At 41.3% G+C, this 127,208-nt stretch overlaps 3 protein-coding genes across 3 annotated transcripts; all 3 read right to left on the reverse strand.

The window, feature by feature from the left end:
- Positions 1–28,996: 28,996 nt before the first annotated feature.
- Positions 28,997–61,558, reverse strand: LOC133125836 (polyunsaturated fatty acid 5-lipoxygenase-like). The gene is made up of 17 exons (XM_061237512.1): positions 61,307–61,558; positions 60,719–60,902; positions 55,930–55,998; positions 55,729–55,752; positions 47,266–47,368; positions 46,372–46,404; positions 45,682–45,801; positions 44,593–44,693; positions 44,018–44,175; positions 43,384–43,521; positions 36,643–36,840; positions 34,055–34,141; positions 32,663–32,829; positions 32,431–32,546; positions 31,241–31,341; positions 30,087–30,254; positions 28,997–29,651 (listed from the first exon to the last, which is right to left on the reverse strand). Exons 1-17 carry the CDS (start codon positions 61,406–61,408, stop codon positions 29,472–29,474), a joined length of 2,049 nt encoding a protein of 682 aa, XP_061093496.1. The 5' UTR covers positions 61,409–61,558; the 3' UTR covers positions 28,997–29,471.
- Positions 61,559–70,706: 9,148 nt separating this feature from the next.
- On the reverse strand, positions 70,707–75,349 carry LOC133125840 (hydroperoxide isomerase ALOXE3-like). Its single transcript, XM_061237517.1, has 4 exons — positions 75,233–75,349; positions 74,053–74,153; positions 72,961–73,128; positions 70,707–72,497 (listed from the first exon to the last, which is right to left on the reverse strand). Exons 1-4 carry the CDS (start codon positions 75,273–75,275, stop codon positions 72,318–72,320), a joined length of 492 nt encoding a protein of 163 aa, XP_061093501.1. The 5' UTR covers positions 75,276–75,349; the 3' UTR covers positions 70,707–72,317.
- Positions 75,350–75,460: 111 nt separating this feature from the next.
- LOC133126641 (polyunsaturated fatty acid 5-lipoxygenase-like) lies at positions 75,461–98,298 on the reverse strand. The gene is made up of 13 exons (XM_061238982.1): positions 98,082–98,298; positions 97,480–97,663; positions 96,450–96,518; positions 96,263–96,286; positions 88,241–88,343; positions 87,385–87,417; positions 86,671–86,790; positions 85,575–85,675; positions 85,031–85,188; positions 84,421–84,561; positions 79,462–79,659; positions 76,861–76,947; positions 75,461–75,631 (listed from the first exon to the last, which is right to left on the reverse strand). The coding sequence occupies exons 1-13, from the start codon at positions 98,184–98,186 to the stop codon at positions 75,461–75,463; spliced, it is 1,494 nt and encodes a 497-aa protein (XP_061094966.1). The 5' UTR covers positions 98,187–98,298.
- Positions 98,299–127,208: the final 28,910 nt, after the last annotated feature.

Here is a 127,208-nt window from a genome sequence, read left to right on the forward strand (position 1 = left end):
ACATTTCACAGGAGAGCATCGTCAGATGAAACAGATCCCAGTAAAAACAACGATAGCTATACTTGAGTTTAACTTTCGTATTTATTTGCAAAGAAATGACAGAATGTGAGAAAGCTTACTGGCTTGCTGATTTGAATCAGACAAAGTAAGACTCTTATACAAACTTTTCCAGAAGGGGGGGCTTTACCAAAACAAAAAGACATGAAGCTGGCCACGAACCTTGACCAGTATTTTGTCTTCTGAATACCCCTTGTTGACCTTGCTGTAAGACCAGAATGTGCTAGCTGAGAAGCAGAGACATTAAGGTCAAAGGCTGTCTGTCTGCTGGGAGAGAGACAGAGAAAGACTCCTAGTAAGCACTTAATTCGGAATTGGTCTAATAGTAATAAGGATTATCACTAAAAGGTTATTTGTAATCATGTGATTGTCTTTATGTTAACACATATTGTCAATTAAGAATCAATTAAGAAAATTACCCTTACACCATTTTGGAGGAATTTGCAATCCCATAATTCCAAATTCTAACAGCAAAAATTCACATTGGCATGTACACCTTGGCTAATGGTCTTCAAGAATCATATACTTTTTGAGTTTGATTGAAATTTTTAAATAGTGCCATGCATTGAATTGAATGCCGATTATGGCCAATATCCCATAATTCCAAATACCAACAGTAAATGCGCACAGAATCAATGGCATGATTACCTGTGAAGGTGGCCTTCATGAATAGAGTGGAATATTGTCCTGTGGCGGGGCTCCATCATGAAACTGAGCAGGAATTGAAGTTCAATGGTTTTATTGCTCAGGAAACACAGTACAACGTTTAAATGGCAGCTGAGCCGATCACCTGCAAACCCCACACAGATTAAAATGTACTTTTAACATACATGCACACGTTTTATTAAACACTGACATCGTTCGCAAGTCAACTAACACATTTTCATTGACAATTTTAGGCAGCAGCGCTTGAGTAATTAAAAAGTCATGTTGCCAACACGGAAGTGGCTGATTTAGCAAACCTCCAAACACCACATTGCCCCCTCCTGAGTCTTCACAAAAGTATTTTAGTCGCTACGGCAACCAGGCAACTAGGGCTATACTCACCGGGTGAGCTGCAGATTGTATGTCGAGGGGTGTCCCCGGGCCCTCGGGTAGGGAGGGGGATGCCTCAACGTCCTGAGCCGCGGTCTCCACTAGCGGTCATAAGGTGGTAGTCGGTAGTCGGTCATGGTGGAAGAACAGCACTCGTCTCCAGGTCTTGGTGCACGCCCGGTAGACCACGTCGGAGACGGCCAGGATGGGGCACGGCCCCTCTCAATGACACGTCAATTTTGGGGACACCCCCTTCTTGCAGTGGGGTGTGTATACCTACATCCGGTCACCAGTCCCGCACCAGCCAATGGTTGTCGTACACCCTCTTCTGGTGCATCGCTGAGTTGGTTTGCGAGTCCACCGGGGTCCACCGCAGTCCCAGCCAAACAGCAGGAGGGCGGGCATGCACTGAGTGGACTCTTGCATTGCTGTTCTGTAACCCCACAGCACCAGGAGCATAGTGGATTGCTCCACTATGTGTTAGCCGTGGTCGCTGCACTTTGGTCGGGGACTGCATATGCCTCTGGCCACTTGGTAAAATAGTCCATGGTCACAAGGACATACTGGTTCCCCGAGTCAGTGGTGGGGAAGGGGTCCAGCACGTCGACCCCCACATGCTCCATGAAAGCCCCCACTAAGTGCTGTTGCAGGGGGGCTTGTGAGCATTGTGTGGGCCCTTTCTGGGCAGTGCAGGCATCGCAACAGTGCACAAACAGTTCCAAGTCTCGGTTGCACCAGTCGATGGAGCGTCTTGGCAATCCCAAAGTGCTCTTGAACAAGCCGCAGGGCTAAAGGCCGGAGCCCCCATGGCACCAGCAGCTGTGGTACATCAGTCCCTTGCTGTACACGGTACCAGCAATCATCACATGCCCCAGGAAAGTATTTTCTCGCCTCAGTAGATTGCACTTTTTAGGGCTCAGGCGTAGCCGAGTTTGGCAGATGGCAGTGAAGACCTCACGGAGGAGGGTCAGGGTGTGGCTGATGTCTATTGTGTGCTCCAGCTGTCATGGTTCTGGTAGGGATTCAGCTAGGTTTTCCAGACATTACCTAGATGGCGTCATGGTCACATTTTGTCCTATTTTAGTAATTAATTTAACTTTGGCAATGAATGGCAATTAGGTAATCAATGCCCTCGTGCTGATGAATGATTATAATTGCCTGCCGTGTGGGATCTGATTACTGTTATGCCGGGGGGAACAGAGGAAACAGACTGGGAAATGGCGGATTTAATAGCAACAGCTGGGGCAGACAGAGCAGAGTAAAAAAAAACAAGCCAAGGTCAAAATCCAGGGGGTCAGTCCAAAAAAGCAGAGGTACAAATATCCAAAAAGCAAAGAAGAGTCCAGGGAAGCAGGCAGGGGTCAAAACCAGAAACCCAGATAAACAAGGACTCAGGAACAAGGGCAAGGGCAAGGGCAAGGAAACAAGGAGGCGAGAACTGGGGGAAGGAATCAAGGGCTCAGGACAAGACGAACTAGCAGCGTGCAACTGAAAAGGACAGGTATGAATACACAGGGGAATGAGACAAACTAGGGAGTGACTGGACTAGTAAACATTCAGACTCAGACATCACAGGGGAAGACGAGTGCAAAGACTAATGAATGTAAACAGAACTCCAGACATAAAATATGAAAAATAATAAATTACAAGAATAATGAAAATAAACAATGAACTAACACAGGACAGAACACAGGAACATAACAATTACTGATCAAGGCTAGCTATGGTGGCCTGTAGTGTAGTGATTAAGGTACAGGACTGGGACCCGCAAGGTTGGTGGTTTGATCCCCGGTGTAGCCACAATAACATCCGCACAGCCGTTGGGCCATTGAGCAAGGCCCTTAACTGTGCATTGCTCCAGGGGAGGATTGTCTCCTGATTGTTGCTCTGGATAAGAGCATTTGCCAAAATGCCATTAATGTAATGTAATGTAAGCTATGTGCCTGTCTATTTAAACCCAGTTTCTCTTTGAATCGGGGCTTGTTTGTTACATTCCCCATAGCACGTTATTTTAGTTCCATTTGTGCATTGTGTGAAGGGTGACTGACGATTCTTACTTACCTTTTGTGACGGGAGCTAAACACGTAGCAATTCTCCGTCAACTTAGGGTAGGACAGTCTACCACATCTTCACTTTCACATTTTATTTTGGTGCACAAATGTTAGACACAGGACCGGTGGAAGACAGGATTCCTCAGGGAGTTTGAGACCCCGTTTGCTGATTCCTATGGTCTACGCCAACAGTTAGGTTATTGCACCCTTGTTCCGCACACTTTCTCTCATTTGCTGTTTGTCCAAATAGTTTGATTCCGCCTTGTTTAAAAGGGAACTAAGGAGCTTTAGGCTAAGTTGGACCCAGGAGTACTGAGACCCGCTGGTAATTTAGATTGGTTCAGACTCCCAACAGTTTTGATCAAGCCTAAGGGGAGGTTAATACTTCCTTTGTCCGTAGGTGGATATTGGTCTTGGTGCCATTATGTGTCTTTCCAGTAGAGTGCGGCTTCCCAGTTTGGCAGCCGTCTGACGTTTACTTTAGTATAGCGAGGTATTTTGTTTTGTCACTTTTTAAATGCATTGTTTTTGTGGTTGTTGTCGTCTTTGTTGGTCATTGGATATACAGCACTAAGCCGCTATTCGCAACTGGTGGCGGATGGTGTAGTTAGGTTACGTTCGCATGATCCTCATACCCGGGGGGCTTATGCTTTTCGTTTCCTTCTTAGTGCCGATCTGTTATGTGTTACACTAAGGTTAATGACACGTGTTTTGGAGAGTTCACCCCTCTCGGCGGAGAGCGGGAGACCCTCGGTGCTGCTCGTGTTTTTATCTTGCTTTCTCGTAAGTCTCCTGCACGGTCTGTTCAGCCTAGTCGACCGTCTGGTGAATATCTGTGGTTGCATGTGGTGTACATGGTCGTTGGAGTATCGCCCCTCTCAGATGAGAGCTTTGCAAACTCACCGATAAGCTGGGGGTTCCATGACTGAGATCCCTGTCGCTGTTTTGTGTACACTTCTTACCTCTGTGTTAGTATTCCTGCATCGTCAGTTGAATTAGAGGGTTAATGTAAATGGTAAATGTTTGGAATTTATATAGCGCCTTTATCCAAAGCGCTGTACAGTTGATGCTTCTCATTCACCCATTCATTGATTCATGATTGGCTGACATGCAAGACCAGCTCTGTTGGGTTGTAGAACCCAGCTCGGTTGCGTTTGGACCTCCGATCCTGCTCCGTTACACCAGCATGTTGTCAAGGTATACAACACAGTGGTTTCAGGGCACGTCAGTTAGCACTCTCTCCATGAGATTCTCAAAGGTTACTGGCACGTTGCAGAGCTGAATTGTATGACTGTGAAATGCCACAGGCCCTGGCCAATAGTGAACGTCGTCTTGGGTCTTGCTTCCGGCCTTGGAATAAATTACACATTACATTAACTATCTATATCACACAATTTTGCCAATATAGCCAGCTTCTCTGTTTTGTGCTGGTGATCGCTAGCCACTATAAGAAACATTTTGAGATAGCTACAAACAATCATTTCAGAATGTCACATAGCTTGTAACGTTAGCTAGCAAACTAGCAGAACATTTGAGTGCTTACAGCTATTAATATCTTGATGTAATGTTATTACTTCACAAAACCATTCCACAATTTTTAAATGTAAGTGACTTTATTGGCCTGACAAAGTCATGGTCAATAAAAAAATCCCTAACTCGTATCACACTGATAAGTTTGGGTCTCTCCTTAAGTTGCAAAAAATTGCAGGCAGCATATAAAATTAGAACGGTGATTAGGCTTGATGCCAAACGCTGAAGGATTATACGATTTGAATCAACACCTAGCATCCAATCAGAATTAAGTATTCACCAAGACCGTGGTATAATTGAATAATAATGTGTTCCAAGTGGAATTGCTTTCATCTTCACCAACTCAGCTCAGACTGACAAGCTAAACCAATATACATTTTCATCTGAAAGGCTTCAGAACTAATGTCTGCGGATGGCTATAAAATTATTTTAATTGTTTCTAGGGAGGGGTGTGGGGGGTTATTTGCATTTGAATGGTTCAAGGACCAACTGGGAGGGCTACATGGAGAAAAGGGGGAGGGATTTAGCACACCTAATTGTAATACATTAGAATACATTTACCACGTCTAATTAAATTATAATCGTACAAAGTCACTAATCTAATCACTAGTGTTTTCGATTGTAAAGTAATCGAATTACAAGTACTACATTTTTGTGCTAGATTTTTATAATCCACATCGTCTACATAGTCTACCCAGCACTGCACAAAAGTTACGCTATCATTACAGTTACATTACATTACATGGCATTTAGCAGACGCTCTTATCCAGAGCGACGTACAACGAAGTGCAGATCAAACACAAGTACAAGTGCGAAAAGGAAGCTGAACTTTTTTTTAGATACGGAAAAAATAAATACATAAAAATATATTTTTAAAGATGAAATGAGCTATTTCATAAGCTCAAATGCCGGATTCCCATCTTTGATGGGAAAATGAAAATCCTTTCTATGTTTAGACCCAGTCCCAGACCCACTTCCTGTGATGGCTAGTTTTTTACTGTAAGTACAAGTATTCCTCAATGTTTGTGAGAAATGAAATGTAGTATCAATGGAGTATCAATATTATTTAATTGCCATTGTAATAATATATATATAGTGGGCCTGTGTCCACTATGCTTGTTTTCTGGCAGAAAAAGCGTTGGCATAGCGCTGGGAAATGCTGGGAAGATGCGCTGAAAGAAACAGATTGGTATGCTGAGAAAAAAAGCAGTGCGCGTGGGTTATGTATCTATGACAACATCTCGCCTCAACATTCTAACGTATACTGTCCGTGCATTGCGGAAGATATCGCTTGTTTTTGTTTGTTTGTTTGTTTGTTATTACTAATTATTTATTTAGTGTTTTTGACATGAGTTCAAGAATGAGTTCATGCTTGCCATAGTACGGATAAATGCTTAAAGTCATGAGGGTGCTTTTAAGTTCCACCCCATCTAAGCTGTGATTGGTCGGATCATTACAATTGACGACCGCCACGCCTTTCTGAAAAGTTTAACTATTTTGAACAATTTTCACATGTGCTCTCTCCCTATGGAAAATTATTGAAAAAAGGCGCTGGTGCTCGTCAAAAGAAGCATAGTGGACAAAGGCCCTCTTTCCCCAGAGGCAGATGCGCTACATTGTTTGTCTTTCAATCAAGTCATTCTTATATAATTTCAGAAACAAAATATATAATTTGCTTTGTAGGGTCATCGTCAGCATTTTCTCCAAGCAGTCGCAGTAAGTATTTAAAGATTCATAATCTGCATTTCTCAGATGCACTGTATATACTATGTCTATATTAGGTCTATGCAGATCAGATTTTCTCTGAAGAATGATGAACATAATATAATTAGGTTCAAAGACAGAATTTTCTCACCATTGACAATTTTAAGTCTAAATGATGGTTTAAGCAGAATTGTAGATCTCATCATCATCATCATCATCATCATCATCATTATCATCATCACCACGGATGTTGTTCTTTACTGCCCTACAGCAGTAAAATCACCTACTATAAATGCCACACGATCAGTGGTTCAGTCTAACTTGTATTGTATTTACCATTAGATATAGAGTTTGCTTTTCCTATAACTTCAACTTTGCAAAACATGCTTAAGCAAGTACATAATTCTGAATAGGGCCCTTGCAGTATGGAGACCCCTACATTGTACAGTAGCAATTCAGTGTTGATGGCATGTATGACTGGGATGGCATTCTCAAAGAATTTTTGAACAGTGCCACCTATTGAATACAATTACCATTTTGGAGGAATTTTCAATCCCAGTATTGACAATTCATACAGTAAAAATGCACATAATCAATGGCATGTTCATGTGGGTTCATGATCTTCAAGAATATCATGTGATATTCCAGAAAACATGTTTTCAGAAAACATGTTTATTAAAATGTTTTATGGATTTTTTAATTGTGCCATTGAATTGAATAGTGACTATGTTGGAGTTTGCCATCCAATAATTCCAGATTTGTGCAGTAAACATTTACAGTATCCATGGCAGCAGAAGATTTAATAAGCCAAAAGATTAAGTCTAATAAATACCTAATAAAGTGCTCACTGAGTGTAGATGCGCACCTAAATTTTAAGTGTACTTTTGGTGCTCTGGAAAGTATGTATGAAAATTACTGTCATTTCTAGTGGTTGCACATGATGTAAACACCCTCAAAGCAAAGTTGACAGTCTGCTCTTTAACCACATATTTATGGTTTCATTCAAGTCCAATGTGCTGGAGTATCGAGCCAAAACCACAAAAATCTTAGTCACCGTCCAAATATTTACAGACTGCACTGTAAATGCAACTTTGCAAAACATATGCTGTTTCATAAAATCACAATTTCTATTATATTACTGTGGCTGTATTGTAAACTGCAAAGAATATTAACTTGGTATAAAATATAACATTTTAGCTATGTTGTCATACAGTAGCAGACCATTTGGGGGAATACATAGACAGAAAAAAAAGTGCAAAGGGGAAATTTGTTCATGGGGTTATATACAATAACCTTATACATGGTTAACATTAAATATTAGTGTGACTTACCTTTTTCATGCTGATGAATTGTTTCTGTGGAGGAAAACATTTTTTTTGTTAATCTAAAAGCTATAGATAATTGTTGTTATGAATTAATGACATCATTGACACAGCATCGACATTTCTGGTCATGTTCCTCACCTGTTGTGTATTTGCTAAACCCTCCTCACTCTTTTGCCATGCCTAGTATGTCGCTTCCCGTATTTAAACCCCAGTCTCTGTTATACCCACTGTCAGAACGTTGATCATTTTTCAGTTGCCGATTCTTTGTAAGCCTGATTCATTGAGATTCCTGAAGACACTGGTTTTGATATTCTTTTTCTGCCTTCGTCAACTTTGTTTTTGTCGAGCCCTTTCGTACCTCAGCCCTTTGATTTCCTGGATTTTTGACCCCTGCTTTTGTTTACTACTATTCTTTTGCAACTCGATTTGACACTGTATCTTCTGATTACCGGGCTTTTGACATTGGACTGAATTAAAGACAACTTTTCTGCATATTCCCTGGTCTGCGCTTGGGCCTTCTGACCAGGATGGACCCAGCAGACCACTCCCAGCTGCAGTTTGTGCTGGGAAACCATGGAGCTGCATTGGGCCATCAGCAGAAGCAATTGGATGCAGTCTCCCAACATCTGCAGACCATCACCAGCTGCCTGGCCAACCTGACAACCACGCTTCACCCGGCTTCACCCAATCCCAATTCCTGGCTACCTACTGCTCCACCAGCTCCGAGTACTCCACCTGCACCAGTGCGAGAACCCCGCCTACCCCCTCCTGAGAAATATGCCGGGGAGCCTGGAGGATGTCATCCCTTCCTTCCTCAGTGTCAACTCATCTTTCAGCTTCAGCCTACCACCTTCCCCACCGAACAGGCCTGGGTAGCGTACATCATTACGCAACGAGGGAGCGAGGCGGGACTCCCCTGCTTGCAGACTTCCAAGATGTTCGCTGCGGAAATGAAGCGGGTGTTCGATCGCTCTAAACCCGGCCACAAAGCAGCCCGAGAGCTCCTGCGCATGCGCCAGGAGGGACACAGTGTGTCCGACTTTGCTATCGATTTCCAGACACTAGCGACATCTTGTGGATGGGAAAGCAAGGCACTGTACGCATCAAGGATGAGCTGTTGATCTGGGAGCTGCCCGAAGATTTGGAGGAACTCATCGCACTGGCCATCTGGGTGGATACATGCCTCCGGGACTGCTAGCGTTTCGGAGGTCTGGGTCACTCCAGGCGGTTCAACAACTCCAGAGCCGACGGGTCTCCTCCTTCTCAAAGAACACCTCCTAATCAAGCATCTGAGACTGAACTGATGCAAGTGGACCGTACCGCATCATGAGTAACCAAATGTGCCTCTACTGTGGGAAACCAGGGTACTTGGTCTGTATGTGCCTGTTAAAAGCCAACGCCCACTAGTGAGTAGAGGAGCACATTCCCCCATCATCCTGGGTCAGCCCTGGTTGGTCAAACACAACCCCGAGATGGACTGGAAAAGAGACAAGATTTTGGGTTGGAGCCCATTCTGTGCCGCTCAGTGTTTTCACCAGGCCCCACTCATCTATCCTGAATATTACTCCCAAGAAAATACAGGTTTTGAAGGAGATCCCTTCCAAGTACGTGGTCTTCTGCAAGTCCCAAGCCATCGTCCCCATCGTCCCTACAACTGTGCTATCGAGCTCCGGCCTGGGACCACCCCCCCCACAAGGGGGGGTCTGTTCTCCCTGTCCAGTCCGAGACTGAAGCCAGAAGTATCTCGGTGAGTCCCTCGCTGTGGGAATCATTCGTCCCTCATCGTCCCCTGCGGGTGCAGGCTTCTTCTTCGTGGGTAAGAAGGATGGATCCTTACGCCCATGCATCGATTACCAAGCCATGAACGACATTACTATTAAGAATTGTTACCCTCTCCCCCTCATGGCCTCAGTGTTTGAACAGTTGCAGGAGGCCTACCACCTGGTGCGCATTTGTGAGGGGGATGAGTGGAAGATGGCATTTAACACCTCCACTGCCCCACTACTTCTTTGTTGGGTTATATCATTTCTGCAGGCAGTATCAGAATGGACCCCAAAAAGGTCACAGCAGTGGTCGAGTAGCCTCCATCAAGTAACCATAAGGAGCTGCAGAGTTTCCTGGGTTTCGCCAACTTCTACCGCAGGTTCATCCGCAATTACAGTACCATCGCCATTGCCCTCACATCCATCAAGAAGACCTTTCCAGTGGGATGGGCATTCCTTAAACTTAAGGAGCATTTCACAACAGCCCCTATTCTTATCCATCAAGACCCATTTGTAGTGGCGGTGGATGCCTCAAACATCGGGTGGGGGATCTTCTGTCACAGCGCTATAACAAGTACAATAAAGTACATTGCTGTGCCTTCTTCCCTTGCCGCCTTTCTCCCACTGAAGATAATCATGACATCAGCAATTGGGAGCTGCTGGCAGTTAAACTAGCCCTGGAGGAGTGGAGACATTGGTTGGAGGGAGCCCAAATCCCTTTCCTGGTGTGGACTGACCACAAAAACTTGGAGTACTAAGAAACGGCTAAGCGACTCAACTCCCGGCAGGCCAGATGGGCTCTATTTTTTGCAAGATTTTATTTCACGCTTGCTTATGACCCCGGTCCGAAGAATGTCAAACCCGATGCCCTGTCTAGAAGATACAAGTTTTCCAGCAGGGACAGCATTCTAGCCGCCAGTTATTTAATCAGTGCCATTCGACTCAAGATCGAGGACATCATACACAATGCCCAGAATGGTGAAGCTGGTCCGAGTAACTGTCCTGAAACTGATTATACATTCCTCCTTTGGGCAGATCTCAAGTGCTACAATGGGGACATTCTTCCCTTCTGTCCTGCCATCCCAGGATTGCATGCACAACCACCTTCATACAAATAATTCTTTATAAGCCTGATTAATTGAGATTCCTTATTTTCGAGTTTGCCTTGCCCCTTTGGTTTTGTTTGCACATTGGATTATTTGGTTTTGATATTCGTTTTCTGCTTTCATTGCCTAGCCCATTTGTACCTCAGCCCTTTGATTTCCTGGATTTTTGACCCCTGCTTTTGTTTACTACTATTCTTTTACAACTCGATTTGGCACTGCATATTCTGATTACCTGGCTTTTGACATTGGACTGAATTAAAGACAACATTTTTGCATATTCACTGGTCTGCGCTTGGGTCCTCTGAATGGTACATCACAGATATTAGGACATTCTGCAGACCTTCACTAGCATTTAAGTATGCATCTAGACCATTAAAGGACTACTTTTCAATAATAAAATAGACTGAATAACTTTTTTTCCATTTGACCTGGACCCAGTTTTTCAAGGCTTTTCTGAGAAGATAACAGTAATCAGTTTGGAATAAATCTTAATATTTCGTGTATCAACATGGATACATGTAACACTGATATTATTTGGTGATCCGACCCTACCTTCAATCATCTTAAATGTTGCTTTCACATTTTTCAAAGCTTCAAAGGCAAAAAAAGGATGGATTTGATGCCAAATATTGGGATAACCTTGATTCCTCTGGAAGGGTGGATACAGGCCTGCTTCGTTGAGATAAATTATGTTGATTTTGGGGAAACAAACATTTTACACCCTGAATATTGTATACTATGCAAATAAATGTATGATAAAAGTAAGAACAATTTTTATGTGGCTTTAATTTTCTGTTAATAAGCATGTTCTTATTATTTGACCCAAAAATGGCAACATAGTGGTTAATCAAATGACTGGAAAGCTATGGCTATGCAGTGTACTAAATGCAGATTTCATTTTCTGCATTTAGTTTTTTGCTCCAGATTCAGTTTTGAAAAATGAGGCCCAGGTGATTATTGAAATTGAATGTGAAATGCTGGTTCAAATTCAATATATATTCAAACTCTTCTGTTTAAAATACAATCATTATTTTAATTCTTATAAAGGGAAGACTTTATGAGACTTCACCACCTTCATATTATTAGAACTGAAGGTAATTTTGATCTAATATTCCAGCAAGGACATGCAGGTTAGAATAAGCAGCACAAACAGAATTCTTGAAAAGGAAAACACAGAAGGTTAACTTCACAGAAAGAAAGTCTTTATTTTAGTATCAGTCAGATTACAGCGTAGCAAATAGCCAGTGAGCAAACTGCCACCCTGTCCACTCCCAGGAGAGGATGTACAGAACCTCCATTGACCCTTTTGGCTACAAATCATGTCCCCACCTTTCTTTCACCTGGTACAACACAACCATGACACAGCCCAATCGCATTGCTATACAAGGTTTGAATCTCAATTATTTTGCTGAACTCAGGGATTGATCATTCTTACCTGAATTTTCCTTGATGGTCAACCCAGCTGAGTCAATCCCTCTGAAGACAGGGAAGTAGAGTTCCTTCTCTGAGTCCAAGGAGGTAATGGTCACATACATGCAGCGCCATGATCTGAAAATACGACACCAAGTTCTCTCCTGTCGTATGGTGATTTCCTTTGGTGCTTCGCTTAACTCAATTGTCTTGGGGGACAAGAATGATTAGTTACACAACAGCAGTGTATGGTGGATGAAAGCAGTGAGATTGAAAATAAACAACTTTTTGTAAGCTGTTTTCAGGCTATTTTAAAATGTAACAATATGCATAGGGTTACGTATGTTTTTCATAAAATTATTTTATCCACTCTCAAAACAACACATACATTAACTTCAAATTTTTTTTATGCACCCCCATATCTAACAGGAGAACACATTTTGTGCTACTTTCAACATAGTCTCTTAAAAAGTTACCTGTGCAACACATAAATTATATATTTATAAATTATATATTTGTAACACAAAAGTAGTAACTTTGACACAACATTGTTGTAAGTAACACAAACGTAGTATCACAAACAGGCTGTACATGTAATGTTTCTGTATTTGTTCTGTATGTTTTCAGGTTTAGTCTTGTTTATTATTCATTTTTCTTGGTTACCTGGTATATGTTTCCCATTACAGTTCTCCATTGTCCTCCCCTGTTATGTCTGCGTCTGAATGTTTACCAGTCTAGTCACTCCCCTGTCTGCGTTTCCCACTATTCGGGTGGTTACGGTAGTTTTCGGTTTTTCAACATTTTTTCTAGGACTTGCAATTTTTACTTCCTGCTTTTTCTTGGTAGTTAAACGTTGTAAAGCACGATTCTTACTAACTACTACTAATCTAGGTTTTGTACAGTACTAATCCGATTAATACACTTACTGTCTGTCTAACTAACTAACTAACAATCACTTTTATTGGGTAGTTTAGAAATATTCACGTAACTAACTCACTAACGCTATCTCTTAGTATTTCTGCACTGTTCTGTAACTCTGCATCCCTGTGCTATCCCTGATTACTCGTTTAGTTTCAGCGAAGTGTTCGCACCTGTCTCTAACTGTCACTACATCTTCAAACTATGCAAATGTCTACTCCCTAATCCGGAGCCGTATGTTTTACATGTTTTGTTTCGTGCATCCAGTCCGCGTTTTCGTCTCCCTCCCGTTATTATGTTATTACCCTATTATGTTTCCCCACCTGTTGTCTATTTATTTAGCCCACCTTTTCCTCTGCCCCGCCTAGATTGTCACCTTCCCTCTTGTATTTAAACCTCAGTCTCAGTATGCTTCTTTGTCAGAACGTTGATCTTAGTAAGTGCCGATTGTGTGTAAGCCTTATTATAGAGATTCTTGATAGACACCCCTTTGCCTTGACTTCCATTATTGGCATTTGGCAGACGCTCTTATCCAGAGCGACGTATAACAAAGTGCATACCCATAACCAGGGATAAGTTCGCTGAAAGACCCTAGAAGGAAGTACAATTTCAACTGCTACCTGTACAACAAAGATAAGGACGAGGGCCTTCTTTTTTTTTTTTTTGAGAACAAATAAACAAACAAACAGAGCAAAAGTGACCAAAGTGAACTATCCAAACACTGCTTACCTAGCCAACTAAAAATACCGATACACAAAGCACATCACAGAGACAACAATTAAGGTTCACAGGGAGGTAGGGAGGGACAGGGAGAGGTGCTGCTTGAAGAGGTGTGTCTTCAGCTTGCGCTTGAAGGTGGGGAGAGATTCTACAGTTCTGACCTCAACGGGGAGTTCGTTCCACCACCGTGGAGCCAGAACAGACAGTAGTCGTGAGCGTGAGGTGGAGGTTTGTTGAGGGGGAGGTGCCAAGCGGCCTGTGGAGGCTGAACGAAGAGGTCTGGCAGGGGTGTAGGGTCTGATGATTTTTTGTAGATAAGCTGGGGAAGACCCTTTAACTGCTTGGAAGGCTAGCACCAATGTTTTGAATTTGATGCGAGCCATGACAGGCAGCCAGTGAAGGGAAGTAAGCAGGGGGGTGACGTGTGAGTATTTGGGAAGGTTGAAGACCAGACGAGCTGCTGCATTCTGGATGAGTTGGAGGGGTCTGATGGCGGACACTGGGAGGCCAGCCAAGAGGGAATTGCAGTAGTCCAGTCGGGACAGAACCATCGCTTGGACCAGGAGCTGGGTCGAGTAGGGGGTGAGAAAGGGGCGGATTCTCCGTATGTTGTATAGGAAGAACCTGCAAGACCGGGTCACCGCTGCAATGTTCTCGGAAAGGGACAGTCTGCTATCCATCACCACGCCGAGGTTCCTTGCACTGGGTGACGGCGTGAGTGTGGTATCCCCGAGGGAAATGGAGAGATCCAGATGGGGAGAGGTTTTAGGAGGGATGAATATCATTTCAGTCTTGCCTGGGTTGAGCTTTAGATGGTGGTTATCCATCCAGCTCTGGATGTCCCTCAGGTAAGCAGAGATACGGGCTGAAACCTGCGTATCAGACGGCGGGAATGAAACGAAGAGTTGGGTTTCGTCCACGTAGCAGTGGTAGGATACTAAGGATAGCCCATGTGCAGTGATCACAGGGCCAAGGGAGCGAGTGTAAAGAGAAAAAAGAAGCAGGCCTAGGACTGAGCCCTGGGAAACTCCTGTGGCGAGGGGCCGAGGTGTCGATACCGAACCAGCCCAGGCAACCTGGAAGGAGCGACCAGAGAGGTAGGACTCAATCCAGTTCAGGGCTGTGCCACAGATGCCCGTTGCTGACAGGGCAGACAGGAGGGTGGAGTGATCCACAGTGTCGAAGGCAGCAGAGAGATCTAGGAGAATGAGGACAGAGGAGAGGGAGGCTGCTCATGCGGCATGGAGTGACTCACTGACGGAGAGGAGCGCAGTCTCTGTCGAGTGGCCCGATCTGAAGCCAGACTGATGGGGGTCTAGCAGGTTGTTGTTAGAAAAAAAAGAAGAAAGTTGAGTAGAAGCGGCTCATTCTATAGTTTTAGAAAGGAAAGGAAGAAGAGATACCGGGCGGTAGTTCTGGATGATGGAGGGATCCAGAGTAGGCTTTTTTAGCAGCGGAGTGATGTGGGCCCTCTTGAAGGATGCAGGAAAACAGCCGGAAGACAGGGAGGAGTTGACAAGGGAGGTGACAAATGGGAGAATGTCAGGTGTGATAGTTTGGAGAAGAGGGGATAGGGTCAAGGTGTCAAGGACCCGGCCCTAGGCCCTCCTGATGAGAGATTGACAGAAGATGGGTTAGGCAGGAATGCATTGTTAACCCCTCGCACACGCCAATGGGGTAGGAGTAAAAGCTCCCGTAAGAGGAGAAGTATATGGTACAAGATAAATGTACAACCGTATATGGATACTGAGGAGTCTGAAGTCAGAGGACTTAGATTCAGGGTTTTAGAGAGCAAGGCTAAAGGCCTGACTGAGGCCATGCGTAGAATGTGTTCTAGCATGACCATGGAAGATGCTGAACACGCAGAATGGAAAATTGGAGACCCAGGGAGTTTTGTATTCAAGGAGACGATAGATGTGATAACATACTTGGTTGACACGTGTGGGCTGGCTCCTACAGGGGAGGAGCACGAGGCCTGGTTAAAGAAACAGGATGAGAAAGACAATGAAGATAATTGGGAAATCAAAGAGCAGGAGGAGATTGAAAAATGTAAAAGAGATAAGGAAAATGGCAAGGACGTCAATACCGAAAGAAAATTAAGAGGCTTCAAGGGCCTTCCTGATGATAACACAAATAATTTATCGAATAGATTCAAAGGACTGACTATAGAGGAGTTAAATGATGAATTACACTCAGCTATTAGCTGGATGTCCTTTGTAGATCCCTTAAGGCGCCACAAAAAGGGGCACCTGAAGAGGGTGTTGAGATGGTGGCGGGCTTTAACGTCTGGCTTGCATGAGATCAAAGTTTGGAGGAAGTCAAGGAGAGATTATGAAATTGAAACAGACACCAGTGATGAATAGGTTCATTAAAAATTACATAAGGGCTAGTGTTTTTCCACTCGTATATTAAGATGGTGGAAATTCCCAAACCAGAGGGGCCCATGAAATAAAATATTGGGGACATTTCTTTTTGAGGTATGAGAAAATGACAAATTGGAAAAACAGAAATAATTAATATGATCATTAAAAAACAGGTTACATAAGAGATAAATGTCTTTCCGCTTGACATATTGGGGACATTTCTTATCAAAAAAAGTACACTTTTGTATGCAAAAAAGATATATAAGGAATAAGCTTTTAGACCTTAGGGCAGGATCCCAGAATTTGGCTTCAGAAGATATCTACGAGCTGGTGAAGAAAGAGCCACGCAGAACAACTATAACCAAGCTGGAGTGGTAATTATAATCTATATTACTTGTAGAAGTAGGAAAAGTAACACATTATAAGTTTACTTTTCTATATCTTTTATTTCTCATTAAGGTACTATATAAGGTAGAAAAATGTAGAGAAGTTATCATAGTTAGATAAATATAATATTCTAGAAATAGTTTCTTTTTAAAACGTCCAGAAGGGGGAGCTATAGGATAAGGCTAAGGCCAAAGAGGATGGATATTGGAGGGGTGTACCTTGATTTTTAAACATCGTGGTGGAAAGGTAATTTAGAAAGAGCTAGAGGGGTATATGTAACTTGCATGTGATTAGCAAACTGCAAAAGATGATATGTACACTGTAATCTGTATAACTCTATTCTTTTGATTGATTACAATAAAGTATATCTTACTATAATCATATGTGATAAAGAGTCTTTAGAGGAATACATTGAATACAGGACATCGATTACCAGATTTGCATCACACCCTTCACTTCGAGACTGGGCTGGAAGTTCAGTAGAACTTACCAGGGCTCCAGGACGTTCAGAGTACTTGAGTTCGTCCCCGAGACACCTCAGGGTGAGGTACTGCTCGTGGGAACGTGAGGTCTGAGCTCGGCAAGGGGTCCGTGGCTCACGACAAAGGGCACAGGTTGTAGGGCGGTGGCAGAGCAGGAGTTGAGAAACATCAGAGTCTGTAAGGGGGGAGAAAGTGGAAAAGGAAGGGATGGGCCTAGAGGGGGGGAAGGGCACAGTGAGGGGGGCGGTGGTTGTAAAGGATCTGCGGATGACTGTGACCTTCTCATCGAAGAAATCAGCAAAGTCATCAGCAGCGAAGGAGGACTGAGGAGGAGGAGGTGGTGCGTTGAGGAGAGAGGAGAAAATAGAGAAAAGTTTCCGGGGGTTAGAACTGGAGTTCTGAATTTGTGTTTGATAGTATTTCGCTTTGGCGGCAGTGACAGCAGAAGAGAATGCCGCCAGGAGAGACTGGTAAGTTGTGAGGTCTGAAGCGTCTCTGGATTTCCCCCACTTCCTATCCGCTGCGCGGAGGCTGGCCCTGGAGGTACGGAAGGTGTCAGATATCCAAGGACTGGGAGGGGATGTGCGAGGTGGCTTTGAGACAGGCGGACAGAGAGAGTCAAAGGCGGAGGAGAGAGATGAAAGGAGGGTGGCAGATGCAGAGTTAGTGGGGAGTTTGAAGAAGGATTCGAGAGGGGGGAGTGAGGCGGTGACGGTGCTGGCAAAGGAAGAGGGTGAGAGGGAGTGGAGGTTACGGCGGGCTGAGGAAGTGTGGGTGGGAGGAGGGGGAGGAGGATGGGGAGGAAGAGGGAGGGAGAATGAGATGAAGTGGTGATCAGATGTATGCAGAGGGGTAACCGTGAAATCGGAGCATGAGTAGTTCCTCACAATGACAAGGTCTAGGACATTGCCCGCCTTGTGGGTTGGAGGAGAGTGTTGCAGGGAGAGGCCGAAGGAGTGGATTAGCGGTAGGAAGGCAGCAGCCTGGAAGGCTTCTAGGTGGATGTTGAAGTCTCCAAGGAGAATCAGTGGGGTGCCATCCTCAGGGAAGGAGCTGAGAAGGGTGGCTAGTTCATCACGGAAGTTTCCCAGGGGCCCTGGAGGATGGTAGATAACTGCAATGAAAAGGTTAGTAGGGTAGGATACTGCAACAGAATGGAATTCAAAAGTGGATATGGACAGGTCAGAGAGGGGGAGAACAGAGAATTTCCACGAGGGGGAAATTAAAAGACCAGTACCACCACCACGGCCGGAAGGCCGGGGAGTGTGCGAGAAGGAGAAGGAGGATGAGAGGGCAGCGGGAGTGGCGGTGTTGTCAGGTGTGATCCAGGTCTCCGTGAGGGCAAGGAATTGTAGGGACTGGAGGGAGGCATACGCAGGAATGAAGTCAGCCTTCCGAGTGGCAGACTGGCAGTTCCATAGTCCCCCTGTGACAGCAAAGTCCTCACAGGGGGTCAGCGGGGGGTAGCTGAGGTTGGAGGGGTTCCGACGCCGTGGAGGCCCACGTCGCAGGGGGTGTCTTCGAGGGAGAGAGCAGACTGGGATGGGGTGAAACTTCCGTACCTGCCTTGCCCTCTTGTTTTGTTTGCTCATCTGATCTTCTGGTTTTTTTCGACGTGTTTTGAATTTTTTGACTACGAGTTTGTTTTTGCCCTTTTGTACCTTCGCCCTGTGATTTCCCAAGTGGTGCTTGATGCAGAGCTTCACCTCCAGGGGCGGTAACCTCCAGGGGCGGTGACCTCCAGGGGCGTGGAAATGTTGGCAGGTGAACTGCGCATGAACGATCGAAAGCAGAAGAAAATAGCCTGATGAAGTGTCGCAGTAAGGTCTAAGATTGCAATCCGCCATAAAACCAAAAGAAGAAGAAGAAGAAGAAGTGTCGCAGTAAGTAATGCTAACTTTCAACGGTAAACCCAACTCATGAACATTGTGAACATTAGTTCTTTAAAAAAAAAATGTTTATCTTGTCAGACTGCGGTAACTGCTTGGATTTGGATGCTAGCTAAGTGAATTTAAGAGGCTGGCCAGCGAGACCTACTTTAGTGGAAGGGGTTCCCTTATCGGCCATGTTGTCACAAATTTTTACGAATTACAAATGTAAATGTAATAAAACTAGACTAGTTTGGGAATAACAATGTAGGCTAGTTCACGAGTTCAAAAGACAACACCAACAACTGGGAACGTTAATAAGGCAGTTTACTGGGATGAACGGGATGAACCAAAGACAATAACTTTTAGTGAACAGAATGAATGCTTGACAATCATGGACACAATTGATAGTTGACAGTTACCATAATAATTAATGAATGAATGAGGTAGTGCAAGAATACGGACGAGAGAAATAACAGGTAAGTTAGACATGTGAATAATGGGCAGGAAACTACCTCGTTGGCACACAGTGGTAACAGGTGTGTGTAGTTGAGTTGATTGGCGAGGCGTTGCCGGTGCTTCTCGTTAGATTGGAACGGTTGTCACCTCCACCCCGCACTCGTGTCTGGTCAAAAACGACAGGTGGATATTGCCTAAGTTAAGCCAGTTTAAAGCTAGTACATATTGTGTATTGTTCCATATGAAGGTGTGTATGTGTTTTCCCCCTTTTGAATTAGACTGATGGGATGGAGTGTGTGCGCAAAACACAACTGTAAACAAGGCAATTGATCCAATGTATTATTTCTACATTTTAGATGTTGTCATCGTGAAATGTGGTTTTGGCTGCAGGCCATCACCACATTTCCACTGCTGCTACTGTGTGCTCACCATCGTGAGGAGGAAGGAGCTGATAAAACACCTTGATACTTGCAAGAATAAGGCATCCAGACAGCCTCCTCCCTCCCCAGCAATCGCACCTCCTCCCTCCCCAGCAACTGTACCTCCTCCCTCCCCAGCAACCGCACCTCCTCCCTCCCCAGCAACTGTATCTCCTCCCTCCCCAGCAACCGCACCTCCTCCCTCCCCAGCAACTGCACCTCCTCCCTCCCCAGCAACTGCACCTCCTCCCTCCCCAGCAACCGCACCTCCTCCCTCCCCAGCAACCGCACCTCCTCCCTCCCCAGCAACCGCACCTCCTCCCTCCCCAGCAACTGTTCCTCCTCCACTCCCAGTAGCAGCACATCCACCCCAATCAGCACCTCAGTTAGGCATCCGCCAGCAGGTCAGGGTGACCTGCAGTCACTGTGGCATTATAATCAACAAGCGCAACCTCAAGGTACATATTAAGAGAAAACATCAATGACAGCTAACCACCATTTCTGCAAAGCGGCACCTGTCTTCCCAATGTATCGATGCATCAAATGGCATCTTTGCTGTAGATAAATCTTTCTTCAAACCATGTTCTGCAATCCATGTTAAAAAAAAACCTGCGGTACAGGCCAACAAATCACATGTGAAATGGATGAATGTAACACAAATTTGGAATTTGCAGTCAGGAGTGGAATTATTCCATACGAATGCATTCATCTGCAGTCATTGTCCTTCTGCCCTCACTCCAACACCACACCGGTCATTTTGCAGGAGGAGGTGCTCTCAGAAATGGTTGATGCCAAAATATTTGGCAATGCGAGGAAACAGAGCTGCTTAATATGACTAATTCAATATATTTGTTTACCTATTCACTTTCATTATGTAGTAGTTCACTCTGAAATATCTGGTTTCTGTTAGGCCTCTACAATCAGGGGGCTGTTCCACAAAGCTGGCTAACTGAGTAAGCCTGGCTTCTGTACTGAATAAAATCCAGAACAGCTCTTTTTACTTTAGTCCATGTTCCAGATTTGAAAGAGTTCTGGGTTTTATTCAGTTGGCCAGCTTTATGAAACACACTCCAGGACTGTTTGCTTCAAGAAGGGTTCCTGCCTGCCAGTCATAGCATACTGTATGTATGGCTGATTGACTCCAAGTCAATGACAAGGACAAGAGAAGCATGGGGGGTTGTTTTAATTGATTCCAATTATATTTTATTTCTCAAAAAGGATGCACCAGTGATGAAGGCCATTCATCAGGCCTGTGAGTGGCTGGGCCACAACAGCCACCTCTTCCAGGGGCACGTCCTCCAACCCAGGATACTGGACATGGAGGAGGTGGATGCTCTGCTGGCCCTGACCACATATGACATTTTCATGAACAACTTCTTAGGAGGTCATGAGGATGAGGATGAGGACGAAGCGAGGTCCCCATTTGTCTTCATCTTCAGTCAGAAGGACGACATGGAGCTTTTTATCTGTGAAATTATGGACAAAAGGGAAATCCGGGTGTCTGCTGTCCTTCATTAGGGAAATGTTTATGTTCAGTATTTTTGTATCATTAAATCCAATCTTTCTCATTGTGTGTTGTATTATTTACTAATACAGGAGGTACCATGCAATTCCTGTTTTCTAACTTCAAAAAGATGTAAGTGGGTTGAATGTGTTTATCTGGGCCTCTATTCTCAACACATCTCAGAGCAGTCAGTATTTATTAGATTAGCTTCTCCACTCCTACAGAGAGTCGTAGTCCTAGTCGGAAGTTGGGAATACCGAGTTGCGACAGATAATCTGTCTATTAGATAGATAGATAGGTACTTTATTCATCCCCGAGGGGAAATTCTTCTGTTGCAGCAATACAATGCAGTACATGTAACAAAAAGGCACAATCAGGGCCTACTTACAGTAGGTACACATAGTACGCAAGATTAATCAACAGCGAATTCTACAATCTAAGCTGGGCAGCAAAAAAAGGCACATTCAGGTATTGCAGTTAGGTACACCAAGTCAGCAATACAAACATTCCACAAAGTCTACACTCAAGCTGTACTGTGTCAAATCAGGAGTATGCCATGTTCATGAAACTAATTACAGTAGGTACAGCGTATACAGACATGACAGATACAAAAAGATAATCCACAAAGTCTACAATCTCAAGTTGTACGTGCTGGTCAAGAACAAATCAGGAATGTGCCATGTCAATGAACAATGATAAGGTGGACTGTAAAATGTTAACTGTCCTGTTCAATAAACGTCTGGGCACCAAAACAAACTGTCTTAGCTCCCTCCAAGCTGGCTCAGGTCCATGGTGTCCAGACAGTCAGGGGATGCATTGAACAGGCTGGTGGCAGTTGGAATAAAGGACCTACAGAAGAGTTCCATCGCGTGGCATTACCCCTCACGCCATGCACACGCACATACAGAAAGACATACACAGCCCCCCATGTTAAGTGTATGATGATGATGATGGTGTCATGGCATGTGAATGTGTGCGTGCATGTGTGAGAGACAGCACACTAGTGTGTCTGCATGTAGCCTACATATGTTCACACTTGAGTGTAGGCTACTTTGAGTCTGATGTAAAGTTATTCTCCACAGAAATTGCGACTTTCGATTCAAATTGTGACTTTTGATTTTGATTAACCCCCCCTGAACTGCATCCGTGACCGTTTACTCTTGACCTACACACTTACAAAAACTTTGCACATTTACAATTGTCTGTATTATATTCATATCCGTATAGGCTTTATTTTTAGGCTTAGGTTAATCTGATGAATTCATATTTATATTTTGTTTAGTCGGGAACTTACGAACTGATAAGCCACTGTGGAGAGGAGCAAGGAACAATAATTCCAATGTACATGTACATGTTGCATATATGCACCGCAAATGCTCGTAAACAACTTCCTATTTCATCCATTTCAATGCCATTTAAATGCTCATAAACAACTTCCTTTTTCATCCATTTCAATGCCATTTAAATGCTCGTAAACAACTTCCTTCTTCGACCATTTCCACGCCCCTGGAGGTTACCGCCCCTGGAGGTTACCGCCCCTGGAGGTGAAGCTCTGCATCGAGCACCACTTGGTCTGCATCGAGCAGCTACTCTGATTTCCTGGTTTTTGACCTCTCGCTTGTTTTTTCGACTATTCTTTTGCTTTTCGTTCTTGGCTTTGTACTGGATCTCTTGGCTTTTAACCACTGAACATTAAACTAATTAGATTATTCTGTGGTCTGCGTCTGGGTTCTCTGCACAGTACAGTACAATTATGTATTCAAATTTACTTAGTGTCATCTTGAATTAGATATTCTTCTTTTTCCTGGCTATCTGAAAATTTGATGTAAACTCTGTCTGTTGGCCTTGGTTCAACTTTGACAATATATCTTGCCATTTCTTCTTGCTATAGTTTACCCAAGTGAGAAACATTTGCACCACTGACTCCTTTTATATTGTTTCCAGGATTCCACACCCAAGGAAGTGATATTTTTCAGTTCCATCAGTGATTAACTGTTCTGGATTGCCCTGCAGCTGTATTCTCAGAAAATAAAACCCCTTTTAACTTATGATATGGATGATGGTTCATCTATATCGTTCCCAGCAGTTTCACAATACTGTAAACCCTGTTGCATGTCATGTGAACATGAGATTTTTGTGTAAAAGCACATTTCAGTTCCTCCTCCAGTTCTTCCTCCTCTGCTTCTTCAGAAATTGATTTCAGTGTAGAGTACAACTAAAATAACTGAATAAATCCTTGTGAAATATGCCCTTAATTTCATTACAAACATCTTCTCTTCAATAATCCTCCCTTTCAAAGTAAAGATATGTTCAACAAATTCATCCTGGCTCTGCAGCCAGCATGATAGCTCCCCAACAGCTAGTGCCCTACATCTTCATGGAGCACATTATTATGCAAAACTGATTCTGTCTTCATGTAAAGAAAAACCCACACATCTATGCAGCATTGACATTAGACAGTCAACACATCCTGCCCAACCAGCAAAGTCCCGAAACCATCAACAAATGTTGGGTAATTCTTTTTTAAAATCCTAACATTAAAAAAATGTGCATAAATTCTATCTATCCTTAAGCCTAGGTTGTTTGTGGTGGATATTAAGATTATATGCACTAGTGGACCCTTCTCGTGGCTGTGTCTGCCTTTGAGCTTTTGGGATTTATAGTACATGAGTTTATACTGAGAAGGGGTTTTTAAGTACATTGTGGGTTTGGACATAGTTCCCTTCTTCTTTTTCAGCTGTGAAAGTTCCATGACCATTGTTTTAGTTAATTGCATAATTCCACTGAAACACCTATATATACACAGCAGAGGCAGGACAGTCTTTGGAATGTGTTTTTTCTAGTCAGATTTGTGTAACAGGTTAATTATGTTGTTTTTGCTATAAACTGAAGATGTGCATGAGATGACAGATCTGAATTTTAGCTTTTGTTTTTATCTAAATGTATTCAACAACTTAGAACATATCACCTTTTGTATCAGACCACCCAAAAGCATTGGAACATGTGACTGACAGGTGTTTCTTGTTGCCCAGATATGTCCTGTTTGATTGATTGCTTGAACGATAAATTGTTCTTAATGTCTGCTGTTGGTTTTAGCCTTGTCCTATGAAGACTCCATTTGTGTTGGAAAAGATAAACCAACATGAAGAATAGAGAGCTGTCTTTTGGAGCAAAGCAAGCCATTTTGAAGCTTAAACAGGGTAAATCCATTGCACAAGCATTGATAGCTTGTACAACAACTTGGAATGTCCTGAAAAGGAAAGAAACCGCTGGTGTACTGAGCAACAGACATTATTGTGAGAGCTGTGAAGAAAAAACCCAAAACATCTGTCAGTGACATCACAAACAATCTTCACAGGGCAGGGGTAAAGGTATCTCAATCAACCATTCAAATTAGACAGCAATATAAAGGCTATACCACAAGATGCAAACTACTCAGCAGTAAGAATGGGAAGGCAAGATTACAATTTGAATTTACAGAGATGACCCACAAAAGTTCTGGAACAAAGTTTTATGGACTGATGAAACCAAGTTTAACCTCTACCAAAGTGTGGTGAAAGAAGGGATCAGCTCATGATCTAAAACATGCAAGCTGACAACACGACTTCTGAGACCTACGTATGACATCCAAGCCAGGCATAAATATTGGAAGACTAGTGTTGCTTTTGGTAGTGGGAAAAATGCAGCCTCCAGTCCTGATGGCAGTATCTTAAACTGATAGATGATCTAGATAATTTGGGTATGAGGGTAATAATGAGGATGCGGCGTTCTTTCTGGTTTGGTCTTTGTATTTGTCATTTTATTTTTATATGTGCTTGGGTAGCGTGAGAGCATGATAGCTTGTATCTCATGACAAAAGTGTGAGAGTTGGCAACCCTGTAGGCCATTTAATTTAATAACACACCTCACTTTAGTTAGTGTCTAATTTGCCATGTTTTGTGTATCTTAAACCAGGGTATATTTTTCAGTCGCTTTCTACTTGGAAATTAGTAGGATTATTTGCACAATGGTTTAGTCTTCCCAGAACTGCCACATGGTGATGGTTTAACACCACAGCTGGAGCCATATGTGTGAGCATGTGTGAGCGTGTGTGTACATGTGTGTGTGCATGTGTACTGTACTCTGGAATGCTTGAGTCTGGAACATACATTATTGAGCCTGATGGACCTGGGCAGGAACGGAACCCATTTCCTGTCTACTGTGATATGAACTCTCAACCAGAGGCTGGTAAGTCTTTTTTCCAGAATTTATGTATTCTTTTTAATGTATTGCTATGTATATCCAATAATGGATATTTGTGTGTCATCAGCAGATATGCTGTTTATGCAAGATGTGTGGGTTTGTACTTCATTTATGTATCCATGATTATCAGCTGCTGCTACCACACTTCCTCTTTCCTGCTTTTGAACTCATGTGTGTGGTCTGTATTTTGCATTTTGCTTTCAGTTGTGAATTGATTTCCCAGTGGGGGTTAAATCATTATCCTGCAACCATGGGTCACTTTGCTTGACTGGTACAGGATATAGTAAGCTTGTCTTTGTGATTTGTGTTTGCAGTTTCTTCATTTCAGCTTGAAAAATAGTATGGTGTGAGCGCACTGCACTAATTCAGTTTTATTTGTGTTTTATGTGCTTTTCACAGAGTACTGTCCCAAAGACGCCTAACAGAGTAACAGAAGGGAAAGCCCACAAATGGGACATGCGGTGAAAAATTCCCTGCTGGTAAGAAAAACCTTGAAAAAAAGTCCCCGCTATACCAGCCCAGCTATAGGGATGTGCCCATCCTCCACCAGCCTATACTGTAGGTAGAGATGGTAACATTTGAGGTATTAAACTAGCAGCTGAACTAGAAAGTCAACATTGAGGGACGTGAAATATGCAATTCAGCCGGTTGGGTGGATGAATCTGTAGCTCCAGCATGTGTCAAAAGCCTGGGAATGAACCAGGGGAGGAGCAGGGCTGCAGCAGCCCAATAATATCTTTTTAAAAGTGCAATGTGATCAAAGAGTGTGTTTGTTGAAATGTTTCATTCCATTCATGAAATACTTCAATGTTAGTTAGAAATGATAGGGATTTACCTTTCTAGTTTATACTTGAGAGGTAGTTAGATATCTTGTGAAATTGTGTGATAGTCAAGGAAGTTAGAAGGTCCATTTTCTGTGATTGGTCATTCTTCACAATTTTGAACTTGAAATCAGTGACAGACTGGGATCAAAAAAAAACCCTGACATATGTATCTGACCAGCCCTACTTTCAAAAACAAACTCCTGACTCTAGGTAGCTTACTGTAGGTAGCTGTTTAACTAGCCAGTTACGTTCTGTGTCCCATTCTCCACTTTCCTTCAGCTGCTTTTTTGTTGCCATTAATAAATAAGCACATTGGCACAAATGTGCGGTCCTCCTTGCTTGTCTTTCGATAAAAACTTACAGTGATAAAGCATACCAATCATCATTGGACTTGTACAGCAGGGTAGGTAATTGATAAAACAGTTGTTTAAAGGCAAATATAGAAAGTATATTAGCTGTAGGCATCATATAGATGTTTCCTTTTTGTTGTATTGCAGAAGCTCACATTTATATATAAACATATCGTAATGGTACAAACAGCAGACTTGCTTTGATTATGCAGAGAAATCAGGATCAGAGGAAAAATATTCTCTGGTCTGATGAAAAAATTACGAAAATGTAACTCTTTGGGCAGAACTCCATGCACAATGTCTAGCAAACACCAGGCACTGTCACCACCTGGGTAATAGCACCACTAAAGTAAAGCATGGTGGTGTTAGCATTATGCTATGGGGGTGCTTCTCAGAGGCAGGGACAGGGAGACTGGTCAGAATTGAAGGAAGGATGAATGCAGCCAAATACAGACAGGTCCTTGAAGAAAACCTGACCTGAGTGCATGTGACCTCAGACTGGGGCAATGGTTCACCTTCCAGCATGACAATGACCCGAAGCATACAGCTAAGACAATGCTGGAGTTGCTTCAGGACCAGTCTTTGACTGTCCTTGAGTGGCCCAGCCAAAGACCAGACTTAAACCCTTACTTATACATTCGAAAGCCAATGAGCACTTTGCTCTCAAAACAGCCTCAATTCTTTGTGGCACCATGGAATGACCATGGATTCCACAAGATCACTTAGATCACATTTCTTCCCCATTCTGACATTTGGTCTGAAAAACAGCTGAACCTCTTGACCATGTCTCCATGCTCCTATGCATATAGTTGCTGCCACATGATTGACTGATTAAATATTTGCATTAACAAGCAGGTGTACAGGTCTACCTAATAAAGTACTCACACAATGTATATCACTCAGAAATAAAGGTACAGTGAAATATGTCTAGCTAACTACTTCAGTTGAACTTCAGTGTTGAAGAAGCAGTGTTGAAGAAGCCAGGTCCGTGGAGGCAATGATAGCTGCCTGATATGAATTGCAGCTTGGGACAACTTTCAGTCAAAATAAAGCTGTTGTGAGTGTCTGTCTGTTTTCATTATTTCCGTGCTGTTTAGGAGCTGTGTGCTTGGTAGGCTATGCAGTTACTCTGGCTTCAAGTAACTTTGAAATGGAGCTGGTAATGCATGTGGTAATGCTAAGTTGTTATGGTGTGTGATTTGCGGTGAAATAGAAAGATGGGCCAAGAATCCAGAAAGTTGCGGTGATGAAGAGAGCAGTACTTCGCCAGACAGCTGCGCTACTTCACTACACTGGTTAGGATTGTTATGACGTGCCAAATGTTTTCAAACTTGTTAAAAGCTTAACATAAAAAATGGATAAACTACTTAAATGTATAATATAGAGGGACTCAAGTCTTTTTACAGTCATAATGAGTTTGGTTTCAGATTCTCATTTATTATGTGCTGGAGACCTCATAAAGTCGAAGTAGTGCAAAACTAAAATGTCAGGTATCAGAATAACAGGACCCAGTTGCAAGACCACAAGATTCAAGAGTCTGTATTGTAAACTTGGCAGATTAATCAGGCGGATTTGTAACAGAAATCAATCAGTTATAAACACTGGAGAGTATGGTCGGGACAGATAACAGACTAACTAGACTAACAAAGGGGTTGTTATTCACATGTAACGAGCGGGGAATTGCAATCAGGTGTGGGGAAAGAATCAGGAAGTGGGAGAATTCCTGTGATAACAAAAAATGTTTTAGACCTGTTATGGAATTCTCTATGGAAGGCATTTCACAGCACTGTATACTCTTTACCCTTATTTCACAATGCAGCTAAACTGAGAATATAATTATCTTGCTGTGACAACTTTGTGGGTGGGAGATACCAGAGATAGTGCTGCCAATCAGATGTAGGGGATGATTAGGTGGGTATAAATGAGCTAATGTTGTCGAATTTGATGACTGATATTTCAACAAAGGGGATAACTTAAATAAGTAACAAAACATGATCAAATAATTTTGTTCCTATATTCTACTTGTCATGAATCTATTTGCCAATCCACTAAAAATTCCATGACTTTTTGAAATGCAAAAATATAATCATGAGAAGGACTAATTCAAACAAACTCATTAATGAAGTCAGTAGCCCCTCATGCCAACAGTTGTTCAAAGACACAAACACCTTGAGCTTGAATTTATCCACAAAAGATCCACTTTAAATCATAATTAGTATCAGAATGCATGACATTGGTCTTACCATCTAGGAATACAATGACAGTGAAAATAATATCACATAATGCAAATACACTTGTCAAATTCTATGAGGAATTTAACCTTTGTCAGAAAGGAGGCATATCCAGGGTAAAGAAGACACATTTAATGACAAGTTATTTTGCAAAGCAACTGAATTACATTGATACCGTTTGCAAAACCACATGCTTATAATATCAAAGAGAACATGATACTTGGTTGATAAGTATTTGCAAATGTCTTAAAAACCTTACACAATATGAAGTACCAACACCCAAGTTACTGAATTATAGAAGGTATAAGCAACCCCAGAGGTTATAAGCAACTACAGTATACATTATCCATTATGAAGATGAAAAATGGTTCCAGATGAAGATACGGTCTATGCAAAATGTGTCTTGTTGCCATACAGAAAATTCCTCCCCAGCATAATTACATATTCATTTCAGAGACTCTTATCCATAGTGACTTACACTCTTGGAGAAACATTAGCGCATTCACCTTATCAATATAAGCAATAGTGTAAGCCATGTCTAACAGCATTTCCACAGCAGAAACATCAATGAAGAACTAGTAAAAATGACCAATGCAAGTCAAGTAAAAAAGTATGGATTAGGACAAAAGGTAGTGGCATTACTGGGTAGAGATGGGAGGGGGACCAAAAGCAGTCAAGGTATGTGTTCAGTCTGTACCAAAACACAGCTCATTTAGACATACATTAGATAGTGATGCTGTTTTCCATCCCTGCAGGGTCCAAATACTCATAGGGGAACTCTTGGCAGGCAGACCTCTTCCTGATTTTCTCTCCAATTCCCTTCAGTGTGCTTTTGAACTCCATGAGGGGATCTCTCATATGGCTTTCATAAGCAACTTCCTCAGGGTACTCTCCAAGTGGCACCTGTAGGGAAAGTAACCAGGAATGAGGGCCAGAGCTTGAAGGGGAACACTTGTCTACATCCCTACAAGCCCAAATAAATGCTCTCTGAGCACGTTTTTTTTCGGTTCCATCCATTTGTTCCAGAGAATATTTGAAATCTTCAGTAACTTCAAACTAGGCCAAAATATCTTGGTGCTTCCTAGAGTTCATGCTTACCAAAAAAACTCCAAGACAAGTACAGTAGATCCAAAACAACTCCATAACATCAAAGATACCATATTTAATGTACAATAGGTACTGGTATGACATCCTTTTCAGCAGGAACATCAAACCCAGCACTGGTGTGCATGACCAAGAAGTTCACTTTTGGTCTGATATGCCTCAAAGTTCTAATGCTCAAAATAATTCAAGTAATTTTTATTATTTCTGAAGGAATGCAAATTTCCAAGTACTTACAAAGTCATTTGGAACCTGGCTGAGGAAACTAGCCACTTTCATAGCCTCAAGTGTTGTAGTAATGTCTGGAAGAGTGTCCATTATGTCTTTTTCAGTCACCTCCTTGTTCTTGGGTGGAGGCTTCCTCATTGTTGTTGGTCCATTTGGCATCCAGGCATAGATATCATACTGATAATGACAGGGAAAAGCAATAAAACTCACATGGGAATTGCACTGGCATGTCAATTGCACAGCCATTGTGTGACTGCAATTCCTGTAGCAGTATGAGGGCCGACAGCAGGGCTGCCCAACCCTGTTCCCGGGGATCTACCGTCCTGTAGGTTTTCCCTCCAGCCCGAACAAAGCACACCTCACTCAACAGCTAAACATTGAGCTGCTATTCAGTAGAATCATTCATTCATTATCCTAACCCGCTTACCCTGAACAAGGTCGCGGGGGGGCTGGAGCCTATCCCAGCATACATTTGGCGAAAAGCAGGAATACACCCTGGACAGGTTGCCAGTCCATCGCAGGGCACACACACCATTCACTCACACACTCACACCTACGGGCAATTTAGACTCTCCAATCAGCCTAACCTGCATGTCTTTGGACTGTGGGAGGAAACCGGAGTACCCGGAGGAAACCCACGCAAACAGGGGGAGAACATGCAAACTCCACACAGAGAACCCAGGACCTCCTTGCTGTGAGGCGGCAGTGCTACCCACTGCAACATCCGTGCCGCCTTAGTAGAATCAGGTGTCAAATTAGTGTTGAAATAAAAACCTACAAAACAGTAGATCTCCAGGAACAGGGTTAGACAGCCCTGGCCTACAGTATATTCATTACATTACATTACATTACAAGACATTTAGCAGGATAGTGGACTTGGATAGTGTCAACAGAACGCATGTATTAAGGACAGATATTCAGTTGCCTATCTGGACAAAATCTGTATGTATTATGAATTTGCTGTTACAAAGGAAACTAAGCTGAAATCCATCTTGTACTGTGAAACTTATATGGAATATAAGAGATTTCAACAATTTCAACAAGAGAGGTAGAGCATTTTAAAGACAAAAATAAAAACATTGCAAATGACAATGACTTATGATTTAAGCTATACAATGTTTCTCTTGAGGCAATTCATGAATGTTTCTTTGAGGATACAGTACCTGCCCATGGTTCACAGCAGCATGTTGGGCAGAGCAGGTGAACATAATCATGGTGATGTATTTAATGGCTTCTTCTCTTGTTTTCAGGCTTGAGGGGCAATCTGATGACCAACAGACAACCAACATTAAATAAATATATTGGCATTTGGTTGACTTTCAGTAGCTTCGACAAATACTAGGGCGACTGAACTATAACACCGTGAACAGGAAGAGATATGGTCTACTGGTTCTGTGAAGTAACTTAATTGGAATTCAGTGAACATAAGTCTCACTGCAAGACAAAAAGTCCAGCATCATAAGCATTTTGGGAAAGATGATATTGTACAAAATACAGAAGGCATCAGAAATGATTGACAGATCCAAAGACCCGCACTCTCTAGCAACCTCAGTCAATGCATTCCTTCAAAATGGCACTCATACCATTCATTCAGCAAGCACAATAAATAACAAGATTACCGTACAGATGTATTGTCTCTTATACCATGGTCTGGATAAATAATTGATTCTGATTGGATGCTAGGAGGTGACAAAAATATTACTGGCTGTGGTCTGGCAGTCGGAGTGTTGCCGGTTTGATTCCCGGCCTGGGGGGAGTGTCGAAGTGTCCTTAAGCAAGACACCTAACCCCTAAATGCTCCTGACGAGCTGGTCGGTGCCTTGCATGGCAGGCAATCGCCGTTGCTGTGTGAGTGTCTGAATGAAAAGCATCAATTGCACAGCACTTTGGATAAAGGCGCTATATAAATTCCAACCATTTTCCATTTACCATATTTGAGATCACCCTTATTGAACAAGGCAACTTACAAATTCATTTAAACTGTCTGTATGAATGAGATGCTCAATAATGTAGTGGGATGTCCGTTGGCTGACCATGAAAAATAATAATGTAATTATTATATAATCTGCTTGTCAAAATGTCTCTCAACCTAGATTGGCCATCATAGGGTGGATTCCCTCATGATATTGTCTTAGCAGGAAGTTTTTAATTTTTATTATCAGTTTTTATCAGAGTTTTTTTTATAAATCCCACTGGGGAGTTTTTACTTCACTTGTCTTTTGTGTGTGTGTGTTTGTGTGTGTATATATGTCGGTGGGTGGATTTAAATGGTACATTTAAGGCTGCACATTTTTTAAAAGCTTGCCATTTGGCAGTGTAGACAGGACTTTTAAGTTATTTTGAAAGAGGTTACCTGACTTCTGCAGAAATCCATAGTTGTATATGAACATCACCATTTCTTGGAGCTCTGGATCCTTCTGGATATCTTCGTCATCTTTATAACATCTATTCACCACTCCACGAACAAATCTGTATATATTAATAATAATTCAATTAAGTAAACAGGTTTGCATGAATAGTATTTGTAAATTCAGAAACATCTCTACAGAAAATACATGTATCCTCCATGCAATAAAGCAATTTACTTATATAGTGCTTCCCAGATGTCCATGCCATCATCTCTGTAGTGAAAGTTCTTCAGCTTGTCGATGCCACGCTGCTTCACATTGTCGGGCAGGCAGAGGCTCTCATAGGTGATCTTCTCTGTTGCTTTTTTTAAAACCTCCCAATGCTCATTCCCCATGGCTGTGTACTGCGTGGGCAAAATTTTAAAATATGGTATTGTTTACTGGGTACATCTTTTAACACATGAAACTCTGTAAACAGTACTCAAGGGGGAAAAAATGGTTCAACACAGTCACCATGGTGGCCGCCTATAGAGTAACTTATGGTGGCCGCATCTTAACACAGCACTCTGGCACTGCTGGATTGGCACTTGCTTTGCTCTTCTGGATTCTTAGGGTACGCACTCACTATATGTTTGGGTTAGCTGGCACTTCCATTCAAAATAGCAAGATTTGAACCTCCATATCTCACAAGTTTCAAAAGCAATCTCAATGCCATTCCGCAGGTCTACTACAATGGCAACGTCTACTGATTTTGGTATTGATATGTTGCACCATTTCTGCGTTATGGAGACCCTTAAAAAATTTGCCTAAAACATAGATTTTTAATTGTGCAGAAATAATTCTATTTAAATCCAACAGATCCCGACACAAGATCACTTATTCTGTGGGAAATTCTGAAATATGCATTCATTTCATGCATATTCAAAATTTCGCCCCGAATTGACACAAATTATGCTAATTGAACATTCTAGTAATAAACAGACATGAGAATCGTTATTGCGAGCAGGCAGTAGATGACACCCGACAGTAGGCTATTACTGTCCACTGTAGACAGTCTCACGGACTGTAGCTCTAGCGCAATGTAACCGCTTGCTCTAATGTTAGCTAGCTAACTGTTATATTTGGTGTGATCTGGAGTGACTGCAGTTATATTTTCAGCAGGACCTTGGTGGCTAATTTATGTCTTGCTAGATTAGATATCTAGCTATAGCTTCATATTGCCAGCACCAACAACAAAGCTTAACATAGTCTACATACAATTGATCCTTGTGGTATTGTGGATTCCCACAAGGATCAGTGCTGGGACCACAGCTCTTCATTTAAATAAATGACCTTAACAAGGACATTGACATATTGAGCAGATATCGCTCATAGAGTAGTCAGTGGTCTCTGTGTGGAATAGTGTGCCAGGTTATGTTGTGGAGGCAGAAACTCTGGTTTCCAGACCAGGCTTGATATAGCGCAAGATACAATCTAGCTTTTAGGTAAATTAAGCATTCGGGACACTTTAGCATTAATAAAAAGGTGACCATTGCTATGCTTAAAGGCCTGTTTTCATAATTATTTTATGTTATAATAGAAAAAGGGAAAAGATTATCTTGGATAATTAAGGTTCAAGTTCATACTGACCTCCTCGAAGAATCCACCTTTATTGATGAGGGTGTTTCTGGCAGTAATATTGATTGGTAAGGTGTACCGACCAGTTGCACGAAGAATCTGTTAACACAGAAATGCATGTTATACTGTTGCAAGAGCTAAATACTCTATAGAAAATACAAATATACTATATCAGTTGATAAATACAATATGTAACCAACCTAAAAAAGCATGTATCCATTGAACACTCAACAGACTCAGCTGACCAACACAATGTTCTCAAAGGTGTGAGAAGTTACATGTCACTGTAATTATTGCATGCCAGTATAGGCAGAATAGCATTAACCTTGAGACAAAAGCTCCCTTGGTTTTCTACTAGCTCTATAGTGCCCTGCAACGCCACTCCGAATCCTACACACACTCCAGAAAATTCACTAGTGCCTAGAAGCAGATCCAAACAACAGGTGGTAGTTGGGGTGGTGGAGGGCGAGTCTAATTTGTGCAGAAGCAAGAAAGCAAGCAGAGGCAGCAGAGGCAATTAGCTGCATAGGGAAGGTCTGACTGTTGGTTTAAGAAGGGTAAATCGCAATCGCAATCTGATTGTTAATAGCAGTGATAAAATAACAATAAAATAACAATATACCACTGTGATGATTTATAGTGATTGTTTATATTTGTATTATCACCATTTTGTGGTTTTATTATGTTACAGTTTTTATTATTATAGAAATATGAATGCAACAATAATTTGGGATGTCGACTTCGATGTTGATTACTAAAATTTTAATAATAAAATTTGGAAAATAATGTCAAGCTTTAATAAATCATATTTTATTTGTGCTCTCACCATTACATGTAGCCTTGACTTCTTCTGTCTGTGCCTCCCTGCCAACTTCACTCTCTATCCTCCCTGCCCCCCAAGTCTTTCAAATAATCCATGCTACTGTAGGAATACGCTGACCCAGTGCAAAAGTTCCCCTCCGGTTCAGGTGCAGCCCATCATGCTTGTACAGCTCCCTCATGTACCAAAAGGAGTACCAAATACCCCATGAACCTGTACCCCTCTCCCCTACAAGAGAGCCATGTGTTAAACCTCTTGATAAAGTTCTTCTTCCCTCTGCTTGCACTTGGTACAGGTACAATTTCAGGAAAGACTAGCATGGAGGTTCTGCTCCCAATGTGGACCATGACAACTGGATCCCTCCCTGCTCTGGCCAGGAGCTTGTCCATGCACCCCACAAGATCGTTTACCTGGGCAGCAGGCGGGCAACACACTGTGCAAGATTCCTTTTTGCCCCTGTTTTTCTCACCCTGCCTGGTCTGAATTCCCCCTGCAACTTTTCCCCTCAAGAAAGTGACTGCCCAGATGGAGACACCACAGCTTAAAAAAGTGAGAGGTGGCTCTGAACAGTTAGTAGCAGAAAACTGGAGAGATTCAACGCCTCTTAACTTCATGAATTTAGCTACGTTACTGCACAAAGATGCACTAAATCAATAATATAATCAGCTAATTTAGCATTGCTTCTTAACAAAGGTGAGCTAACTCACCTTTAAAATAAAAGAACCCTTTGTACTACCTAGGTAATATTTTATTTCGCAGGACCAAATGCAACCGACAATTCATCTGGAATCCTTAAAATAAATAATAATGGATTACAATCAATGTTAACACTTGACTAGGCAAACTACCAGCCAACAGTAAAGATTTCTAGGAGGGCAAACAACCCCCCAAAAAACCTTGAGTTTGGTTGGATTATCTAATCGTTTTGCAGCCGAGTGCTTAACCAACGAAGAAAATCCTTCTCTGTCCCCTAACTGCAACAAATATTTTCACCTTAAAAACAAATCCACCTTGCCTTGTTTATAATATTGGATTTTCGAAACACAAAGTAATATTAACCTCCCACTTTACTCAAACATAACCAATATGCTCTGGTCTTATTAAACCACAACACCACAAATAGGAAGCGTGTAAGCGCGTATCAGGCACGTAAACCTGTAGAAACCAGTAGAAACCAGTAGATTATAGAGCATATGATTATGGAGCAGATCACCACCCATTTTCACCATACCATTTTCAATGGTATTGTTAGCCTAAATTAACAAGCTAAACAAGCTACAGGATTGGCAGCTTGCTGCTGCCTTCATAATATGAGCTCACTTGTCAGCTTTACAATTTTTCTTCTGTTAATTGAAAACAAATTAAATGTATAATAATCATGAACAAAGTATTAGCTATCTAGCTGGTTAACTCTCATTTTTTCCACTTTTAAGAAGTAAGTAAACTGTATTTATATCACCACAAAGTGACTAAAATTACAATGAAAAACAATATCAGATACAACACAAACTGCAACTAGACAACAGTCAGTCTGATTTGATTGAGATTACTACCTTAAATCCTTTTGTTGTGCACAAATGTGTGGTTATGATGCAGGGATAAGTTGTAGTCTATCATCAAATACCATCCAATACCTGTCCCTGTCTTTATTTCACTATAAAGATGGATGCAGATCTCCCTTAATCTGGTGAAGGATCAGGACAATGATCAGATTTAGGAGATTTAGACCAGCTCTTTGGCCCCTTTAACATAAGTAGATAGAATTGCACATTGCACATACCCTTGATAGTGGATGTCGATCAGCCATATCGTAGCTAGCAATGAAGAATATTTCCGCCATCAAATGTGTTCTGAGAAGATGAGAAACCAGCTCATGGTAGTTGAAGTCTGAGTTCCGAACCCAGATCTTGGCTAAGAGCCAGGCTTTATTGTCTTGTGGGGTGAAAACTGGATTGTCCTCTCCAGGCTTCTGAATCAACTATGAGAGAAATTTGTATTTTTAATTTTTTTTTTGTCAAACATATCTAGACACTTATCTAGATTACTCAAAAAACATGAATGTAAAATGTCCTAAACATATCAACCTGTCAACAAACATCATGAACAAAGAGCTCATGGACATCAAATGAAGAGTTTCATCGCAAATATATGGGCTAATCAATTTTTTTTGTTTTGAGAAAAGCTAAATATATAGCTAAATGTAAGAAACAGAATGCAAAGAATGGTTAAAAAAAAAAATTAAAAAATCCAGCGAGCAGCAGTTCTGCAGACAGAAACGCCTTGTTAATGAGAGACAGTTAACGGGACAATGGCCAGACTGGTCAAAGCTGACAGAAAGGTGAGAGTAACGCAAATAACCGCACATTACAACAGTGGTATGCAGGAGAGCATATCTGAACACACAACGCATCATAACTCTAAGTGAATGGGCTACAGCAGTAGAAGTCTAAAAAATGTGTCTAATAAATACCTAATAAAGTGCTCACTGAGTGTATTTGCAATGGTCTTAAATGCTTGTGTGTGTGGCCTTCGCTGTACTGTTTGTTCTATTTTCCTTAAATCAATAGAGGCATTATGCATTGTTTTCCACTGAAAATGTAATAAAATAAACCTTTATTTTGAAACCTCTGCTTGTTCATTCAACTGAACACTCCTGGGAAGTTAACCTTAAAGGTACAATAGGTAAGCTTTTTGTGTTAAAACATTGTTACAAGACCATTCCAATCCCTTCCTATCATTGAAAAGGGCTCACTGACATGTTGACTCACCCTCTGCATGTGTTTATACAAATTCGGGTTTTCAAAATATGCAGTTGACGGGCCGGCACTTTGTACCCCCCCCCATTGGCGCCCAGCCCACTGATGTAGTTTGAAAATGATTTATTTTTTATTAATTCTAGTATTAGTATTATTATGGAAAAAAATAAATATACTAACTTCATATTTCTTAAAAATGAAGACATTAAAATAGAAAAACAATGGTGTGTGCAAACCGGTAATGAAAAAAAAGTTTTTTGAATGTAGCTATAGCGGTTACCGCGGGATTTCAGTTGGTATTCGAGCCGAGTGGTTTTTCTCTAGGTCTAGGCTAACTATTGCTTTTGTTTTGCTACATTCAAAATGGACTTTTGGATTATCTTCAGTGGATGACCTTGGCACGGACAAGCCTAAACAAGCGGTCTTGAACAAATATCCAGTTTGAATGTTTGGGGCCAAAAAACGCTCATTCTCTTCTCACTGGTATAGGAACAAGGACTGGCTTGAGTGCTTCAAATATGCAGATGCAACGTTCTGAGACGGGTGGGTGGGGGTTGGACCCAAAATGCACGACTCAGAAACAATAGTTAAATAAAGTCCCGTTAGGGCTTTATTCGGGACGAGTCCCAGGAGCGTAGTAAACACAAGCAAAGTCCATACACGAAGATCCAGCCAAACAAATATAAAACAAACAAAAAGCACGGTGCCGAGGGAAGAGGCAATCTCGTAGTCGGTAGACGTGCAGGGAGGTCCGGTAGCAGGAGAGCTGTCAGCGGGGCAGATGAACAGGCGGACGGCAGGCAGGGGCGTAGTCGTGGGCGAAGCGGGAGTCGAAACCATGAAACAATCAGTGGGGCAAAAGTACAAAAACGGTAGGCGAGGACGAAATCAAAAAACAAACGATGGTCACAAAACAGAAATCAATAAACTATGGTCGGTAAACAGGCTTGGATCGTAACGTGTAATCAAAGCAGTAAATGCTCAAGAGTTGCGTGGAAAACAGAGGCAGACAATTTCGCAGTGAACAGTAGCGCGACTGGGCTATAAATGCGGGTGTAGACAGGTGCAGAAAATTAGTTAGAGCGTAGCAAGGAAATGGAAAACAGGTGCGATGGATGACAAGTTTAACAAGGAGATTAGTAATCGTTCGTAATAAACCTATCCTGCCCTAGCATTAGTAAATTAGTAAATGACATGCACGAGAAACGTAAGGTAACATGAACACATCATTAGTTTGTTAGTCTCTACCCAATCCTGATCTAGCGTAGTAGTTTTAGTAAAGAGACAAATGGAAACACTTAGGGAGTGAATGACAGAAAGAGAGAGAGAGAGAGAGAAAAGGCGGAACGCAAGGTTTGCGGAAAAACATGACCGAGACGGACCTGAAACGTGACACGTTCTCCGTTAGGGGATTCAATTACTGGAAACATGCCATTGAAGCTAGCAAAGGTTTAAATAAGCATGCAGCTTCAAAGGAGAATTTAGCCTGTAAAGTAATGTGGAGGGAGTTGGTAAAATGTAGAGAGACGGGGACCGAGATTTCCGCTGTTCTGAATGCAGAACACCTGGCATTACATGTCAGCCGTAATTGATATGCTCAAGTTTTTAGTGGTGAATGAATTGCCCTTACTTGGAGATAATGCTGGTTTTGCCAGCATACTAGGAGGTCATGGCTCCATTGGACTGTTCTTGTCTCTGTTTGAGTACACCATGCGTAAAGATCCAGAACTGACAAAGATTACAAAAACAATTCCACAGAATGCACGTTACACCAGCCCAGAAATACAAAGGAGATGATCGAACTGATGAGCAATTTTGTGACAGAGGAGATAGTCAGAGAAGTGGGGGAGAGCTGGTATACACTAAAAGTGGATGGGACACTGGATCCTATCAGGCCAGAAAACATATCTGTAGGATGTAAAAAGGTATAAAGATTTGCCGGGAGTTGTGGCTGGGTATGGCTGCTGTAAGGACGTGCTTTGTCCCTGTTATACTTCTTAAAGTGTTGTATTGTTGAATCTCGCTATACGGGACTTCCTAAGTGCAACACAACATTTGGCGACGAGAGAAGTCGAAAATGATACACAACAGATACCACTGTGTAAAATAAATCGAAATATTACCTCTCACGTATCATATATGAAGAGTTAATTTGCAAAAACGGATAAAAGCCTCTCTTACAACGAATAAACGAACAGCTGTTTGATTGATGCTCCCTGGAGTGCCCAAAAAATATGATTTAGGATGATAAATATAAACGGAGATGCTGTTGTAAAATAATCCCTCAAATATGTAGATGAATTGTTAAACAATACTTCATGTTATTAAATGTATTCTCATAAGTAATATGGTGACCAGTCGGACAAATTACGCTGCACTGATACCGTTTACAATGCGTCAGTTGGGCAGATACGAGTGCATATATTGTTATCATATTCATATATTATGTTTTATAATGTGTTTATTGTCATGGATTTTTGTTCGTTTTATCTCTTCATTTTGTAACTGTGTTTTCAATGGTGCTAGACAAATAACGTATTATTATGATTATTATTATGATTATTATTATTATTATTATTATTATTATTATTATTATTATCATCGTCATCATCACATTCGTTGTGCAGAACTGTTCGTCATTTACAATCAATCAGGATAATTCCCACACCTGTAGCTTTTCAGAGGCAATCAAATGGCTGAAATCCCTTTTCTTGGCCTTCTTTTCAGCGTTTGCCATTGTCGTCTTCGTGAAATGCATATTCATTAGGGGTGTTTCACTGCCTATTTATAGGCAACTGTGGGCGGGACATGAAGCTGGCAAAGGTGCGCCACATTTAGAGTTGATTGTGATTTATAAAGGAAAACTGGCGTGGGACGTGCGTATGCACTGTTTTATAAATCAGAATATTTTTGTGCGTCCGCACGTCCTGGGTTTCATGCTTACGCAACCTTTTGACATGAATCCTAAGCACAGTTTTATAAATGAGGCCCCAGGTGCTCTAGTCTCGCTGCGGACTTTCCTCTAGATGGGGTAACGTTTGATTTTTAAATTGCTAATTTGAACAGCAAGGGTTAGGGCTTGTCTATTGCTGTTAATCACTTCTACTAGTTGCATACCTGTAAAGTGATTGAACATGTGTCTTAAATAGCTTAAATAGCTGTGGAATTTATCAGTAGATTAGCTTTGATTTGATATTGCTTGTGAGAAATTGTAGGCGATTAAAATAGGCGTGCTCAGACTCTAGCGTCGCTCCGTCCCAGTTTGTGATGTTATGTTTCACCCCATCCCAGTCTGCTCTCTCCCTCGAAGACCCCCCCGTGACGTGGGCCTCCACAGCGTCGGAACCCCTCAAACCTCAGCTACCCCCCGCTGACCCCCTGTGAGGGCTTTGCTGTCACAGGGGGACTGTGGAACTGCCAGTCTGCCACTCGGAAGGCTGACTTCATCCCTGCATATGCCTCCCTCCAGTCCCTACAATTCCTTACCCTCACGGAGACCTGGATCACACCTGACAACACCGCCACTCCCGCTGCCCTCTCATCCTCCTTCTCCTTCTCGCACACTCCCCGGTCTTCCGGCCGTGGCGGTGGTACTGGTCTTTTAATTTCCCCCTCATGGAAATTCTCTGTTCTCCCCCTCTCTGATCTGTCCATATCCACTTTTGAATTCCATTCTGTTGCAGTATCTTACCCTACTAACCTTTTCATTGCAGTTATCTACCGTCCTCCAGGGCCCCTGGGAAACTTCCTTGATGAGCTAGACACCCTTCTCAGCTCCTTCCCTGAGGATGGCACCCCACTGATTCTCCTTGGAGACTTCAACATCCACCTAGAAGCCTCCCAGGCTGCTGCCTTCCTACCGCTAATCCACTCCTTCGGACTCTGCAACACTCTCCTCCAACCCACAAGGCGGACAATGTCCTAGAGCTTGTCTTTGTGAGGAACTGCTCATGCTCCGATTTCACGGTTACCCCTCTGCATACATCTGATCACCACTTCATCTCATTCATCTCATTCTCCCTCCCTCTTCCTCCCCATCCTCCTCCCCCTCCTCCCACCCACACTTCCTCAGCCTGCCGTAACCTCCACTCCCTCTCACCCTCTTCCTTTGCCAGCACTGTAACCGCCTCACTCCCCCCTCTCGAATCCTTCTTCAAACTCCCCACTGACTCTGCATCCTTTCATCTCTCTCCTCCGCCTTTGACTCTCTCTGTCCCCCTGTCTCAAAGCCACCTCGCACATCCCCTCCCAGTCCTTGGATATCTGACACCCTCCGTACCTCCAGGACCAGCCTCCGCGCAGCGGAGAGGAAATGGGGAAAATCCAGAGACCCTTCAGACCTCACAATTTACCAGTCTCTCCTGGCGGCATTCTCTTCTGCTGTCACTGCCGCCAAAGCAAAATACTATCAGACCCAAATTCAGAACTCCGCTTCTAACCCCCGGAAACTGTTCTCCATTTTCTCCTCTCTCCTCAACGCACCGCCTCCTCCACCTCAGTCCTCCTTCGCTGCTGATGACTTTTTCGATGAGAAGGTCACAATCATCCGCAGATCCTTTACAACCACCGCCCGCCTTACTGTGCCCTTCCCCCCCTCTAGGCCCATCCCTTCCTTTTCCACTTTCTCCCCCCTTACAGACTCTGATGTTTCTCAACTCCTGCTCTCCCACCGCCCTACAACCTGTGCCCTTGACCCTATCCCCTCTTCTCTTCTCCAGACTATCATACCTGACATTCTCCCATTTGTCACCTCCCTTGTCAACTCCTCCCTGTCTTCCGGCTGTTTTCCTGCATCCTTCAAGAGGGCCCACATCACTCCATTGCTAAAAAAGCCTACCCTGGATCCCTCCATCATCCAGAACTACCGCCCGGTATCTCTTCTTCCTTTTCTTTCTAAAACCATAGAATGAGCTGCTTCTACTCAACTTTCTTCTTTCTTTTCTAACAACAACCTGCTAGACCCCCATCAGTCTGGCTTCAGTTCGGGCCACTCGACAGAGACCGTGCTCCTTTCCGTCAGTGAGTCGCTCCATGCCGCACGAGCAGCCTCCCTCTCCTCTGTCCTCATTCTTCTAGATCTCTCTGCTGCCTTTGACACTGTGGATCACTCCATCCTCCTGTCCGCCCTGTCAGCAACGGGCATCTGTGGCACAGCCCTGGACTGGATTGAGTCCTACCTCTTTGGTCGCTCCTTCCAGGTTGCCTGGGCTGGTACGGTATTGACACCTCGGCCCCTTGCCACAGGAGTTCCCCAGGGCTCAGTCCTAGGCCCGCTTCTTCTTTCTCTTTACACTCCTTCCCTTGGCCCTGTGATCACTGCACATGGGCTATCCTACCACTGCTATGCGGATGATACCCAACTCTTCGTCTTGTTCCCGCCGTCTGATACGCAGGTTTCTGCCCGTATCTCTGCTTGCCTGAGTGACATCCAGAGCTGGATGGACAACCACTATCTAAAGCTCAACCCAGGCAAGACTGAAATGATATTCATCCCTGCTAATACCTCTCCCCACCTGGATATCTCCATTTCCCTCGGGGATACCACACTCACACCATCACCCAGTGCAAGGAACCTCGGCGTGGTGATGGACCACAGACTGTCCCTTTCCGCGAACATTGTGGCGGTGACCCGGTCATGCAGGTTCTTCCTATACAACACTCACCCCCTACTCGACCCAGCTCCTGGTCCAAGTGATGGTTCTGTCCCGCCTGGACTATTGCAATTCACACAAACTTAGTTTGAAAGTCTTATGCAATGAATTTACCTGTATGGCAATAGGCTTTAGCTCCTCCTCAGTCTGTAGAAGCAGCACAATGGGTGCAGCCAAGAACTGTGGTGTCTTCTTGAGTATATCTCCCCTGTCATCCAGTATCCCATAGTCCACCACATAGATGCTTCCATTCTAGTGTAACAGAAGTGGATTCAGTAGGCATGAATCTGTTCTATGTTTTGCAGTGAGGCTGATGGAATTCAGAATCACAACATCTGGTTCTGGAACTCATTTTTTCATGTTTTGCAAAGTTCACCCATTTGACACATTATGAAATATACATAATTTTGCATTTTTACTAACTCCACCATTCAGATGAAATACTGCTTCATCCTACACAAGCACATTCTATTTGTTCCAGCAAGTCCTTTTTTCATTGAAATTGTTTTACAGGACTGAGGATATTAGTACAAGTTATTTTGAAGGCCAGGATTCTTTACAACAAAAATTACTATTATTATTGTTATTAATTATTATTATTATTATTATTATTATTATTATTATTATTATTATTGCAACAATGATTTATGTTTAATACACATTAACATTTAGAGCAAGTGGCTGTTAAAAAATCACATATTAACAATATCTGTATAAAGTTTTACCAAGCAATGCAACAGCATCTCACCTGGATATTTTCCTTAATATCAGGGTACACCTTTTCCAAAGTCTCCATTGGAATTTTCTGCTGATCTTCTGTGTACCTCTTGATCATTATTGGGTTACAACCATTCAGAAACAGGTGGCCAAAAAAACCATCATTCTTCCAGTTTTGTGAGATGTATGCTATAATACAGAAATGTGTCACTTAAAATGTTATATTACCACATGCTCCTCAGACTCAGACATTTTAAAAATGTTTTAGGGTGTACATTACTGCTTCACATTCCTTTTCTCTGAAGAGATTCACTCAGATGGTGATCATGACATATTGTAACTCTGAATATGTGTCAAGATTTAGTGAAATCCAATCCTTTACTTAAATATACAACAGCAAAATAAGACATTATTTATTTTGTTGTTGATTATTAAATATAAGTGTCAAAATGTTTGATGTATGTTATTTAAAACAAGTTCCTAATTGACTAAGAACTGAATAATATGATTTGATTAAAAGCTCTAGCATTGAAAAGAACTGCAATAACTGCTCAAGAATGACATGGTTTTTATGTTAAACTTATGTAAGAGCTGAAGTTGACTAACCTGCTTTTTTGCTCGGAAACCAAAACACATTCCTGATGTCATCAATTTTCTTCCACTTGCGGCAAAAGTTCCAAAGTCTCCGGAAAATTGTCTCTGCCTCACTTAATTATTAGACACATGTACAAAAGATGGCAATTGTGATTAAAACAGACTACATTTAGACTGCAATTGTCATTAATTGTCAGCCACATTCAAAAAGCTTAAGAAGAATATTCTGTTTCTTCTTAAATATATAGACTGAAATTTTGGTGTCTCAAAACAAATATTTTGTTTGTCAATTATCAAGGACGAATATGAACATGAATTGAATGACCTCTTATTCTTATTTAACCAGGCCAGAGTAGTATATAATATATAATGTAATTAGCTGCTAGTGAGTCTCATGGGATTTACATGCCTCTGAGCATTTCTTTGAGAACCACAATTATGCTCTCACAAGCACACCTTGCTGTAAAACCAAATTATCACTGAGGTGTGAAAGGGAAGCTTAGACTTTAACAACCTAGATCCTGACATGAGACTGACGGAAGAACAGGCTTGTTTGCTCAAGAAATGGGTTTGAAAACCACATTCACTGAATACAAAAACATATTAAACAGCTTTGCATAAAACCAACAACTATAACAAAGATAATATCTCCAGGGAAAGTAAACAATGGCCATTCTAGCAATTTAGCACATTTTTAGAATGAGAAACTATAATGCATTTGGTCCTTTGCCGGAAAGCACATTGACATTACTTTATTTTTTCGATAAGGTATCTTTTGCGAATTTCCAAAATTCAGAGAAGGTGAGGTCTGCTTGTTTTATCACCTATGTTACAGAATAAGTTGTCACGAAAGCAATGGTATCTTAAAATGGGTATACAGATAGAACCATGAGTTTTAATGCTTTCATAGTGATTGAAAATTTCACCCTGAAAAAAAAAAACCCCTCACTGGCCCAGCCCATTTTCAGAATTATTAACCATATACTCACTCAAAATGTTTGTTTGATCAGAATTTCTTTGTTGTAGATGTATAAGAGTATAACTGTTGACAGTCTGCTATTATAGTGAGCAATGAGGTGAAAAGATTGGATTTCCACTTACATCTTGACTGCATTGCGAACCAATGTAAAAATCTTGCCAAACTCAAACCACAGTTCTCTTGGCAAGTCAAAGAAGTTCCCTCCTTTCACGAAACCTGGGAGGCCAGGTTTGTGAGTGAAACTATAAAGAAAAGACATAACATAGAACATATTTTAACATGTATTTCAAAATCAAAAATATTGAATTGAATAAGGCAAAAACACTTGATAGCATTTCCCTGAATTGGGCTCCCTTCAAGTAACTTAAATATAATAACTTTATTGACAATTCTGCATGGGAAATGAAAAGAAGAAATGTTTAATTAACTGGAGTTGAAATCAACTGAAGTCTGCAAGGGCCCTATTCAGACTTATGTACTTGCTTAAGCATGTTTTGGAGTTATAGGAAAAGCAAACTCTATATCTAATGGTAAATATAATACAAGTTAGACTGAACCACTGATCTTGTGGCATTTATAGTAGGTGATTTTACTGCTGCAGTGGTGATGATGATGATGATGATGATGATGATGAGATCTACAATTCTGCTTAAACCATCATTTAGACTTAAAATTGTCAATGGTGAGAAAATTCTTTGAACCTAATTATATTATGTTCATCATTCTTCAGAGAAAATCTGATCTGCATAGACCCATATACTGTATATACAGTACATCTGAGAAATGCAGATTATGAATCTTTAAATACTTACTGCAACTGCTCGGGGAAAATGCTGATGATGCCCCTACAAAGCAAAGTATATATTTTGTTTCAGAAATTATATAAGAATGACTTGATTGAAAGAATGGTAAATGGTTGGCATTTATATAGCACCTTTATCCAAAGCGCTGTACAATTGATGCTTCTCATTCACCCATTCATACACACACTCACACACCAACAGCGATTGGCTGCCATGCAAGGCACCGACCAGCTCATCAGGAGCATTTAGGGGTTAGGTGTCTTGCTCAGGGACACTTCGACACAGCCCGGGCGGGATCGAACCAGCAACCCTCCGACTGCCAGACGACTGCTCTTACTGCCTGAGCCATGTCACCCCATAGACAAACATTGTAGTGCATCTGCCTCTGGGGAAAGATGGCCTTTGTCCATGATGCTTCTTTTTACTAGCACCAGCGCCTTTTTTCAATAATTTTCCATAGGGAGAGAGCGCATGTGAAAATAGTTCAAAATAGTTAAAATTTTCAGAAAGGTGTGGTGGTCGTCAATTGTAATGATCCGACCAATCACAGCTTAGATGGGGCGGGACTTAAAAGCACCCTAATGACTCTAAGCATTTATCCGTACTATGGCAAGCATGTATGAGTTCAACTCATTCTTGAACTCATGTCGAAAACGCTAAATATATAAATAAACAAACAAACAAACAAACAAAAAAGAGCGATATCTTCCGGGAATGCACGGACAGTATACGTTAGAATGTTGAGGCGAGATGTTGTCAGAGATGTTTCTGCCAGAAAACAAGCATAGTGGACACAGGACCTTAATGTATATTATTACAATGGTAATTAAATAATATTGACCTTCATTATAATTTGATACTACATTTCATTTCTCACAAACATTGAGGAATACTTGTACTTACAGTAAGAAACTGAGAAAGATATTGCTTGTAGAACTTTTCTGAGAAGGTTTTTCCACGACAATGTTTCTTCTAGCCATCATAGGAACTGCCTCTGGGACTGGGTCTAAACATAGAAAGGATTTTCATTTTCATTTTCCCATCCGGCATTTGAGCTTATGAAATAGCTCATATCAGCTTTAAAAATAGCTTTTATATACTTTTTTATCCGTATGTAAAAAAAGTTTTTGACAAATTTTCAAGAAGAAATGGCTTTACATTTGTTTTTAGACCAGATTGGGAGTGTTATCACAATCTTTTTGGTGTATACAGTACAAGAACGAGTGACAACTTCAAAACATACATTCTGATGGAACCAGCAATCCCACGAAAAAAGATTTTTTACAAAAAATTGAATTGCACTTATGATGACTATGATTAGAACAACACCTCGTGTATTTTACAAGTTATGGATGTGTTGCTTTAATTTGTGGAAGAACCTATGCACTTGTAAATCGCTTTGGATTAAAAGCATCTGCCAAATGACAAAAAAAGAAGAACTTTGGCTGTTTTCTATTTTACATGTAGTATTGATGAATATGCTTTAACTGTACCTCCTCTTCGCACTTTTACTTGTGTTTGATCTGCACTTCGTTGTATGTCGCTCTGCATAAGAGCGTCTGCTAAATGCCATATAATGTAATGTAATGTAACTGTAATGATAGCGTAACATTTGTGCAGTGCTGGGTAGACTATGTAGACGATGTGGATTATAAAAATCTAGCACAAAAATGTCGTACTTGTAATTAAATTACTTTACATTAGAAAACACTAGTAATTACATCAGTTACTTTGTATGAATATAATTTAATTAGACGTGGTAAATGTATTCTAATGTATTACAATTAGGTGTGCTAAATCCCTCCCCCCTTTTGTAGCCCTCCCAGTTGGTTCTTGAACCATTCAAATGCAAATAACCCCCCACACCCCTCCCTAGAAACAATTAAAATAATTTTATAGCCATCCGCAGACATTAGTTCTGAAGCCTTTCAGATGAAAATGTATACTGGTTTAGCTTGTCAGTCTGAGCTGAGTTGGTGAAGTGTGATACAAGTTAGGGTTTTTTTTATTGACCATAACTTTGTCAGGCCAATAAAGTCACTTACATTTAAAAATTGTGGAATGGTTTTGTGAAGTAATAACATTACATGAAGATATTAATAGCTGTAAGCGCTCAAATGTTCTGCTAGTTTGCTAGCTAGCGTTACTAGCTATGTGACATTCTGAAATTAATTTATTCCATGACCAGAAGGAGCTGGCCCCCGGAAGCAAGACCCAAGACGACGTTCACTATTGGCCAGGGCCTGTGGCAGTTCACAGGCATACAATTCAGCTCTGCAACGTGCCAGTAACCTTTGAGAATCTCATGGAGAGAGTGCTAACTGATGTGAATGGTAAATGGTTGGAATTTATATAGCACCTTTATCCAAAGCGCTGTACAATTGATGCTTCTCATTCACCCATTCATACACACACTCACACACCAACGGCGATTGGCTGCCATGCAAGGCGCCAACCAGCTCGTCAGGAGCATTTGGGGGTTAGGTGTCTTGCTCAGGGACACTTCGACACAGCCCGGGCGGGGGATAGAACCGGCAACCCTCCAACTGCCAGACAACTGCTCTCACTGCTTGAGCCATGTCGCCACAGTGACGTGCCCCGAAACCACTGTGTCGTATACCTTGACAATCTGCTGGTGTAAGGGAACGGGATCGGAGGTCTAAACGCGACCGAGCTGGGTTCTACAACCCAACAGAGCTGGTCTTGCATGTCATCATGAATCAATCAATGGGTGAATGAGAAGCATCAATTGTACAGCGCTTTGGATAAAGGCACTATATAAATTCCAACCATTTACCATTTACATTAACCCTGTAATTCAACTGACGATGCAGGAATACTAACACAGAGGTAAGAAGTGTACACAAAACAGCAACAGGGATCTCAGTCACGGAACCCCCAGCTCATTGGTGAGTTCGCAAAACTCTCATCTGAGAAGGGCAATACTCCAACGACCATGTACACCACTTGATTTTTAGGAAAGTCAGCAACCAGAGATATTCACCAGACGGTCGACTCGGCTGAACAGACCGTGCAGGAGACTTACGAGAAAGCAAGCTAAAAACACGAGCAGCACCGAGGGTCTCCCGCTCTCCACCGAGAGGGGTGAACTCTCCAAAACACGTGTCATTAACCTTAGTGTAACACAAAGCAGATCGGCACTAAGAAGGATCATGCGAACGTAACGTAACTACACCATCCGCCACCAGTTGCGAATAGCGACTTCGTGCTGTATATCCAATGACCAACAAAGACGACAACAACCATGAAAACAATGCATTTAAAAAGTGACAAAACCAAATACACTGGGAGCAATAATTATCTGATCCCTTGCTGATTTTGTAGGTTTGCCCAATTACAAAGAATGGAACTGTGTAGAATTTTAATCATAGGTAAAAGATGTAACGAGTTGACACAGGTGTTTTGGGTAATGAGTTGAGATTAGGAGTGCTTCTTAATGGAAAACTAACTGGTCTGTGGGAGCCAGAATTATTGCTGATTGGAAGGGGATCAAATACTTGAATGTGAAAATATGATATTAAATTTATAAAATGTATATGATGTTGTTATTGTGGATTATTTTGTGATATTCTGTCTCTCAATGTTAAAATGTACCTATGATTAAAATTCTACACAGTTCCATTCTTTGTAAGTGGGTAAACCTACAAAATCAGCAAGGGATCAAATAATTATTGCTCCCAATGTACCTCGCTATACTAAAGTAAACGTCAGAAGGCTGCCAAGCTGGGAAGCCGCACTCTACTGGAAAGACACAAAATGGCACCAAGACCAATATCCACCTACGGAAAGAGAAAGTATTGACCTCCCCTTAGGCTTGATCAAAACTGTTGGGAGTCTGAACCAATCTTAATTACCAGCGGGTCTCAGTACTCCTGGGTCCACTTTAACTTTGCCTAAAGCTCCTTACTTCCCTTTTAAACAAGGCGGAATCAAACTATGTGGACAAATAGCAAATGAGAGAAAGCTTGCGGAACAAGGGTGCAATAACCTCAAAAATCGAACTGTTGGCGTAGACCGTAGGAATCAGCAAACGGGGTCTCAAACTCCCTGAGGAATCCTGTCTTCCACCGGTCCTGTGTCTAACATTTGTGCACCAAAATAAAATGTGAAAGTGAAGATGTGGTAGACTCCTCACTACCCTAAGTTGACGGAGAATTGCTACGTGTTTAGCTTCCATAGACTCCGTCACAAAAGGTAAGTAAGAATCTTCAGTCACCCTTCACACAATGCACAAATGGAACTAAAATAACGTGCTATGGGGAATGTAACAAACAAGCCACGATTTAAAGAGAAACTGGGTTTAAATAGACAGGCACATAGCTTACATTACATTACATTAATGGTATTTTGGCAAATGCTCTTATCCAGAGCAACGTACAGTTGATTAGACTAAGCAGGAGACAATCCTTCCCTGGAGCAATGCAGGGTTAAGGGCCTTGCTCAAGGGCCCAACGGCTGTGCGGATGTTATTGTGGCTACATCGGGGATCGAACAACCAACCTTGCGGGTACCAGTCCTGTACCTTAACCACTACGCTACAGGCCACCATAGCTAGCCTTGATCAGTAATCAGATCCCACGCGGCAGGCAATTATAATCATTCATCAGCACGAGGGCATTGATTACCTAATTGCCATTCATTGCCGAAGTTAAATTAATTACCAAAATAGGACAAAATGTGACAATGACGCCATCTAGGTAATGTCTGGAAAACCTAGCTGAATCCCGACCAGAACCATGACAGCTGGTGCATGCAATAGACTTCAGCCACACCCTGACCCTCCTCCGTGAGGTCTTTACTGCCATCTGCCAAACTGGGCTACGCCTGAGCCCTAAAAAGTGCAATCTGCTGAGGCGAGAAAATACTTCCCTGGGGCATGTGATGACTGCTGGTGCCGTGTACAGCAAGGGACTGATGTACCACAGCTGCTGGTGCCATGGGGGCTCCGGCCTTTAGCCCTGCGGCTTGTTCAAGAGCACTTTGGGATTGCCAAGACGCTCCATCGACTGGTGCAACCGAGACTTGGAACTGTTTGTGCACTGCTGCGATGCCTGCACTGCCCAGAAAGGGCCCACACAATGCTCACAAGCCCCCCTGCAACAGTACTTAGTGGGGGCTCTCATGGAGCATGTGGGGGTCCATGTGCTGGACCCCTTCCCCACCACTGACTCGGGGAACCAGTATGTCCTTGTGACCATGGACTATTTTACCAAGTGGCCAGAGGCATATGCGGTCCCCGACCAAAGTGCAGCGACCACGGCTAACACATACTAACAACACTGGTGCTGTGGGGTTACAGAACAGCAATGCAAGAGTCCACTCAGTGCATGCCCGCCCTCCTGCTGTTTGGCTGGGACTACGGTGGACCCCGGTGGACTCGCAAATCAACTCAGGGATACATTGGCTGGTGTGGGACTGGTGACCGGATATGGGTATACACACCCCACTGCAAGAAGGGGGTGTCCCCAAAATTGACGTGTCATTGAGAGGGGCCGTGCCCCGTCCTGGCCAAGGTCTCCGACGTGGTCTACCGGGCGTGCACCAAGACCTGGACACGAGTGCTGTTCCTCCACCATGACCGACTACCACCTTATGACTGCTAGTGGAGACCACGGCTCAGGACGTTGAGGCATCCCCCTCCCTACCCGAGGGCCCGGGGACACCCCTCGACATACAATCCGCAGCTCACCCGGTGAGTATAGCCCTAGTTGCCTGCGGCGATTGCCGTAGCGACTAAAATACTTTTGTGAAGACTCAGGAGGGGGCAATGTGGTGTTTGGAGGTTCGCTAAGTCAGCCACTTCCGTGTTGGCAACATGACTTTTTAATTACTCAAGCGCTGCTGCCTAAAATTGTCAATGAAAATGTGTTAGTTGACTTGCGAACGATGTCAGCGTTTAATAAAATGTGTGCATGTATGTTAAAAGTACATTTTAATCTGTGTGGGGTTTGCAGGTGATCGGCTCAGCTGCCATTTAAACGTTGTACTGTGTTGAAACCTGACTGCTTGATCATGTGATTCCTGAGCAATAAAACCATTGAACTTCAATTCCTGGTCAGTTTCGTGATGGAGCCCCACCACAGTACAATATTCCACTCTATTCATGAAGACCACCTTCATAGGTAATCATGCCATTGATTCTGTGCGCATTTACTGTTGGTATTTGGAATTATGGGATATTGGCCATAATCGGCATTCAATTCAATACATGGCACTATTTAAAAATTTCAATCAAACTCAAAAAGCATATGATTCTTGAAGACCACTAGCCAAGGTGTACATGCCATTGTGAATTTTTGCTGTTGGAATTTGGAATTATGGGATTGCAAATTCCTCCAAAATGGTGTAAGGGTAATTTTCTTAATTGATTCTTAGTTAACAATATGTGTTAACAAAGACAATCACATGATTACAAATTACTTCTTAGTGATAATCCTTATTACTATTAGACCAATTCCGAATTAAGTGCTTACTAGAAGTCTTTCTCTGTCCCTCTCCCAGCAGACAGACAGCCTTTGACCTTAATGTCTCTGCTTCTCAGCTAGCACATTCTGGTCTTACAGCAAGGTCAACAAGGGGTATTCAGAAGACAAAATACTGTTAAAGGTTCGTGGCCAGCTTCATGTCTTTTTGTTTTGGTAAAGCCCCCCCTTCTGGAAAAGTTTGTATAAGAGTCTCACTATGTCTGATTCAAATCAGCAAGCCAGTAAGCTTTCTCACATTCTGTCATTCCTTTGCAAATAAATACGAATTTACTGGGATCTATTTCATCAGACGATGCTCACCTGTGAAATGTCAAAAAGGGCATTTTTCCCTAACAATGGCAATCGTATTCAATTCAAATATAATAAATCAAATTATTTTCAGAGGCGGCACGGATGGTGCAGTGGGTAGCACTGCTGCCTCACAGCAAGGAGGTCCTGGGTTCAAATCCCTGTCGGCCGGGGCCTCTCTGTGCGGAGTTTGCATGTTCTCCCCGTGTCTGCGTGGGTTTCCTCCGGGTACTCCGGTTTCCTCCCACAGTCCAAAAACATGCAGGTTAGGCTGATTGGAGAGTCTAAATTGCCCATAGGTATGAGTGTGTGTGTGAATGGTGTGTGTGCCCTGTGATGGACTGGCGACCTGTCCAGGGTATATTCCTGCCTTTCGCCCAATGTATGCTGGGATAGGCTCCAGCCCCCCTGCAACCCTGATCAGGATAAGCAGGTTAAGATAATGGATGGATGGATGGAAATTATTTTCAGTAAAACCCATGATATTCCTGAAGAAAGTCATCCTACGTATGAACTCCATTGATTATGTGCATTTTAACTGCATCAATTTGAAATTATGGGATGGCAAACTTTGCCATATTTGCCATACATGTCATTACATTTATGGAAAAATCCATAGAAATATGAACAAAATGCAGTCTTGAAGAGTGTGATGCCAGCCCTATTCATATAGGCTTAAATTTACTGTACAAACCTGAAATTATGGGATTGCAAAGTCCTCCAAAATGGTAATTGAATTCAATTCATGACATTATATAAAAATATATACATAAACTGTAATGTTCCTGTCTGTTTGTTTATTGTAATTCTGGTTATTTATGATTATTTCCTATCTGGTTTATTGTGATCCATTACAGTCCATTGCATTCGTCATCCCCTCTTATGTCTGTGTCTATATGTTCTTGACCCCTGTCTGCTTGCTGCACTATTCAGGTGGTTTCGGAGATTTCCGGGTTTCAACGATTCCTTCCCAGTCTCGTATTTTCTTTCTTCCTGCTTTTTCGCTAGTTCATGTTGTATAGCACTAATCTTACTAATAACAACTAACAGATATTGTCAGTACTAATTATATTAACACACTATTTGTCTGTCTAACTAATTAACTAACAGTCACTTATTTTGGGTAATTTAGATTTAAGCACGTAATTTACAAATTTACTCATGCTATCTCCCATTTCAATTCTGCTCTGTAACTCCACCTCTCTGTTCTATCACTGATTACTTGCTTAGTTTCAGGTGCACCTGCCTCTCGCTATCACTACGTCTCCTAACTCTATGCAAATGCCACTCCCTAATCCGGAGCCATCTGTATTACTTGTTGGTTTATGTTCACCTTTTCGTTTCTCCCTTGTTATTGTATCATTACCCTATTATGTTTTCCACCTGTTGTCTTTGTTTAGCCCAGCTCTCTCTTGAGCCCCGCCTAGTTTGTCACCTTCCCTCATGTATTTAAACCTGAGTCTCTGCATTGTTCTTTGTCAGAATGTTGATCCTATTTCAGTTGCCGATTTCTAGTAAGGCTGATTTATTGAGATTCTTGCAGACACCCCTTTGCCTGTTTTTCTGAGCTTGCCGGATCCCTTTGGTTTTGTTTGCCTATCTGATTACTTGGTTTTCATATTGATTTTCTACTTTCGTTGACATTGTTTTTGCCTAGCCCTTTTGTACCTCAGCCCTCTGATTTCCTGGATTTTTGACCATTGCTTTTATTTACTACTTTCCTTTTTGCATCTCAATTTGGCACGGTGTCTTGTAATCTCTTGGCTTGTGAGTTGGACTGTAATAAAGACAATGTTTTTGGATATCCCTTGGTCTGTGTTTGGGTCTTCGGAACCATACATAACATAAACAACTGTTTTCAGGAAATACCACTAAATTGTTGAATATTTTGCAATCCCATAATTAGAAATTCTGACAGTAAAAATGCACATAATAAATGACATGTATATCAACTTCAAGAATCGTATGGCTTTTCCAGAAAACCAACCTGAAAACAGTTTAAGAATAATAATTAATATGTCATGAATTGAATACAATTGCAATTTTGGAGGACTTTGAACCCCCGTAATTTGTACAGTAGCAATTCAGTGTTAATGGATGACTGGGTATGACTGGCATGGTATTCTCAAAGAATTTTTAAATAGCGCCACCTATTGAATACAATTACCCAGTATTGACAATTCATACTGTAAAAATGCACATAATCGGGTGTCTCGGTGGCGCAGCCTGTAGAGCACTGACCGCATGCTCATTGCGAGCCGCAACGTCGGCGGTTCGAATCTGACAGTCCGACATTTGTCACATGTCTTCCCCTCTCTCTCGCTCCCATTCTTCCTGTCTCTCTATACTTTTCACAAAATCACAATTTCTATTTTATTACTGTGGCTGCATTGTGAACTGCAAAGAATATTAACTTGGTATAAAATATAACATTTTAGCTATGTTGTCATACAGTAGCAGACCATTTGGGGGAATACATAGACAGAAAAAAAAGTGCAAAAGGGAAATGTGTTCATGGGGTTATATACAATAACCTTATACATGGTTAACATTAAATATTAGTGTGACTTACCTTTTTCATGCTGATGAATTGTTTCTGTGGAGAAAAACAATTTTTTTGTAATACTTGTTAATCTAAAAGCTATAGATCATTGTTGTTATGAAATTAATGACATCATTGACACAGCATCGACATTTCTGGTCCATCATTGTGGTTTTGTTGTTCATATATTGTAGTAAATAGTAAGAAGTGAACCATGTGTACACATTTTACCTTGAAATTTGCGATTTTTGCTCAAAGATTCCTTTCTCTCCTCAGAGGTATCATCGTGTGGTAACTTCGCTGTAATTTAAAATAAAAATTATGACAGTTAGTTTATTTGTTATTTTATGTAATTTATTATTTTTCATTATTCATATCTGGTCTTCTGTTTATTCGTCCATTACAGTTCATTGCAATCATCTTCCACTGTTATGTCTGTGTCTGTATGTTTCTGAGCCCAAGTCACTCCCCCGTCTGCGTGCTGCACTATTTGGGTGGTTTCTGAATTTTCCGGTTTCCTGTGATTCCTTCTCAATCTCGCTTGTTCCTATTTCCTTCTTTTTCTCTAGTTCATGTTGGAGATAGCACTAATATACTAATAACAACTAATACAGATTTTGTACAGTACTAATTATATTATCACACTGTCTGTCTAACTAACAAACTAACAGTCACTGGTTTTGGGTAATTATATCTAATCACATAAACTAACATACTAACTTTATCCCCAGTTTAGATTCTGCTCTTTAACTCTACCTCTCTATTCTATCATTAATTGCTTGCTTTGATTCAGCAAAGTGTTCACACCTGCTCCCTGCTCTCACTACGTCTCTTAAATCTTAACTGTGCAATTGTGTTCTCCCTAATCCTGAGCCGTTTGTATTACATGTGGGTCTGTGTGTATCCAGTCCGTTTCCCCCTTATTACTGTATTACTACCCATTCATGTTCCTCACCTCTTGTGTATTTGCGAAACCCTCCTCCCTCTTTTGCCATGCCTAGTATGTCGCTTCCCTTTGTGTATATAAACCCCAGTCTCTGTTATACCCACTGTCAGAACGTTGATCATTTTTCAGTTGCCGATTCTTTGTAAGCCTGATCATTGAGATTCCTGAAGACACTGGTTTTGATATTCTTTTTCTGCCTTCGTCAACTTTGTTTTTGTCGAGCCCTTTTGTACCTCAGCCCTTTGATTTCCTGGATTTTTGACCCCTGCTTTTGTTTACTACTATTCTTTTGCAACTCGATTTGACACTGTATCTTCTGATTACCGGGCTTTTGACATTGGACTGAATTAAAGACAACGTTTCTGCATATTCCCTGGTCTGCGCTTGGGCCTTCTGACCAGGATGGACCCAGCAGACCACTCCCAGCTGCAGTTTGTGCTGGGAAACCATGGAGCTGCATTGGGCCGTCAGCAGAAGCAATTGGATGCAGTCTCCCAACATCTGCAGTCCATCACCAGCTGCCTGGCCAACCTGACAACCACGCTTCACCCAATCCCAATTCCTGGCTACCTACTGCTCCACCAGCTCCGAGTACTCCACCTGCACCAGTGCGAGAACCCCGCCTACCCCCTCCAGAGAAATATGTCGGGGAGCCTGGAGGATGTCATCCCTTCCTTCTTCAGTGTCAACTCATCTTTCAGCTTCAGCCTACCATCTTCCCCACCAAGCAGGCCTAGGTAGCATACATCATTACGCAACTGATGGGGCAAGGCGAGACTCCTCTGCTTGCAGACTTCCAAGATGTTCGCTGCGGAAATGAAGCGGGTGTTCGATCGCTCTAAACCTGGCCACAAACCAGCCCGAGAGCTCCTGCGCATGCGCCAGGAGGGACACAGTGTGTCCGACTTCGCTATCGATTTCCAGACACTAGCGACATCTTGTGGATGGGAAAGCAAGGCACTGTACGACATGTTCCTCAATGGCCTTGCAGAGCGCATCAAGGATGAGCTGTTGATCTGGGAGCTGCCCGAAGATTTGGAGGAACTCATCGCACTGGCCATCTGGGTGGATACATGCCTCCGGGACTGCTAGCATTTCCGAGGTCTGGGTCACTCCAGGCGGTTCTACAACTCCAGAGCCAGCGGACACCTCCTACTCAAGCATCTGAGACTGAACTGATGCAAGTGGACCATACCGGTCTGTCCAAAGAGGAGAGGGATAGGACGATGAGTAACCAAGTGTGCCTCTACTGTGGGAAACCGGGGCACTTTGTCTGTATGTGCCTGTTAAAAGCCAACGCCCACTAGTGAGTAGAGGAGCACATTCCCCCATCACCCTGGGTCAGCCCTGGTTGGTCAAACACAACCCCGAGATGGACTGGAAAAGAGACAAGATTTTGGGTTGGAGCCCATTCTGTGCCGCTCAGTGTTTTCACCAGTTTTGTGTACCTGGATGACATTCTAATCCATTCCAGATCCAAGGAAGAACATGACATTCATTTCCGCAAGGTCCTTCAACGTCTTCTGGAGAATCGCCTCTTTGTAAAAGCAGAGAAGTGTGAGTTCCACTGCCCCACTACTTCTTTGTTGGGTTATATCGTTTCTGCAGGCAGTATCAGAATGGACCCCAAGAAGGTCACAGCAGTGGTCGAGTGGCCTCCATCAAGTAACCATAAGGAGCTGCAGAGTTTCCTGGGTTTCGCAAACTTCTACTGCAGGTTCATCCGCAATTACAGTACCATCGCCATTGCCCTCACATCCATCAAGAAGACCTTTCCAGTGGGATGTGAGAGCTAGGCATTCCTTAAATTTAAGGAGCATTTCACAACAGCCCCTATTCTTATCCATCCAGACCCCACCCTCCATTTGTAGTGGAGGTGGATGCCTCAAACATCGGGGTGGGGGATCTTCTGTCACAGCGCTATAACAAGTACAATAAAGTACATCGCTGTGCCTTCTTTCCTTGCCGCCTTTCTCCCACTGAAGATAATCATGACATCGGCAATTGGGAGCTGCTGGCAGTTAAACTAGCCAGCAGGAGACATTGGTTGGAGGGAGCCCAAATCCCTTTTCTGGTGTGGACTGACCACAAAAACTTGGAGAACTAAGAAACGGCTAAGCGACTCAACTCCCAGCAGGCCAGATGGGCTCTATTTTTTGCAAGATTTTATTTCACGCTTGCTTATGACCCCGGTCCGAAGAATGTCAAACCCGATGCCCTGTCTAGAAGATACAAGTTTTCCAGCAGGGACAGCATTCTAGCCGCCAGTTGTTTCATCAGTGCCATTCGACTCGAGATCGAGGACATCATACACAATGCCCAGAATGGTGAAGCTGGTCTGAGTAACTGTCCTGAAACTGATTATACATTCCTCCTGTGGGCAGATCTCAAGTGCTACAATGGGGACATTCTTCCCTTCTGTCCTGCCATCCCAGGATTGCATGCACAACCACCTTCATACAAAGAATTATTTATAAGCCTGATTAATTGAGATTCCTTATTTTCGAGGTTGCCTTGCCCCTTTGGTTTTGTTTGCACATTGGATTATTTAGTTTTGATATTCGTTTTCTGCTTTCATTGCCTAGCCCATTTGTACCTCAGCCCTTTGATTTCCTGGATTTTTGACCCCTGCTTTTGTTTACTACTATTCTTTTACAACTCGATTTGGCACTGTATATTCTGATTACCTGGCTTTTGACATTGGACTGAATTAAGTCCAATGTCAAAGCACTTGTAAATCGCTTTGGACTAAAAGTGTCTGCCAAATGACTAAAATGTAAAATGTAAATGTAAATGTAATTAAAGACAACATTTTTGCATATTCACTGGTCTGCGCTTGGGTCCTCTGAATGGTACATCACAGATATTAGGACATTCTGCAGACCTTCAATAGCATTTGAGTATGCATCTAGACCATTAAAGGACTACTTTTCAATAATAAAATGGACTGAATAACTTTTTTTCCATTTGACCTGGACCCAGTTTTTCAAGGCTTTTCTGAGAAGATAACAGTAATCGGTTTGGAATAAATCTTAATATTTGGTGTATCAACATGGATACATGTAACACTGATATTATTTGGTGATCCAACCCTACCTTCAATCATCTTAAATGTTGCTTTTACATTTTTCAAAGCTTCAAAGGCAAAAAAAGGATGGATTTGATGCCAAATATTGGGATAACCTTGATTCCTCTGGAAGGGTGGATACAGGCCTGCTTCGTTGAGATAAATTATGTTGATTTTGGGGAAATACTGCCTATCTTCCTTGAAAAAAATTAATTTCACTAAACATTTTACACCCTGAATATTGTATACTATTGTATACGTGCAAATAAATGTATGATAAAAGTAAGAACAATTTTTATGTGGCTTTAATTTTCTGTTAATAAGTATGTTCTTATTATTTGACCCAAAAATGGCAACATAGAGGTTAATCAAATGACTGAAAAGCTATGGCTATGCAGTGTACTAAATGCAGATTTCATTTTCTGCATTTAGTTTTTTGCTCCAGATTCAGTTTTGAAAAATGAGGCCCAGGTGATTATTGAAATTGAATGTGAAATGATGGTTCAAATTCAATATATATTCAAACTCTTCTGTTTAAAATACAATCATTATTTTAATTCTTATAAAGGGAAGACTTTATGAGACTTTACCACCTTCATATTATTAGAACTGAAGGTAATTTTGATCTAATATTCCAGCAAGGACATGCAGGTTAGAATAAGCAGCACAAACAGAATTCTTTAAAAGGAAAACACAACTATGGCTGAGCACCAAACAATTTAAATTCAATTAAATGTTCACATCACAGAAGGTTAACTTCACAGAAAGAAAGTCTTTATTTTAGTATCAGTCAGATTACAGCGTAGCAAATAGCCAGTGAGCAAACTGCCACCCTGTCCACTCCCAGGAGAGGATGTACAGAACCTCCATTGACCCTTTTGGCTACAAATCATGTCCCCACCTTTCTTTCACCTGGTACAACACAACCTTGACACAGCCCAATCGCATTGCTATACAAGGTTTGAATCTCAATTATTTTGCTGAACTCAGGGATTGATCATTCTTACCTGAATCTTCCTTGATGGTCAACCCAGCTGAGTCAATCCCCCTGAAGACAGGGAAGTAGAGTTCCTTCTCCGAGTCCAAGGAGGTAATGGTCACATACATGCAGCGCCATGATCTGAAAATACGACGCCAAGTTCTCTCCTGTCGTACGGTGATTTCCTTTGGTGTTTCGCTTAACTCAATTGTCTTGGGGGACAAGAATGATTAGTTACACAACAGCAGTGTATGGTGGATGAAAGTAGTGAGATTGAAAATAAAACTTTTTGTAAGCTGTTTTCAGGCTATTTTAAAATGTAATAATATATATAGGGTTACATATGTTTTTCATAAAATTATTTTATCCACTCTCAAAACAACACATACATTAACTTCAAAAAAATTTTATGCACACCCATATCTAATAGGAGAACACATTTTGTGCTACTTTCAACATAGTCTCTTAAAAAGTTACCTGTGCAACACATTAATTATATATTTATAAATTATATATTTGTAACACAAAAGTAGTAACTTTGACACAACATTGTCGTAAGTAACACAAACGTAGTATCACAAACAGGCTGTACAATTATGTATTCAAATTTACTTACAGTGTCACCTTGAATTAGATACTCTTTTTCCTGGCTATCTGAAAATTTGATGTAAACTCTGTCTGTTGGCCTTGGTTGAACTTTGACAATATATCTTGCCATTTCTTCTTGCTATAGTTTACCCAAGTGAGAAACATTTGCACCACTAACTCCTTTTATATTGTTTCCAGGATTCCACACCCAAGGAAGTGATATTTTTCAGTTCCATCACTGATTACCTGTTCTGGATTTCCCTGCAGCTGTATTCTCAGAAAATAAAACCCCTTTTAACTTATGATATGGATGATGGCTCATCTATATCGTTCCCAGCATTTTCACAATACTGTACCCTGTTGCATGTCATGTGAACATGAGATTTTTGTGGAAAAGCACATTTCAGTTCCTCCTCCAGTTCTTCCTCCTCTGCTTCTTCAGAAATTGATTTCAGTGTAGAGTACAACTAAAATAACTGAATAAATCCTTGTGAAATATGCCCTTAATTTCATTACAAACATCTTCTCTTCAAGAATCCTCCCTTTCAACGTAAAGATATGTTCAACAAATTCATCCTGGCTCCTCAGCCAACATTATAGCTCCCCAAAAGCTAGTGCCCTACATCTTTATGGAGCGCATTATTATGCAAAACTGATTCTGTCTTCATGTAAAGACAACCAGCAAAGTCCCGAAACCATCAACAAATGTTGGGTAATTCTTTTTTTAAATCCTAACATTAAAAAAATGTGCATAAATTCTATCTATCCTTAAGCCTAGGTTGTTTGTGGTGGATATTAAGATTATATGCACTAGTGGACCCTTCTCGTGGCTGTGTCTGCCTTTGAGCTTTTGGGATTTATAGTACATGAGTGTATACTGAGAAGGGGTTTTTAAGTACATTGTGGGTTTGGACATAGTTCCGTTCTTCTTTTTCAGCTGTGAAAGTTCCATGACCATTGTTTTAGTTAATTGCATAATTCCACTGAAACACCTATATATACACAGTAGAGGCAGGACAGTCTTTGGAATATGTTTTTTCTAGTCAGATTTGTGTAACAGGTTAATTATGTTGTTTTTGCTATAAACTGAAGATATGCATGAGATGACAGATCTGAATTTTAGCTTTTATTTTTATCTAAATGTATTCAACAACTTAGAACATATCACCTTTTGTATCAGACCACCCAAAAGCATTGGAACATGTGACTGACAGGTGTTTCTTGTTGCCCAGATGTGTCCTGTTTGATTGATTGCTTGAACGATAAATTGTTCTTAATGTCTGCTGTTGGTTTTAGCCTTGTCCTAGGAAGACATGAAGAATAGAGAGCTGTCTTTTGGAGCAAAGCAAGCCATTTTGAAGCTTAAACAGGGTAAATCCATTGCACAAGCATTGATAGCTTGTACAACAACTTGGAATGTCCTGAAAAGGAAAGAAACCGCTGGTGTACTGAGCAACAGACATTATTGAGAGCGGTGAAGAAAAACCCCAAAACATCTGTCAGTGACATCACAAACAATCTTCACAGGGCAGGGGCAAAGGTATCTCAATCAACCATTCAAATTAGACAGCAATATAAAGGCTATACCACAAGATGCAAACTACTCAGCAGTAAGAATGGGAAGGCAAGATTACAATTAGAATTTACAGAGATGACCCACAAAAGTTCTGGAACAAAGTTTTATGGACTGATGAAACCAAGTTTAACCTCTACCAAAGTGTGGTGAAAGAAGGGATCAGCTCATGATCTAAAACATGCAAGCTCATCTGTGATGCATGGTGTGGTGCAGGAAGTGTCATGGCTTGGGCTTGCATGGCAGCTTCTGGAGTCGGCACAATAATCTTTAATGATGATGTAACTTGTGATGGTAGCAGCAGGATTAATTCAGAAGTCTACAAAAACATTCTGTCTGCCAACTAATGAAATGTTTGCAAACTAATTGGGAGGAACTTCGTCATGCAGCAAGACAATGACCCAAATCACACTGCCATTTTTGTCTGGAATTCTCTATAATGCTAATGAACCCAAAGGGAATGACAACACGACTTCTGAGACCTACGTATGACATCCAAGCCAGGCATAAATATTGGAAGACTAGTGTTGCTTTTGGTAGTGGGAAAAATGCAGCCTCCAGTTCTGATGGCAGTATCGGGCTTTACATCTTAAACTGATAGATGATCTAGATAATTTGGGTATGAGGGTAATAATGAGGGTGCGGCGTTCTTTCTGGTTTGGTCTTTGTATTTGTAATTTTATTTTTATACGTGCTTGGGTAGCGTGAGAGCATGATAGCTTGTATCTCATGACAAAAGTGTGAGAGTTGGCAACCCTGTAGGCCATTTAATTTAATAACACACCTCACTTTAGTTAGTGTCTAATTTGCCATGTTTTGTGTATCTTAAACCAGGGTATATTTTTCAGTCGCTTTCTATTTGGAAATTAGTAGGATTATTTGCACAATGGTTTAGTCTTCCCAGAACTGCCACATGGTGATGGTTTAACACCACAGCTGGAGCCATATGTGTGAGCATGTGTGAGCGTGTGTGTACATGTGTGTGTGCATGTGTACTGTACTCTGGAATGCTTGAGTCTGGAACATACATTATTGAGCCTGATGGACCTGGGCAGGAACGGAACCCATTTCCTGTCTACTGTGATATGAACTCTCAACCAGAGGCTGGTAAGTCTTTTTTTCCAGAATTTACTCTTGCATGTATTCTTTTTAATGTATTGCTATGTATATCCAATAATGGATATTTGTGTGTCATCAGCAGATATGCTGTTTATGCAAGATGTGTGGGTTTGTACTTCATTTATGTATCCATGATTCTCAGCTGCTGCTACCACACTTCCTCTTTCCTGCTTTTGAACTCATGTGTGTGGTCTGTATTTTGCATTTTGCTTTCAGTTGTGAATTGATTTCCCAGTGGGGGTTAAATCATTATCCTGCAACCATGGGTCACTTTGCTTGACTGGTACAGGATATAGTAAGCTTGTCTTTGTGATTTGTGTTTGCAGTTTCTTCATTTCAGCTTGAAAAATAGTATGGTGTGAGCGCACTGCACTAATTCAGTTTTATTTGTGTTTTATGTGCTTTTCACAGAGTACTGTCCCAAAGACGCCTTACAGAGTAACAGAAGGGAAAGCCCACAAATGGGACATGCGGTGAAAAACTCCCTGCTGGTAAGAAAAACCTTGAAAAAATGTCCCGATGTGAAGAAATCTCAGGAGGAACCCAGCTATGGGGATGTGCCCATCCTCCACCAGCTTATACTATAGGTAGAGATGGTAACATTTGAGGTATTAAACTAGCAGCTAAACTAGAAAGTCAGCATTGAGGGACGTGAACTATGCAATTCAGCCGGTTGGGTGGATGAATCTGTAGCTCCAGCATGTGTCAAAAGCCTGGGCATGAACCAGGGGAGGAGCAGGGCTGCAGCAGCCCAATAATATTTTTTTAAAAGTGCAATGTGATCAAGGAGTGTGTTTGTTGAAATGTTTCATTCCATTCATGAAAGACTTCAACGTTAATTAGAAATGATAGGGATTTACCTTTCTAGTTTATACTTGAGAGGTAGTTAGGTATCTTGTGAAATTGTGTGATAGTCAAGGAAGTTAGAAGGTCCAATCGATTTTCTGTGATTGGTCATTCTTCACAATTTTGAACTTGAAATCAGTGACAGACAGGGATAAAAAAAAAAAAACCCTGACATTTGTGTCTGACCAGCCCTACTTTCAAAACAAACTCCTGACTCTAGGTAGCTTACTGTAGGTAGCTGTTTAACTAGCCAGTTACATTCTGTGTCCCATTCTCCACTTTCGTTCAGCTGCTTTCTTGTTGCCATTAATAAATAAGCACATTGGCTCAAACGTGCGATCCTCCTTGCTTGTCTTTCGATAAAAACTTACAGTGATAAAGCATACCAATCATCATTGGACTTGTACAGCAGGGTAGGTAATTGATAAAACAGTTGTTTAAAGGCAAATATAGAAAGTATATTAGCTGTAGGCATCGTATAGATGTTTCCTTTTTGTTGTATTGCAGAAGCTCCCATTTATATATATACATATTGTAATGGACTCCAAGCACAATGTCTAGCAAACACCAGGCACTGCCACCACCTGGGTAATAGCACCCCTAAAGTAAAGCGTGGTGGTGTTAGCATCATGCTATGGGGGTTCTTCTCAGAGGCAGGGATAGGGACACTGGTCAGAATTGAAGGAAGGATGAATGCAGCCAAATACAGACAGGTCCTTGAAAAAAACCTGACCTGAGTGCATGTGACCTCAGACTGGGGTAATGGTTCACCTTCCAGCATGACAATGACCCGAAGCATACAGCTAAGACAATGCTGGAGCCAGCCAAAGACCAGACTTAAACCCTTACTTATACTTTCGAAAGCCAATGAGCACTTTGCTCTCAAAACAGCCTCAATTCTTTGTGGCACCATGGAATGACCCTGGCTTCCACAAGATCACTTAGATCACATGTCTTCCCCATTCTGACATTTGGTCTGAAAAACAGCTGAACCTCTTGACCATGTCTCCATGCTCCTATGCATATAGTTGCTGCCGGTAATGCATGTGGTAATGCTAAGTTGTTATGGTGTGTGATTTGCGGTGAAATAGAAAGATGGGCCGAGGATCCAGAAAGTTGCGGTGATGAAGAGAGCAGTACTTCGCCAGACAGCTGCGCTACTTCACTACACTGGTTAGGATTGTCATGACGTGCCAAATGTTTTCAAACTTGTGAAAAGGTTAACATAAAAAATGGATAAACTACTGTCGAGGACCCGGCCCTAGGCCTGCCTGATGATAGATTGACAGAAGATGGGTTAGGCAGGAATGCATTGTTAACCCCTCGCACACGCCATTGAGGTGGTAGTAAGAACGCCCGTAAGAGGAAAAATATGTGGTTCAGAGCTAATGAGCAGCCCTACTTGTCAGCAGAGGAGTCTGAAGTCGGAGGACTTAGATTTAGGGTACTAAGGAGCAAGGCTAAAGGTCTGACTGAAGCCATGCGTAACATGAATGTATAATAACATTCTTGGTTGAGAAGTGTGTGCTTGCTCCTACAGGGGAGGAGCATAAGGCCTGGTGAAAGCAAAGAGATGAGGAAAACAATGTGGACGATTGGGAAATGAAAGAGTATGAGGAGTTGGGTGATGAATTACACTCGGCTATTAATTGGATGTCCTTTGTAGATTCCTTAAAGGCCCGGACACACCAAACCTTTCTTCTGCTACTCTCGACGGAGGCGGTCGCATTTTCTTTCTCTCCCTGCCCTTATCTCTGCTGCTTTGCTCTTGTCCTTGTGTAGTCTCTGTCTGAACCTGTAACTCTGAGCCTCTCTCTGCATCTCTTTCCGAAAACTGAAATTATGGATCTGATCAGATGGTCTCTCAATGCAATTGATCAAATTTTTCTCAACGAGAAAACTGGGTAAGGGAGAACCCGCCTGCCCCGACGGAACGCATGCAGCCGGATACATGATGGACTCGTATGAGGTACCGAGGGTCGTGTGTCTGTCCATCCTTTCCGTGGAGGATATTGAAGACGTCTACATAATTGGGATTATGATAACAGGTTTCCTGCTGTTTGGATTTGGTGGGTTCCTGGTTTATCGCAAAGTTCGAAAGGCGTTGGCAGCAGTTTTGGCAATTGAGAAGCTGTCCGTCTTTGAGGGAATGTGTCGGATCATGAACACTCAGACTCAAGCGATAGGCGAACTGCATCGCCTCACTCGCAAGATGGATAACGACTTGGAGAAGTGGATTGGAACGACTCGGAATGGGCCATCACATTCGGCTAATTTGGACCGAGAGAACCAGTGAGACTTTAAGGCAGGCAGAAAACTGCAGAGTCGGCCTAACCCAAACAAGCTTATCTTCGTTGGCTCTCCCGCTTCAGCCTTGGACACCCGATTTCTACTCTCCTGGATGGTATGCAGACAGCTGCTCAGCCCATCCCCCAAACCCCACCCCTCCCTACTCCTCCTGTGGACTTCACCACTTGGGACTCAAGGTTGTCTCCAATCCTCACCACCGATAGAGAACACTGTTGGCCTGGGCGGTGACGAAGTCCAGAGGCTCACACATACACATACACAAAGACACACACCCTTGGATTCAACGCCTTAGTCGGCCCCCTCGAGTCTTTCCCTATCATAGAGCAGTCTGCTGGGGAGTTGAGCGTTGCGCCATGTGGCTGCGCGCTCCCCCTAGTGTCTGACCTGTGACACCTCTCCTCCCTGAGACCTTTCAATACCAAAATGTGCATGTCTCGAGTTTTCTTGTTGTGATGTTTAATTGTTTGCTTATGTGCCGAGGTCCCCCTAAAGGAGCCCAGTTTGGGGAGTTGTATTTTTTTCCCTCATCTCCCCCCATTGTTTCTTTCTTATCTAGTGATAGTTCTCCTGCTCCTGTCTCCCTCCCCATGTTGGCCACGAAATGGCCTCTGTATGCTTCTTGGACGGGATGAAACTGTCAACTGTAATTTCGTTGCTCTGTACTGTGCAATGACAATAAAGCTATTCCATTCCAACCGACGGTCGCGCCGCGGAGCGTCGACAAAGATCGAACGTCGATACGCGTTGTTTTATGTTGGCTGTTCCGAACACACCGCAACGACGGTCCGCCGACGGCCGAGTTGCACGTACGTTCTGCACCTGCGTGAGAGGTAATAACTCTCCACACCAGCAGGTGGCGGTAGTCTGTATTTGTCTTTCAAAAAATGGAAACCGGAAGACCGGGGAATGCGTTTGCATTGCGTTGGACCTAGAAGCAGCCATTGTCTCGCTCACAACAAACAGTTTGCAGCAATTTCCTTGTTCTCTATTTAGTAATACTAATCAAAAATTATGTCTGTATCGGTATTTTTAGTTGGCTAGGTAAGCAGGGTTTGGATAGTTAACTTTGGTCACTTTTGCTCTGTTTGTTTGTTTCTTTGTTCTCAAAAAAATAAAAAATAAAAAAAAAATTTAATAACAATAAAAAAGGCCCTCGTCCTTATCTTTGTTGTACAGGTAGCAATTGAAATTGTACTTCCCTCTAGGGTCTTTCAGCGAACTTATCCCTGGTTATGGGTATGCACTTTGTTGTACGTCGCTCTGGATAAGAGCGTCTGCCAAATGCCAAAAATGTAAATGTCTGGTAGTAATAGTAACTTTGGAATGGCACTGGCTTGACCTCTTGACTTCCTCGTTTGCTTGCTTTCGTCGCTTCCATTTCTCTTCTCGTGCACTGATTCGCTAGCTGGACAGCCAATCAGAGAGCTCTCTCTCATCGACGGCTCCGGGGGCTCCGACGCCGATTCAACATGTTGTGTCGGCGTGCGGGACACACCGGAAAGACTCGTCCGACAGGGCGCCACCGACGTCCGATGGCCGACCGTCGGTTTGGTGTGTCCAGGCCTTAAGGCGACACAAGAAAGAGCACCTGAAGAATGTATTGAGCTGGTGAAAGGCACTTACTGCTGGCTTGTATGAAGTCAAAGTATGGAGAGAGTCCAGGAGAGATTATGACAGTGAGGCAGATAACAGTGATGAATAGGCTCATTAAATAAGTTGCATAAGAGCTAGTGTTTTCCCACTAGGTATAATGGGGATATTTCGGGAGGAATGTCTTACCAAAATAAGTACACTTCTATACAAGTTTCAGGATACATAAGGAGTGTGCTTTTAGACGTTAAGAAAGCCTCTTAGGATTTTGCTTAACAAGATATCGAAGGGCTGTTGAGGAGAGAGCAACGCAGGACAACTATAATCAAGCTGGAGTGTCGCGCTCCCTCTGCCTAGTGATGTGTATCTGCAATTCCCCAACGACTTCTGCGTGAACTTGACCTGGAGCCCACCGGAGAAATTGAACAGCAGTACATGTAGCATTCAATACCACAGTACAGTAACAGCTGGGCAGGCTGGCGACCTGGAGTTTTTACGACATGCTTGGAGCCATGAACTGCACCTGGTGGCCAACAGACGGGACCAGAGACCTCCGGCTCTACTACTGACATAAGCATATGGAAATGAAGACCTTGGGTAGCTGTGGCCTGTACTTCTACAGTGGGGAGGATAAAACAGGCGGTCACCTGCATGGAAAGCTGCCCGACTTCACCGACATTCACATCCTCTTGAACCTTCCTGCTGGACCCACGCAAAAACCTGAAGCCTCCCCCCCCTAACCTCAGTGTCAGTGAGGAGAGCCACATGCTGCGGCTGCACTGCAACCCCCCCGACGTGTTCGAAGACTGCTGGAAGTACACGTACCGCTACAGAAGCAACGGGTCCTCTTACTGGCAGGAGAAGTATAGTTTACCGGACACACCAGTGTACATCCCATACAACAGGTACTCGCGGTATGAAGTGCAGATGAAGGCTGTCTCCAAGGACATCTGCGGCATTGGAGCCAGTGACTGGAGCAAAGTCACGTCTTTCGAAAGTCCGGGTCCTGATCCTGCCCCAGATTCCCAAACCAATGCAGCTGTTCAAAGAGCTCATCAACAGCAAGGAAGAGGGATCAAATCCCGCGGAAAATGAGACGAAGCGAGACGGCTATATTTAAGGCATGGGTGGTAATTATATTTTGTATTACTTATAAGGTAGAAGGTCGCATTATTAGGTGATTTAAAAGTTATAAGTTTGCTTTCATTTTTAGGTCTTTTATTTTTCAGTAAGATACTATATAAGATAAAGTAGAAATAAGTAGAAAAGTTTAGGGGTGTTCGTGCCCACAATATTCTAGGAGTAGCTTTTATCTCCCTGAAGAGGGAGTCATAGGATAAGGTAAAGGCCAAAGAGGATGGATATTTGAAGGGTGTATCTTGACATTAACATCTGGTGGAAAGGTGAATTAAAAAACAAAGGGGTTATATGAACCTCATGTGAATCACGTAAAGGCACCGGTATACGGTTGAAAGAATATAAAGCAATGTATGTGATTAGCAAACTGAAAGATGATATTTAACCTGTTAGCTGTATAACTCTATTCTTTTGATTATAATAAAGTATATCTGACTATAATCATATCTGAGAGAGGGTGAATTAATAAAGAAAGGGTCTTTTAGAGGAATACAGTGAATACAGGAGATCATATAACAGCGTTGTGTCACACCACTTCACTTCGAGACTGGGCTGGAAGTTCAGTAGAACTTACCAGTTCTCCAGGACGTTCGAAAGTACTTAAAGGAAAAGAGAGTTCGTCTCTGAGACACCTCCTCGTGGGGTACTGCTCGTGGGAACGTGAGGTCTGAGCTCGGCACGGGGTCCGGGTTCACGACACTACTTAAATGTATAATATAGAGGGACTCGAGTCTTTTTACAGTCATAATGAGTCTGGTTTCAGATTCTCATTTTTTATGTGCTGGAGACCTCATAAATTCGAAGTAGTGCAAAATGTCAGGTATCAGAATAGCAGGACCCAATCGCAAGACCACAAGATTCAAGAGTCTTTATTGTAAACTTGGCAGATTAAACAGGCAGAGGTCGATAGCCAGCAAACAGAATCAGCAGGGATAATCCAAAACAAAGTTGAAGTCACAGGCAAAGTATCGATAACTAGCGGGCAAACCAAACAAAAACAGAATCCAGGAAAAGAAGTTGAAAAGCCAAAACTGGTCGATAAACTATGGTTCCAAACAAGACAGACGGGTAAAGCAAAAGGCGGAAGTCGGAGGCAAAACAATTCGTAACAGAAATCAATCAGATATAAACACTGGAGAGTATGGTCGGGACAGATAACAGACTAACAAAGGGGTTTTTATTCACATGTAACGAGAGGGGAATTGCAATCAGGTGTGGGGAAAGAATCAGGAAGTGGGAGAATTCCTGTTATAACAAAAAATGTTTATACCTGTTATGGAATTCTCTATGGATGGCATTTCAGGGCGCTGTATACTCTTTACCCTTATTTCACAATGCAGGTAAACTGAGAATATAATTATCTTGCTGTGACAACTTTGTGGGTAGGAGATACCAGAGATAGTGCTGCCAATCAGATGTAGGGGATGATTAGGTGGGTATAAATGAGCTAATTTTGTCGAATTTGATGACTGATATTTCAACAAAGGGGATAACTTGAATAAGTAACAAATCATTATCAAATAATTTTGTTCCTATGATCTACTTGTCATAAATCTGTAAAAATACCCTTGCATTTTTGCCAATCCACTAAAAATTCCATGACTTTTTGAAATGCAAAAATATAATCATGAGAATTGAATAGAGGATAAGGACAAATTCAAACAAACTCATTAATGAAGTAAGTAGCCCCTCATGCCAACAGTTGTTCATAGACACAAACACCTTGAGCTTGAATTTATCCACAAAAGTTCCACTTTAAATCATAATTAGTATCAGAATGCATGACATTGTTCTTACCATCTAGGAATACAATGACAGGGAAAATAATATCACATAATGCAAATACACTTATCAAATGCTATGAGGAATTTAACCTTTCTCAGAAAGGAGGCATATCCAGGGTAAAGAAAGACACATTTAATGACAAGTTATTTTGCAAAGCAACTGAATTACATTGATACTGTTTGCAAAACCACATGCTTATAATATCAAAGAGAACATGATACTTGGTTGATAAGTATTTGCAAATGTCTTCAAAACCTTATACAATATGAAGTACCAACACCCAAGTTACTGAATTATAGAAGGTATAAGCAACCCCAGAGGTTATAAGCAACTACAGTATACATTATCCATTATGAAGATGAAAAATGGTTCCAGATGAAGATACAGTCTGTGCAAAATGTGTCTTGCTGCCATACAGAAAAATCCTCCCCAGCATAATTACATATTCATTTCAGAGACTCTTATCCATAGTGACTTACACTCTTGGAGAAACGCATTCACCTTATTAATATAAGCAATAGTGTAAGCCATGACTAACAGCATTCCCAGAGCAGAAACATCACTAAAATAATAGTACAAATTACCTATGTAAGTCAAGAACAAAAGTATCAATTTTAACCTGAGACCATAAAATACCATAACCTGGATTAGGAAAAAAGGTAGCTCATTCAGACATACATTACATAGTGATGCTGTTTTCCATCCCTGCAGGGTCCAAATACTCATAGGGGAACTCTTGGGAGTCAGACCTTGTCCTGATTTTCTTTCCAATTTCCATCAGTGTGCTTTTGAACTTTATGAGGGGATCTCTCATATGGCTTTCATAAGCAACTTCCTCAGGGTACTCTCCAAGTGGCACCTGTAGGGAAAGTAACCAGGAATGAGGGCCAGAGCTTGAAGGGGGAACACTTGTCTACATCCCAAATCCCAAATAAATGCTCTCTCAGCACGTTCAAAACGTTTATTTTTTTTGTTCCATCCATTTGTTCCAGAGAATATTTTAAATCTTCAGTAACTTCAAACTAGGCCAAAATATCTTGGTGCTTCCTAGAGTTCATGCTTACCAAAAGAACTCCAAGACAAGTTCAGTAGATACAAAACAACTCCATAACATCAAAGATACCATATTTCATGTACAGTAGGTACTGGTATGACATCCTTTTCAGCATGAACATCAAACCCAGCACTGGTGTGCATGGCCAAGAAGTTCACTTTTGGTCTCATATGCCTATGACATCTGTTTCCTCTCAAAGTTCTAATGCTAAAAACAATTCAAGTAATTTTTATTATTTCTGAAGGAATGCAAATTTCCAAATACTTACAAAGTCATTTGGAACCTGGCTGAGGAAACTAGCCACTTTCATAGCCTCAAGTGTTGTAGTAATGTCTGGAAGAGTGTCCATTATGTCTTTTTCAGTCACCTCCTTGTTCTTGGGTGGAGGCTTCCTCATTGTTGTTGGTCCATTTGGCATCCAGGCATAGATATCATACTGATAATGACAGGGAAAACCAATAAAACTCACATGGGAATTGCACTGGCATGTCAATTGCACAGCCATTGTGTGACTGCAATTCCTGTAGCAGTATGAGGGCCGACAGCAGGGCTGCCCAACCCTGTTCCTGGGGATCTACCAACCTGTAGGTTTTCCCTCCAGCCCAAACAAAGCACACCTCACTCAACAGCTAAACATTGAGCTGCTATTCAGTAGAATCATTCATTCATTATCCTAACCCGCTTACCCTGAACAGGGTCGCGGGGGGCTGGAGTCTATCCCAGCATACATTTGGCGAAAGGCAGGAATACACCCTGGACAGGTCGCCAGTCCATCGTAGGGCACACACACCATTCACTCACACACTCACACCTACAGGCAATTTAGACTCTCCAATCAACCTAACCTGCATGTCTTTGGACTGTGGGAGAACATGCAAACGAACCTGGTTAGTGTCAACAGAACACCTGTATTAAGGACAGATATTCAGTTGCCTATCTGGACAAAATTTGTTAGTAAGACCAATCTATATGTATTATGAATTTGGTGTCATACACTCTGTCCACATGATTTCAACGAGAGAGGTACAGCATTTTAATGACAAAAATAAAAACATTGCAAATGACAATGACTTATGATTTAAGCTATACAATGTAGCGTAGGGCGGCCTGTAGCGTAGTGGTTAATGTACATGACTGGGACCCGCAAGGTCGGCCGTTCGATTCCCAGAGCCGTTGGGCCCTTGAGCAAGGCCCTTAACCCTGCATTGCTCCAGGGGAGGATTGTCTCCTGCTTAGTCTAATCAACTGTACGTCGCTCTGGATAAGAGCGTCTGCCAAATGCCAATAATGTAATGTAATGTAATGTAATGTAATGTTTCTCTTGAGGCAATTCATGAATGTTTCTTTGAGGATGCAGTACCTGCCCATGGTTCACAGCAGCATGTTGGGCAGAGCAGGTGAACATAATCATGGTGATGTATTTAATGGCTTCTTCTCTTGTTTTCAGGCTTGAGGGACAATCTAGTGACCAACACACAACCAACATTAAAAAAAGATATTGGCATTTGGTTGACTTTCAGTAGCTTTGACAAATACTAGGGCTACTGAACTATAACACCGTGAACAGGAAGAGATATGGTCCATTGGTTCTGTGAAGTAACTTCATTGGAATTGGTCTCACCACAAGAAAAAAAGTCTTGCATGATAAGCATTTTGGGAAAAATAATATTGTAGAAAATACAAAAGGCATCAGAAATGATTGACAGATCCAAAGACCCGCACTCTCTAGCAACCTCAGTCAATACATTTCCTCAAAATGGCACTCATACCATTCATTCAGCAAGCACAATAAATAACAAGATTACTGTACAGGTGTATTGTCTCTTATACCATGGTCTGGATAAATAATTGATTCTGATTGGATGCTAGGAGGTGACAAAAATATTACTGGCTGTGGTCTGGCAGTCGGAGCGTTGCCGGTTTGATTCCCCGCCTGGGGGGAGTGTCGAAGTGTCCTTAAGCAAGACATCTAACCCCTAAATGCTCCTGATGAGCTGGTTGGTGCCTTGCATGGCAGGCAATCGCCATTGCTGTGTGAGTGTCTGAATGAAAAGCATCAATTGTACAGCACTTTGGATAAAGGCGCGATATAAATTCCAACCATTTTCCATTTACCATATTTGAGATCACCCTTATTGAACAAGGCAACTTACAAATTCATTTAAACTGTCTGTCTGTATGAATGAGATGCTCAATAATGTACGTGGGATGTCCGTTGGCTGACCATGAAAAATAATAATGTAATTATTATATAATCTGTTTGTCAAAATGTCTCTCAACCTAGATTGGCCATCATAGGTTGGATTCCCTCATGATATTGTCTCACCAGGAAGTTTTTAATTTTTATTATCAGCGTTTTAGAGTTTTTTTAATAAATCCCACTGGGGAGTTTTGACTTCACTTGTCTTTTGTGTGTGTGTGTGTGTGTGTATATATGTTGGTGGGTGGATTTAAATGGTACATTTAAGGCTGCACATTTTTTAAAAGCTTGCCATTTGGCAGTGTGGACAGGGCTTTTAAGTTATTTTGAATGAGGTTACCTGACTTCTGCAGAAATCCATAGTTGTATATGAACATCACCATTTCTTGGAGCTCTGGATCCTTCTGTATATCTTCGTCATTTTTATAGCATCCATTCACCACTCCACAAACAAATCTGTATATTTTAATTATAATTCAATTAAATAAACAGGTTTGTATGAATAGTATTTGCAAATTCAGAAATATCTCTACAGAAAATACATGTATCCTCCATGCAATAAAGCAATTTACTTATATAGTGCTTCCCAGATGTCCATGCCGTCATCTCTGTAGTGAAAGTTCTTCAGCTTGTCGATGCCACGCTGCTTCACATTGTCTGGCAGGCAGAGGCTCTCATAGGTGATCTTCTCTGTTGCTTTTTTTAAAACCTCCCAATGCTCATTCCCAATGGCTGTGTACTGTGTGGGCAAAATTTTAAAATATGGTATTGTTTACTGGGTAGCACATCTTTTAACACATGAAACATTGTAAACAGTACTCAAGGGGGAAAAAATGGTTCAACACAGTCACCATGGTGGCCGCCTATAGAGTAACTTATGGTGGCCGCATCTTAACACAGCACTCTGGCACTGCTGGATTGGCACTTGCTTTGCTCTTCTGGATTCTTAGGGTACGAGCTCACTATATGTTTGGGTTAGTTGGCACTTCCATTCAAAATAGCAAGTTTTGAACCTCACTATCTCACAAGTTTCAAAACCAATCTCAATGCCATTCCGCAGGTCTACTACAATGGCAACGTCTACTGATTTTGGTATTGATATGTTGCACCATTTCTGCGTTATGGAGACCCTTAAGAAATTTGCCTAAAACATAGATTTTTAATTGTGCAGAAATAACTCTATTTAAATCCAACAGATCCCGACACAAGATCACTTATTCTGTGGGAAATTCTGAAATATGCATGCATTTCATGCCTATTCAAAATTTAGCCCCGAATTGACACAAATTAGGCTAATTGAACATTCTAGTAATAAACAGACATGAGAATCGTTATTGCGAGCAGGCAGTAGAGGACACCGACAGTAGGCTATTACTGTCCACTTTAGACAGTCTCACAGACTGTAGCTCTAGCGCAATGTAACCGCTAGCTCTAATGTTAGCTACCTAACTGTTATATTTGGTGTGATCTGGAGTGACTGCAGTTATATTTTCAGCAGGACCTTTGTGGCTAACTCATGTCTTGCTAGATTAGATATCTAGCTATAGCTTGATATTGCCAGCAGCAACAACAAAGCTTAACATAGTCTACATACAATTGATCCTTGTGGTATTGTGGATTCCCACAAGGATCAGTGCTGGGACCACAGCTCTTCTTCATTTAAATAAATGACCTTAACAAGAACATTGACATATTGAGCAGATATCGCTCATATAGTGGTCAGTGGTCTCTGTGTGGAATAGTGTGCCAGGTTATGTTGTGGAGGCAGAAACTCTGGTTTCCAGACCAGGCTTGATATAGCGCAAGATACAATCTAGCTTTTAGGTAAACTAAGCATTCGGGACACTTTAGTGTTCAGAAAAGGTGACCATTGCTATGCTTAAAGGCCTGATTTCATAATTATTTTATGCTATAATAAAAAAAGGGAAAAGATTATCTTGGATAATTAAGGTTCAAGTTCATACTGACCTCCACGAAGAATCCACCTTTATTGATGAGGGTGTTTCTGGCAGTAATATTGATTGGTAAGGTGTACCGACCAGTTGCACGAAGAATCTGTTAACACATAAATGCATGTTATACTGTTGCTAGAGCTAAATACTCTATAGAAAATACAAATATACTATATCAGTTGATAAATACAATATGTAACCAACCTAAAAAAGCATGTATCCATTGAACACTCAACAGACTCAGCTGACCAACACAATGTTCTCAAAGGTGTGAGAAGTTGCATGTCACTGTAATTATTGCATGCCAGTATAGGCAGAATAGCATTAACCTTGAGACAAAAGCTCCCTTGGTTTTCTACTAGCTCTATAGTGCCCTGCAAAACCACTCCGAATCCTACACACGTACTACAGTGCACACTCCAGAAAATTCACTAGTACCTAGAAGCAGATCCAAACAACAGGTGGTAGTTGGGGTGGTGGAGGGCTAGTCCAATTTGTGCAGAAGCAAGAAAGCAAGCAGAGGCAGCACAGGCAATTAGCTGCATAGTTTAAGAAAGGTAAATCTCGCAATCTGATTGTTAATAGCAGTGATAAAATAACAATGAAATAACAATATACCACTGTTATGACTTATAGTGATTGTTTATAATTGTATTATCACCATTTTGCGGTTTTATTTTGTTACAGTTTTTGTTATTATAGAAATATGAATGCAACAATAATTTGGGACGTTAACTTCAACGTTGATTACTAAAATTTTAATAATAAAATTTGGAAAATAATGTCAAGCTTTAATAAATCATATTTTATTTGTGCTCTCACCATTACATGTAGCCTTGACTTCTTCTGTCTGTGCCTCCCTGCCAACTTCACTCTCTATCCTCCCTGCCCCCCAAGTCTTTTAAATAATCCATGCTACTCTAAGCATACGCTGACCCAGTACAAAAGTTCCCCTCTGGTTCAGGTGCAGCCCATCATGCTTGTACAGCTCCCTCATGTACCAAAAGGAGTACCAAATGTCCCATAAATCTGTAACCCTCTCCCCTACAAGAGAGCCACGTGTTAAACCTCTTGATAAAGTTATTCTTCCCTTTGCTTGCACTTGGTACAGGTACAATTTCAGGAAAGACTAGCGTGGAGGTTCTGCTCCCAATGTGGACCATGACAACTGGATCCCTCCCTGCTCTGGCCAGGAGGTTGTCCATGCACCCCACAAGATCGTTTACCTGGGCAGCAGGCGGGCAACACACTGTGCAAGATTCCTTTTTGCACCTGTTTTTCTCACCCTGCCTCGTCTGAATTCCCCTGCAACTTTTCCCCTCAAGAAAGTGACTGCCCAGATGGAGACACCACAGCTTAAAAAAGTGAGAGGTGGCTCTGAACAGTTAGTAGCAGAGAACTGGAGAGATTCAACGCCTCTTAACTTTATGAATTTAGCTACGTTACTGCACAAAGATGCACTAAATCAATAATATAATCAGCTAATTTAGCATTGCTGCTTAACAAAGGTGAGCTAACTCACCTTTAAAATAAAAGAACCCTTTGCACTAGCTAGGTAATATTTTATTTCGCAGGACCAAATGCAACCAACAATTCATCTGGAATCCTTAAAATATACTACAGTTAATGTTTATAATGGATTACAATCAACGTTAACACTTGATTAGGCAAACTATCAGCCAACTGTTTCCTAGGAGGGCAAACAACCCCCCAAAAAACCTTGTTAGCTTGAGTTTGGTTGGATTATCTAATCGCTTTGCAGCCGAGTGCTTAACTAACGAAGAAAATCCCTCTCTGTCTCCTAACTGCAACAAATATTTTCACCTTAAAAACAAATCCACCTTGCCTTGTTTATAATATTGGATTTCTGAAACACAAAGTAATATTAACCTCCCACTTAAAAACATAACTCCACTGAAACATAACCAATATGCTCTGGTCTTATTAAACCACAACACCACAAATAGGAAGTGTGTAAGCGCGTATCAGGCACGTAAACCTGTAGAAACCAGTAGAAACCAATAGATTATAGAGCATATGATTATGGAGCAGATCATCACCCATTTTCACCATACCATTTCAATGGTATTGTTAGCCTAAATTAACAAGCTAAACAAGCTACAGGATTGGCAGCTTGCTGCTGCCTTCATAATATGAGCTCACTTGTCAGCTTTACAATTTTTCTTCTGTTAATTGAAAACAAATTAAATGTATAATAATCATTAATAAAGTATTAGCTATCTAGCTGGTTAACTCTCAATTTCTTCCACTTTTAAGAAGTAAACTGTACTTATATCACCTTTCTAGTCACAAAGTGACTAAAATTCCAACACAATCAGATACAACACAAACTGCAACTAGACAACAGCCAGTCTGATTTGATTGAGATTACTACCTTAAATCCTTTTGTTGTGCACAAATGTGTGGTTATGATGCAGGGATAAGTTGTAGTCTATCATCAAATACCATCCAATACCTGGTCTTTATTTCACTATAAAAATGGATGCAGATCTCCCTTAATCTGGTGAAGGATCAGGACAATGATCAGATTTAGGAGATTTAGACCAGCTCTTTGGCCCCTTTAACATAAGTAGATAGAATTGCACATTGCACATACCCTTGATAGTGGATGTTGATCAGCCATAGAGTAACTAGCAATGAAGAATATTTCCGCCATCAGATGTGTTCTGAGAAGATGAGAAACCAGCTCATGGTAGTAGAAGTCAGAGTTCCGAACCCAGATCTTGGCTAAGAGCCAGGCTTTATTGTCTTGTGGGGTAAAAACTGGATTGTCCTCTCCAGGCTTCTGAATCAACTATGAGAGAAATTTGTATTTATTTATTTTTTTTGTCAAACATATCTCGATACTTATCTAGATTACTCAACAAACATGAATGTAAAATGTCCCAAACATATCAACCTATCAACAACCATCATGAACAAAGAGCTCATGGACATCAAATGAAGAGTTTCATCGCAAATATATGGGCTAATCAATTTTTTTTGTTTTGAGAAAAGCTAAATTTATAGCTAAATGTAAACATTTGGATATATACACTAACCAAACACTTTATTAGGAACATTTTTACTTTATTATACCTACTCATGTGATTACCTAACCAGCCAATTGTGTGGTAGCAGTGCACTGCATACAATGATGTAGATGTAAAATTTTTAACTAAGTGACTTTGACCGTGGAATGATTGTTGGTGGCCGACAGGGTGGTTTGAGTATCTCAGCTGATCTCCTGGGACTTTCATACGCACTAGTCTTTAGAGTTTGCAAAGAATGGTGCAAAAAAACAAAAAAAATACAGCAGCAGTTCTGCAGACAGAAACACCTTGTTAATGAGAGACAGTTAACGGGACAATGGCCAGACTGGTCAAAGTGGTATTCAGGAGAGCATATCTGAACACACAATGCATCATAACTCTAAGTGAATGGGCTACAGCAGTAGAAGTCTAAAAAATATGTCTAATAAATACCTAATAAAGTGCTCACTGAGTGTATTTGCAATGGTCTTAAATGCTTGTGTGTGTGGCATTCGCTGTACTGTTTGTTCTGTTTTCTTTAAATCAATAGAGGCATTATGCATTGTTTTCCACTGAAATTGTAATAAAAAAAAAACTTTATTTTGAAACCTCTGCTTGTTCATTCAACTGAACACTCCTGGGAAGTTAACCTTAAAGGTACAATAGGTAAGCTTTTTGTGTTAAAACATTGTTACAAGACCATTCCAATCCCTTCCTATCATTGAAAATGGCTCACTGACATGTTGACTCACCCTCTGCATGTGTTTATACAAATTTGGGTTTTCAAAATATGCAGTTGACGGGCCGGCACTTTGTACCAAAGTACTGCCTACATAACTGCTAGTGCGCCTCCCCCATTGGCGCCCAGCCCACTGGCGCCCAGATCTAGTTTGAAAATTATTTATTTTTTATTAATTCTAGTATTTTTATGGAAAAAAATTATAATACTAACATCATATTTCTTATAAATGAAGACATTAATATAGAAAAACAATGGTGTGTGCAAACCGGTAATGAAAAAAAAGTTTTTTGAATGTAGCTATAGCGGTTACCGCAGGATTTCAGTTGGTATTCGAGCCGAGCAGTTTCTCTAGGTCTAGGCTGACTATTGCTTTTGTTTTGCTACATTCAAAATGGACTATCTTTTGGATTATCTTCAGTGGATGACCTTGGCACAGACAAGCCTAAACAAGTTGTCTTGAACAAATATCCAATTTCGAATGTTTGGGGCCAAAAAACGCTCATTCTCTTCTCACTGGTATAGGAACAAGGACTGGCTTGAGTACTTCAAGTATGCAGATGCAACGTTCTCTGTTAGGGGATTCAATTACTGGAAACATGCCATTGAAGCTAGCAAAGGTTTAAATAAGCATGCAGCTTCAAAGGAGAATTTAGCCTGTAAAGTAATGTGGAGGGAGTCGGTAAAATGTAGAGGGACGGGGACCGCGATTTCCGCTGTTCTGAATGCAGAACACCTGGCATTACATGTCAGCCATAATTGATATGCTCAAGTTTTTAGTGGTGAATGAATTGCCCTTACGTGGAGATAATGCTGGTTTTGGCAGCATACTAGAAGGTCATGGCTCCATTGGACTGTTCTCGTCTCTGTTAAAGCACACCATGCGTAAAGATCCAGAACTGACAAAGATTACAAAAACAATTCTACAGAATGCACGCTACACCAGCCCAGAAATACAAAGGAGATGATTGAACTGATGAGCAATTTTGTGACAGAGGAGATAGTCAGACAAGTGGGGGAGAGCTGGTACACAATAAAAGTGGATAGGACACGGGATCCAATCGGCCAAGAAAACATATCTGTAGTTGTGCGTTACATTGACGAAAACGACGGGGCATGTGAGCGCCTCTTGGTAATGGCCATGTCAGAGAAGGGGCATGCAGAGACATTTACTGATGTGATCATTGACGAGCTCACGAAAGCCGGACTTAGCCCCAACAAAATCCTGAGTCAGGTTTACGATGGCGCGTCACTAATGTCTGGGAGACATGGTGGTGTGCAGTGATTGCTACAAAACAAACAGGATCTTGACATACCATACATTCACTGCTTTAATCACCAACTTCATTTGGTGGTGATTTATGCCATGTCCAGTGAAGCGGCTGTCGAGGAATTTTTCAGTGTATGCAATATGCTGTATAAGTTCATCAGGAGGCCAACTGTCGCTATTCAATACAAGGGTGAGACCCTGAAATGCCTCTTGGACCAGAGATGGACTGGCCATTTGGCAACAGTCAATGTTGTGGTGAAGAGTTTCGCCGATATATCCACATTATTGACCGAGGTGGTGGAGAACACACAGGGCCATGGAGCCGAGGCGCGGGTCGAGGCTGCTGGGTTACTTCGTGTCATATCCCAGCGCAGCTTTTTTTTCATTACACACTTTGTTCAGGAAGTTTAGCAACCAAACAGACTACTACAAGCCGAAGATATGGACTTGTTCACTGCGGTTACACTTGTGAACAGTGCACTGGAATGCATAAAGACACTGCGCACAGAGAATGAGTTTACTGCACTGTGGGATCCAAGCAAGAGAAGATGCACTCCTAACAAGAACCTTTGTGCATTTGTAGTTGAACAGTTTGACAGTTACAGAGCGACACAGATGAAAAGCCAGAGATCCTGAGATTATATTACGGCGTTATTGATCCTGCGCAAGGAGAGATGGATGCGCATTTTTGAGAGCGCAGCAGCAAACTCATCTGCGCACTTGCTGCTTTGAACCCAGAGGCTGAAAATTTCATGGATCCATCGAAGCTTATCCCTCTCCTGAGATTAGCTGGCACTGAAATCGTTGAATCTGAATATGCTGTGGCACATACGTTCCTGTTGAAGAAGACGACGAAGACCCCCATTCCCCCAAAAGATGATAAATGGACAATAGCTAACATTCTTAGTACATTCCACCCTGGACTCCAGGCCATGCCCACTGTCAAGCCTATACCCTTGCTCTAACATTGGGGGCATCTACAGCTATGTGTGAACTCATTTTCACCACTGAAACACGAGCATTCTCTGAGCATTGGCGTAGCATGTTACACAAATGCAAGGCCCAGCTCATCCAGCTCGCCTTTGAAAAGGATCTTACTCACAAGTTCAAAGATGAATGGAAGGACATCTTCATGAGAAGATTCAACACCCAGAAACGCTGCCTTTAACTGTACTGAGACAGAGGAAGAACAAGAGAGCTCCACTCAGAGTAAATTATTAAAGATAATTTTGTGTGTGTGTGTGTGTGTGTGTGTGTGTGTGTGTGTGAGCAGCGACTGCTGTGGTGTGTGTGTGTGTGTGTGTGTGTATGTGTGTCAGCAGCACCTGTCGTGGTGATTCGAGTGTGTGTCTGTCAGCAGAGTGGCCAGCTGCTGTTGTTTTGTGGTGCTTTGTTGCTTTGCAGTTCATATGCCCGCTTTAAGATTGAGCCCTGTGTTTGTTGGTGCAATTCCTCTCTTGACTGTTAGAAGTCCAAAATTACCGATTGTAGCTTTAAGACAGCTCTTTCGAGGGTCTCCCACCCTATATATGGAAGTGGCGGAGTCACACCATACAAGGTAACCAGAGTGCTAGCACCTCCTGGGCGTTTACCTAGTCTTTACCTACTTTTACTTCCCGAATTCAACAACTGAATTTACCAGTCCCAGTCATGTACTGTAGCCAAGAGGCTACAGGCTGCCCCCTAGTACTTCTAACTACAGGTCGGGAGCTGCAGTTTCACAGAACTTTGCGAATGTCCGTTTGAACTATGGTTTTCAGGAATACTGAATTGTCGAATGATGGTTCTTCCACTTGCGATCATAGTTACCTACACAACTACGGGAAATGCATCCCTGGACAGCAAAGGAGCCATTGTAGGGAGCCAATCATAGAAATTGGAACATGGGTAGATTACTGTAATAGTCTATGTACATAAAAATCTCCCCAACAAAAAAAAAAAAAAAATCTCAAAGAGCTTAGTATAAAATGGGTAATTGTATGTGTAATTATACTAGCTTGATGATAGTATTTTATCCTAAGTCAGCAGGTCAAGAAATGTAAGTAAATAAGATAATAGCGTCACGGTAATGAAAAGGTTTTTGGAATTTAATACGGTTTTTTTTTTTTCAAAAGAAATAAAATGTTTTTCTTATAGTTCAGTTATTTCTGTGTAATTAATGGCAGATTTTCATATATTAATAGTTTTTGGAAGCAATTTATTGTTACTTTCGTTTTGAAATAATAATGAGTAATGAGAATTTATTTGATGCATCTCCAAAAATCGGCATATAAAATTAGTCTAATGGACTATACAATCTCCATAAACATAAAATGAGGATTATATTATTATATTCTACTCAATAATATGGGCTATGCCAGTGTGCTATTGAATTTTTGCTGATACTGTAAGCAGTTTTGTGAGAATGACCCATTTTGCAATGAAACTCTTCAAATCTAGTTGAAGGTTTTTACTGCAGATTCACCGTTTGTTCTATCTTCCCAAAGGTTGATTTAATTAGTTTGAAAGTCTTGTGCAATGAAGCTGTAGATTTACCTGTATGGCAATAGGCTTTAGCTCCTCCTCAGTCTGTTGAAGCAGCACAATGGGTGCAGCCAAGAACTGTGGTGTCTTCTTGAGTATACCTCCCACTATGTCATCCAGTACTCCATAGTCCACCACATAGATGCTTCCATTCTAGTGTAACAGAAGTGGATTCAGTAGGCATGAATCTGTTCTATGTTTTGCAGTGAGGCTGATGGAATTCAGAATCACAACATCTGGTTCTGGAACTCATTCACCCATTTGACACATTATGAAATATACATAATTTAGCATTTTTACTAACTCCATCATTCAGATAAAATACTGCTTCATCCTACAGCGGCCACAAGCACATTCTATTTGTTCCAGCAAGTCCTTTTTTATTGAAATTGTTTTACAGGACTGAGGATATTAGTACCAGTTATTGTGAAGGCCAGGATTCTTTACAACAAAAATTACTATTATTATTGTTATTATTATTATTATTATTATTATTATTATTATTATAGCAACAATGATTTATGTTTAATACACATTAACATTTAGAGCAAGTGGCTGTTAAAAAATCACATATTAACAATATCTGTATAAAGTTTTACCAAGCAATGCAACAGCATCTCACCTGGATATTTTCCTTAATATCAGGGTACACCTTTTCCAAAGTCTCCATTGGAATTTTCTGCTGATCTTCTGTGTACCTCTTGATCATTATTGGGTTACAACCATTCAGAAACAAGTGGCCAAAAAAGCCATCATTCTTCCAGTTTTGTGAGATATATGCTATAATACAGAAATGTGTCACTTAAAATGTTATATTACCACATGCTCCTCAGACTCAGACATTTTAAGAATGTTTTAGGGTGTACATTACTGCTTCACATTCCTTTTCTCTGAAGAGATTCACTCAGATGGTGATCATGACATATTGTAACTCTGAATATGTGTCAAGATTTAGTGAAATCCAATCCTTCACTTAAATATACAACAGCAAAATAAGACATTATTTATTTTGTTGTTGATTATTAAATAAAGTGTCGAAATGTTTGATGTATGTTATTTAAAACAAGTTGCTAATTGACTAAGAACTGAATAATATGATTTGATTAAAAGCTCAAGAATGACATGGTTTTTATGTTAAACTTATGTAAGAGCTGAAGTTGACTAACCTGCTTTTTTGCTCGGAAACCAAAACACATTTCTGATGTCATCAATTTTCTTCCACTTGCGGCAAAAGTTCCAAAGTCTCCGGAAAATTGTCTCTGCCTCACTTAATTATTAGACACATGTACAAAAGATGGCAATTGTGATTAAAACAGACTACATTTAGACTGCAATTGTCATTAATTGTCAGCCACATTCAAAAAGCTTATGAAGATTATTCTGTTTCTTCTTAAATATATAGACTGAAATTTTGGTGTCCCAAAACAAATATTTTGTTTGTCAATTATCAAGGACGAATATGAACATGAATTGAATGGACCTCTTATTCTTATTTAACCAGGTCAGAGTAGTATATATATTTTTAATGTAATTAGCTGCTAGTGAGTCTCATGGGATTTACATGCCTCTGAGCATTTCTTTGAGAACCACAATTATGCTCTCACAAGTACACCTTGCTGCAAAACCAAATTATCACTGGGGTGTGAAAGGGAAGCTTAGACTTTAACAACCTAGATCCTGACATGAGACTGACAGAAGAACAGGCTTGTTTGCTCAAGAAATGGGTTTGAAAACCATATTCACATTCACTGAATACAAAAACATATTAAACAGCTTGGCATAAAACCAACAACTATAACAAAGATAATATCTCCAGGGAAAGTAAACAATGGCCATTCTAGCAATTTAGCACATTTTTAGAATGAGAAACTATAATGCATTTGGTCCTTTGCCGAAAAGCACATTGACATTACTTTATTTTTTCTATAAGGTATCTTTTGCGAATTTCCAAAATTCAGAGAAGGTGAGGTTTGCTTGTTTTATCACCTATGTTACAGAATAAGTTGTCACGAAAGCAATGGTATCTTAAAATAGGTATACAGATAGAACCATGAGTTTTAATGCTTTCATAGTGATTGAAAATTTCACCCTGAAAAAAAAAAACCCTCACTGGCCCAGCCCATTTTCAGAATTATTAAGCATATACTCACTCAAAATGTTTGTTTGATCAGAATTTCTTTGTTGTAGATGTATAAGAGTATAACTGTTGACAGTCTGCTATTATAGTGAGCAATGAGGTGAAAAGATTGGATTTCCACTTACATCTTGACTACATTGCGAGCCAATGTAAAAATCTTGCCAAACTCAAACCACAGTTCTCTTGGCAAGTCAAAGAAGTTCCCTCCTTTCACGAAACCTGGGAGGCCAGGTTTGTGAGTGAAACTATAAAGAAAAGACATAACATAGAACATATTTTAACATATGTATTTCAAAATATTGAATTGAATAAGGCACTTATAACTTAAAACATTTGATAGCATTTCCCTGAATTGGGCTTCCTTCAAGTAACTTAAATATTACTTTATTGACAATTCTGCATGGGAAATGAAAAGAAGAAATGTTTAATTAATTGGAGTTGAAATCAACTGAAGTCTCCATACTGCAAGGGCCCTATTCAGACTTATGTACTTGCTTAAGCATGTTTTGCAAAGTTGAAGTTATAGGAAAAGCAAACTCTATATCTAATGGTAAATATAATACAAGTTAGACTGAACCACTGATCTTGTGGCATTAATAGTAGGTGATTTTACTGCTGCAGTGGTGATGATGATAATGATGATGATGATGATGATGAGATCTACAATTCTGCTTAAACCATCATTTAGACTTAAAATTGTCAATGGTGAGAAAATTCTGTCTATGAACCTAATTATATTATGTTCATCATTCTTCCGAGAAAATCTGATCTACATAGACCCATATACTGTATATACAGTACATCTGAGAAATGCAGATGATGAATCTTTAAATACTTACTGCAACTGCTCGGGGAAAATGCTGATGATGCCCCTACAAAGCAAAGTATATATTTTGTTTCTGAAATTATATAAGAATGACTTGATTGAAAGAATGGTAAATGGTTGGCATTTATATAGCACCTTTATCCAAAGCGCTGTACAATTGATGCTTCTCATTCACCCATTCATACACACACTCACACACCAACAGCGATTAGCTGCCATGCAGCTCAGGGTTAGGTGTCTTGCTCAGGGACACTTCGACACAGCCCGGGCGGGGGATCGAACCAGCAACCCTCCGACTGCCAGACGACTGCTCTTACTGCCTGAGCCATGTCACCCCATAGACAAACATTGTAGTGCATCTGCCTCTGGGGAAAGAGGGCCTTTGTCCACTCTGCTTCTTTTTACGAGCACCAGCGCCTTTTTTCAATAATTTTCCATAGGGAGAGAGCGCATGTGAAAATAGTTCAAAATAGTTAAAATTTTCAGAAAGGCGTGGCGGTCGTCATTTGTAATGATCCGACCAATCACAGCTTAGATGGGGCGGGACTTAAAAGCACCCTAATGACTCATTTATCTGTACTATGGCAAGCATGTATGAGTTCAACTCATTCTTGAACTCATGTCGAAAACGCTAAATATATAAATAAACAAACAAACAAAAAAGAGCGATATCTTCTGCAATGCACGGACAGTATACGTTAGAATGTTGAGGCGAGATGTTGTCAGAGATGTTTCTGCCAGAAAACAAGCATAGTGGACACAGACCCTTAATGTATATTATTACAATGGCAATTAAATAATATTGACCTTCATTATAATTTGATACTACATTTCATTTCTCACAAACATTGAGGAATACTTGTACTTACAGTAAGAAACTGAGAAAGATATTGCTTGTAGAACTTTTCTGAGAAGGTTTTTCCACGACAATGTTTCTTCTAGCCATCATAGGAACTGCCTCTGGGACTGGGTCTAAACATAGAAAGGATTTTCATTTTCATTTTCCCATCCGGCATTTGAGCTTATGAAATAGCTTATTTCAGCTTTAAAAATAGCTTTTATATATTTTTTTATGTATTTATTTTTTCCGTATGTAAAAAAAGTTTGACAAATTTTCAACAAGAAATGGCTTTACATTTGTTTTTAGACCAGATTGGGAGTGTTATCACAATCTTTTTGGTGTATACAGTACAAGAACGAGTGACAACTTCAAAACATACATTGTGATGGAACCAGCAATCCCAACAAAAATTGAATTGCACACCTCATGTGTATTTTACAAGTTATGGATGTGTTGCTTTAATTTGTGGAAGAACCTATGCACTTGTAAATCGCTTTGGATTAAAAGCATCTGCCAAATGACAAAAAAAGAACTTTGGCTGTTTTCCATTTTACATGTAGTATTGATGAATATGCTTTAACTGTACTTCCTCTTCGCACTTGTACTTGTGTTTGATCTGCACTTCGTTGTACGTCGCTCTGGATAAGAGCGTCTGCTAAATGCCATGTAATGTAATGTAACTGTAATGATAGCATAACTTTTGTGCAGTGCTGGGTAGACTATGTAGACGATGTGGATTATAAAAATCTAGCACAAAAATGTAGTACTTGTAATTAAATTACTTTACATTAGAAAACACTAGTAATTAGATCAGTTACTTTGTATGATTATAATTTAATTAGACGTGGTAAATGTATTCTAATGTATTACAATTAGGTGTGCTAAATCCCTCCCCCCTTTTCTCCATGTAGCCCTCCCAGTTGGTTCTTGAACCATTCAAATGCAAATAACCCCCCACACCCCTCCCTAGAAACAATTAAAATAATTTTATAGCCATCCGCAGACATTAGTTCTGAAGCCTTTCAGATGAAAATGTATACTGGTTTAGCTTGTCAGTCTGAGCTGAGTTGGTGAAGATGAAAGCAATTCCACTTTGAACACATTATTCAATTATACCACAGTCTTGGTGAATACTTAATTCTGATTTGATGCTAGGTGTTGATTCAAATTGTATAATCCTTCAGCGTTTGGCATCAAGCGGTCAAGCCTAATCACTGTTCTAATTTCATATGCTGCCTACAATTTTCTGCAACTTAAAGAGACCCAAACCTATCAGTGTGATACGAGTTAGGGTTTTTTTTTTAATTGCTTTTTTATTGAATTATACAGCGCTTTGGATAAAGGCGCTATATAAATGCCAACCATTTACCATTTACATTAACCCTGTAATTCAACTGACGATGCAGGAATACTAACACAGAGGTAAGTGTACACAAAACAGCGACAGGGATCTCAGTCACGGAACCCCCAGCTTATCGGTGAGTTTGCAAAGCTCTCATCTGAGAAGGGCGATACTCCAACAACCATGTACACCACTTGACTTTTAGGAAAGTCAGCAACCAGAGATATTCACCTGACGGTCGACTAGACTGAACAGACCGTGCAAGAGACTTGTGGGAAAGCGAGCTAAAAACACAAGCAGCACCGAGGGTCTCCCGCTCTCCGCCGAGAGGGGTGAACTCTACAAAACACGTGTCATTAACCTTAGTGTAACACATAACAGATCGGCACAAAGAAGGAAACGAAAAGCATAAGCCCCCCCGGGTATGAGGATCTTGCGAACGTAACGTAACTACACCATCCGCCACCAGTTGCGAATAGCGGCTTAGTGCTGTATATCCAATGACCAACAAAGACGACAACAACCACGAAAACAATGCATTTAAAAAGTGACAAAACCAAATACACTGCGAGCAATAATTATTTGATCCCTTGCTGATTTTGTAGGTTTGCCCACTTACAAAGAATGGAACCGTGTAAAATTTTAATCATAGGTACATTTTAACATTGAGAGACAGAATCACAAAATAATCCACAATAACAACATAATATGAATTTTATGAATTGATTATCGTATTTTAGCATGAAATAAGTATTTGATCCCCTTCCAATCAGCAATAATTCTGGCTCCCACAGACCAGTTAGTTTTCCATTAAGAAGCACTCCTAATCTCAACTCATTACCCAAAACACCTGTGTCAACTCGTTACATCGTTATGTAGCTGTACAAAAGACACCTGTCCACACAATCAGATTCCAACGTTTCCACCATGGCCAAGACAAAGGAGCTGTCTAAGGACATCAGGGACAAAAATGTAGACCTGCACAAGACTGGGATGGGCTACAAGAAAATAAGCAAGCAGCTTGGTGAGAAGTTAAGAACTGTTGGAGCAATTATTAGAAAATGGAAGAAACACAAAGTCACCGCCAACCTCCCTCGGTCTGGGGCTCCACGCAAGATCTCGCCTCGTGGGATATCAATGATCATGAGAAAGGTCAGGGATCAGCCCAGTACTACACACGAGGAGCTTGTTAATGACCTGAAGGCAGTTGGGACAGTCACAAAGAGAACCATCAGTAACACATGACACCGTCAAGGATTAAAATCCTAAAGAACACCTGGATGATCCAGAGGATGCTTGGGAGAAGGTGATGTGGTCAGATGAGACCAAAATAGAGCTATTTGGCATCAACTCGACTTGCTGTGTTTGGAGGAAGAGAAATGCTGAATACAACCCCAGGAACACCATCCCCACTGTGAAGCTTGGAGGTGGAAACCTTAAGCTTTGGGGGTGTTTCTCAGCTAAGGCGACAGGACGACTTCACCATATCGAGGGGAGGATGAATGGGGCCATGTACCAGGAAATTTTGGGCGACAACCTCCTTCCCTCAGTGAGAGCACTGAAAATGGGTCGTGGATGGGTCTTCCAACATGACAATGACCCAAAACATACGGCCAAGGCAACAAAGGAGTGGCTCAAAAAGAAGCATATTAAGGTCCTGGACTGGCCTAGCCAGTCTCCAGACCTAAATCCCATTGAAAATCTGACCTCTGTGCTTGCTAACAAAGGTTTCTCCACTAAGTATTAGGTCCTATTGTTCTTTGGATCAAATACTTATTTCATGTGAAAATATGATATTAAATTCATAAAATGTATATGATGTTGTTATTGTGGATTATTTTGTGATATTCTGTCTCTCAATGTTAAAATGTACCTATAATTAAAATTCTACACAGTTCCATTCTTTGTAAGTCGGCAAACCTACAAAATCAGCAAGAGATCAAATAATTATTGCTCCCACTGTACCTCGCTATACTAAAGTAAACGTCAGACGGCTGCCAAACTGGGAAGCCGCACTCTACTTGGCGTAGACCGTAGGAATCAGCAAACGGGGTCTCAAACTCCCTGAGGAATCCAGTCTTCCACCGGTCCTGTGTCTAACATTTGTGCACCAAAATAAAATGTGAAGTTGACGGAGAATTGCTACGTGTTTAGCTCCCATACAAAAGGTCTCAAAAGGTAAGTGAGAATCGTCAGTCACCCTTCACACAATGCACAAATGGAACTAAAATAACGTGCTATGGGGAATGTAACAAATAAGCCACGATTTAAAGAGAAACTGGGTTTAAATAGACAGGCACATAGCTTACATTACATTACATTAATGGCATTTTGGCAAATGCTCTTATCCAGAGCAACGTACAGTTGATTAGACTATGCAGGAGACAATCCTCCCCTGGAGCAATGCAGGGTTAAGGGCCGGCTGTGCGGATGTTATTGTGGCTACATCGGGGATCGAACCACCAACCTTGTGGGTACCAGTCCTGTACCTTAACCACTACGCTACAGGCCACCATAGCTAGCCTTGATCAGTAATCAGATCCCATGCGGCAGGCAATTCTAATCATTCATCAGCACGAGGGCATTGATTACCTAATTGCCAAAGTTAAATTAATTACCAAAATAGGACAAAATGTGACAATGACACCATCTAGGTAATGTCAGGAAAAAAATGTCTGAATCCCCGACCAGAACCACCTAAAAATTGCAATCTGCTGAGGCGAGAAAATACTTTCCTGGGGCATGTGATGATTGCTGGTGCCGTGTCCAGCAAGGGACTGATGTACCACAGCTGCTGGTGCCATGGGGGCTCCGGCCTTTAGCCCTGCAGCTTGTCCAAGAGCACTTTGGGATTACCAAGACGCTCCATCGACTGGTGCAACCGAGACTTGGAACTGTTTGTGCACTGCTGCGATGCCTGCACTGCCCAGGAAGGGCCCACACAATGCTCACAAGCCCCCCTGCAACAGTACTTAGTGGGGGCTCTCATGGAGCATGTGGGGGTCCACGTGCTGGACCCCTTCCCCACCACTGACTCGGGGAACCAGTATGTCCTTGCGACCATGGACTATTTTACCAAGTGGCCAGAGGCATATGCAGTCCCCGGCCAAAGTGCAGCGACCACGGCTAACACATTGTGGAGCAATCCACTATGCTCCTGGTGCTGTGGGGTTACAGAACAGCAATGCAAGAGTCCACTCAGTGCATGCCCGCCCTCCTGCTGTTTGGCTGGGACTGCGGTGGACCCCGCAAACCAACTCAGGGATGCACCAGAAGAGGGTGTACGACAACCATTGGCTGGTGTGGGACTGGTGACCGGATATGGGTATACACACTCCACTGCAAGAAGGGGTGTCCCCAAAACTGACGTGTCATTGAGAGGGGCCGTGCCCCGTCCTGGCCAAGGTCTCCGACGTGGTCTACCGGGCGTGCACCAAGACCTGGAGACGAGTGCTGTTCCTCCACCATGACCGACTACCGACTACCACCTTATGACCGCTAGTGGAGACCGCGGCTCAGGGCGTTGAGGCATCCCCCTCCCTACCCGAGGGCTCGGGGACACCCCTCGACAAACAATCCGCAGCTCACCCGGTGAGTATAGCCCTAGTTGCCTGGTTGCCGTAGTGACTAAAATACTTTTGTGAAGTACATTTTAATCTGTGTGTGGTTTGTAGGTGATCGGCTCAGCTGCCATTTAAACGTTGTACTGTGTTGATTGATCATGTGTTTCGTGAACAATAAAACCATTGAACTTCAATTCCTGGTCAGTCTCATGATGGAGCCCCGCCACAGTACAATATTCCACTCTATTCATGAAGACCTCCTTCACAGGTAATCATGCCATTGATTCTGTGCGCATTTACTGTTGGTATTTAGAATTATGGGATATTGGCCATAATCGGCATTCAATTCAATGCATGGCACTATTTAAAAATTTCAGTCAAACTCAAAAAGCATATGATTCTTGAAGACCATTAGCCAAGGTGTACATGCCATTGTGAATTTTTGCTGTTGGAATTTGGAATTATGGGATTGCAAATTCCTCCAAAATGGTGCAAGGGTAATTTTCTTAATTGATTCTTAATTGACAATATGTGTTAACATAAAGACAATCACATGATTACAAATGACCTTTTAGTGATAATCCTTATTTACTATTAGACCAATTCCGAATTAAGTGCTTACTAGGAGTCTTTCTCTGTCTCTCTCCCAGCAGACAGACAGCCTTTGACCTTAATGTCTCTGCTTCTCAGCTAGCACATTCTGGTCTTACAGCCAGGTCAACAAGGGGTATTCAGAAGACAAAATACTGTTAAAGGTTCGTGGCCAGCTTCATGTCTTTTTGTTTTGGTAAAGCCCCCCCCTTCTGGAAGTGTGTATAAGAGTCTTGCTATGTCTGATTCAAATCAGAAAGCCGGTAAGCTTTCTCACTTTCCGTCATTTCTTTGCAAATAAATACGAAAGTTAAACTCAAGTATAGCTATTGTTGTTTTTACTGGGATCTGTTTCATCAGACGATGCTCACCTGTGAAATGTCAAAAAGGGCATTTTTCCCTAACAATGGCAATCGTATTCAATTCAAAAATAATAAATCAAATTATTTTCAGTAAAACCCATGATATTCCTGAAGAAAGTCATCCTATGTATGAACTCCATTGATTATGTGCATTTTAACTGCATAAATTTGAAATTACGGGATGGCAAACTTCCAGTAAATCCCTACAGTAAAAATGCACATAATAATAAATGACGTGTATCTGCGTTATTTTTCCTTAAGAATCGTATGCTTTTTCCTGAATACCAACCTGAAAACAGTTTAAAAATAATAATGAATACCATGTATTGAATACATTTTGGCAAATTTTTTAATCCCATCATTAAAAATTCCTGCAGCAAAAATTCACATAATCATATATACCTGGGTGAGTGATCTTCATGAATATTGTGGAATGTTGAAAACAGTTCGAGTCGACTTTTGAATTTTATGGAAATTCCACATGCATTAAACTGAATGAACATTTTGGAGTATTCAATGTTATTGGTTTTATTATTGAATGTTTAAAGATGAACAAAATAACCAGCAGACCAAATGTGATTATTTTGTTCATTCAATATGATCTAAGTGACTTTGACCGTGGAATGATTGTTGATGCCAGATGGGGTTTGAGTATCTCAGAAACTGCTGATCTCCAGGGATTTTCAGATGAGTAGAAGGGCCAGACTGGTTGAAGCTGACAGGAAGGTGACAGTAACAGAAATAACCATGCATTCCAACAGTGGTATGCAGAAAAGCATCTCTGAACACACAACACATCAAACCACTAAGTGGATCGGCTACAGCAGCAGGAGACTTAACAAGTCTAAAAATTAAGTCTAATAAATACCAAATAAAGTGTTCACCGCATGTAGATGCGCACCTAAATTTTAAGTGTATGTTTGGTGCTCTAAAATGGGGGATGATGTATAAGAAGCGCTGTAATTTCTGATGTGATGTAAACACCCTCAAAGTAAAGCTGACAGTCTGCTCTTTAACCTCATATTCACGGTTTCAGTCAAATCCAATGTGCTTTAGTATAGAGCCAAAACCACAAAAATCTTAGTCACCGTCCAAATATTTACAGACTGCACTGTAAATGCAACTTTGCAAAACATGTTTCATAAAATCACTATCTCTATTATATTACTATGGCTGCATTGAGAACTGCAAAGAATATTAACTTGGTATAAAATATAACATTTTAGCTATGGTATTGTAACCCTTATTTTTGTAGGGGTAGCTTTCTCCAGTCCTTCTGGCCTGAGTAACGCACGGGTTACAATGGATATTATCACTGTTTATTTATTCCAATAACGACAACCAATACGGCACGACAGTAACTGACAACTCCACACTGTCTCCCCCACTAAACTGTCCCCCGCACACAACAGCAGGTAGGAACCGGTTGTGGCCACCACAATTATTTTAACCTGGTCCTCATTAGTGCCAGGGGAGCCTACCTCCTGTGGGTATTTAAAGCACTCGCTGGCAATCGGTCGGCGCTTTGGTGTCAACTGTTCGCTCTTGCACCAAGCTGGTAAGCACGTGGTAGACTCGGTGTGTATTTGAGTCAGGTATCGTGCTGGTTCGGGTTTCTGTCACGTTCTTAAAAAAAAGGTAAGGAAGGTGTTCAGATTGCGAGTGCTGTGTGCACTGCTGACACAGTTCTTTATTTTGTTTTGATTTTATTTCTGGCTCGTGTGAGCTTGTGGGTGAGGGACGTTGTCCCCGGTATTTGTATTTTGGTTTGTTTTTTCCTGAGCTGCATCTCAAGGTTCTTTATTTTTCTTGCCCTAATGTTTTATGTTAGGTTGTACTTTTATTTTGATCCCCGGTCTGGGGTTTGCAGTGCTTGCCTTTAGCACTCATTTTGGTTGCGTTGTTCGCCCTGGCTATTAAGGGTCGCTTTATTTTCCTATAGCCATTTTTTGGGCTATTTCTTTTATTTGGTTGTAGTTGTCTCCAAGTTATTTTCTGTATCCTATACCTCCCAGGGTTTTGTGGCGAACACGTCCGCGTGTCCGCTTAAATGGGATTACCCTTAGTCGCTCCTGGCTCTCCGCCAGTCCCCGACATTACAAGTACATTGTCAAAAAAAAAGTGAAAGGGAAATGTGTTCATGGAGTCACACAAAATAACCTGGGTGAACATTAAATAATAGTATGACTTACCTTTTCCATGTCGATCAATTGTTTCTGTGGGGGAAAAACATTTTTTTTGTAATACTTGTTAATCTAAAAGCTATAGATAATTGTTGTTATTAAATTAATTACATCATTGACACAGCACATTAACACAGTTTTGTTGTTCATATATTGTAGTAAGTAGTAAGAAATGAACCATGTGTATACATTTTACCTCGAAACTTGCGATTGTTGCTCAAAGATTCCTTTCTCTCCTCAGAGGGATCATCGTTAGGTAGCTTAGCTGAAATTTAAATGAAAAATTATGACAGAAAGCCAGATATCATTGAGATATTAGGACATTCTGCAGACCTTCAATAGCATTTAAGTATGCAGTTTTTCAAGGCTTTTCTGAGAAGATAGCAGTAATTGGATTGGATGAAATCAGAAAATTGGGTGTATCAACATGGATACATGTAACACTGATACTATTTGGTGTTCCGACCCTACCTTCAATCATCTTAAATGCTGCTTTCACATTTTTCTAAGCCTCAAAATAAAAAAAGGATGGATTTGCTGCCAAATATTGAGATAACCTTGATTCCACCGGAAGGGTGGATCCAGGCCTGATTCGTTGAGATAAATTATGTTGATTTTGGGGAAATACTGCCAATGTACCTTGAGAAAAATTTTACACCCTACATATCGTATACTTGTGCAAATAAATGTATGATAAAAGAAAATTATTATTTATATTCTTATGAAAGGAGGACTTTATGAGACTTTAACACCTTCATATCATTAGAACTGAAGGTAATTTTGATCTAATATTCCAGCAAGGACATGCAGGTTAGATGAAGCAGCACAAACAGAACTCTTGAAAAGCAAAACACAGCTATGGGTGAACACCAAACAATTTCAATTCAATTAAACGTTCAGATCACAGAAGGTTAAGTTCACAGAAAGAAAGTCTTTATCTTAGTATCAGTCAGATTACAGCAGAACTTCATGGAGTAGCAAAGCCAGTTTAGATCAAACTATCACCCTGTCCACTCCCAGGAGAGGATGTACAGAACCTCCATTGACCCTTTTGGCTACAAATCATGTCCCCACCTTTCTTTCACCTGGTACAACACAACCTTGACACAGCCCAATCGCATTGCTACACAAGGTTTGAATCTCAATTAATTGATCAATTATTTTGCTGAACATGACAAATTTATAAAATTACGGATACATATAACTCAGGGATTGATCATTCTTACCTGAATTTTCCTTGATGGTCAACCCAGCTGAGTCAATCTTTCTGAAGACAGGGAAGTAGAGTTCTTTCTCCGAGTCCAAAGAGGTAATGGTCACATACCTGCAGCGCCATGATGTGATGCTTCGATACCAAATTCTCTCCCGTCGGATGGTGATTTTCTTTGGTTCATTATTTAATTCAATTGTCTTGGGGGACAAGAATGATTAGTTACACAATTGTCAGAATGTGGCAGTGTATGGTGGATGAAAGAAGTGAGATTGAAAATGAAACAACAACTTTTTGTTAGCTGTTTTCAGGCTATTTTAAAATGTAACAATATACATTGGGTTACATGTGTTTTTCATCAAATTATTTTATCCACTCTCAAAACAAGACATAAATGAATGCACCCCTATCTCTAACAGGAGAACAGATTTTGTGCTACATTCAACATAGTCTCTTAAAAAATTACCTTTGTAACACATAAATTATATATTTATAAATTATATATCTGTAACAGAAAAGTTGTCACTTTGACACAACATTTGTCATATAAGTAACACAAAAGTAGTATCACAAAAAGACTGTTGTGCATTTACCAATTATGTCTTCAAATTTACTTACAGTGTCATCTTGAATGAGATATTCTTCTTTTTCCTGGCTATCTGGAAATTTGATGTAAACTCTGTCTGTTGGTCTTGGTTCAACTTTGACAATATATCTTGCCATTTCTTCTCACTATAGTTGACTTCTCAACTGAGAAACATGCACCACTGACTCCTTTTATATTGTTTCTCTGAACACACAACACATCAAACCACGCACAGGATTCCACACCCAAGGAAGTGATATCAGTTCCATCAGTGATTAATCGTTCTGACTTGCCCTGTTGCTGTATTCTCAGAATATAAAAACTCCTTTTGCATGCCATATGAAAACCTGTGTTGACATTTCTGTGGAAGTTCCTCCTCCGCTGGTTCTTCAGAAATAGATTTCAGTGTACTGAAATAACAGAATAAATCTTTGTGAAAGATTTGTAATTTCATTACAAACATCAAACAACAAAGTCCCAACACCATTAACAAATTATTTTTTAAATCCTAACATTAAAAAATGGTTTGTGGTGGATATTAAAATTATATGCACTTGTGTACCCTTCTTTTGGCTTTGTCTGTCTTTTAGTTTTTGGGATTTACAGTACATGATATACTGAGAAGGGGTTTTTAAGTACATAGTGGGTTTGGACATAGTTCCCTTCTTTTTCAACAGTGAAAGTTCCATGTGCATTGTTTTAGTGCATTGCATAAGTCCACTGAAACACCTACGTACACACAGTAGAGGCAAGACAGTCTTTGGAATGTGGTTTTTCTAGTCAGATGGAGGAGGAGGAGATGGTGGTTGAGATGTAAAATACAGTGCCCTCAATAATATTTGCTTTGGTAAAGCTTTATGCGATATACCCAGAAGACTCAACAGCTCCGAAACATAATAACCATGGACGTGCGATCAGGGTAGGCAGGGTAGGCAGTGCCTACCCTGTGATAATCCAATCAAAATTACTAAACAAAACAAAAATAAAAATAAATGTTTTACATGTAAATGTAAATAGTTTTTCTAATATTTCATGTGTTTTATTGGTCCTGTTCTTTTTGCTTAAAATTCCCAAAATGTCTAAAACGGCGTTAAAATATGTTGTGAGGCGCTAGGCTGTACAGGATATGCTGCAGCACTCGTTTCATTGTAGTGGAAGACGCGCGTCCCCGCCTCTCGTTACTCTCAGTGGAACACGCGCGTCCCCGCCTCTCATTACTTTCAATGGTAGGGTAGGCAAGAGCTCTTCTGCCGACCCTGCTGAGGATTCATTCATTCAGGAGACTTCAGAATCCGCGCATGCGTATTGCCTGGTTTGCGTGTTTTACAGTAGCCAGGGTAGGCAAGCCTACCCTGGATGACGTGTCACCTGTGTCATATCATATGTATCTTGAAACCACAAGGTGCTTAGAACCTACAACACAGTCAGAAACATGTCGATGCAACAATTTCACAACTTTAGTAAGTTGGATTTCCAACAAAAGTTGGATTTAATTAAAAAAGGCAGACCAACACCAGCACTTCCCAAACTTCATCAACGCAAGGGACAGAAAATTGTGCGCTCCTTCCATCAGGAGTGGTATGAAAGAAGAGAGTGGGTTCTCAAGGGAGAGAGACGAAGTCTGGGTAGGAGCCGGCTACTTTTAAACGAACTGTTGTCGATCTAAAATTAAGACAGATTCAGCAACTGTATGGCTTATTTCTTGCTTCAAATGTTTTCAGAAACACATTTCAGTGAACTATTTTCGTAATATAACAGACTGTAGCAGCCAGGCTCGCTACTTCCGGGTCCGCGGGAGACAGAGACAGACGAGGCAGGAAGGAGAGCCAACGGGCCAGCAGACCGCTTTATTTAACACCAGTCAATAATGTACCTTAAAATAGGCAAAAGCGGAGACAGCATTAAATACATCGCAACATAATTATTTCCCATATTATTGCCATTTTTTCAAAGTCGTCTTCGTGTCTCTCTGCTCCGTTTCCTCCGTATCCGTAAGCTTTGAAAAAATGTGCACAAGTACGCACGTAATGAACGCAGAGTACGGACAGAACGCTCCGTCCGGGTCCGGATCCGTATGCGTATTTAACGTAGAGCATAAATGGGTCTTAACTAGGTTGGCAACTATTAACTCGTCAGGCTTATCACGGATAAGTGGTTTTACAGTTAAACAGCATGATGTAACCAGGGTAAAAGACAAATTAATGAAAGGAACAAAAGAGAAAAGAAACAAGAATCAAGCTAGAAACAAACCGCGACTGGCGTCACTCGCCCGCTTGTGCCAGCCGTGGCTATCTAAAAATACAAACAAACGGAGCTATTGTTATGCAAAGGCGAGACGGAGACTCCCCTAATTTTAAAAAGTCTAACTAGGCCTAATATCTTTGAGAATTTCGTTTAAGAATATCGCTTGCCTACCCAGTCACCGACCTCACCGCACGTCACTGATAATAACTAATATTAAGACTGATTCTCCAGTTCTGCCCTCTGCTGTTCACATAGCAGAATTAATATACAGACATGCATTTGGACTTGCTATAGATAAATTGTACTGGCTAATGGAGCTAATGGAGCTAAAACCTAATTTTGAAATAAAGTTCCATTTTAAATGTGATGCAGGTTGGTTTCAAAGCATTAGGGTGAGTAATCCTTTTTGGACAGCTTTTTTTGTACATACACTCATGTATGTGAATAAAACACACGTGAAGGTAAATTTTATATTTAAATGTGGGAAAATAAGCTTGTCAATAACTGTATAATTTTTTAGTTTACAGCACTTTTTGTGAAGATTCATCAGGGGTGTCAATAATTCTGGAGCCCACAGTATATGCATACCCAGTCTTTTTCAGTATGAAAATACAATACTGATATTAATCTCATGATGTTCATTTTTAGTTTGGGGCTTTAAAGACGGTCCTTCAGGCATTTAGATTTGTGATACAAAGACGAATATAAGTAGAGTCAGCTTTCATTGCATGGTGTTTACATGCATGCGTGTTTTATTGTTTTACCATTTTACGTTTTGAGCTGTGTAAAATTAACACCTTCCTGCAAAATAGGCCAGTTCTAACCAGCTTTTTATTGAACTAGAGAAACATTACGTCTATGTAGTCAGAATTCACATAAAGACCCCTCCAAAAGTATTGACACAGCAAGGGCAATTACTTTGGTTTTGCTATAAACTGAAGACATTTCAGTTTGAGGTCAAATGATGTACATGAGATGACAAATCTGATTTGTAGCTTTTATTTTTATCTAAATTTATTAAACAAATTAGAACATATCAGCTTTTGTATCAGACCACCCAATTTTTAGGTGAGCAAAAGTATTGGAACATGTGACTGACAGGTGTTTCTTGTTGCCCAGATGTGTCCTGTTTGACAGATTGCTTGAACAATGAGTTGTTCTTAATGTCTACTGTTGGTTTTAGTGTTGGAAAAGATAAGCCAATATGAAGACTTGAGACCTGTCTTTGGGAGAAAAGCAAGCCATTTTGAAGCTTAATTAGGGGAAATCCTGTTACGGCGGGGGGGACAGAGGAACCAGAAGCAGACACAGGGGTGTGGAAAATTTCAAGTTTATTCACAGGTGATGGGGCAGACAGAGCGTAGTCACAAAACAAGCCAAGGTCAAAATCCAGGGGGTCAGTCCAAACAGGCAGAGGTACAGAATTCCACAAAACACAAAGAATAGTCCAGGGAAGCAGGCAGGGGTCAAAACAGGAAAACCAGATAGGCAAGGACTCAAGGGCAAGGGCAAGGGCAAGGGCAAGGGCAATGGCAATGGCAAGGGCAATGGCAATGGCAAGGGCAAGGGCAAGGGCAAGGGCAAGGGGCTAGAACTTGGGGAAGGAATCAAGGGCTGGGGAACAGGAACAGGACAAGACAAACTAGCCGCGTGCAACTGAAAAGGACAGGTATAAATACACAGGGGAATGAGACAAACTAGGCGGGGCATGGGAGTGAGGGCGGTCTAACAAATAAACATCAGGTGAGACACATGAAAGGGGAATGAGACAAACTAGGCGGGGCATGGGAGTGAGGGCGGTCTAACAAATAAACATAAGGTGAGACACATGAAAGGGTAATGGGAAAATAACGAGGGGGAAAACAAAAACGCGGACTGGATTCACAAAGACACACATGTAAAACAAACGGCTCTGGACTAGAGAGTAGACAATGCATAGATTGAAGACATAGTGATAGTTAAGAGACAGGTGCGAACACTTCGCTGAAACAAACGAGTAATAAGGGATAGCATAGGAAGGCGGAGTTATAGAACAGCGCAGAAATGCTAAGAGATGCGTTAGTGAGTTAGTAACGTGAATATTTCTAAACTACCCAATAAAAGTGATTGTTAGTTAGTTAGACAGATAGTAAGTGTATTAATCGGATTAGTACTGTACAAAACCTAGATTAGTAGTGGTTAGTAAGAAGTGCTTTACAACATTTAACTATCAAGAAAAAGCAGGAAGTAAGAATCGCGAGTTTAGAAAAAATTTTGAACCCCGAAAACTACCGTAACCACCCGAATAGTGGGGCACGCAGACAGGGGAGTGACTCGACTGGAAAACATTCAGACGCAGACATAACAGGGGAGGACGAGTGCAAGGACTAATGAAAATAAACAGAACCAGACATGAAATATGAAAAATTATAAATTACAAGAATAAATAATACTAAACAATGATACACTAACACACAGAACACAGGAACATAACAAATCCATTGCACAAGCATTGAGGATAGCTTGTACAACAACTTGGAATGTCCTGAGAAAGAACAACAGAGAAAGAAAAAGCAACAGACATTAAACTGGTCAACCAAGGAAAACAACAACAGTTGATCACAGAAATTGTGAGAGCTGTGAAGAAAAATCCCAAAACATCAGTCAGTGACATCACAAACAATCTCTACAGGACAGGGGTAAAGGTATCTCAATCAACCATTCAAATTAGACAGCAATATAAAGGCTATACCACAAGATGCAAACCACTCATCACTCGAAAGAATTGGAAGGCAAGATTACAATTAGAATTTACAGAGATGAGCCACAAAAGTTCTGGAACAAAGTATGGACTGACGAGACCAAGTTTAACCTCTACCAAAGTGAAGTGAAAGAAGGGATCTGCTCATGATCTAAAACATGCAAGCTCATCTGTGCATGGTAGAGCAAGTGTCATGGCAGCTTCTGGAGTGGGCACAATAATATTTATTGATTATGTAACTTGTGATGGTAGCAGCAGGATGAATTCAGAAGTCTGCCAACTTAGGAAGAAATGTTTCCAAACTAATTGGGAGGAACTTCCTCATGCAGCAAGACAATGTATCAGGCACTCAGAACAGGGGATCCAGATGCGAGACCAAGATGGGAAGTCTTTATTTTCTGGTAACAGGTTAAACAGGCCAGGGTCAAAAGCCAGTAAACAGACGCAACAAAAATCAGGCAGTCCGTAGTTGAAAGTTCAGGCAATGGGTCGGAATTCCAGCAAACAGATGTATCAGAGGTAATCCAAAGAGTAGTCGAGGTCACAGGCGGAGGGTCGAAAACAAACGGGCTAATCAGACAAAGACAAAATCCAGAAACAAAAGTCGAGGTACAGAAAAGGGTCGAAAAGCTACATTTCAAAATCAGATAAACGGGATAAACAAAACTGGGAGGTCAGGGGCGAAATAGGTCGTAACAGGTATCAATCAGGAAATGCTGGAAGGTATGGTACAAACACATAATAATCTGTCAGGTCTGGGAATACAGAATACAATACATAAAAAACACGAATCCTAACACAATGACCCAAATCACATTTTTTTGTCTGGAATTCTCTATAATGCTAATGAACCCAAAGGGAATGACAACACGACTTCTGAGACCGACGTATGACATCCAAGCCAGGCATAAATATTGGAAGACGTTGTTTTTGGTAGTGGGAAAATATAGCCTCCAGTCCTGATGGCAGTATCTGGCTTTAAATCTTAAACTGATAGATGATCTAGATAAGGCAGCACAGATGGTGCAGTGGGTAGCACTGCCACCTCACAGCAAGGAGGTCCTGAGTTTGAATCCCCGTCGGCCGGGGCCTCTGTGTGGAGTTTGCATGTTCTCCCCGTGTTTGTTTGGGTTTCCTCCGGGTACTCCGGTTTCCTCCCACAGTCCAAAGACATGCAGGTTAGAATGATTGGAGAGTCTAAATTGCTCATAGGTGTGAATGTGTGAGTGAATGGTGTGTGTGCCCTGCAATGGACTGGCGACCTGTCCAGGGTGTATTCCTGCCAATGTATGCTGGGATAGGCTCCAGCCCCCCTGCGACCCTGTTCAGGATAAGCGGGTTAGGATAATGAATGAATGAATGAATGATCTAGATAAGTTGTTTAATGAGGGAGTGGCTTTCTTTCTAGTTTGGGCTTTTTATTTGTAATTACATTTTTATATGTGCTTGGGTAGTGTGAGAGCATGATAGCCTATATCTCATGACAGAAGCTTGAGAGCTGGCAGCCCTGTAGGCCATTTATTTCAATAACACACCTCACTTTGATTAGTGTCAAATTTGCTATGTTTTGTGTATAAACCAGGGTATATTTTGCAGTCGCTTTTCATTTGGAAATTAGTAGGATTATTTGCTCAATGGTGGTCTTCCCAGAACTGTCACATGGATATGGTGTAACACACGGTTGCCCAATCCAGTTCCTGGAGATCATCCTCTATGTTTTCACTTCAACCCTAATGTGACACACCTGATTCTACTAATAAACCCTAATAAAGCAATTTAACCCTAATAAAGCACATCATATTCACCAGCTTGTTGAGCTCCTAATTAGTAGAATCATGTGTGTCACATTAGGGTTGACGTGAAAACATAGACGATGACAGATCTCCAGGAACTGGATTGGGCAGCCCTGGTGTAACACCACAGCTGCAGCCATGCGTGTGTGAGCATGTTTGTATGCGTGTGTGTGCATGTGTGCTGTACTCTGGAATGCTTGAGTCTGGAACATACTTTATTGAGCCTGATGGACCTGGGCAGGAACAGAACCCATTTCCTGTCTACTGTGATATGAACTCTCAACCAGGGGCTGTGAGGGAGCAGAGGCGGGAGACCAAGAGCGACCGGGAAGGGATCACAAAGTTACCAACGATAAGTTGGATAACCACTAAAATAAGTGAGGAAAATAACAGAAAAAGGGCACAAAACTCCCCGGCGATCCGCCAACCGAAAATATGACTAGAACTATAATAGTCCCTACTCCCCAGCTAGACCACTCCGGTCTGCCAGCTCTGGTCGCCTTACGGTTCCCTCTCTACGGGCACCTGGCGGTCGAGCTGCACGTTCACGCCTGTTTTCCGTTCTGGTTCCTCAGTGGTGGAATGACTTGCCTACCACTGTCAGGACAGCAGAATCCCTCCCCCTATTTCGACGCAGACTCAAAACACACCTCTTCAAACTCTACCTTAGTCCTCCCTCCTGATTTACCCCGCCCCCCCCTTCTGATACCCCTATCCCTGTCTAACCCCCCACCAAAAAAAAAATAAAAAAAATAATTGCACTTATGATGACGACTATATGTTTAGAACAGCAGTCCAGGTGTATTTTCCTAGTTCTGGATGTGATGCTTTGACTTGTGGTAGAACCTATGCACTTGTAAGTCGCTTTGGATTAAAAGCGTCTGCCAAATGACTAAAATGTAAAAAAAATGTTAAAAATTGTTAGTGATAATATCTTCTAGTCAAGCCAATTCAATTTCCTTTGATTGGTCATTCTTCACTATTTCAAACTTATTATCATCAGTCACAGACTGGGATCAAAAATTGGCCCTGACATTTGTGTCAGATCAGCCCTACTAGCAAAACAAACCCCAATTCTTCCCAAAGTTCTTCCACATGCTACCAAGGTTCCTGACTGTTTGTTAAAAATTGCGAATATGTCTTGTTTCTTCCTTGTTACTGATAGACTTCAATCATCCAATCCACCATACAACACCAAACAAGAGTCAATAGCAACAGCAGAATAAGCTGTTTGGCATTGGCAGAGAAGATTTGACAAATTTTACATGAGCGCTACCCACATACTCAGCTGTGCTGCTCATCCCACAAATGCATGTACCTTACAAATGGGACACCATTTAAAAGGGAAATAAACAGGCTTTCCAACAGTATAAAATGTATTGCCAAGAAGCATTGTTACAACAGAGAAATAATCTACCAAACACAAATCTACGAACTTTTTGTTTGATATTTATTATATTAGCTGTAGGCATCGTATAGATGTTGTTTCCTTTTTGTTGTATTGTGGAAGCTCATGTTTACATAGCTATACGTATTACAATGGCACAAGCAGCAGACTTACTTTGATTATGCTGAGAAATCAGGGTCAGAGGAAAATGATTCTCTGGTCTGAAAAAATGTAACTCTTTAGGCAGAACTCCAAGCACTATGTCTGGCAAACACCAGGCACTGCCACCACCTGGCTAATACCACCCCTACAGTAAAGCGTGGTGGTGTTAGCATCATGCTATAGGGGTGCTTCACAGAGGCAGGGACAGGGAGACTGGTCAGAATTGAGGGAAGGATGAATGCAGCCAAATACAGAGAGGTCCTTGAACAAAACCTGACCTGAGTGCACCTGACCTCAGACTGGGGCGATGGTTCACCTTCCAGCATGACAATGACCCAAAGCATACAGCCAAGATGGAGTGGCTTTGTGACCAGTTTCTGACTGTCCTTGAGTGGCCCAGACTAAACTGCATGCTTTTATGCATTTGGTTGCCGGCACATGATTGGCTGATTAAACATTTGCATTAACAAGCTGGTGTACAGGTATACCTCAGTGCACACTGAGTGTATATACAGTGAAATTTGCGGTGATGAAGAGAGCAGTACTTTGCCAGACAGCTGCGCTACTTCACTACACTGGTTAGGATTGTCATGACGTGCCAAATGTTTTAAAACTGGAAATGGTTAACATTAAAAATGTAGAAACCATTTCGCAACAAATTCCTTGTCTTGACAATTTCACTAAATTAATTCTGGTATTTTTTTTTCCCCAGTCATAATGAATTAGGTTTCAAATTCTCATTTATTATGTGTTGGAGACCTCATGAAATCGAAATAAATAGCAAATAAATGCCTTCTCAGGCGAAAGTGTCATCACTGGATGAAAAGTAATAGTGTTGAGAGTGCCAGGGTTTAGGCCAGTGTTTCTCAACTCCAGTCCTCAGGACCCAGGTTTTTGTTGTAACCAGGAACTCACACACTTGATTTCATAACTGAACCAAGCAATCACCAAAAACATCATGTCTGTGAATTCCCAAAAACCTTTTCCCAAGAACTGAAATTGAGAAACACTGGTTTAAGCTATTGCCATGCTCACTTGCCGTGCTCACTTGCAGCGCCAATGGTATATTGGTGCCTCTTCCAGAATGCAAGGAGGTCCTCCTTTTGAGTTACAAAGATTCTAGAACAACAGATTTATGACAATGCCAATTAGCCAGCCAAGCGTACAACAGTAGGTAGATAGGGTATTCATACCATGTAGGCTAATAGATTTGTTTTTGTTTCAGATATGTCTACAGTAGGCAAGTGCAGTAGGCTATATATTTGAGAAAACTGACCCGTTAGTTAGATTTGGAGTTTCAATATACATTAACATTACATTTGAATTACATTATCATGTAGCCTTATTGAGGTGGCACGGATGGCGCAGTGGGTAGCACTGCCGCCTCACAGCCGCCTCACAGCAAGGAGGTCCTGGGTTAGAATCCCCGTCAGCCGGGGCCTCTCTGTGTGGAGTTTGCATGTTCTCCCCGTGTTTGCGTGGGTTTCCTCCAGGTACCCCGGTTTCCTCCCACAGTCCAAAGACATGCAGGTTAGGCTGATTGGAGAGTCTAAATTGCCCATAGGTATGAGTGTGTGAGTGAATGGTGTGTGTGTGTGTGCCCTGCAATGGACTGGCGACCTGTCCAGGGTGTATTCCTGCCTTTCACCCTATGAATGCTGGGATAGGCTCCAGCCCCCCAGCCCCCCTGCGACCCTGTTCAGGATAAGCAGGTTAGGATAATGAATGAATGAATGAATGAATGAATGAATGAATGTAGCCTTATTTATAGTGCTGGTATGTGACAGGCAGCAAGTTTTGCTTAGGTTGGCTGATAGGCTGCAATCGAAAATAGAACAAGCTTTACCATTCTATCCCAACCCAAGCTCATTTTCCTTTCACTTGACCTGAACCCGTAGGTTTTAGGTTGACCCGCGGCCGCGCATCACTACAAGTTGGGCTATTTTCAGTTGACTGAAGCTATATGGATATGCCTCTGAATACAAATCATATTGAATAAATTCAGAAGGAACAAATATTCATAAAAAACTAATTATTTGTGCTTTGCCCAAACCAGAACATCCCTTGTCAAAACACATTATGTACTCAAAAAAATAGGTCAGTTTTAATACTAGCTTTTTCTCGGATCAGATGACAGGACAAGGCTATCAAATCATTTCACTCTACAACGAAAAGGGTGGTGAATGAAGGCCAGGCTGCAGACCTCATGAAACTGTTTCTTCCAGATGCTCTTTACACAACCCCAAATGGTTCTTTAATTATTCTTTGCCGAGAAGCGCTGTTGAGAGCGCAAGTCTCATTTGATTTCGTTTCATTGGCGGTATAATAAATTCAGCCGTAATGTCTCCCCTCAAACACCATTCCTGGGGTATTTTTATTATAATTATATCGGGTAATTTGACGACGCTCCCTCCTAAACCTCTTTTTCATTCGATCCTCTGGCCAGCAGCGCCCGCGCCTGCGCCCCTGTCTCAGCCGCACTAAGCTTCAACAAACCCGGCTCCATCCTCGAGACTCAGCCCCTTCCGAGCCACCAGCCATCCATCTACCCGGGGGGAGTGTGAGAGAGTCACAGTCTGGAACCGTGGGGAAGTTCAGAACTAGAGCTCCGGACAGAGACTATATTATTACAGTATTTATTTAGCAATAGCCTCGATACAGGAGACTGCATTGCAGCCATGGAAAGAAAGGTAGGAGTTTTGCGGCGACACAACATTCTTAGCTTGTACAGCCTTTTGCCCGTTAATATAATTTTCTTCTCTGTAAAGCAAATTGATCTGTCCACCATTAGAAGTCCATGCTGCGCAGCCCAGCCCACCTGGGTATCGCTCGGCTGACTGCCAGCCAGAATAGTAGGAAGGGGAGTTTTCCGTCAGGGTCTAGTTTATCTCTAGAATAAGCTAGGCTATGTAACGGAAAAACAAATGATAACTTACAGAGTACATATAATGTACAGTATACATTTATGTAAACGTGCTTCGACAATAAAAGTGAAATATTCAATGTTTAAAGGTCTTAACTAATATAAAATATAATAATTCATTGGGCTCTGTTGGATAAGTACACATTTTACAGTAACGTTACTGCCGTCACCCACCTCTTTCCTCTTAACCCCCAGACGCCCCCTCCTCCCCCCCCTCTCTCCACCCTGGCTGTGTTCTCTGTAACGCTGCAGACAAGGGGGCTTGTTAACCTTGACTGTTGAGAAGCAGACACTTGAAGAGTAATGGGTGGAATATACTGCAATGTAGACAGCATCTCACTGCCCCGGGCCCTTCTGACTCCTTTGCCCACCCCCCCCAACACACACACACCACCACTACCAACATATCACTACCACCACCAATGAAACTAAGAATGACTGAGTATGCATTTCTCTTATGTTAATTTGTATTCCCCAAAACAAGTCCAACTAGACATTTCTTTGTTGCAGTAGCATTATTCTGTGTTGAACACTACCTCCATTTTTCATTAGACTGTGCAGAGATTCATGATTATTTTTTGTATTTGTGTGTGTAAGAGAGACATTAATAGATGACAGTATTTTTGTGTTGCAAAGGCAACAACAGTGTGTAAAGTGGAAAAATATCACATTGAGACAGATAGCACGGGCAAAATGTATTTGTGTTGAGAATGAGAAAAGGGATAAACTAGCTATGTGGACCTTTTCTGTTGTACATTGTGTTTATAATTCACTATTTTATTTCTTATTCTATTTATTCAATTTCTAGTCTGAATTCCAATACCTTAATGACCGCTGATGTCTATATTAGCTCAGACATTTATTGTGCATTTCTGACACAAATTTGAAAAGATAATTATCTGTAGTCTTTCTTATCAGAACTTGCTTGTTGTTTTGACAGTGTCAACTTGTGTTCCTCTCAAAGCTAGCATACCATCCTTTGCTATGTTTATTGAGGTGAGAGTTTCTAAGAAAGGTTTGTACCAGGCATAGAGATACAGTTTAATGTTCACAGACAGGGGTTTCATGCCATGTTTGTATTCAAATTAAGTTGTTTAGTTTAATGCAATCGGTTAATCATTTTAACAAAATATATGTCATTAAATTAATAGCTGTTCAAAGTAGTGGTGTAGTGCATGGTTTGGATCAGAAGAAGTTTCATTTTATTGTTACTGTTTGGAGATCAGTGAAGTTTTGCATAGGTAGTCAGATTGCTTTTGAGGTTGTGTGATGGATTTCAAGGAAGATGTTCTTGTTGGCTACATGGAGTAATGAGGGGAAAAAAACAGATTGAACTGTACTGCCTGAAGTATCATTGATACGGCAGTAAATCACTAGGAGCTTGATGGGAGCTGAGTTTTACTGATTTACTGTCTTTCAAGATGGTGTTTTTGAATGTCTATTGTGTTTTGGACAGAGGAGAGTTTATTGTCCAGGGTGATGGCAGGGTTTGAAGTGCTCCAGCTGTTTGATGGCTTGTCCAATGATGGTGATTGGTGCAGATGAGCGTTTGGAGTACTGATGAAAGGTTTCTTTGTAGTGCACACTTTTTAACTATCATTTCATATTGCGTAAAATGTAAAGGTACTGAAAATAACCTGTCACTGACCAAACATGAGCCATGAGGCTGCCTGCTGCAGTAGAAGAGAGTTCACTAGCCATTTGGCAGTCTTTCTCCGTTCAGTTTTTTTATGAAGAAGTGGTCTCTGGTTAAACTTCGACTGACATCTCCATACTGCACATGAAAAATAATTTATTGGTCCTCGTATTTTATTTAAAAATATTGTAATAGGTGCGCAGGTGTTAATTAAAATTTTTGGATTTATATCAAAATATTTAAAAAAAAGTAAAAAAAAAAAATATGGTTATGAGATAAGTTCCTCTGAACTAAAGTACTCCATTTAATGTGTGTTTTAAAACCAGTAGCATTGCAACTCTGTGTTTATGAAGAACATACTACTGGATCAATTGCTGAACATCTAACATTAATGTATGACAGATCTGCTTGATTTGTGATCCATGATACAGAATACGTCTTATTATTTATTAATCTGCTCAATACAAAGACCATTTCCTACTGAAGTAATCAGTGCTTGGTCCTCCACAACAGTACCCAGTGGTAAAAAGGCTTTGTTGATGGCTTACAGATGGAGTGCTGCAGGACTGTGGTGTTTACAGAAGCAGGGATGTCTGGAATGCACAGCAGCCCTGCCTTCTGCACATACACATAGCAGCTTGTATAAGGGCACACTTTTATTTGCACTTTTATAATGGCTTGGTCATGGGACCTGTTGATTAAACTTGACATATGCAAACAAATGTCAGTTCCACTGTAACTCATATGTTTGCATTAAAGTATTGTGATGATTGAAACATGTACATGTAGTGTTCATGAAAGTTATTCAGCAATATTAGTTTTCAGTTTTGAGCCGTGTTTTAAATCCTATGTAAGAATCTCAGATAGCCGTTTAGAAAAGTTGAAAACGGTCCTCTTATTAATGCCAGAATACTATCTTTCAGAAAGTGTTGTGTGGAGAGAAAGGGCTATGTTATAGAGTTTTGCGAGTGCTGCGTTTCCATTCAGACAAAAGAAAAACATTTCATTTCCATGCAATAACACAACCGGAATGTGCTGGCTTCTGCGCTGTCACATATACACAGACAAAATACAACATTCATGTTCTTCAGTAAAACGTTTGGGTTACTTTTTTATTATGAGAGCTTTATTTACCCCTTAATTCTGTGGGACATGCTATAGTAAACATTGGGTCCTGTGTTTTTTCATTTTTCATGTCTATTGATAGCCCAGACCAGAACCTGACATTAGTATGCACACACATCTGAGAGTCAAACATTTTCATAGGCAATGCTCTAGGTTCTGTTTCTGTTCAGTAGAGAGTAATGCCACTATGCTAGCAAGTTTAAAAGGTGAGTGCAGTTTTAATTTGCTGCTGCTAGCCTTGAGTTCATCTTAAGAGGCTGAGGGACAGATTGTATAGTGTGTGATAGATAGGATTCCTCTGTGTAGGTTTTGTTAGACTGTTCTCCTTCTGGGTGGAATACTGGCCAATGCTGAAGGGATCACCTGCTGTCACTTCTTAGCTGGTAGCTAAAACAATGATTAGTGTGCCAGTAGGCCTGTACACTTCACCTCTACCTTTGAGGAGTGTGTGCACATATCCATGCACCGTGAAGCCTGGCATGTTTCACTTCCCCAGGGACCAAATCTACAAATTTCTTTGGACGTCTGCCCAAGACCTCAGGGCTCCCAGTGTCCATGTGTTGACTCTGCAGGTCAGGAGTTTTGCAGGACTTTTGGCAGTAGAGAGGTAGTTTCCTGGTACCACAGGAGCTCTATTTATGACTAGCTAGCCAACACCGTGACAAGCTACCCCACACCAAGGAAGCAAGCTACTGTAGCAGCATGTCGCATGAATAGACACATATCACACCAGGCACATGAAATGTGTAAAGGAATGCAAACATGGCCAGGAGATTCAGTTGTTGTTCAAGCCATACAGTCCCCTCCAAAAGTAAAGGAACAGAGAGTATTTAAGTAAATGAAAGTACACTTAATATTTGGTAGCATATCCCTGCTGCATTCTTCTTTTGTGATGCTTTTCCAGGCTTTTACTACAGCCTCTTTCAGTTTTTGTTTGTTTCATGGAGTTTTTCCCTTTCCCAATCTCCTCTTCAGGAGGTGAAATGCATGCTCAAATGGGTTAAGGTCTGGTGATTGACTTGGCCAGTCTAAAACCTACTTTTTCTCCCAGATGCAGTGCTTTGTTGTGTTGGCTGTGTGTTTTGGGTCATTGTTTGGACGCATTTCTCCGTAAGTTGGCAGAGAGAATGTTTTTGTAGAATTCTGAATTCACCCTGCTGCTACAATCATGAGTTACATCATCAATGAAGATTAGTGAGCCCTCTCCAGAAGCAGCCATGCAAGCCCAAGCCATGACACTTTCTCCACCATGCCTCACAGATGAGCTTGCATGTTTTGGATTATGAGCAGATCCCTTCTTTCTTCACACTTTGGCCTTTCCTTCACTTTGTTAGAGGTTAATCTTTGTCTAATCAGTCCTTTGTTCTAGAAAGTTTTACTTTTCTGTGCTTGATTGACATTGCCCGCAGCAATTGAGCCAACCAAGAGGATCAGAATGTGGGGTTTGCATTCATAGTTTCCAATACAGCAGACAAGCTCAGTAAATTGTAGAAAAGTATTTTCAATTCGAAAGTAGTTGACCCAAGTCTGATTGGCAGAATCTGCATAATACACTATCTTAAAGCCTCCATGTCTTGTGATATTTTTGCTACGATTCATAACAGGTTAGCTAGAATAATGTATTATAAAATATTAAAAGCAAGAAAGCTCCTTAGAAATTACTGTGATTGTTTATGATATAAACACAAGATACATCTATATTTTATCTATACTATACTGCTTTTGCTTGCCGTGTGCCCATGTAATATATTATGAAAGGGAAAATAAAGGGAAAGAAAAGTTAAAACAAAAGTTAATTGATTGTGTTGAAGTGAGAATTACTAGAGGGCAGACATAACAGTATGATAAAATGTAAATGAGATATTTAATACTTTTGACTGTTAGCCTCTCAGCATTGTGGTCATATAGTAAAATCTGATAAAAGGATGTCAAACCTTTGATGAATTAGATTTGACGAATAAATGCTAGTTCTATCACTAAATGTAATTTGCATCCTTTTATTTTCATGAGTGATGCTTTCATATCTTGTTGACTGTACTAATGAGCAGGCAGAGGGTTTGCAATAGCTGAATCAAGTCGCTTGAAGTTATGCACTTGTAGCGGTTCATGGTACATGCGTGTTGGGCTGCTGAATCGTTTCATGATGTGTCTGAGTTAATGAACATCACTGAGGCTGAGAGCAGACTGAACTATTATTCTTCGTCGTGTCACAGGGCCAGTTACATAACATGATGTAATGGTCAGGACTGAGTAAGAATGAGATCTCAAAAGGCCATCTGGTGTGTGGGTGAATCACTGAGGTTGCTTTTCTGAAAGACTGAAGTAAGGCATCACACAGAGATACTCACATCAACAGACCAGCGCTATAGAAGTTCAAAGATATGTTTCTGTGTTGCTCTTATGCATGTCTGGTGTTCCTGTTGACAAGTGTCTGATATGGAATTTTCTGGTCTTTCCTCAATGGAGGTCTGAAGTCAGTCTTGGAGGTATGGTAAGGGATGATAGTTTGAAAGGATTCTTCCAGAACACATGGTGTAGTTGCAGGTGAAGTATTTATGCAGAAACAGATCACCTCCATATACAGCAACAGACACTGGTGTTGCTGTATATGGAGGTGATATGGTGATATGGAGGGCGTGATATAGATAGAAAAGGTTATTCATTTGTTATTGTCAATTTATGGTCAATAGAAGTTTTCACATGTCACAACCCCTGCAAAACTTACTCCACTGGTTACCAGTTGCTAGCAGGATCAGATTCTAAGTTCTGACTCTGGCCTTTGCTGCAGCCAGCAAGACGGCCCCTCCCTACTTACAGGACGTAATTCATCTGTACGCATCAACTCTTCAACTCCACTCTGCTGCCACAGGTCAACTTGCTCATCCTGCAAGCCGTGTAAATGGCTCTTACTTGTTCCGACTATGGAGCTTCTCCAGCCTAGCTCTCCAGAGGTGGACTGACCTCCCCATCCCCATAAGAACTACTCACTTGCTGCCCATTACCTTACCTTTGCGAGAGTCCGCTAATCTATTGTCACTTGTCTTTCACTCATCTCTTTTTAGCCCCTTGTATTTTCTACCTTAATCTAGGACTTGAATCTGTATTTGTTTCAGTTCCTGAAGTTGTAGTTGTCTTGGTATGGTAGTTACAGACTTGGCCTATCTACCTTGTGTACTGGACATATGTTAATGGCCTTGCAACCAATCATATATGAATTATACCATATCTGACGTTTTTGGCTGTTTGGTGCATGGCATTCATAAACGCTGTGTACATCTCTTTGGATCAAAAAAAGGGTCTGCTAAATAAAATGTAGTGTAATGTAATAGGGTGGCAGTGTCCTTTTAAGACACACAAATTAATTTTATTTTACGACATGAGCTTGTGGAAAAAAGAAGGGACTCTCTTTGTTCAGGTGACATACATTCTATGTTTTAGAGATTTTGCTCTTTGAACTAGGCTTGCATGTAGTTCCAGTTTACAGTTTGCCTCAAACAGGACATCAGTGGAATTTGTTTCCCTCATTCATAAAAATGACTCAGAGCATTTAATAGCTTGAAGTGATAACAGCCCAAAGAAGGAAATTGATAATACAGTTCACAAGGTACGCTGTGTACCTTGAATGTGAAAATCATGATAAGCATCTTGGTAGTTGTACTAAGAGGCTGAATAAAGAGTTTTATTGGCTATACTCCTCCGCTTATGAAATATTTTTATCAAGGCTTCTTTAGAACTAGTTGCACAGCTACTCAGGTGTACATACATCTCATTGTTTCAGTCTGTTGGCTGTTACAGGAACTGTTGGGGCCTCAGATAGAACAAGTCTATACAGAAGTAGGTTTTCTGAATGTGTTTGCTGGCCTTTACATTTTATATATGAATTTATTTCTGTGTGTTTATTTCTGTTTGTCTCTTGTGTGTAATGGAGGATTGGGAAATCTCATTATCCGAAGTGCAAGTTCCAAAACAATAAATAAAGAAAAAATCATTATAAATAAATATTTGAAAATAGATTGTTTCAAGTCTGTTGAAATTTTAATAATAGTCTTTTTGAAGGGAACAGGCAATAGTTTATTGGCTGAGTGCATTGTTGTAGGTCAGTAATATTTAATTTATTTGTATTTTCTTGAAGAGAGTAGAATTGTAATTGTGTCCTGTTCACAGTGGTGTGTTTTATAGGAAAGGCCTTCTCTGCTCTGCCTGTACGAGCCACACCTCGGTGTTCTGAGATCTTAGCGACTGACCTATTTAATGGCTAATGCCCAGGATCAAGCTGTGGGCCTCACACAGCTCCCAGGAGTCTGTCCTTCAGCCAACAGTTCATTTTCTCTGTGATGTGTGTGGCCGTCCACTCCAGACTGCAAGAAAATGCCTACATGGGCCAAGCAGATTATACAGTGAAAAAGTGTTTGCCCCCTTCCTGATTATTGCCCCTGATTATTGATTCCTCTATTATTGCGTATTTTTCACTCTAAATGGTTTCAGATGTTTAGACAAAATGTAGTATTGGGCAAAGGGAACCTGAGTAAACACAAATCAAATTTTATAGAATTATTTTTAATGAAAAAAGTCAAACATCCATGTCGTCCCTTGAAATTCAAACTGGTTTCACGCACCTTTAGCCTATTTCCTGTAATATGATGTCAGTCTTTCACAATGCGGTTGAGGAATTGTAACTGTCTCTATTGCGTTAATAAAAACAAATTGGTTCTGCTGAAGAATCTCTGTTCGAGTCAAGTCAGGACTTGAATAGACCTCTCCACAAGAGTTGCATAAACCTGTGGCTTTGTAACCCTTATATATTTCACCACCTTTGTTTCCCCATCTCTTCTGGAGTTTCCTTTGATTATGGCATAGCAAACCTCTGCATTTGTCCGAATTAAAGCAGTTCAGTGCAAAAACAAAAGTGGGCTAAATACCTCCAGAGCGATGTGAAAGGCATATCAAATTATAGGAAGTCTTCGACTTTGCAGTTATTGCTGCTAAAGGTGGTGCAACCGTTTTTTTAAGATTAAGGAGCCAATTACTTTTTTCACTGGGGTGATTTCGGTGTTTCTAACTTTTTTCATTATCAAAGAAAGTAAATAGCAATTTATGTTTTGTGTTTTCTCAGGTTACCTTTTTTAATATTACATTTCGTCTAAAAGATCTGAAACCGTTCTGTGTGAAAAATACAAAATGATGTACTGATCAGCATTACTTAATTATGCACTTTTAACTGTTGTGATGTACAGTGTCACAATTCAGAGAAAGAGAGTGAGAGGGCAAGATATTTTTTTCAGTGAAAAAGATTTAAAACATAAATCACTCATGTCAGTCTGGACATTCTCCTCTGACATCTCTCATTAACAAGGCGTTTCTGTCTGCAGAACTGCTGCTCACTTGTTTTGAATTTTTCGCACCATTCTCTGCAAACTCTAGAGACTGTTGAGCATGAAAATCCCAGGAGATCAGAAGTTTCTGAGATATTCAAACCACCCTGCCTAGCACCAACAATAATTCCACATGATTGGCTGATTGAATATTTGCATTAACAAGCTGGTGTACTGGTCTACCTAATCTAATCATCCAATCGTGTGGCAGCTATGCAATTCATACAATCATGTAGATAATGGTCAGTAGCTTCAGTTAATGTTCACATCAACCATCAGAATGGGGAAAAGTGTGATCTAAGTGACTTTGACCGTGGAATGATTGTTGGTGGCAGAAAGGATTGTTTGAGTATCTCAGAAACTGCTGATCTGGTATGCAGGAGAGCATCTCTGAACACTAAATCTAAGTGGATAGGCTACAGTAATAGAAGTAAAAAATAATAAAAAATAATGAAAAATAAATATAATAAATACCTAATAAAGTGCTCACTGAGTGTATGTTTGTTGAGCCCAGTCTGGATTGGGATTTCTCTCGGTTACAATGGAGAGCCACGAGATGCTTATCCGAAATTCAGGATAGCACTTCCCTAGCAGTAATCACACAGCCTCTGGCTGTAGAGTTGTCCACAAATGAGAAATGAAAGAAGCTGGTTGCTAAAGCTACGACAGACAGGATATGCCTTGTAGGTTCTGCCCTGAAAGATTCCTGTCTGTGGAAAGCTGGAGAGCTAGCGGGAAACTCATTGAGAGACTGATGTCACCTCAACAATGCTCCCTTTCACCAGCAGCAGGATAAAACCAGGAATTGGCCAAGAAGCTCAACCGTAAATGGTCCACTTAAAGATGCTTTGTTCTCACATTCTGAGGATTGCAAGGCATATTCCAAAATGGTTTTATGTTCCTTAAATGTTTTGGAATATGGAATTGAATTCATTACTCTTAATTTGAGGTTTAAACAACATAAACTACTGGTATATTGCCCTCATATTGAATATCCTGTGTAACCCTTTTCATGAGGAGCAATCCAAAATATTGTCATTTTAGAGGATGTCAATTTTAGAATTACACTGCCATTTTAGCTGGTATCAATCATTCAAACTGTATTTATAAAGTACATTTCCTACAGCGGGTGCAACTCAATGTGCTGTGCATAAGACTGTTTGCAGTACAGAATATGATACATACATATAGTATTTAATCCTGACTCACGGTTTATTGTACTTCAGTGTACTATTCAGATATAAAAGTGTGTTACTTCAATGGTTAGTTATGCTTGCACAATATAAATGTAGCATAATTTTGGTGCCTACTCTTTCCTGTTCCTCCTACACAATGTGTACACGTCTCTCACAGTGTCCCAGCACCCTGCTTGTAGACTGTACCCTCCGAGGAGCACTTTGCCTTGTATGCCACTGCACTGAAACATGCCGAGCTGAGTAGACTGTGGCAGTAACTCCAAGCGAGATTTGCTTTTGTTAAATTGTTATGCATTTGTTTTGTAAATGGTTAGCGGCTATCAAAGTAAATGGAAGAGAGGGAGCTTAGTTCTGTGTGCCTCTCCCTGCGTACCCCACTCCCTTCCAACTGCATAAGTGTATGTTTCCTATTAGGCTTGTCACAGTACAGCAAACGCAAAGAGGCACTGCCTGAATGCCAGCCCTCGTCAGGCTTTAGCATAGAGATGCAGATGTTTTAGCTTTCTCTCTCCTTTTCAATTCAGTTCTTTTTCTGCCCCCCCTCTCTCCCCTCTCTCTCTCCTTCTCTCTGCTCAGCAACCTTTATGTCCTACACCACGACATCACACACAGGTTGGGCAAGACGTGTCCTAGTGGCCCTTTTAGCCGTCTATTGGCTGCTTACACTGAGAGGCCTATTAAATGTTCTCACTCAGTTTAGCTTTTAGTGAAGCAGTTCAGCTACATTGCCTCAGGTTTCTCACTGTGGTTTTCGTAATTTTTTGTCATTTTCTTTGCTGTTGATTTATTTTTAACATTAATTTTACAATGTGCCTCTTTATAGCACTTTAATTGTTATATTGATTGATGTATTAAGATGTATTACTTTTCATGAGTTCTTGTTGTCAGCACTTTAAAAAGGAAACAGTTTATTCCCATGTATGGTACATTAGTTGGTTATTTGGGTTACTGTCACCTTCCTGTCAGCTTTGATCAGTCTGGCCATTCTCCCCTGACATCTCATTAACAAGGCATTTCTGTCTGCAGAACTGCTGCTCACTGGATTTTTTTTGTTTGTTTTTTGCACCATTCTTTGCATCTCTATTGACTAGTGTGCCTGAAAATCCCAGGAGATTAGTCCACACCCCGTCCCCTGGCGGGCCGAGGAAGAGCAACACGCCTTCTTCAAGACATCTCATCTCTCTAATCTTGTCCATGGTTCCAAGGCGTCCAAGGCGCTTATTGTGCGGAGATCAGCTAACCCTGCCAAGACCCTCCCTCTGGAGCGGCGAGCCAATTAATGCCGCTCCACGTGAGCCGGCCAAACTTTTTGGCAGGACCGGGAATCAAACCCCGGTCCCCGGTGTGCAACTGCAGTGAACTGCAAACGCAAGTCTGCTGCATCTTAGCCTGTTGCACCACCACAGCTCATATCATTGAGTTTTTGATGCTACAGGTTACCAGAAAATATATGAGTCATGTTTGAGAACCAGTCATCTAACCTTTCAAACAGTGGCTGCCATGCACCACATTCTAACTTCTGATACCTGATTGGGTAGAATGCGGTTTATTCGTTTTTGGCAAAACATAATAATATGGTCGACCGTTGAACCTAAATAGCCCACTAAAATATGTTCCTGAAAACATTTGAGGAGGAGAAGTACGCAATGTAGTTGCTGAATCTTGATTCATATTTGATCTGCAACACGTAGTTTGAGCCAAGTGATGCATATCAGGCGAGTTGCACTTGGTTTACATGACTCATACGACAGGTTGGAACCACAAATAGATGTTGCCCAATGACTGTAATGGGACTGTGGGTAGCTTGAACCCTGCACTGAACATTTTGCATAATTGCATAATTGTGCAGCTACTGGGTGTTGCAACAACAACATTCCCAATAACATTCCACGGTTTGTAAGATAAGTTATTTCCTTGTTCATATTTGCATGCTGGTACAGCAATGACTTGCACATATGAAAATTAATATAAATGTATCCAAAATGGACCACATTACAGAAGATTTTTTCCTGTTAACTCTTTTGGAGATGCATGATATTTATTTTTGCAGAAAATAAAGAAAATAAGAAAATAAGGTTAAAAACACATTGAATTAATCATTACGTTACTGATGCTTTTATCCAAGGTGACTTATGGTTGATTAGACTAAACAGGAGACAATCCCCCTTGGAAGGATGTGGGATTAAGGACCTTGCTCAAGGGTCCAACAACTGGGCGGATCTTATAGTGGCCTTAACCTTATATACCATATACCTTAACCACTATGCTACAGGCTGTCCTCTAAACTTAAAATTCTAAGATGCCATTGTGGTTGGAATGAATACCAGCATACACAGCCCCTGGACTGAGTTTGGGAACCACTGGTTTAACTGATAACTACAAATGAAATAAGAAAAGTTTAAAATGCTGAAAGTGTATTCTTGTAGGCTTCATTTATAAAGGGGGCGTATGCACAGAAAATATGTGTACACCACTTTCCCAGTGGGAGTTATAAAAACAAACCTGATGTCTGGTAACATCTCCCATGTGTTCCATTCAGTGTTTGGCTTATGCCATCAGGGGAATGGTATTAGAGCCACACAGTACAGACACATACAAATCAAGCACTCTTTTATCCCATGGAATTCTCAATGTGAGGTCCAACAATGCGATTTTAATTTGATGGTGAGGAGGTTAATCCAGGAGATATTTATGTGGATGTAATATCTGCAGGCACGTGCACTGATAGGGCCCAAGGGGGGCTTGAGCCCCTGCCCTTTGGCCCTCCAATTTTTATTGAAATTCTATCAAATATAAAAGGGGGAATGTATAGTAGTATCAGAAAATACATGTTATCAATTTAAAAAGTACTCCTCTCTCCATCCCTCCCTTCCAAATGGTTTTGTCTCAATCAATCAATCAACGTAGCTTCTTCCGACATTCCGAATACAACTTGTCATGAAAAGCACCGCATCCCCAGCCCATAGTTCGGTTACGGTGAATGATATCACTCAGGTAGGCACTGATTTCATTATGAAACCATGATTGAATAACACTTACTTTTTATGTTATATATCCGTTAAAAAACTATGAAGTAGGTCAGTAGGACTAGGCCTCACGAGCAAGTCTAATTACTTTATCATTAAAACAACGTTATCTCTGTCATGCATAACAGTAGGTCGTTTTTGCATAGTTTTGTTTAATGATGAGTCACCCCCATTTCTTATATTTAGGTCAGTGTGATGTTTGTGAATTTCTGTGGAGCATGAACCGTGCCACACTTAGGAAGTACATACTGGAAAGGTATGATCTGCCTGAATGCCATCAAATTGCATCCTTCCTAACTTTCTTTCTTTGTCGATAGGCCAGCCCTTCACAATGCATTCACAATATCCACCAGAGATAGTGGAAAGATGCAGTTGATTCCTATTCGACAGACGATCATAGGTGAATCAGATGCTCGGATTCATAACGTTAAGCACAGCAGTAACGTTAGCAAATGTTACTATCAGCATAGGCTAACGGTAATTCAGACACTGGCTGCCCCCAATACAATATCAACTTGAATATTGTCTAATTTAAATAACTTAAATGTATGATCAAGACTATTCATTTCATATTGCCTAGTTAGCCTAAATAAACCCTGATCTAGCTAAGCAACTTTAATTGTTCCTATTATACAGAAGGAATTGCTTTCACTCTAATGTCTTTCTGCCTTCAAAGTGCGTCTCATTCGCATGCTACCAAGGCATGAAGACGCCTTTGAAGGCAGAAGACTAACCAGACAGCAAGGCGTCGAGGTAACTGCCTTTGGTTTTGCAGGCTAAGTCAAGGTATCGTGATTATATCATGCATGATTACAAGCAATTTAGCTGGCTAGTTCATAGAAAGGTCACGGAGGCTTAAAACCATGAAATATGTTATTTCACTGTGTTAAGTAATTAAAATGTTGTTTCAAAAATAAAAAGAAAATATTGAGCTCGCTGTGTACTTGCACTTGTGGACAAACTGTTTTATCGTTCTTTGTGAAGTAAGAAGCATGAGACTAATCGCAAAGAATTATGGGATATCCTACGATGCTGCCTTCAAAATTGGTAAAAATGAAGGCACCTTAGAAGGCATCATTTTTTGCACACTTTGTAATGGGACACTCAGCACTTCATGCCTTCCTGCCTGAAAATACTGAGAAGAAGGAAGCATTTCTGAGGTTTTGGATGCAGCCATGCTCTGTGGGATTTGTGGGTCCGTGAAAAGGAACAGGAGATCATTTTCACACACTTTCTGAGATATTCAAACCACTCTATGTGGCAACCATCATTCCTCGTCACAGGCACTTAGATCACATTTCTTTCCCATTCTCATGTTTGGTCTGCAGAAGAACTGAAACTTGTCTGCAAGTGCATTAAGTTGCTGCCACATTATTAGATATTTGCATGAACGTGCTGGTGTGCCTAATAAAGTGGTCACTGAGTGTATCTCATTTTTTTCAATGAACATTTAATTGAAAGGAAACTGCTAATTTAATGACCTGAGAAACGTAGCAATAGAATGGATCACCCTCATGCTGCAAGTGTGTATGTATGTTCAGTTAATGGGGGTCACAGAATATCTGGAAATTGCTTGAGCCTTTAATCAAGGGTGGGCCTGGAGGTCCGGTGGGCATGCAGGTTTTTGCTGCCACCAGTTACCGTCGCTCAATCAGCTAATTAATCATATAGACCAATACCAATTTACTTGTAGATTTGACCACAATAACTACACTACAGTACCGGTATACAGGCACAAGAACAGCTGCTGTTTATATGCTGCTGTTCAAAATGTCAGATTATGTAAATTCTTGGGCTGTTTAAAAACTTCAATTGATCTGAGATCCAGAAACAGATTTGGCCCTCCTTTCCCAACCATTTCTTTTATAGTATTAATCTCAGTGCTGCCGTCTGTGGTTTCAAGGGCTCCATTGCACTGAATTATGCATTTTGCATTACAGTACTTTCAGTGGTGTTTTGGATTTTTGCACATTTTATTAAAATGTCCACTCTCTGGAAATGTTTTATTTATATAAAAATATCTGTTCCTCTTTTCCATCTTGATTTTGTTTCTTTTATTTCCTTCATTTTAAAATGCATTATATTATGCAGTTTTGCAATTCATAACATAATCACAGTCACATACTATTTGTATATTTCATCATTTCAAAATTGCACATTAAAGCATGTATGAACTCATACACATGCATGTTACATATGATATTATTTCATGAATGTGAATTTTATTAAAAGTCTCAAGAACCTACAACCGGTGTTCATGGATGCACTGTTGTTAAGGAGAAGCGACCTGCCAGGCAAATTAATTTGTCAGTTCTATGGATCTGAGGCTCTTCTGTTCATAGTCCACAGGACTTGTGTTACTTGAAATCTTGTTTTGTGATTTCAATGAAGCAGGAAGTGGTGTGGTATTGGGACATTTAAATGGCCTTCCCTTTTCTCTGAATCATGCTGCATCATGTAATCGAGGAGACACCAGTGCAGTTCTGTGAAAGAGGAGTCTTGGGTGAGACTGGGGCACAGGCAGTAATGAATACGAATATAACGTTGACATTTACATTACATTAATGCCATTTGGCAGATGCTCTTATCCAGAGCGACGTGCACTTGATTAGACTAAGCAGGAGACAATCCTCCCCTGGAGCAATGCAGGGTTAAGGGCCTTGCTCAAGGGCTGTGCGGCTACACCGGGGATCGAACCACCGACCTTGTGGGTCCCAGTCATGTACCTTAACCACTACGCTAAAGGCTGCCCACATGTCCATTAGCACTGCTAACGTGATGAAGGCCTATGCCTTGTGCTAAAATGTCCATTTACAGTAAACAGTTATATAGCCTAGCTTTTCTTGCTCTTATAAAGCCATATTTACGTATGGCTAGGGCTGTTTTAACTGAGACCTATAAACAGTGAAAATGCAACTTAAATGCGAAGAAAATTGAATCCTGAACTAGATTTTGCAGATGAAACTGTGTTGGTAGCTGCAGAAGCTTTAATCCTAATCTAAAACAAATGGTGCCAAATGGTTAATCTTGTTGCTGTGTATTAGAGACTGGTTGTCTGTATAGTGTGGCTGATATTATTCAGCAAAATCTTTTTTGAAGTGCATGACGGAACAGATTTTTCTCTCAAGCAATTAAAACTAATTACATACTTGGCACAATGCAATGGTTAATTGATAAACAAATCACAAGAAAGCCTCTGAAAAGGATGTATTCCCCAAAACACATACACACACATACTTTACAATACACAATTCCTCTGCCTGCTATACAAATAGAGTATCCTGTTACACACACACGCACACACAGTACCTGCACCCTGATCACAGACAGTGAGGGTATACGCAAAATTGCACATAGACGAAGGACCCCGCTCCAGCTGAGGAGGAAGGCATATTCAAGGCCCAGGCTCTGCTTCCCCCCACAGGGAAGAGGACTGATTACTGCTGCCTTTGGCTGCTTGTCCCTTTGAAGTCCATCTTTTCCCCCCTTTCTCCCACTGAATGGGACATTACCATTTGGTATAGTTGGTTTTGTACAGCGAGGAAGACAGGGGGTTCCAACAGGGGGGACTCCTACAATCCCTATGCAATCGTCTCCCATATGGGGTTGAGACTGTTAAATGGGGCTTGTTCCTACCCTCGGAGTGATTGTTGAAGCACAATATGTTAATCTCCATTGTGTAGTTGATTCCAGTGAAGCGTTAAAAAGCTGAACTGAGAATCCTTCTGATTTGCGTTTATTCTAAATTTTTGTAGTAATTTCTTGATCGTCGGAATGCAGAAATTGGATATTAATTTATCACATTTTTGATTTTGGCAGGAAAACAAAGCTTAAATTCATAAGACTTAAGTGACAGTTTACACACTAGTCTGGGGCTGTATCATGCATCATCCAAGGAGGTGCCAGCGACCACAATAAAATATTAGAATCTAGAAACCACTTTAGGGGCAGCTGCACCTATATCCACAGGGGTGGCCCAGTGCCATTGGTTTAAATCTGTCAACTGGCTTGTCTTGGCAATCAGACTTAACACTCTCCACTTGGATAATGGTCTTCCCAGACATCCTGATTTAATGCAAGCAAGAAGTTGTCCCCGTTTGCGGGCATGTGCGTTCAATATACTACAGGGGACCCTACATGGGTCTTCCAGCATAGGACAATCCAGGGCCTAGCTGCCCCACAGATTAAAACGTGGATGCCCTGGCTATGGTATTGCATGGTAGGAGAAAGCAGAATAGAGGGAAGATATATAGTAGGCCAGGAGGCCACTGATGTGCCGCATATATTACAGGTGGCCCTGCACACGGTGGCCCTGCGAGTGTAGCAGTAGAGATGATCCCTCAGGATGGATGGAGAGAAGGCTGAGACCTGCTGGAATATCTCCCCAGTACATCCATGTCCCACTCATCCTGTTGCCTACATGGTAAGTGGCATTGGTACAGTGACAGGATAGTGCCTGTATTAGCCAGCTGTGTCTGGACTGCCATAGCTCATGCATCCAAGTGAGCAGATCACTTGAGCATGGCTTCCCCAGCCACAACTCCTTACACAGTACCTCCTCAAAGTCAGGGAGAAGAGGGATGACCAAGGGTTGCCTACAGGCAGGAAGATGGCATGATCTACCCTGGGGGAGCCCAGGGTGGGTTAAAGGCCTAATGCTTTTAACCCTGCGATGATCCGGAGATAGGAGAGGAAGGACATTTCTCAGCAAAGAAATTACAATGAGCCTCCACGCATGGAGCCCTTAAGGCATGGCATGCACTCCTTAGTCCTTAATCCATGGCTATAACCCAAGCATCTGTCATGCATGTCCTCGACATGCATCCGGACAGAGCAGGTCACACAATTATGAGACCTGCTGCCCTCCATTATATCCAAAATAAGGACACAGTACTACTCCCAACCACTAGGTGGTAATGTCTAAAAGCACTGGCGCCTGAATCGAACTTCCCTATATGGCCGAGATTCCCTAAAGTTGCAACAATTTAATATAGAGAGATTTGGGAGTTGTGCACGGCTAAAGAAGCAGACCTCGATGCAGGCATCAGTTGATTGCAGTTGCACACTTCAGGGTTGTCAGTAGACAGACTATCGTTCATCATAGATTCAACGCGTTGTGCATTCTGAGATGCTTTTCTGCTCCCCACAATTGTACAGAGTGGCTATCTGAGTTACTGTAGCCATTCTGTCCGCTCGAACCAGTCTGGCCATTCTCCGTTTACCTCTCTCATCAACAAGGCGTTTCTGTCAGCAGAACTGCCACTCACTGGATGTGTTTTTGTTTTTAGCAAACCTCATGTTGACATCTCTCATACTGTTAAGATTCCAGATCTTGAAAAAGGTTAAGAGCCACTATTTTGCTGATTCTAAATCAGCCCATACCAGAATGAAGTGGAAGTTTCACTGCTGTAATATAACTTGGTTTAATTATTTGCTGATCTAGTCTCTCCACATACAGTGGGCTCCAGAATTATTGGCAGTTGGCACCTTTAATAAAAATTTAGAAAAAATGCTGAATATAATTTAGTTTACGTTCAAGCATATGGGAAAATTAT

This window comes from Conger conger, chromosome 4 (genome assembly GCF_963514075.1).
Source record: "Conger conger chromosome 4, fConCon1.1, whole genome shotgun sequence".
Taxonomy (NCBI): domain Eukaryota; kingdom Metazoa; phylum Chordata; class Actinopteri; order Anguilliformes; family Congridae; genus Conger; species Conger conger.

Bases quoted from the DNA above. Each gene is read 5' to 3' on its own strand.
- LOC133125836 (XM_061237512.1), bottom strand. From the start codon at position 61,408: ATGGCAAGATATATTGTCAAAGTTCAACCAAGGCCAACAGACAGAGTT. The intron at 55,999-60,718 runs GTAAGAATGATC...TTTAAATTACAG, and splicing joins GACCATCAAGGAAGATTCAG to CGAAGTTACCACACGATGAT. The intron at 30,255-31,240 runs GTACTGTATCCT...TGTCATTATCAG, and splicing joins CTGCTGTGAACCATGGGCAG to TATGATATCTATGCCTGGAT.
- LOC133125840 (XM_061237517.1), bottom strand. From the start codon at position 75,275: ATGGTGATGTTCATATACAACTATGGATTTCTGCAGAAGTCAG. The intron at 74,154-75,232 runs GTAACCTCATTC...GTTGGTCACTAG, and splicing joins TGGATTTCTGCAGAAGTCAG to ATTGTCCCTCAAGCCTGAAA. The intron at 73,129-74,052 runs GTACTGCATCCT...TGTCATTATCAG, and splicing joins CTGCTGTGAACCATGGGCAG to TATGATATCTATGCCTGGAT.
- LOC133126641 (XM_061238982.1), bottom strand. From the start codon at position 98,186: ATGGCAAGATATATTGTCAAAGTTGAACCAAGACCAACAGACAGAGTT. The intron at 96,519-97,479 runs GTAAGAATGATC...TTTAAATTTCAG, and splicing joins GACCATCAAGGAAAATTCAG to CTAAGCTACCTAACGATGAT. The intron at 85,676-86,670 runs GTAAGTGGAAAT...CTAATAATTAAG, and splicing joins GCTCGCAATGTAGTCAAGAT to TGAGGCAGAGACAATTTTCC.